Raw genomic sequence first — 144,179 nt, 5'->3', positions numbered from 1 at the left:
TAAGGAGAATAAAGATCCGACTTGCTGCAGTAATTATAGGCCGATCTCCTTGCTTAATAATGATGTGAAGTGGTGGGCGAAAATCTTGGCCACCAGGCTTCAAGAGGTTCTCCCTGACATTGTTCATGGAGAACAAGTAGGCTTTGTCCATGGCAGACAGGGGTCTGAGAACACAGTGCGGTTACTCCACCTTATAAATTGGGCCAAGAAATCCTCGAAGCCCCTGGTTTTGGTGAGTACTGATGCGGAAAAGGCCTTCGACAGGGTCAGCTGGCAGTATATGTCTCTGGCCCTGTCGAGGTTTGGCTTACCTGACCAGTTTATTACTGCTATACACACTTTATATTCGGCCCCCTCTGCCATGGTCAAAGTTAATGGTGCATTATCCCCGCCATTTCACATCACCAATGGGACAAGGCAGGGGTTCCCCCTGTCTCCTGCACTATTTATTCTAGTGATGGAGACTCTTTTATGTAAAATCAGGGCAGACCCGGATATTAAAGGCCTTCAGGTGGGTTCTGGCACTCATGTTACTGCAGCATTTGCGGATGACCTTTTGGTCATGACATCTAACCCCAGAGAGGCTTTGCCTAAGTTGCTGAATATATTCGAAGACTTTGGATTCGTCTCCAACTTTAAGATCAATTATGGGAAATCTATGGCACTTAACATCTCTTGCTCCCCATCTTTGATTAGTGCTCTCAAACAAAGCACTCCGTTTGCTTGGGCCACCCGAGACATAACTTTTTTGGGGACGCACATATCGGCTAATATTCAAGACCTTGCTTCCCTTAACTACACTCCACTCCTTCAATCAGTCCGCGCCCACCTACAAAATCTGAAACTCCCTTTTATCTCATGGGTCGGGAGGAAAAACTATCTCAAGACCTTTATACTTCCAAAATTCCTTTATCTGTTGCAATCCCTCCCTATATGGTTACCAAACTCATATTTTGCAGAAGTTCGCAGAGTTTTCACACGCTTCCTATGGAATGGTAAATCACCTCGCATTGCTTACTCAGTCCTCACAAGAGATAGGAGGTTTGGGGGTTTTGGGTTGCCAGATGTGAAATTATATTACTCAGCTGTTCAACTTTGTAGATGTGTAAGTGTCCTATCCTACCAATCTAGTTCCCTTTGCTCTCACCTTGAGACTGTACTACTCACTAACCTTGAACGTCTTACTTTATGGGGGGTTAAACCATTTTCAGCCAATCACTGCTCTTCTTCTCCTGTTTGGAAGGGTATGTTAGTAGAGTGGTCCAAAATGGTTCAGTCCCAAACATTTAGTTTCCCCAATCCTTGTATGCCTCTTAAATTATTACAGTCATATTCATCCTTCCATTCTAGCCCCCTCCGGGATTTGGTCTAGGCTCTCTGACATAACTTTGCGAGATGTCCTTCTCCCGGACGGTAGTTTGAATTGGGACTTAATATTGAACTCACCTGAGGTTAAGGTTGCGCCACTTTTTCATGTGGCGAATTTTAGGAGAGACATTAAATTATGTGCTGGATCCTTTTCTGGCAGAAGCTCACCCTCTTGGCTTGAGAGGAAGGTTTTGGCAAACAAGCCCCCTTTTAGACCGCTATCTTTGATGTATAAGGAACTACTCTCCTCCTTACCCCCGGAGCTTCGATTTGTGACCTCCTGGGAACAAGAGCTATCTCTGAGCCTCACGGAGCCGGAGAGAGCCTTCATTCTGGCACATTCACATGGCTTTAACCGATGCGTGAGAATTCAGGAGAACTCCTTTAAGCTCCTTAGCAGGTGGTATAAAACTCCTGAGTTCCTGCATAGATTGAACCCAGAGGTGCCGGAGGTGTGTTGGAGATCTGGTATAGAAACTTGTTCTTTATCACACATTTGGTGGCTCTGCCAGAAAATCCAACCGTTTTGGAAGTCAATTGAGACATTAATTAATCAATTATGTGATACCAAGATCACCTTGGATGCTAAACTTATATTATTATGGTGCCCCACTGCTTCCTTTAAGCCTGCCAAAAACAATCTTCCAACGTTGTTGCTTACAGCAGCCAAACTGCTTATTCCTTTTCTTTGGAAAAATGACTCTCCTCCAAATCTTCCCATGTGGACTGACAAGGTGGATCAGATCTACCGTTTTGAGGAGTTGGCGCATTGGGAAACAAATTCACGCCCACGCTTCCTAAAAATTTGGTCTCCATGGAAAGCATATAGGAATTTTACGTAGAAAAAGCAGAGGTTCTCTATTTCCCTATTCCCCCTTTTCCCCCCTTTTTCCTTCTTTTTATGTTCGATCCCTTCTTCTCCTTATTTGCTATTAGACTCTGATTTGACTAATGTGATTATATCAGGTTTTTGTATATGATACGTTTACATGTTAAGCACCGTGTAATGCATTGTCATCATATTGCTGTCATATCTAGGCCTGTGGCCTTTGCCTTTTTCTTTGCTTTTTTCTTTCAATAAAAAGAAATATGGTTAAGAATATAACTACTATAATACTACCTCCTATGTACAAGATTATAACTGCTATAATACTGCTCCTATGTACAATAATATAACTACTATAATACTGCCTCCTATGTACAATAATATAACTACTATAATACTGCTCCTATTTACAAGAATATAACTACTTTAATACTTCCTCCTATGTACAAGATTATAACTACTATAATACTGCTCCTATTTACAAGAATATAACTACTATAATACTGCTCCTATGTACAATAATATAACTACTATAATACTGCCTCCTATGTACAATAATATAACTGCTATAATACTGCTCCTATGTACAAGAATATAACTACTATAATACTGCTCCTATGTACAAGAATATAACTACTATAATACTGCTCCTATGTACAAGAATATAACTACTATAATACTGCTCCTATGTACAAGAATATAACTACTATAATACTGCCTCCTATGTACAAGAATATAATTACTATAATACTGCTCCTATGTACAAGAATATAACTACTATAATACTGCTCCTATGTACAAGAATATAACTACTATAATACTGCTCCTATGTATAATAATATAACTACTATAATACTGCCTCCTATGTACAAGAATATAACTACTATAATACTGCCTCCTATGTACAAGACTATAACTACTATAATACTGTTCCTATGTACAAGAATATAACTACTATCATACTGCCTCCTATGTACAAGAATATAACTACTATAATACTGCTCCTATGTACAAGAATATATCTACTATAATACTGCCTCCTATGTACAAGAATATAACTACTATAATACTGCTCCTATGTACAAGAATATAACTACTATAATACTGCTCCTATGTACAAGAATATAACTACTATAATACTGCTCCTATCTACAAGAATATAACTACTATAATACTGCTCCTATGTACAAGAATATAACTACTATAATACTGCTCCAATGTACAAGAATATAACTACTATAATACTGCCTCCTATGTACAAGAATATAACTGCTATAATACTGCTCCTATGTACAAGAATATAACTACTATAATACTGCTCCTATGTACAAGAATATAACTACTATAATACTGCCTCCTATGTACAATAATATAACTGCTATAACACTGCCTCCTATGTACAAGAATATAACTACTATAATACTGTCTCCTATGTACAAGAATATAACTACTATAATATTGCCTCCTATGTACAAGAATATAACTACTATAATACTGCTCCTATGTACAAGAATATAACTACTATAATACTGCTCCTATTTACAAGAATATAACTACTGTAATACTTCCTCCTATGTACAAGATTATAACTGCTATAATACTGCTCCTATGTACAATAATATAACTACTATAATACTGCCTCCTATGTACAATAATATAACTGCTATAACACTGCCTCCTATGTACAAGAATATAACTACTATAATACTGCTCCTATTTACAAGAATATAACTACTTTAATACTTCCTCCTATGTACAAGATTATAACTACTATAATACTGCTCCTATGTACAATAATATAACTACAATAACACTGCCTCCTATGTACAAGAATATAACTACCATAATACTGCTCTTATATACAAGAATATAACTACTATAATACTGCTCCTATGTACAAGAATATAACTACTTTAATACTGTCTCCTATGTACAAGCATATAACTACTATAATACTGCTCCTATGTACAATAATATAACTGCTATAATATTGCCTCCTATGTACAAGAATATAACTACTATAATATTGCCTCCTATGTACAAGAATATAACTACTATAATACTGCTCCTATTTACAAGAATATAACTACTGTAATACTGCCTCCTATGTACAAGAATATAACTACTATAGGGGGCGGAGCCTGACCTTGGAGCTGAATGGCTGCTTGTTCCTGAGCTCCTCTCCCTGGCAGCTATTATAGCCCCTTTTATTAGCTATTTACTCAGTGCCAATGGGGAAACCAGGCAAGAACCGTCACCCTGAGACACCAGAGCCGACAGGGGCCCGTTCCAGGCAACCGGAGATGGATAAATACCTCAAGAAACAGTCCAGGACTCCTGCTGCTGTTGAAACAACCAGGAGGGCGCGGCAGCTCTCAGAAGCAGAGGAAGGCTCTGAGGCAGGAAGCACTTCTGATGTATCAGATTGCAGACCACTGCGAACAAACTCCTCACTCTCCAAAACAGATCTCAGGGACATCCTGGAATCTGCTCTTGCACCTCTTAAAAAGGACTTGGAGGAGATAAAAGGAGACCTGCGGCAGATTGGGAATCGTGTGGAGTCCCTGGAGCTAGCACAGGAAGCCATCCTGGTGCATGAGGGTAAGACCCGTGCAGCCCTGCAAACCCACAGAGACTTGCTAAACGACGCGCTGATGCGCATAGAGGATCAGGAGAACCGGAGCCGGCGGCGAAATATTCGCATCCGCGGCCTACCCGAAAATATTGCGATTGACGCGCTTCATTCAGTTGCATGCAAAATTTTCTCCTCCCTGCTGGGAGCTGAGAGAGCAGCTCCGATTGTGATCGAGCGCATCCACAGGGCCTTAAGGCCCAAGCCAAAACCTGGTGAGCCGCCGCGGGATGTTGTTTGCGGCATCCTAAGCTACGTGAACACTGCTGCACTGCTCAAGGCGGGAAGGGAGGCCGACCGCATCATGTACGGTGAGACCCCAGTCCTATTCTTTCAGGATCTGGCCCCCTCCACCTTAGCCAAGAGGCGCATCGTGAAGCCGCTCCTAGAGGCCCTTAAAGCCACAGCTACGCCATTCCGATGGCTCTATCCCTTCGGTCTGGCCATCTTGAAAAACGGGAGGCAGTATACGGTGCGGACCCCGGGTGACCTGAAAGCTATTTGGGGCCCTCTTGGGATTGAACCCATCACAGTTCCCTCGTGGATGCCGGCTGATCAAGGGGATCCCCTGCCTACCCCTCCGGGTATAGATTCGTGGCAGCAAGTTTCACCTTCCAGAGCTGGGAAACAAGGAAAAGGCCGGTCGCAAGCACCTGTTACCTGACTCTGTTCCGGGAGGCGCTGAAGGCGCTTTTGTTCACTCTTCACTGAGTTCAATGTTCTGTGACTTTGCTGGGTCCCAGGACGTAGGAACTCTGTCTGGCTCTGTCTGAGCTGAATTTTCATCGTTTGTCCATAGGTTTTGGACTTATTTTAGGTCTTGGCCCACTGCCCCGTTCTCATGGGTTTTGGGCCTGACCCTATGCTTTACTACCTTGCCTGCATGAGATGCGGGTTAGGAGCTGTGCATTAGAGCACTGAATGCACTGTTAGTTATGCGGGGGTTATATGTCTGCACTGTTGTCAGTTATGTTACTGATTATGTCCTCTCCCTCACCCCCGGTGGCCCCACAGGAGCCCCCCTCTGATAGATCCCGGCTGTCCGCCGCTATGAAAAAGGATCTCCATCATATCAGATGCTGGGTGGGGTCACGTGCTCCCTGTCCATGGGGAGACATTCTTTGTTATTTGGGTTGTGTTACTGTCTCATTTGTTATGTCTTTTATTTTTCTTTTGACTTTCCCTTTGTCCTCCTTCCTCCCTTTCTTCTCCTTACTCCGTCCGTGGCTTTCCAGACTGGATGTCCTCTTGATCTGGGCCGACAGGCCTCCTCTGTTTTCACTATGGCCTCTATTGTAGTTGCCTCACTGAATGCCAAGGGTCTGAACGAGCCATGTAAGCGGTCTCAGGTGCTCTCCTTGTTACTGAAGGATGAAGCCTCCGTTGTATTCCTCCAAGAAACTCATTTTAAATCAGGGAAGATCCCGAAGTTGTCCCAAAACGCATTCCCACAATGGTTTCATAGCTCTTTTGCCTCGGCTAGCAGGGGTGTCAGCGTGGCCGTCCACAAGCGCCTACCCTTCAAACACTCCGCTGTCCTTGCGGACACTGATGGTCGCTTCTTATTCGTTAAGGGGCACATCGCTGACGCGCCTGTTACCCTGGCTAATTTATATGCCCCCAATAGGGGTCAGATCCCCTGGCTCGTTCGGACTCTTGAGCAATTACAGGCTTTTAGTGAGGGCATGCTTATATTAGGAGGTGACTTTAATGTGACTATGGAGCCTGACCTTGACTCGTCCTCCCAGAGATCTGAGTTGTCCCACAAACTTCTACGACGTCTGAAGACTGCGCTGAAGAAGTTGCGGGTTATTGATGTGTGGCGCATTATGCATCCCTCTGGTAGGGATTATACGTTTTATTCAAACGCTAAAAAATCCTTCCATAGGTTGGACTACTTGTTTTTATCCTCCCCCCATATTTCTCAGGTGGTAGACACGAGGATTGGGAACATTACGCTTTCTGATCACGCCCCAGTATTTCTCCGAGTGTCTATGACAGCTCTTCCCAAACGAGAGAGAATATGGCGTCTTAATGACACATTGATCTCCGACCCTACCAATGCAGCTAGAATCTCCCGGATTATGTCTGAATTCTTCTCTCTTAATGCAGTGGGCGACCCTCCTCCCTCCCCCTCCATCTTGTGGGAGACTCATAAGGCAGTGGTTAGAGGAGAATTAATTTCCCTGGGCTCGCATGTTAAAAAGTTGTGCTCCAAGGCTGTGGATGACCTGTTGTCCCGCATAGCGAGTCTTGAACTGACCCATAAGCAAACCCAGGCTCAGGCTGTGGCTGCTGAATTAGCAGAGGCCAGGACGGGACTGAAAAACTTGCTCAACGCCAAATCAGCGAAACTTATATTCCGCTCCAGGTTTAAAGCTTATGCTCATGGGAACAAAGGGAATAAACTGATGTCTGCCATGGCTAAGCAACGCCACGCAGATTCATTTATCCCTGCTATTCTAGATGCGAAAGGCAATAAGCACAAGTCGACTCACGATATAGCGAAAGCGTTTAGTGCTTTTTATGCGGATCTATATAACCTCCCCACTCCAGACCGTCCTGGTTCAGCCTCTATTGAGCAAGCCACAGATGAGTTCCTGTCCACTCTGAAGCTGCCCTCTGTTAGTCCCCTACAAGCTTCCCAACTAGTCGCCCCTGTATCACGAGAGGAAATTGGCAAGGTCCTTTCCTCCATTCCTTCAGGTAAAAGTCCAGGCCCGGATGGACTCCCTATATCATATTACAAGACCTTCAAAGACGTTTTGACTCCTCACTTTCAGGCACTCTGTAATTTCCTCCTGTCTGGAGGTTCTCTACCCCCCCAAACGTTAGAGGCCCACATAACTATAATTCATAAAGAAAACAAAGACCCCCTCCACTGTGGCAGTTATCGCCCGATTTCACTGCTAAATGCGGATGTCAAGTGGTGGGCCAAGATTCTGGCGCAGCGAATACAGCTGATCCTGCCGGATCTTATTGATAGCGAGCAAGTGGGGTTTATGCGTGGCAGACAGGGCTGTGAAAACACGATACGTTTGCTCCATCTTATGGATTGGGCTAGAAGCTCCTCTGCGCCTCTGGCTTTGCTGAGCACGGACGCGGAGAAGGCCTTCGACAGGGTCGGTTGGCATTATATGTCGCGGGCCCTGTCGAGGTTTGGTTTCCCAGATTCGTTTATATCTGCGATCTTCACTCTGTACTCAGCCCCGTCTGCCAAACTCAAAATAAATGGTACGCTTTCTCCGTCCTTTTCCATATCCAATGGGACGAGGCAGGGATGTCCTCTCTCCCCATCTCTGTTTGTCATAGTGATGGAGACTTTGCTGTGTAAGATCCGGCAGGATCCTGCGGTTAGGGGCTTGACCATTGATTCTCGGACCCACTTGACAGCCGCATTTGCAGATGACCTACTTATCATGACCTCCAATCCCGAAACATCCTTCCCTAGGCTTTTGTCTCTTTTTGAGGAGTTTGGCTATGTGTCAAACTTTAAAATCAACTATAGCAAGTCAATGGCCCTAAACGTTACTTGTCCAGAATCGGTTAAAGAGGCCCTTCAGAATACTACCACCTTTCACTGGGCTACAAAAGACATAGTATTTTTGGGAGTGCACGTCCCGGCTCAGGCGAAGGACTTATTTGCTCTGAATTATGCCCCCTTATTGTCCTCAGTTAGGAAGCAGCTGCACTCTATTAGACTGCCTTTTATTTCCTGGTGTGGCAAGAGGAACTACCTCAAGACCTTTATAGCTCCAAAATTTTTGTACCTTCTGCAGGTGTTGCCTATCTGGCTGCCGCACTCATTTTTTGTAGACATCCGCAGAGTTTTTTCCCACTTTTTGTGGGGAAGTAAACCCTCCAGAATTGCTTATTCGGTGCTGACCAGAGAGAGGAGGTTTGGCGGCTTTGGTCTGCCCGACATACGTTCCTACTATGTGGCCTTTCAACTATTTAGAGGTCTATCCCTCCTCAATAGCACTTATAGTGCTCCATATGTGTGTCTTGAGCGCTCTCTGCTCTCCACTAGAATGAAGCGGATTCTCTGGGGGTTGTCCCCTTGTTCTCCGGGTAGTTCCTCTTTGCCACTCCTATGGAAGGGTATGTTTGTTGAGTGGGCCAAGCAGTTTAAGGATAGAACACTTGAGTTTCCCATACCGGGTACTCCGCTTTCCTCTTTACAGTTTTATGTCCATCCGGAAGCCGAGAAGCCCTCAGGTATCTGGCCTCTTTTGGCCGAGATCCTTTTAAGTGAGATTAGGTCCCCGGATGGGTCCCTGGATTGGTCCACGGTCTTGAATGACCCTAAAGTCAAAAAAGCTTCCTTCCTACAGAGTTTTGCCCTGCAGAAGGAGATTAAGATGATTAAGCTACCACCCCCCACCACCTCTGGAACCCCCTCTTGGCTGTCTAAGAGACTATCAGATGCCCGTAGGATCCCTAAACCGCTGTCTACCCTTTATAAGGAGTTACTCTCAGCCTCCCCTCCTGAGCTACATTTCCTTTCTTCATGGGAAAGGGAATTGTCCATCCACCTTACAGACCCGGAAAGGGCTTTTGTCCTTACACACTCTCACGGCTTTAGCCGCTGTATTAAGGTACAAGAAAACTCGTATAAGCTGCTCACGAGATGGTACAAGTCCCCGGAGTTCTTGCATAGGCTTAATGCAGATTTCCCAAGTGAGTGCTGGAGGTGTAGAAAAGACGTAGGCTCTCTGTCACACATTTGGTGGCACTGTGAAAAGATTAAAGCGTTCTGGACCAGTATAGAAGCTCTGATAAATGAGGTGTGTGCTAAGCAGGTTAAGCTGGATCCTAAACTGATTCTGCTTTGGTGCCCTAATGACTCGCTTTCCCCCTGTAGATCTGATCTTCCTACTATGCTCATCACGGCGGCGAGACTGCTCATCCCGCTGCTTTGGAAGGATACTGAACCTCCCACTGTTTCGATGTGGAGGGATAAGGTGGATCAGATCTACAGGTTTGAAGAGCTGGCCCACTGGGAATCTTGCACGCGTTCCCGCTTTCTGAAAATCTGGTCGCCCTGGAAGACATATAGGAAGTTCCCCTGACGGAGTTGGGGAAAACTCCCCTACCCCCCCCTCCCCTTTCCTTTCCCTTCCTTTCCCTCTCTTTTCCTCTTATTTGTGTTATATTTGATTTTTATTGTCTGTCACATTTGATGTATCATTTTGTACAACATGTGTTGCACTGACATGCATTTGTGGTCACTTCCATGACCTATTTGTGACTTTGCCTTACCAGTGATGCTACGATGGTTTGTGATCGATTGATATGCCTTACTTACTTTGAATAAAAATACATTTGGTTAAGAATATAACTACTATAATACTGCTCCTATGTACAAGACTATAACTACTATAATACTGCTCCCTATGTACGAGAATATAACTGCTATAATACTGCCTCCTATGTACAATAATATAACTGCTATAATACTGCCTCCTATGTACAAGAATATAACTACTATAATACCGTCTCCTATGTACAAGAATATAACTGCTATAATATTGCCTCCTATGTACAAGAATGTAATTACTATAAAACTGCTCCTATATTTAAATTGGACTTGCATGGTGCAGAATTCTACTGTTTTAGGCTATTTTCGTCGGAACTGCCTGCCGGATCCGCCGATCTGGGCAAGTCTTAAATTTTTTTCCCCCGGAGATAAAACCGTAGCATGCTGTGGTTTTATCTTTTGCCTGATCAGTCACAATGACTGAACTGAAGACATCCTGAACGGATTACTCTCCATTCAGAGTGCATGGGGATATGCCTGATCAGTTCTTTTCCAGTATAGAGCCCCTGTCAGAAAAGAAAAACACTAGTGTGAAAGTAGCCTAATGCTTTTATTTTTTTCTATGTAAACCAATTTTATTTGACATTTTAATATTAAGCAGCGTTATAACCCTCACAGTTTTTTTCCCATTATTTTACTTCAAAGACAAATCTTTCCAGGATAAGGCGACTGCTTCTCCTTTCTTTGGAATAGAATATAAAATAGCTTTAGTCAAGTGAAAATTCTCTTTTTATGTATGAAGCCTCCGCGCATCTCTAATGAATCGAGCTCTCACGCTGCTCTCCTCCAGTCTGTGGAATGTGTTCACTTTTACAGAAATAATCTTACCAGGATACATTGTAACATTAAAGTGTATTCCAAAATTTCTGCTACAATGTTTTTCGGGGGAAGGGGGGGGGCACTATGGAGTAGAAGAGAGAAAAAAGTTAATTTCAAGCTTTTGCATGCTTTTCCCCCGAGATGGGGGTGTGATCCTTGTCGTATGAAATTTTTGGGGCTATAATAAATCTACCATCCATCCAATACCAGATCAGATCTGATGGGCATCTGTTAAATCTTTGCCTTTAAGTGGCCGTGATCCTGTAAGGATGATAAATTGTTGCCCCCTGTTACAGCTTTGCAATTGAAATGAATGGAAACCATAAGGGGAGGAGCTGGTTCCGTGGGACTGCCACTAATGGTGGTCAATGTATCTAGCAATGTTCTGGGGGTACTGCACTGTTATGAGGACACTTGCTGGCGCTGTTTTGGGCAGACCTGTGTAGCTGCAATTGTCATGGGAGGCATGGTGTTGCTAACACTAACAGTGCCCCCTATTAGTGTTAGCAACCCCGTGCCTCCCATGACAATGTGTTATGTAGTTGGTAGTTATAGGGGAACAATGTGTGGTCGGCACTATTATAAAGTTACTGTGGGGCCGACTTAAAGCAGGATTCCTGGCAAAACGGTCACTGTTATATGCCGCCCTATTAACCCCTGCACTAAGCATAGCGCATACTGCAAATTACATTTTGCCAAGAGTCCTATTACAGCTAGTGTTGAGTGAATCAAAGTATCCAAAGTGGATTTCAATCAGAATTTCAGGAAAAATTTTATTCGCTGCAAAGCCGAAATTCCTTGCACTAATTTTCCTGAAATGGCAGTAAATTAGTCATTAGTGATAACGTCACCGCAACCGGGTAGCGTGATCACGTCATCATGTCAGTGCGTGAACTTCGGGCAAGATGGCCGTGACAGCCTCTTCACAATGAAATGGATAAGGTGAGTATATATATATATATTTTAAAACCGGATTAGTTAGGCCTTAATTTTGATCTCAGATGCCACGATCAGTGATGAACGCAGCATCTGAGGGGTGCAATGACAGGCATGTACACCGGAGTGGCAGTGTGCACGCACGACCTGCCGCTCCATTCATTAAGAGGGTCTGGTCCCCCATTCATGAGATCAGTGCGACCTTCACTAATCAGATACTTATCCCCCATCCTGTGGATAAAATATATTTTTGGAAAAACTTCTTTAATGGCAACTTGTTATTCCTGTCGGCAGGATCAACCCTATTAATTTGGGCATACTGCCTGGTAGGGTTGATACTGCTGATTAAAATAATGCATGCCTTAGGAAAATCAGTTGCAGCAATGCTTTTATTCTCTGTGTCAATAAGGGCTTCAGTGCACCAAGGGGCAGGGCCCGACCTCTCTGCGCACCTCAGCTTTCCAGTGCTGATCCCGCCCCTTGGTGCACTGAAGCCCTCATTTGCATCAAAAATAAATATATTATTTCTGGGGAAAGCCACAACCAATTTTCATAAGATAGGTGTCACCAGGATCCAACCTACCAGACACTATTCCTGGTTTAATAGGGTTGATCCTGCTGACAGTCTAATATCAGTATGGCCACTTACGTCAAATATATAGTCCTATGATGCATCTGTATAAGAAGACTGGGAGGAAATGATAATGCATAGAGATAAAAATAAGCGAGAGGAAGACATGAAAGTACAGCCGTCTGAGAGGATGGGGAAAGCTCTTCTACTTAACGTCTGAGGACGCGGAGGAGACGTGTGGTTGAGAGATAACGTGATCTCTCGCTACACTCTCAGACATGAATGAGTCTCCTACTTACTCACAGAGTTCGTGGAAGATTTTTTATTTTTTTTTCCAGGAGGTGCTGATAAAATCTTAGATCTAACACGAGTATGAGGCTGATCGGCAGCCCACCCCATCTCCTCTGACATTTCCAAGAAGGAAGTGGCTTTCAACGTTCAAAAATACCTTTTGTCATTTCATGAAAACCCCGAACGAAAAATAATATCTAACATTCGGTCTGAAGAGACGAAAACCTAAAGTCACAGAATGGGGATTTCTGAAATCCTGTGAGACAGCTTAGGTCACCGTGAATGTAGATTTTACTCAATATTTTACATTACAAAGGACCACAAACTTAAAATCTGGCCAAAAGCTCTAACCCCAAAAGTTATACTTACTGTACCTAATCCGCAGCAATCCAGAGATCCACCATGCCCGCTCATAAAAATAGCATATATTGGTAGTGAATTACAGTTACGGCCTTCGAGAAGACCATCATGGATCTTTGGAAAGGTGCAGATTAGGGGCAATATTCTGGTTTCTATGATCCCGAGACAGAACCATATGGCACAATTTACCTATAGGCCCACCTCCTATAGGGTTGAGGTGCTCCACTGGCTCCAGGATGTAGATGTCCTAAGCTTGGCCATTGTTTGAATCCCTGGATAATGTCAAGAGGAAGTGGAACCAGATACAGATTTATTGGGTTGGAGGTAGAGTTCCTATGGAAAAAGACAACAGCAAAATCAATATTAGAACAAACTCGTAAAGTTCTTACCTGGCAACGTTCCAGAGGTTTCCTCTCCTGTGAGCCTCCACCATTCCAGTCCATGTAGGGTTGACAGGCAGTGTAAGCAGGGCCGTCTTTACCAAGGGGCAAAAGGGGCAGCTGCCCCGGGCCCAGTTGCTCCTGGGGGGCCCAAGGCAGCTGCATCTTGAGCCCTGCTAGCCACTGCCCTGGGTGTCAAGCTGTCAGCTACACAGGGGGTGCTGCCATGCCATGCCTGCTGGCACTGAGTCCAGGCATCGTACTGTGTTAAAGTTGTGATCTAGGACCTTAGATGACATTATCACCATGTGACCAGTAACCTAGCAATTACTGGTCACATGGCTATGAGGTCATCACAGGTCCTACAAGGAGTGTTTTAGAAGTTAACTGTGGAGCTTTTTTGTGTGAAGATTTCATCAGAAAAAGGTGACAGGGGCTGATATGTTAATATACTGTAAACTACTGTATAGTGGGGTGCTGTATACTGTGTGGGGGCCTGTATGCTGTGTGGGGGCCTGTATACTGTGTGGGGGCCTGTATACTGTGTGGGGCCTGTATACTGTGGGGGGCCTGTATACTGTGGGGGGCCTGTATACTGTGGGGGGCCTGTATACGGTGTCGGGGGCCTGTATACAGTGTGGGGGCCTGTATACGGTGTGGTGGGGGCCTGTATACGGTGTGGTGGGGGCCTGTATACGGTGTGGTGGGGGCCTATATATGGTGTGGTGGGGCCTGTATACTGTGGGGGGGGGGCTTATACTGCTGTACTGTATACTGTGGGGGTCTGTATACTGTGGGTGTGGTATAGTGTGGAGTGCTATACTGCTGTACTGTATAGTGTGGGGGGCTGTATCGTGTATAGTTTGGGGTGTTGCATACTGTGAGGTGTTGTATACTGTGGGGTGCTGTATACTGTGGGCTGCTATACTGCTCTACTATATACTGTTGGGTACTGTATAGTGTGGGGTGCTATACTGCATACTGTGTGGTGCTGTATACTATAGGGTGCTATACTGCATACTGTGGGGTGCTGGGGTGCACTGTAACACTAGGGTGAGCCGAGCCCTGGTCTCCTTCCTGCAGAGCGGTGCCCACTTCCAGCCTGAGCCCAGCTGCCCAGAGCACTGATCCTGAGCCGCTGGAGTCTTCAGAACTGGAAGTATTTACAGTCATTCACTGTACTCTACCAGATGTGTGGATTTTTTGTGTGTGTGTTGTGGTGGAGGGCGTGCTTGCATGCTAAGGTGTGGGAAAGCGGGATCCAGGGGGCCCAAGTAAATTTTTGCCCAGGGTCCAATCAATATTAAAGACGGCCCTGAGTGTAAGCACCATGTACATGGCCATGCTACCAATGGTTGTTCCCAGACATTCTTCTAATCAGGGGATCTGGCTAGCAGACCAATTAACAGCCTTGGCCAGCAAGCCAATTAGGGGACAGCTGCTGTGGCCATACTGAGCATCCAGTCTCCATGGATTATAATAAGTGCCAGTTACTGTCTCTACAACCTGATGTGATTTTTTTATGTGATAGACTATTTCGGTTTCCTGACTCGCCTTTCCCTGACTTTTCCTTACTGGATTACCCTTTCTTCTCATCATTATTTCTGACCCCAGACTGCCTGGCTTTTTGTTGCCATTTACTAGTCTTTTTAACCTGATGCTGACTGGTTCCCGTTTTTGACTAGGCTTTCTTTTTTGTCTTATTTGCCACCTGTTTGTTCTGCCGCTCCGTGACTACTCTGTAGACGCAAACACGGAAATCCCAGCAACAAAAAACTGATTCCTGTGAAATGTGAAAACCTGGGAGTTTTTAAGATTCTGCCAACCGGAGTGGCCAGTGCAAAGTCAAACCATGGAAGCAGAAGAACTACAAGGTTAGGATAAAATGATTTTGAGACATAGTCAAACAGACGAGTGGGTGATAAGGATATGGTCAGACGGAACCAAGTATGTAGTACCAGGTAGTAGACGTAAAAGTAATCAAGGCAAGCCAGAAGTCAGAATGGTGGCCGGGCTGGATCAGGAGATGGTAGAGCGAGGAATCTGAATGCTAGCCAGTGCAATCAGGTAACAACAGGTCAAGTACTAGTACAGGTAGAAATCATAAGCACAAAGCAAACATTTATATAGTTGATCTCTTATATTGATGGGCTGGATGGTCATCTGGAATACCTACCCATCCCACTGTTATATTCATTGTGGCAATGGCTTTGAGGGAAAATATGAGGCATGTGGGCATTGATGGGTAGCTCCTTGACAGGTCCACGTGAGTGGGGAAGAAAAAAATGTCAATAGTTACTGCAGAAACCGTAGGTGATGACTTCTGGTTAATGATTCATGAGGCATTAGAAGATGGAGGTGGTTAGTCACTCCTGAGATGTTTCATTTTGAGGGACTTCTTAAACAGGTAAAAGGTCTGGAGACTCTAATACCAAGTTCACACCATGCAGTTTTGTATGTGTTATTTTGTCATCCAAAGCAAGGAGCGGAAGACTGCACAGCACCTCTGCTGGCTGAAGCTTGGTGGGGCTTAGTGACCACATTCCTGTTGAGTCCAAGCTTCTGTCATTTCCAAAGCAGGTGGGTAAAAATAAGTATAAGTTACTCTTTCCCTGCCCTTAGGATCAAACTGTTCAATCTAGAAGAATGAGGAAGAAGGTTCAGAGTAAAGGAGCAGCTCAAGAGTTTTTTTATTTTAAACATTTTTTTTTTTAATTAATCCTACTGAAATCAGACTTTCCATTACCTACATAATATAAAACTTTTAAAGTAAAGGACCATTCCTGTATGTGCCATATCTTACATGATGGAAGGGAGATATGCACTGGAAAACGAACCTTCCGTACTTATTGTTTTTCACAAGTCCCTCTGTTGTCTGATAGAAATGAAGGCCGCAGATTCTGAATGTCCACGCAGTTGTGGCCGGTTATGGCAAGTCATAAAAATGTCACAGTTTTTTATTGGTGTTTGCAGGTAAAGTGTTGCCTTGGGACTTGAACATTTATAGCTTCAGCATGAAGTGTGCAGTTGATCAGTTCAAGCATCCGTAATTCTGTTTTGCTTTAGAATTCTTTTTAGTTGACCTGTATCTGTGGGAGCAGAGCAGGCTGCCCCCTGCTGTTGTATGGAGAAGTAGACCACCACTCCATAAGACCTCTCTCCCCCACAAGGTTGTCCGGTTACTGGGACTTGGACCAGTACAGATGAGCGAATCGATTCATTATGAATTTCCCAAAAACTTTGCTTTCCAACAAATCCGAATTTATTGGGATTTGTCCTGCATGACTCAAAATTACAGCTGCTTTTTTACAGATCAGAGGACAGAGAAGAAGCCATTTTCCACCAAAAAGGAATAATTTTTGGACTTTACAGGCAAGGAGACCTCAGAGTGTTATATCCAACTTTCCAGGGCAATTGGGGCACTTTAGATTCAGATCGAATTTATTTGCAGAAAATCTGCCGGTCAATTCAACTGAGTAAGACCCAGAACGAGAATCTTTAGCCCCCAATTTTATTGATTGATAGGCGTCCTAGAGTTCGGACCACCATTGATGTAAGGGATAAAACACCACAGGTTATCTCCCTCTATCTATAGAAATAAGCTTGCAAGCACGGTGAATCCCAACATGCATGTTTTTCGAGGGTTGGGCAATAATGGTCAGAGAATGGTCAAGTCAAAGTCCTGACCTTCATGAAATAGAAATATTGTAGATGGACCTGTAGTGAGCAATTCATGGGAGGAAACCCAACATAACAGAGTTGAAGGTGTTTTGTACGGAGGAATGGACTACAATTCCTCCAAGCCGATATGCAGGACTAATCAACCATTACCGGAAATGTTTAGGTGCAGTTATTGCTGCACAAGTAGTGGTGAGCGGCAGGGGTTATATTTGAATTCGCAATATTTCGCGAATATTTTGTAGAATATTAGCGAATTTGAATAGTCATTATATTCTATGATTTTTTTTACTCGAAGAGGTAATGATTGCATAATATGCGAATTTTCATAATGCAAATTTTCATAATGCGAATTTTTCAATTGCCGACCAAAAACATGATTCCTCCCTGCTTCTTGCTTGTGGGCCAATGAGTCATAGCACTATATTGAATATATTAGTTTTTTCGAATATTTGTAATATTCTAAAACAAGAATATATAGCAATATACAGCGAATATAAAAAAAAAACGAATGTACAGCAATTTACTGCTATAATCTTTTTTTTCAATAGTTGAATTTTTTTTCCAATCTGAACTTCAGATGAGAAAAAAATGACAATAATTAGACAAATAAGATTATAGCACTATATTTGCTAAATTGCTCTATATTCGTGTTTTTGAATATTCGTTGTATTGCTATATATTCTTGTTTTAGAATATTACGAATATTCTAAAAAACTAATATATTCGATATAGTGCTATATATTCCTTTTTTTAGAATATTCATCATTTTTCCCATTTTTAAAGTCATGATTCCTCCCTGCTTCTTGCTTGTGGCCCAATGAGTCATTGGCCCACAAGCAAGAAGCAGGGAGGAATCATGTTTTTACTCGGCAATTAAAAAATTCTCGATAAAAAATTTGCATTACGAAAATCCGCAATAAAAAAAATCTTGATTTGCATTACGAAAATCTATATTCTAAATATTCGCGAATTTTCGAAGTACCTATATTCGCGATAAAAATTCGTAATTCGAATATTCGTGATCAACACTATGCACAAGTGGGTCACGCCAGATACTGAGAGCAAAGGTTCACATACTTTTGCTGCTCACAGACAGGTGATATTGGATCATTTTACTCAATAAATTAATGACCAAGTCTAATGTTTTTGATTCATTTGTTTGATTTGGTTATCTTTATCTACTTCTAGAACTTGTGTGAAAATCTGAGGAGCTTTTAGGTCAAATTTATGCAGAAATATAAATATGAAGGGTTCACAAACTTTAAAGCACCACTGTATGTACCTATGTGCGGCCACCCAATGGCTGTGATGTGGATTACAGCCCGTTAAGGGTTTTACTAGCATGTCGTCATATGGTATTGAATTTGTTTCATGAGAAATTGGCGGTCCATAACTAAATTTGAGCTAAGGAAATGGTGGTCACATCTACATCTACTGCACATTGGAGAACCCACGTAGTAGTGCTTAGACAGTAGTTATTTTTCTCACCTGCAAACTAGGAGTTCTAACACCTTGTGGGCTGCCACAGCTATAGTTAGGCCCCTAAACCAAAGTGCCTCTGTGAACCTGGCCTAACATGTTATTCAGAGCGTGTAAGGAAACCACATGAACGAAGTAGATTGAGATGCTGCACTGAAACCCGAAATTCTGAGCAAATTCTGATATGACTCATCATCTGATGTATCTGTAGATAGTTCAGCCATACCTTTACTTCACAGACATCAAAGCTTCTGCCCTTGTTTGTCACCAATGTCCATTGCTCCAGTGAATCAAGAATAAAAATGAAGCATCTTTGCAAATAGCTTTAATTAAAAATCATCTACTACCGCTTAGGCCCCTTTCACACGGGCGAGTATTCCGCGCGGGTGCAATGCGGGAGGTGAACGCATTGCACCCGCACTGAATCCTGACCCATTCATTTCTATGGGGCTGTGCACATGAGCTGTGATTTTCACGCATCACTTGTGCTTTGCGTGAAAATCGCTCTATATTCAGGGTTTTTCACGCAACGCAGGCCCCATAGAAGTGAATGGGGCTGCGTGAAAATCGCAAGCATCCGCAAGCAAGTGCGGATGCGGTGCGATTTTCACGCATGGTTGCTCGGTGACGATCGGGCTGGGGACCAGATCTGTATTATTTTCCCTTATAACATGGTTATAAGGGAAAATAATAGCATTCTGAATACAGAATGCTAAGTAAAATAGTGATGGAGGGGTTAAAAATAAAAATAAATTTAACTCACCGAGTCCACTTGATCGCGTAGTTGCAGATCTCTGTTTTCTTCTGTAATGTTGAGCTGCCGGCTAAGGACCTGTGGTGACGTCACATCACATGATCCAATCACATGGTCCCTCACCATGGTAATGAACCATGTGATTGGACCATGTGATGAGCACAGTGACGTCATCAAAGGTCCTATTCCTGTGCACAGCAAAGAAGAAGACAGAAGAGATGCCGGCTGCGAGATCAACTGGATTAAGGGGAGTTAAATTAGATTTTTTTAACCCCTCCAGCCCTATTGTACTAAGCATTCTGTATTAAGAATGCTATTATTTTCCCTTATAACCATGTTATAAGGGAAAATAATACAATCTACAGAACACCTTGGGTACCAAAGATGCCGATTTTTCTCACGTGCATGCAAAACGCATTACAATGTTTTGCACTCGCGCGGAAAAATCGCGCATTTTCCTGCAACGCGCCCACATCTTATCTGGCCAAAAAACATGACGCCCGTGTGAAAGAGGCCTTAGTGTCTGCAAACTCTGTGAAGTCTGATCCTCTAGTCATGCTCCCTTCTGTTAGTCCACAAATAGATGCTAAAATGTATTCAGCGGCCAATAATTAAGGTCCCCGTGAATCCCCCCCATTAATTAAGGTCCCCGTGTTGTGTTCCGTGTCCATTGTTCCGTTTTCCGTGATTTTCTGCGGACCCATTGACTTTCAATGGGTCCGTTAAAAACTCGGCTAATGCACCGTTTGTCATCCGAGTCCGTGATCCGTGGTTCCAGTCCGTCAAAAAAATATAACCTGTCCTATTCAAGTCAATGGGACCGTGAAAAAACGCGGAGGCACACACGATTGTCATCCGCGTCCGCATCCGTTTTTTTCCTATCATTTGCATGGCAAACTTGACTTAGACTTTTTTTTTACTTTCCTTCATGTCTGGTGATCCTCCAAAAATAAAGGAAGACACACGGAAACAAAAACGGAAACGGATCACGTAAACAACGGAACCTCATTTTGCGGAACGGAACACAACAACGGTCGTGTGCATGAGGCCTTAAAATGAGATTAGAATTATTTTTTCAGATGCGGTACCATTGGGCTGTGTCTGGTAACGCAGCTCAACCTTATTTCAACAAATGCAATATCAGACACGGCTTATGAACAAGAGCGGTGCTGTTCTAGAAAAGCAGAGAAACTCTTTTTTTAATTTTACAGAGCCCCTTGAGGAGCACCTCTCAGCAGTATCAACCCCATTAAGCCAGGCATGCTGTTTGTTAGGGTTGAATCCTTAGTCTTGTGAAGATTGGTTGTGGAATTCCCAAGAATTTTTTATTTTTTATGTAAATGAGTATTTCTGAAACTGAAAACTAAGTTGCACCCAAGGGCTAGGTCCCAGCGTTTGGTGCTGTGAAGCCTTCATTTGCATAAAGAATAAGAGTCTTTTTTCTCAGGAACGCCACAACCAATTTTCACAAGGCAGGTATCATTTTAATCAGCAGAATCAACCGTACAGATGCTCTTTAAAAGTGGTTTTCTGTGGTGGTGGGGTTAAAAAAAAAAGGGGGCAGAATGAGTTAAAAATAAAAAGAAGCATTAATCCGCTCACCGATACCTCACCGCTAGTGTTCCGGCATTGCTCCAATCTGTGTTTCTCTCCACTTCCTGCTCCCAACACGACATACAGGAAATGGTTGCAGATGCCTGCTCAGCCAATCACAGGATGAGGCAGGTCACTGCTCTAATCAGTGATTGGCTTCGGGAGGGGGGGCGACGACTGTAACGTTAGGACTGCTAATTTCTTTTAAACCTATTGTGCTCCTTTAAAATAATATTATGTTTCCCCCCCCCCCCCCCTTCCTCCAGGAGAAACACTTTAAAATAACGGAAGACGAAGGAATAAAATTAAATATGATGAAGTTGAACGTTTCGTGGAGGAGGAGAGGACGTTCCTGTCTGATGTCATTATTGCCGCCTTTTCTAATGTATTCTCCTCTTGTTGCAGACGTACTTAGATATGCCATCTTTTCTGCAGCTTCTCAGTGTCCCAGTTAGAATCATCTGAAATAATTCTCAGACGTGTCGCGTTTAACTCCGTTCTCCCGACACATTCTTCCCCCGGCTAGGCTGGAGGCCGTGCATAAAATTGCTTCTTCTTTTCAATATCTAAATTTGCTCTTTCCACATTCCTCTAATGTCCACCACTGACATTTTTCAAGCGTCTGCCTTTGACAATTATAATTACGACTCTCCACCTTATGGGGTTTTCCAAAATGACTTAGACATCTGTTTTCAAGGCTCTAGTTCAGCTGTGTCCTAAACGTTCATAATACAGCCCTCTCACCTACATAGTGCTGTATATATAGAACCCACAGGCACATAAGCAGTAAGGTATGTCGTTTGGATGGTCGCGTGGGCAATAAGGCAGGCGGAGGTATACAAAAATGTCTACAGAGAACAAAACTTTCCTGTACAATTATTTACATACTGCCCATATGATCTCTCCATGGGAGTACATCGAAACTCTGCCTTCGAACATGTTCAAGAATACACAACTTGACAGTTGCATTGCTCAATATGAGAGCATAGTACTCTTGGCGGTTGCAGTCTCTTAAAGGGCACATCACTTGAGTGATGCAGTTACAGGCTACTGTATTTACAGTCTTACACAATTAATAATCCTTGATCCATGTTTAGGCCTCAGGTCTCAAGTACATTAGATCAAGGTCTTCACTCCTTGCAGTTTGACACAGTTGCCCAGGGAATGTATCCTCCCATTGATCCAGTGTTTCCTGGGGCTGACACACACAAGCCAGGGTGTAGGCTTCTCTTCAGGACCATTGGCACTAACCTTACTGCCTCTTCCCTCAATCGGACTCACATGGCACTTTGGCATGGAGATTCTCCCTCCCCATGCACGCTCTCCAGCTGCCACTCCATGTACAGTATAACTCCAGCCTACCTCCATCAACATCATAGATTTGCGAGGAGGAATATTCCCTCTCCTTCCACACTCTCTGGGCTGCCTTCTGACCATAGTAGACGGGGTGGTCTCCAATCCTTGTCCCTGGCCAAGGACGTGCCTACAGGCATGGCCTGGAGCCTTTCTTAGGTCCCACTCCTTACTCGGCTATTCTTTCTTTTGTGTACCCCCCAGCAGGGGATGCATGCTGCTCACGGCACTACTGCACCACTCTCATGGAGACACATTTGTAGTAGAAGAACTCCTTTTTCCATGGGTGGCTCTTTTTTCTTCTTTAAAGGGTTTTTCCAGGTTTTTAACAAAGAAAATAGACGAAGGTATGAAGACAGCACGATCTGTTAGGGGAACCTTACCACTTCCCCTGGAGACATGCACCCACTACTATACCTACCTGGGCGTGCTGGCCACCTCTCTCTATTATGGTTTTTAACATATAGTTGCTTACGTCATGTACATATTCTCCAATGATCTTTTCAATCTGGACTCTCCTGACCCCTTTTCACAATATAAGCCAATCTCTCTGGTTTGTGTCCATCCTTTATGTAGCACTTCCTGTTCCTGTATCCAACCAAACCCATGATGCACTTCTCCTTCCTCTGCCACAGCTCCAGCACCGCCCCTAACAACTCCCAGCTAGTTTATAGCTCCTCCCATCCAGCTAGTTACATAGACACTCCCTTATAACTACCCCGCCCATGGACATAACATAATAGGAAATAAGAAAGAGCTGCATGGACATGGTCATGTGACCACAGCCCAGAACAGAAGATAGGAGCAATAAAGGTAAAAGAAATACATTAGAAGTTTACAGTGAACTTCATAAATGATTATTTTAAAGGAGGTTCATGCAAACCAGAAAAACCCTTTAAGGCTGGTTTCACACATGGCTTTCAGTTTAGTCTGTTTTGCGTATTCCATGGTGTTTTTTTTCAGCTTTTTTTTTTATGCAGATAGATATTACTTTAACAAAGCATTTTTTTTTCATGAGATTTTTTGAGTTTCGTTTTACGTTTTTACCTTTTTCCCCATTTTATAAAAACACAACTTGCTTTAGGTATGTCATATTTTCAGGCATTTTTTTCCTTAGAATTTTCTCTCAGAATGGAAGTATAAAGTTTTAAAAAATATTTAAAAAATGTCACAAAAAGTACATAAAAAAGCAAACCGAACAGTCACATCTTATTTCCACATTTCCATAAAAGCACTTTAGGCCTCCTTCAGACATAATTTTATGTTGTATTTTACAAAGATACGCCAGAAATATGCCTGAAGAAGTCCTAAAGTGCTTAGGCTACTTTCACACTTGCGTTGTTGTTTTCCGGTATTGAGGTCCGGCAGAGGATCTCCGTACTGGACAAATTTTTTTTTTCTGTTTAGTCCTCATGCATCTGAAGGAAAAGAGATCCGTTCAGGATGCATCAGGATGTCTTCCGTTCCGGCAGCATTATGACCGGACACAAAACCGTTGCAAGCTGCGGTTTTGCGTCCGGTCATAAAAACGGGGGGAAAAAACGGATCTGTCACTGAAAACAATGAAAGTCAGTGGAGACAGACCTGTTTTTTTCAGGAGCCTAAAAAAATGGATCCGTCACCCATTGACTGTCAATGTATTTAGTGATCCTTTTTTTTTTTTTCGTTTTGATTTAACACAGCCGCATCCTAACGGAACGGATGCATCCTGATGTGCAAAATCAAAACGGATCTGTTTAATTTCTGGTATTGAGATCCTCTGCCGGATCTCAAGTGTGAAAGTAGCCTTATAAAAGAATAGAAAAAAAATGCAGAAACAGCGCCACTTCTCTCTAGTGGCGGTTTATGGCATTGTTGCTTAGTCCAATTCACTGAAACCTTTACATTTTTAATCCCCAATATATTGCTTGGTGCCTCTGTTGTTGAACCTGACCCTTGTATGCTCTCGCCCGTAGCGGCTTGGTGTAAAGGTTGGATTTTCAACTGCGCCTCAACACAATGATATAGATCTAATCAGATTAATAGCAGATTTCTGCGGGGAGAACACAGCATTATGCTAAAGCTTGTGTACTCAACACTTTGCAAGTCCTCCCACTAAATACACACGTGTAGCATTGGGCTGCCAGAAATTTCACTGAAGATTCAGGTTAAACCAGTGTCTGCACTGAATGTTCACTGCTCCGCACGTTCGCTGGCCTGGAAATAACAAGCTGCCTTCAGCAGCGAACCATGTGGAATTACCACGTGTCCGTGATTTTAATAAAAACTGGCAAGCAGCAGCAAAAACTACTCGGGTAAAATATAGCAGAAGTTCTCCCCAGATTGTCCGTAATAACCTCAAATGCAAGTAGCGATCATTTATGATACAGCATGTAGTTGAATTTCTTTACTTTCATCAAAGTAACAAAGGCATGAACAGGAGTTACAATACATATAGAGACTTCTACGAACAGCAGCCTAAATCTCAGCTTCCTGAACTATGCTTAGTGTGAAATACAGGGGAAGGAAGTCACGGTGCAATGGAGGACAAGTCAGAGAGCCAGAGGAAAAGAGAAGGAGAGAGACAGAGAATTTCCATTTTCGATATGGGTATAATTGATTAAAACCTAAATCAAATCTTATGATCAATTTGGATGAGGATCTGTCAGCTCTCCTGTGTGGTGTAGTATAGAGGATCTGTCGGCTCTCCTGTGTGGTGTAGTATAGAGGATCTGTCAGCTCTCCTGTGCGGTGTAGTATAGAGGAACTGTCGGCTCTCCTGTGCGGTGTAGTATAGAGGATCTGTCAGCTCTCCTGTGTGGTGTAGTATAGAGGATCTGTCAGCTCTCCTGTGGTGTAGTATAGAGGATCTGTCGGCTCTCCTGTGTGGTGTAGTATAGAGGATCTGTCGGCTCTCCTGTGTGGTGTAGTATAGAGGATCTGTCAGCTCTCCTGTGTGGTGAAGTATACAGGATCTGTCAGCTCTCCTGTGTGGTGTAGTATAGAGGATCTGTCGGCTCTCCTGTGGTGTAGTATAGAGGATCTGTCGGCTCTCCTGTGCGGTGTAGTATAGAGGATCTGTCAGCTCTCCTGTGTGGTGTAGTATAGAGGATCTGTCGGCTCTCCTGTGTGGTGTAGTATAGAGGATGTCGGCTCTCCTGTGTGGTGTAGTATAGAGGATCTGTCAGCTCTCCTGTGGTGTAGTATAGAGGATCTGTCAGCTCTCCTGTGTGGTGTAGTACGGAGGATCTGTCGGCTCTCCTGTGTGGTGTAGTATAGAGGATCTGTCAGCTCTCCTGTGGTGTAGTATACAGGATCTGTCGGCTCTCCTGTGTGGTGTAGTACGGAGGATCTGTCAGCTCTCCTGTGTGGTGTAGTATAGAGGATCTGTCGGCTCTCCTGTGTGGTGTAGTATAGAGGATCTGTCGGCTCTCCTGTGTGGTGTAGTATAGAGGATCTGTCGGCTCTCCTGTGTGGTGTAGTATAGAGGATCTGTCGGCTCTCCTGTGTGGTGTAGTATAGAGGATCTGTCGGCTCTCCTGTGTGGTGTAGTATAGAGGATCTGTCAGCTCTCCTGTGTGGTGTAGTATACAGGATCTGTCAGCTCTCCTGTGTGGTGTAGTATAGAGGATCTGTCAGCTCTCCTGTGTGGTGTAGTATAGAGGATCTGTCAGCTCTCCTGTGTGGTGTAGTATAGAGGATCTGTCGGCTCTCCTGTGTGGTGTAGTATAGCGGATCTGTCGGCTCTCCTGTGCGGTGTAGTATAGAGGATCTGTCAGCTCTGCTGTGTGGTGTAGTATACAGGATCTGTCGGCTCTCCTGTGTGGTGTAGTATAGAGGATCTGTCAGCTCTCCTGTGTGGTGCAGTATACAGGATCTGTCGGCTCTCCTGTGTGGTGTAGTATAGAGGATCTGTCAGCTCTCCTGTGTGGTGTAGTATAGAGGATCTGTCAGCTCTCCTGTGTGGTGTAGTATAGAGGATCTGTCGGCTCTCCTGTGTGGTGTAGTATAGAGGATCTGTCAGCTCTCCTGTGTGGTGTAGTATAGAGTATCTGTCGGCTCTGCGGTGTAGTATAGAGGATCTGTTGGCTCTCCTGTGCGGTGTAGTATAGAGGATCTGTCAGCTCTCCTGTGTGGTGTAGTATGCAGGATCTGTCAGCTCTCCTGTGTGGTGTAGTATACAGGATCTGTCGGCTCTCCTGTGTGGTGTAGTATACAGGATCTGTCGGCTCTCCTGTGTGGTGTAGTATAGAGGATCCGTCAGCTCTCCTGTGCGATGTAGTATAGAGGATCTGTCGGCTCTCCTGTGTGGTGTAGTATAGAGGATCTGTCGGCTCTCCTGTGTGGTGTAGTATAGAGGATCTGTCAGCTCTCCTGTGTGGTGTAGTATAGAGGATCTGTCGGCTCTCCTGTGTGGTGTAGTATAGAGGATCTGTCAGCTCTCCTGTGTGGTGTAGTATACAGGATCTGTCGGCTCTCCTGTGTGGTGTAGTATAGAGGATCTGTCGGCTCTCCTGTGCGGTGTAGTATAGAGGATCTGTCGGCTCTCCTGTGTGGTGTAGTATAGAGGATCTGTCGGCTCTCCTGTGGTGTAGTATAGAGGATCTGTCAGCTCTCCTGTGTGGTGTAGTATAGAGGATCTGTCGGCTCTCCTGTGTGGTGTAGTATAGAGGATCTGTCAGCTCTCCTGTGGTGTAGTATAGAGGATCTGTCGGCTCTCCTGTGTGGTGTAGTATAGAGGATCTGTCAGCTCTCCTGTGGTGTAGTATAGAGGATCTGTCAGCTCTCCTGTGTGGTGTAGTATAGAGGATCTGTCAGCTCTCCTGTGTGGTGTAGTATACAGGATCTGTCGGCTCTCCTGTGTGGTGTAGTATAGAGGATCTGTCAGCTCTCCTGTGTGGTGTAGTATACAGGATCTGTTGGCTCTCCTGTGTGGTGTAGTATACAGGATCTGTCGGCTCTCCTGTGTGGTGTAGTATACAGGATCTGTCGGCTCTCCTGTGCGGTGTAGTATACAGGATCTGTCGGCTCTCCTGTGCGGTGTAGTATAGAGGATCCGTGTGATTTTTATATTTATGATACTTACTTGTTGGATCTATAACATTTTGAGACTTCGCTAAAAAAATTATAAAAAGGCTTGTCGCCTCTACCGTAGTCTCAATAAATGGACTGGTGTACTCCTGGCGGTACCCACAATACCGTGAGAAAGAATAAGATAATTTAACAATATATAAAGGGGCACTCTCTGGCAATTAATGAGCAGAACCTGTAACACTCTGTGCGTGATTTGACGCTAGGACGGAGGTTCACCTTCCAGCAGGACAATGACCCCAAACACACGGCTAAAGCAACACTTGAGTGGTTTAAGGGGAAACATGTAAATGTGTTGGAATGGCCGAGTCACAGCCCAGATCTCAATCCAATAGAACATCTATGGTCAGACATAAAGATTGCTGTTCACAAGTGCAAACATCCGACCTGAAGGAGCTAAGGCAGTTTTGCAAGGAGGAATGGGCAAAAATCCCAGTGGTAAGATGTGGCGACTGCTCATAGAGACTTATCCAAAGGGACTTGGAGCTGTGTTTGCCGCAAAAGGTGGCTCTACAAAGTATTGACTTTAGGGGGGCGAATAGTTATGCACATTGACTTTTTCAGTTATTTTGTCCTATTTGTTGTTTGCTTCACAATAAATAAATAAAAACATCTTCAAAGTTGTCGGCATGTTCTGTAAATTAAATGATGCAAATCCTTAAACAATCCATGTCAATTCCAGGTTGTGAGGCACCAAAATACGAAAAAAGTCAAGGGGGGTGAATACTTTTGCAAGGCACTGTGTATTCCCCAGAGGTGTTCAAATACACAGGAACATTATACCACAAAAATAGAGTGATTTGTACAAATCTATGTTTATATTCAGCTGAATTTTTTCTACAATAGTCATAAATTTTGTGTATATTTGGGGAAGATTACCCATACAATAAGGGTTTACTATATAGAGTGTACAACACCCCAACCTAGGGGGGTATTTGCCACAGAGCTGCCAGCATTTACAAGATATTTATTGGTTTTAATTTTTTTTTTATGTATTTACGTTCTTATTGCTTATTATTAATTTGAGGGTTTTTTTTTTATAATAAAAGGGTTGTATGTCATGAATCTGATTAGTTGGTTCATTAATTGCCAGGGAGTGCCCCTTTACATATTGTTCAATCATCTTATTTTGGGACTTCCATAAACCATAAATTGTATGAAGTCTCCAAGTCTTCTTTATGAGTCCAACCATGCAATCATCTAACTCTCCAAAAGTGAAATTACTGATCTCATCTGGGAACATCTCTGACATTTAATGAAATAAGAAATCACAAATGACAAATTTAGTTTCTCTTCCTTATCCCTTGCCTATAAGAAAAGCTAACCCTACGAAACCAAAGTCCTCCAGATTGCTACAATGTATCACTGCATCACATGACCTACAGTGCATCTATTTGTAGCTGGGCACAGTTTCACCCATTAAATGCCTCTTGAAATCAGAAACTCAGATTGGTCTCCCACTATAGACTACTAGGCTAACAAGTCAAGTCTAGCAAAAAGAAGTCACGTGACATCGCCAGACTATGCCAAATAGCAGTTAAAAGGCAACTAAGCGGAGTGTCATATGACCAGACCCCTGATTGACTCAGCTTGAGGGTTGACGCTTCACTGGTCACTTTTGGTGTGTATTTACTTATATAACCATATTTGTGAAGCTTTTGTACCACAGTTGCATGCAAATTGTGCCAAAAAATGCACGGTAACACAAAGTGGGCGCCATTACTATATAATTATTAACTATTATAGCGCCATTCATTCCATGGCACTGTATATATGAAATGGGGCGCACATACAGAATACATAACAATTGCAATAAGCATGAACAAGACGAGTTACAAACTGGTACATATATGGGGCACGATGAGGAGCACTGGCACTATTATGGTCAGGGTGGAGGCACAATTACTGCAAGAGGTGTCAATATTACATATGGGGCACAAAGAGGGCTATTGTATTGTGTGTCCCATCAGGGACATCACTACTACCTGGGGCACGAAATGGGGCACTCTCTTTTTGCACTGGTATTTTTAAGGACACTATTCTACTCATGCTATATTTGTAATAGGCACGGTCTCTTTTTTTTTTTTTGGGGGGGGGTAACTGTAGAAATTAAAAACATAGTGCAACAGCACATAAAATGGAGGGGGAATTGGGGTAGCAACAGGCACATAATTGGGGATAGTAGCAGGATAGCATGCTTGTTTAAGTAGGGAAAAGTGCTAAAAAGGCAAAGAGCCAAAAATGTCTTGACAGCTAACTCTGCAGAGACAAGTTGGGACTGGAAGAAGCCATCATGGCGGTCTGGGCAATATTGAAAAGCAAGGGAAAGTGAAGGACTACAGTTACAGCAGATATCACCTGTGAGTCATTGGATTTACTTGTATTCTCTTGTACAGTTGGCAATGCACCTGTGTAGAATTTATTTTTATTTTTTCAGGGGTAGCGTGTGCCTTGGGGCTTGTACCTCTGATCAGACCATAATAACGCCCTTGATTGCTGGTTAAAATTAAAAATTCTGCGGCCACTCCTATGCTTCCTGGCTGATGTTTTGGTCACTTTTGAATGCTGGCGGTGCTTTCACTCTAGTGGTAGCATGAGACGGAGTCTACAACCAACACAAGTGGCTCAGGTAGTGCAGCTTATCCAGGATGGCACATCAATGCGAGCTGTGGCAAGAAGGTTTGCTGTGTCTGTCAGCGTAGTGTCCAGAGCATGGAGGCGCTACCAGGAGACAGGCCAGTACATCAGGAGACGTGGAGGAGGCCGTAGGAGGGCAACAACCCAGCAGCAGGACCGCTACCTCCACCTTTGTGCAAGGAGGAACAGGAGGAGCACTGCCAGAGCCCTGCAAAATGACCTCCAGCAGGCCACAAATGTGCATGTGTCTGCTCAAACGGTCAGAAACAGACTCCATGAGGGTGATATGAGGGCCCGACGTCCACAGGTGGGGATTGTGCTTACAGCCCAACACCGTGCAGGACGTTTGGCATTTACCAGAGAACACCAAGATTGGCAAATTCGCCACTGGCGCCCTGTGCTCTTCACAGATGAAAGCAGGTTCACACTGAGCACTTGTGACAGACGTGACAGAGTCTGGAGACGCCGTGGAGAACGTTCTGCTGCCTGCAACATCCTCCAGCATGACCGGTTTGGCATTGGGTCAGTAATGGTGTGGGGTGGCATTTTTTTGGAGGGCCGCACAGCCCTCCATGTGCTCGCCAGAGGTAGCCTGACTGCCATTAGGTACCGAGATGAGATCCTCAGACCGCTTGTGAGACCATATGCTGGTGCGGTTGGCCCTGGGTTCCTCCTAATGCAAGACAATGCTAGACCTCATGTGGCTGGAGTGTGTCAGCAGTTCCTGCAAGACGAAGGCATTGATGCTATGGACTGGCCCGCCCGTTCCCCAGACCTGAATCCAATTGAGCACATCTGGGACATCATGTCTCGCTCTATCCACCAACGTCACGTTGCACCACAGACTGTCCAGGAGTTGGCAGATGCTTTAGTCCAGGTCTGGGAGATCTCTCAGGAGACCGTCCGCCACCTCATCAGGAGCATGCACAGGCGTTGTAGGGAGGTCATACAGGCACGTGGAGGCCACACACACTACTGAGCCTCATTTTGACTTGTTTTAAGGACATTACATCAAAGTTGGATCAGCCTATAGTGTGTTTTTCCACTTTAATTTTGAGTGTGACTCCAAATCCAGACCTCCATGGGTTGAAAAATTTGATTTCCATTTTTTTATTTTTGTGTGATTTTGTTGTCAGCACATTCAACTATGTAAAGAACAAAGTATTTCAGAAGAATATTTAATTAATTCAGATCTAGGATGTGTTATTTTTGTGTTCCCTTTATTTTTTTGAGCAGTGTACTTTAAAGGGGTTGTGCACTGACTTAATATTGATGACCTCTCATCAGGATACATCATCAATATCAGTTTGGCGGGGGTCCAACTCCCGGTTGCCCTGGCGATCAGCTGTGTGAAGGGGTCACAGAGCTTGTGTGAGCCCAGCTTCATTTTCGAAATTAACTCCTTTGCAGCGTCCGTGCAGTGTAATTACAATACATTCACTTGAACGAGAGGAGCCGTTTTAGGCTACATGCACACGACCGTATGTGTTCTGCAGTCCTCAAATTGCGGATCCGCAAAAAAAAACTGATGACCATCCGTATGCCATCCGTTTTTTTTTTGCGGTTCTATTGTAACAATGCCTAAAACAGACAAGAATAGGACATGTTCAATTTTTGCAGGGCTACGGAACGGACATATGGATGTGGATAGCACACGGTGTGCTGTCCGTATATTTTGCGGACCTATTGAAATGAATCGGTTCCGCATCCTATCCGCAAAAAAAATGGAACGAACACAAAAACAAAATACGTTCGTGTGCATGAGGCCTTAATGACATGGCGCCACAGCTAGAAAGCAGGTAGGCTCGGAAGAGGAAGCAGCTCTCACACAAGTGCAGCGACCCCTTCAAACAACTGATCGTCGGACCCACCGTCTATCTGATATTGATCATTTGAAGGCAAGTACGCCCCACCCCCCACAGCTTTACCGGACACCTATGTAACAAATACGGAGAATACTGCACTGGTATATAAGCTATACTTCATTCTTTTCCTTCACTTACCTTTGATCCAGAAAGTGATAAATCAGAAGAAGACATCTGAGATCACATCTGTACACTTTATATAGTTATGAAGAAATACTAGTTCAGTGACATTTCCATCAGATTAGCGACTGCGATCGACCTCACAATCAGCTCATGGACTTAGTGTGTGCCCAAAATCCATATTTCCCTCTCTCTAAGGCCTTGTTCACATTTTGTGGCACAGGGCAGTCTGCCGGATCTCCCAGGATCCGCTGTTACCAGATCCCCTACTTCACTCCCAGATCCCCATTGACCGCAGTGAGGTCGAGCCGCGATTCAGTTCTCTGAATGATGGAGCCTAAGGCCTCTTGCAGACGAGCGTGTCCGGATTAGGTCCAGATGCGTTGCGAATGCGTTCAGTGAAAAATACGCGATTTCGTAGGCAAAGTCATTCAGTTTTCCCTGCGATCGCATTCAGTTGTTCATTTTTTATTGCGCGGGTGCAATGCGTTTTGCACGCGCGTGATAAAAAACGGAATGTATACAAACATCTCTTAGCAACTATCCGTGAAAAATGCACCGCATCCGCACTTGCTTTCGGATGTGATTGTCACGCAGCTCCATTCACTTCTATGGGGCCAGCGTTGCGTGAAAATCGCAGAATATAGAACATGCTGCGATTTTCACGCAACGCACAAGTGATGCGTGAAAACCAACGCACATGTACGCAGCCCCATTGAAATTAATGGGTCAGGATTCCGTGTGGGCGTAATGCATTCGCATCACGCATTAAATGATCATTCTAGTATTGAAAACAAAGATGCATTCCTGACCTGTATCATCCATGTGAAAAAGTATTTGCCCCCTATACCTAATAACTGGGTGTGCATCTTTTGGCAGTAACAAATGTTTGAGATACTGTAGCTTGGGATGAGTCTTCTACATCACTATGAAGGAATTTTTGCCACTGTTCCTTGCAGAATTGTTGTAATTCGGCAACATTGGAGGGTTTTCGAGCCTGAACCTTAAAGGGGTTCTCCAGGAATTAAGAAAATGAAAATACTTATATATTACTTTATTATAAATATATTCCCAAATACCTTTCATTAGTTATTATGGCTCGTTTAGTCTCTTCAGCAAGGTCACGGATGATGTTGCAGATAACTGGAAGCTATGAATAAACGTCCGACTGGCTTGATCCCAAACTAAGGGTCTCAGAGGTAGACGATTGTATGCCCTCGTACCTAAGACTGTGTGACACCTGAAAACCCTATAATAGTGAGGGGACACGACCACCGGCTCCCTGCACTACATACGGAGGGAGTCAGGGTCACCTAGAATCAAGCCAGCAAGGAAACACAATACATGAAAGGACTTATCTGAACAAGCAGCAGCAGAAGCCTCCAGCAGTGAACACTTCAATCCAGGAAGTAGTATAAACCGCTAAGTGAGGCAGTATGGGAGGGAATATAAAGGAAAGAGGATTAGTCTAAATAGGTGACACCTAGGAGAAGGAAATGAGATGAGAAAGTGAAACCAAAACAAAGAACATCATGCAAGAGGTAGAGAAGGACGTCCGTCAGACCTTCTCACAGAACTGGCGGTGACAAGCAAACATTAGGAGAAATAAAATGGCCACCATCCTATTAGTACACACAGAACCTGCCCTAATCACACAGCAGGACAAGTAACTTCACAACACTGAGCTAAAGAGCTGCCTCATCCTCCTCTCTGCTTGTCAAGGATTATGATCCTGAATACAGATGATAAGATCTTCAGCTGAATCTCTGTAGGAATGGAGTTTATGAGGAGACATGAAGTACAGAGACGAGGTGGGGATGTGGCTGATAAGCAGCAAGACTTATATGAAAGTCTCCATTACCACAGCCCCACATTACCACAGTCTGTCCTCTCTGTACTTCATGTCTCCTCATGAACTATGTTCCTACAGACATAGATTATATTAAACTGTGTTCATTATGATAATCCCTGACAAGCAGAGCATAGAGGAGGATGAGGAGGCTCTTTAGCTAACTTCTCTGAAGTAACTTGTCCTCCTGTGTGATTAGGACAGGTTTTGTGGGTACATATAGGACGACGGCCATTTTGTTTCTCCTAATGATTGCTCCCCAGACATAATGAGCCATTATAACTAATGAAAGGTATTTGGGAATATATTTATAATAAAGTAATATTTATGTATTTTCTTAATTCCTGGAGAAACCCTTTACGGTGTTTCAGTAACATTTCAATTAGAGTCAATTCCCATTGAGGTGTGGAGCCTCAACTTTATGTCATGAACTGATGGGCAAACCTTCTTCTTCTTCAGGACTTTCTGATGGCGAGCAGAGCTCATGGGTCCATCAATTATTAAAAGTCGTCCAGGTCCTGCAGAAGCAAAGCAGTCCCAGATCATCGCACTACCACCACCAAGACTTTTGATATGATGTTTTTTTATGGTGGAATGCAGTGTTAGCTTTACACCAGTTTGTGTGGTGTGAGCAGAAAATCTGAATTTGTCTTACCGGTAATTCTGTTTCCATGAAATCACCATGACGGCATCACAAGGAGATTGACCCATGACCTCTGCAGGTGCAGGAACAGAGAAGAGGTTAAATTGCCCCCTCCCACGACCACTTCCCAGTGTTTCAAAAAATTACTAGAGAGACAACTTTAAGACTAGTGCAATATATGGTATTACATCATTCCAACAAGAAAAGAGAATTATAAGGGAGGGAATTATGTGCCGTCATGGTGATTTCATGGAAACAGAATTACCGGTAAGACTAATTCCAATTTTCTATATCATCACCATGACGGCATCATAAGGAGAACTAAGAAATTATACAGTTTTAGGGGGGGCAACCGCCTGAAGGACCTTGCGTCCATAAGACAGGTCGGAGGACAAATCTAGTCGGTAATGTTTGATAAATCTGTGCACGTTTAGACCAGGTAGCGGCCCTACAAATGTCATCTGATGTAGCACCCGCCTTCTCAGCAAAGGAAGACGAAACTGCTCTAGTGGAATGTGCTCTAATATTCCTAGGAGGATCTAGACTCTGGAGTTTGTAACAAAGCGAAATGGTATCCTTCATCCATCGAGCGATGAAGGATTTTGAGATTTTCATGCCCGTATTTTTCCCTGCAAACTGAACAAGGAGGTTATCAGATTTCCTAAAGTCCCTTGTGACCTTCAAATATCTTAGTATAATACGACGTACATCTAGAGTATGGAAACTGGAACTAGTACTCCTATTTTTACTAAATTGAGAACACCTTGTAACATATTTTCTCGAGAATTTTTGGTACTTAAGCTTGTAATTAAGAACTTTTTGGAGGGGATTGATGTAAATTCTACTTTGTACCGTGATCGAATAATCTCTAGGGCCCAAGGATTTTGTGTTGTATTTTCCCAGGCAACCAGAAAGTTTTTCAATCTCCCCCCTATCCTGGCGTCATTGCTTGTTGTCTGATTTGGCTTGGGGGTTAAGCAGGAATCCCCTTCCTTTGCCCCCTTTGGGGTAGCTCCAGCGGCCCAACTTTACCTTGCCCCTGAAGGATTTGTTCTGACTAGAATAGGGGCGAAAGGACAATTTCCTTCTGTAGGATCTATCTTCTGGAAAACCCTTTTTCCTGTCAGCTGCTTTCTCCAAAATCTTATCCAGAACTGGTCCAAAAAAACGTATATTCTCCAGAGAAGGGAATTGAACAAAGCTTCATTTTTTTAAACTTTATCCCTCAACCAGGATTTCATCCAGAGAGCTCAGCGGGCAGCGTTAGAAAGACTCGCATCTCTGGCGCAGAATCGAATAGCTTCTGCCGAGACATTTGCCCGAAAGGCCGTGGTGGACTTTAATAACGTTATAGATTCTAATATCTCTTCACGAGAGATTTTATTTCTGATGTGATTCTCTAACTTATTCAACCACAGGTACATGGATCTAGTCACCGAAGTGGCCGCTATATTTGTTTTTAGTCCGAACATGGATGCCTCCCATGACTTTCTCAAAAGGGCATCTGCTTTACGCTCCATTGAGTCTCTGAGTTGGGCTGCGTCCTCAAATGGCAGTGAGGTCTTTTTGTTTTCTTTAGCCACTTGTACATAAATTTTTGGAACCTCGTCAAATTGGGCAGTAGAAGAAATGGTGGACTCGGCTCAGCGTGCATTACATGTTTGCCCAGTGTAATACAACATTTTCCCTCTAGAGGTCACTGTATGGCCAGACACATCTTCAGGCGATCACTGCGCCGGTCTCTCCAGATACAGGAACTTCGTGTTGAAACAACCCCTATAAAGGAGATGCTGACAGACAGACACCATGAGTACAGCAGTGTTTGTCACTATTTTTAGGCTGTGTTCTTTAGTTATAGCGTATAGGTTCATCTTTAACCCTAAACAGTTCTACTGTGATGATGTCACATCAGTGCCCGCCACCCTACGTGTATGTGTTCCCCTAGACAATGCTGTACTTTCTTGATGTCACAATGTTGTTAGATCTTTGGCTGTTTGTGATGATGTCACAATAATGTGTGTCCATTCTAAGCGGTTATATTATGAAGTCACAACAGTATGTTTCATTTCTAGGCTGTGTTCTACACTGATGATGTCACAGAACTGTGTGCACGTATTTATAGGCTGTGTTTCATTGCAGTAATGTTACAATAGTGGATGTCTTAAAGGGGTTATCTAAGCCCTTTAATGTCCCCCAAAATGCCCAGCACCGCATACAGGTTATATTTACCCCTTTCTCCGGCACCTGCGTCGCTCCTGATAACCGCATGGCCCCCCACCTCCACCCCGTATGTTTCTGCGCAATGGGGAGATGCTGCGGTGGCTGTGCGTGCATCAGGTGCGACGTGGGTGCTGGGGAGTGGGGTAAGCATAACCGGTATGCGGTGCCTGGGCATTTGGGGGGCATTGTGAACACTGCAGTAATGTGATAAGTGTATTCATAGGCTGTGTTGCAGTGCAGAAATGTGAGAATAGTGCCTGTCTTTATTTCTAGGATATGATGTGTCTATGTATTTAATTCATCAATAATGCCAGGAACCTCAAAGTGAACAAGAGCAAACTGCACATGCGCCGTGGGCTCTCCATTAACTTCTATGGGAGTTCTGAAAAGAGGCGAGTGAGCACGCTCGGCTATATCGGGAACTCCCATATAACTGAATTGAGAGCACACTGCGCAAGCACGGCCACCTCACCACTCACCTCTATGGGAATTCCCCAAAAAAGCCAAGTCAGTGCCCAGCTATTTTCAGCACTCTCATAGAAGTGAATGGAGGGTGGCTACGCTTGCCTGGTGCACCCTAGTTCACTTTGGGAGTCCTATTCTCAGAGGTGGGATCCGTCGCTAGGATATGCCCGTGACATCTCTGGCACCTGCTTCACGTGAGACGGACCAAAGGTCAGTGGCATACTAAGGGGGAGGCGGTCCGCCCCGGGTGCCGGCTCTCAGGGGGGATGGGCCAGAAGCAATAAGTTCTTCCATCAATACAGATGGAAGCGCTCATTGCTGGAGCGCTCTTGTCACTCAATGCTCAGCTCCCAGCGCTCCTCCTCTCCTTCAGGCCGGCAGCGCACAGAAGCAGGAAGACTTTTCCCCGCAACACCATTCAGCCTGCAGGCACGGATCGCGCTGCCGGCATGTGTGGGCGGAGCCTTAGCCCAGAAATCTGCATAAGCGCCGCCCACACAGTGCTGCAGCGCGATCTGTGCTTGCAGGGAAGAGAGGTATGTGAGCTTCAGCAGCGGACAAGGTGAGTAGTTACTGTGGGGGGTTATACAGAGGGGGCACAGAGGACTTTATTACTATGGAGGGGGAACAGAGGACTTCATTACTATGGAGGGGGCACAGAGGACTTCATTACTATGGAGGGGGCACAGAGGACTTTATTACTATGGAGGGGGCACAGAGGACTTCATTACTATGGAGGGGGCACAGAGGACTTTATTACTATGGAGGGGGCACAGAGGACTTCATTAATATGGAGGGGGCACAGAGGACTCTATTACTATGGAGGGGGCACAGAGGACTTTATTACTATGGAGGGGGCACAGAGGACTTTATTACTATGGAGGGGGCACAGAGGACTTTATTACTATGGAGGGGGCACAGAGGACTTTATTACTATGGAGGGGGCACAGAGGACTTTATTACTATGGAGGGGGCACAGAGGACTTTATTACTATGGAGGGGGCACAGAGGACTTTATTAATATGGAGGGGGCACAGAGGACTCTATTACTATGGAGGGGGCACAGAGGACTTTATTACTATGGAGGGGGCACAGAGGACTTTATTACTATGGAGGGGGCACAGAGGACTTTATTACTATGGAGGGGGCACAGAGGACTTTATTACTATGGAGGGGGCACAGAGGACTTTATTACTATGGACAGGGCCGTCTTTAGTATTGATTGGACCCTGGGCAAGAATTTACTTGGGCCCCCTGGATCCCGCCTTCCCACACCCGAGCATGCAATCACGCCCTCCACCACAACACACACCTCGTAGAGTAGTAAACTTTAATAATGACGAGTGCCCACTAGAGGTGTTCTTTGGCAGTAATGTAAATACTGTTCACATTACAAATCTTGCAGAGACATGCTATAGACACCAGAACTACTACGTTTAGCTGTTGTGGTTCTGGTGACTATAATGTCCCTTAATATAGAGAAAATAATGAATCAGCACAAAAGTATCAACTAATATGGCTGTATCATTATTCTAAAAATTAAAAAAGCACAACTTCTGACACAAATATATAGTATTTTGCAGATTACTTTATTTTATTTTTTTACAATGTGCAGATAGTACTGTACTACTAACCCCTCCATCCAGGGTAATACAGCGCCATACTTCTTACATCCAGTGACGTCTCCTTGATGTAGACGTTCTCTTTCCTCATCTTCTCCTTTCAGACCTTCAGACCAGACGCCAGTTTTCAGCCATTTCTCGTCTCTGCAGTTTGACAAACAAAATCTTAGTTTACTACTTTTCCATCATCCTCCCATCTTCTGGACAAATCATCCTCCCCCCTCCCCCAATACTGTGCCGCTGTGCTCCCCAATACTATACTGCAGGAACAGATAAACCCCCTGGTAATAGTAGTACAATGCAGATAGTGCTCTTCAATAATTATTGGCACACAGTGCCCTAAAATAACTGCGCCCAGCAAATAGTGCCCCTGACACTAATAGTGTAACCATAACGTCCCCCAAAAATAATTGTGGTAAGCTGATACTGTGCCAAGGTGCCCCCACAGTAATAGTGCTCCCAAAAGTCCCACCAATAGGAATAATTCTCTGCTAGAGCACACATGGTAGTAATAGTGCTCCTACAGTGCCCCAACATGTCCCCACTGTGCCCCAGAAGTAATAATGCCCATACTAGTAATCATGTTCCCCATAGACCCCCAGGAGTAATGAATCTCCTTATAATGTGCCAGTGTAAAAAATACCCCCTTTTAATGCCCCCAGTTGAGCTAATGTCCCCATAATGTGCCAGTATTAAATACCCCTATATAGTGCTCCTCTCCCCTCTTCTTCCTAGTGTCCCCCATAATGTACCAGTATAAAATGCCCCATATATAGTGCCCCAGTAGATGCCCCCAATAATTTGCAAGTATAAAAAAAACCTTCTTAGTGCCCCCCATAGACAAGCCCATAGTACTCCTCTCCCCCCTTCCCCATAGTACCCACCATAATGTGGCCCAGTATAAAATGCCCCTATAAAGAGCCGCCCATATAAAATACTCCTTCTTTGTAACCTCAGTAGATGCCCCCAATAATATGCCAGTAAAAAGTGCCCCCATAGATGCCCCCCAATAATATGTGACCCCATAGATGCCTCCCAATCATGTGCCAGTAGTACCATATAAAAAAATAAACACTTATACTTACCTCCATGTCAGCGATGCGATGCAGCCTCTTCTGGTCTGTGTCCCGCGCTGTACGGCTCAGGAGGCGCGATGACATCGAGCCGCCTGCATCGGCCTCTAATAAGCTGCCGGCCTAGTGCCTGCAGCCTATCAGAGGAACGAGGAAGGGACACGCCTCTCCCTCCCCGCCGCAGCACTTCCATCTGTATCGCTGACCTGAGGACGGCCATACAGATGACTATGGAGATGAGCGCTCATCTCCCTGTGCCCCGCCGCCGCCCCCCACATCACCAGTGGCCAGCGGGGCTCAAGAGGCAGCTGCCTTGGGCACCCCTTGGGCTGCCCCTTTTAACCCACGTTAAAGACAGCCCTGACTATGGAGGGGGCACAGAGGGCATTACTAGCACAGTGGGCATTACTACTATGAAGGGGGCACAATGGGGATTATTACTGTAAAAAGGGCACAAAGAGGGCATTACAACTGTAAAAGGGGCACAGAGAGGGCATAATTACTGTGAGGGGGCACACATCTGTACAAAACTACTGTGAGGGGGTACAATTTTTTCTTAAGTATTGGGGGGTGCGAGAGAATGGACACGATGGTCACGGACAGCCTCGCTACGTGCGCCCCCATAAAGGCCAGGTCTACTGTTTAGGGTGAGAACAGTGAACCATAACCCCACCTGCTGGTGAAACGTAGGAACAGCGTCACCTAGACACAACAAACGTCCCTTCTTGGCGCAGCCGCGGCTTTAAACCGCCGGTGTGAACGGGCCCCTAGGGATGTCAGACTCATAAGATCTGATGCTATGAAATGAATGACTTTCCAACCACCAGGTTGTCGTCCGAAATGGTCCAAAAAAATAAGCAAAATTGCAACCAAAAAGCCGCCGGATGATGAGCGGAGAGGATCGGGGCCGCACGGAGACCCCTCTCGCGCATCCCGCATGTAAATCCGGCCGGCTCAGTCTCTGGCCGACGGACGCCTCCGATTGGCTGACAATGACATCAGCCGCGCCGCTAGGACGTCCCAGGAGTCAACGGGCACCGCCCACTAGTCGCGCCTCAGCCAATAGCCGCGCGGTGGGCGTGTACCTCTCCACGCCCACTCCGCTGTGTGGCGAAGCTTCAGTCGTTCCCGTGGCCACGCCCCTTTCGAATGTTTGACGATTACTCTGGGCGAGAGAGAGAGAGAAAAAAAAAAAATAGAAGAAAGTAACATTGCTGCACATCAATGGGAGCGAGTGAATGGGAGCGGAGCGGATGCATCAATAGCAGCAGGAGGGGCATGCCCAGAGCGGTAAGTGTCTGCCTGGAGAAGCCCTGCAAGTCTTTATAAGAACAGAGGCACAAGTGGTCGCCTCTTATTACAAGTGCTGCATGTGAGCTGTGAAATCTCCCCCCTGCCTGCTGCAGTGGCACTGAGGTGAGCACCTTTCTGCATTGTCCAGCCCATTGTCTTTCACTGGAGCAGATCTGATTTATTCTATAGATACATAGATCTAGATTTGCTAATGATGACAGACCGCACGATCAGCAGGAGCGGGGCTGCTGCAGGGATGCGGATGGGTTTTTTTGGGGTTTTTTTTATGCTTACTTTTGGCTAAGAGGTTAACCCTTGCCTGCCAGGACCCTATAGAGTGACCGGCTGACAGGTGTCATCTGGAGGATGGATGGATCACCCCGGGGACAGAGTGGGAGCCTTCAGAGACTAGAGGGGGCGACGTCCAAGCCATAACTTTAAGTAAAGGATAGAGATCTTGTCTTCAGGTCAGTCATATGGGTGACATCCCATGGATCATACTGTATAGTGCGCTCAGTGAATAGGTCTTGTAGTACTAGGATGATGGGTGCTGCAGCCGAGCACTGCAGCTGTGTACCAGACGCTCATCCATCCCAGCAGGTCAGTGGGTACAGACATAGGAGGGTTCATCAAGGGTCGTGTCATTTCGGCGGCCGTCACGGGGGCTGCACGTCCACAGGCGATATTTTTAGCAGCTTAACCATAAAAAAAAAAAAAAAAAAAAAACAAGACCTCAGGTCATTACTTATCTACTGTATAGACAGTGGGAAGGACTGGGGTGAAATGAGCCAGTGACTTGACTTCCAACTTTTCACGTCTTCTGACACGGATTCCTATAGATGTAGCAGAGCCGGATCGGTTGGAAAAGGGGGGGTCTGAGCTTTCTGACAACTCACTGGGTTGAGAGAATGAAGTGGGTTGACCCTCAGCCCCGTAGAAAACCTTGGTCAGTGAGGTTTTTTTTTGTTTGTTTTTTACGAATGATCCTCTCAGCTCTGCTACGTCGTGGTTGGTAGTAGTGGGCGTTCATGTCTGATGTGGTGTCTCTTCTCCTTTGCAGCCTATTAGTTGTACTTGAGGCGCCGCCGCTGTCAGATTCCCGATGCCTCCATCGCCTCTGGACGACGCGGTGATTGTGGCAATATCCAGACCCGTGAGACCACAAGAGCTTAACCTCTGCCTGGACCCTTCCTGCGGTGACAGCGCCTCCGTGAGCGGCAGCTGCAGATCTTTGCTCAGCGCAAGCGTAGTGTCCCTCAACGCTGCTAATCTGACGTATATGCCCTCTTCCAACAGCTCTGCTCGCTCTTTGGGTTGCGGATGTAGCAGTGCCAGCTGTTGCAGTGTGGCAGCGTACGAAAAAGACACTCAGAGTCAGACTATCAGCAGTACCACAATCACCAGCAGTGCCGCCGGACCCTCCAGCTCCACTTGCCCTCCCAACCCAATGGTCAACAACAATGAGAACACCGGCGCGTTAAGTCCATCCGGTGAGGTTGGCAGCCCCGCGTCCACCATCACCACCAAACAGTTTGCCAACGTCAAGATCATCTATCCTAATGACCTGGCCAAGAAGATAGCAAAATGCAGCAAAACCCATCTGCCCAACCAAGGGCCCGTGATCATTGACTGCAGACCCTTCATGGAGTACAACAAAAGCCATATCCAAGGGGCCGTTCACATTAATTGCTCCGATAAGATCAGCCGGAGGAGGCTTCAGCAGGGGAAGATCACGGTGTTGGATTTAATATCGTGCAGGGAAGGCAAGGACTCGTTCAAGAGGATATTTTCCAAAGAGATCATCGTGTATGATGATAATACCAATGAGCCGAGCCGGGTCATACCACCCCAGCCGCTCCATACCGTTCTAGAGTCGCTGAAGCGGGAAGGGAAGGAACCTCTGGTGCTCAAAGGTAACAGCAAGAGCTTAATGAGCGTTATCTGATGTTGTCTGTAGTGGTTGGGAGTTGTAGTCTCCCAACAATGTGACCACCACAGGTTGAAGACCACCATGGGTTGGGCATGGGACATGGAGCTAGCCTTGTATGTAAATACCCAGGCCAAGCAGCCTGGCCTGTTGACACCTCCCCCAACACCCGAGGCACATACCTCGCCACCTTTCTCCTAGCTACTGTCTTCCCCTGTATGATGGCCGGGGGGAGTAGATCACCTGCTTTGCCATTTAGGAGTTTTGGGGAAACAGGGTGACAACTACGGTGGGTGCTGTGATGGAGGCCACTTTAGTTGACCTCCATTACAACGTTATCTGATGTTGTCTGAAGTGGTTGGGAGTTGTAGTCTCCCAACAATGTGACCACCACAGGTTGAAGACCACCATGGGTTGGGCATGGGAGATGGAGCAAGGCTTTCCCTCGCCTTGAATGTAAATATCAAGGCCAAACAGACTGGCCTGTTGACACCTTTCCCAACATCCGAGGAACATATCCCGCCACGTTCCTCCTAGCTAGATCACCTGCTTTGCCATTTAGGAGTTTTGGGGTAGCTGGGTGACAACTACGGTGGGTGCTGTGATGGAGGCCACTTTAGTTGACCTCCATTACAGCGTTATCTGATGTTGTCTGAAGTGGTTGGGAGTTGTAGTCTCCCAACAATGTGACTGTCACAGGTTGAAGACCACCATGGGTTGGGCATGGAAGGTGGAGTTAGGCTTTCCTTCGCCTTGTGTATAAATATACAGGCCAAGCATACTGGCCTGTTGACACCACCCCCAACACCTGAGGCACATATCCCGCCATGTTCCTCCTAGCTACTGTCCGCCCCTGTGTGATGGCAGGGGAATTAGATCACCTGCTTTGCCATTTATGAGTTTTGGGGAAGCTGGGTGCTGTGATGGAGGCCACTTTAGTTGTCACCCACATAAAATGATGGAATACTTGGAAGGACTGGGGGGGGGGGGGGGGGGGGGGATGTTTTAGGATGAGATGGTTTCAACACTCCATCATAACCGGCAACCCCATAGAGATGAATGGCTCGGCATGCTTGACCTGTTCCTCCATACATTTGGTCCTTTTTCTGACCAGTTGGGGTCCCAGTGGTTTAACCCCCACCAATCTAATTGTGATCCCCAATTTTGTGGATAGACTTTGTCTAACCGGAATATCCCTTTAATACTGCATCTCCATAGCTGCCATACTCAGATCTTCATCCATTGACCTCTCTACATTCCTGTGGGGCTTGATGTCCGTCAGAGGTGCTTGCCGCGTCCCATTGAACCCCACTTGTAGCTGTTTAGCACTAGCCTGAAGACTTTGGCGGTGTATTTATCACTACGATGTAGATCCTGACAGTCCGCCATAAGCCGTAGCAGCCAATGAGTTATTGGCTTCTAACAGTTCTTCTCACTAGGTAGCCACCATTGCTGTTTGTCCAGTCAGGTCCTCGTGAATTGTCACCAGTCATTATGATGTCATGTATACTGCCAACCAATCATGTTTGCACCTCTGTGAAAGGAGCTAACGTTTTTAACACCGCCTGTGACATGCACGCAGCTGCACAGGGCACGGTCTGCCGCCTCTCCTGGGCCTTACACCTACATCCATATCTCCTCCCCACAGAATGACCTTTATATCCATAGCTGATAGATGCTCAAGGCATCATGGGACATTTAGTGACCAAACACTATTCTCTGCAGTGATTTCTACGTCTCATGTTGCACTTTGATATCAATATGTGGTGATGATGGGAATATCAGGTCTTATGTCCCAGTGTTTAACTCAATGTTTACTGGAAATAAGCCATGTAAGGGATGTGCCGGGTACGACAAGGTCAGGTGATTAGCGTTCCTGCATCGGGGCTTGTTGCTGCTGCTTTTAGTAAAAGACTAAGTTACATAGGTGCTCCTATAGAGTATGGTAAGAGTCAAAAACTGGAGAGGCATGCTAAGATCCGTGGGTGCTTACTGACCCCACCGGGCACCACATCTTGAGAAAGTACAGGATCCGCTCTGTTGGATTTATTCGGCTGATCTAATGACCTCCCCAGGGACGAGCGGTGCCGGAGGTGTTTGGTAGCTTCTTACTCCTCCTCCTTCCATAGAAACAACATACACATTTGATGTATTCTTTTTTTTTTTTTATGGGGGAACTTATGGGCGACCACTGTCTGCTGGCAGCTATGTAATGTCTGTGGTCAGCCGCCCCCCTGGCTATCTCTATAGTGGAAGTCATTGCCTGCTTGAAACAGATTTTTATACGCAAGGGATATCTTTGCTTTCCTATGCTTTCACACTCCCAATGTTCTAGCCATATAGCAAGCAAATAATGTATAACTCTGTGTCTGTTGTGTTACAATGCAATGCTGTGATACTCTTAAAGGGCAGCTTCCAGCAGAATCCATCCCACGAAACCGGGCACACTGCCAGGTAGGGTTGACCCTGCTGATTAAAATGATACCTGTCTTGTGGAAATCGGTTGTAGCATTCCTAAGAAAAACAGACTTTTATACTTTATGTAAGTGAAGACTTCAGTGCGGAGGGGCGTGGCCAGCACTGATGAGTACAGAGAAGCTAGGCCCCGCCCCTTGGCTCTCATTTGTATCAAGAATAAAAGTCTTTTTTTCTCAAGAATGCTGCAACCGATTTTCACAAGACAGGTATCATTTTAATCAGCAGGATCCACCCTATCAGAAAATATACCTGGTTTTATAGTGTTGACTCTGCTGACAAGTGTTTAAGATCTTAAAGGGACTCTGTTACCTTAAGCCACCTGTTAAATGACCCTGATGGATGAATATTGTACAGGAAGCTGAGCTCAGATCAGTACTTATCTTTATACTCACCCCCACAAATCAGCCATGGGATGCATAGAGGGGACTCCTGAGCACATAATGGAGAGGACTCCAGGATTCAGTGAGAAAATCGCAGCACGCTCTATATTGTGCGTTTTTCACGCAACGCAGGCCCCATAGAAGTGAATGGGGCTGCGTGAAAATCGCAAGCATCCGCAAGAAAGTGCGGATGCGGTGCGATTTTCACGCACGGTTGCTAGGTGACGATCAGGACCCGATCTTTATTATTTTCCCTTATAACATGGTTATAAGGGAAAATAATAGCATTCTTAATACAGAATGATTAGTAAAATAGGGCTGGAGGGGTTAAAAAATAAATAAAACAAATTAAACTCACCTCCTCCATTTGTTCACGCAGCCGGCATCTCTTCTTTCTTCTTCTTTGATGACCTGGGAGGAAAAGGACCTTTGGTGACGTCACTGCTCTCATCACATGGTCCATCACACGATCCATCACCATGGTGATGGACCTTGTGATGAGCACAGTGATGTCACCAAAGGTCCTTTTCCTTACAGGTCATCAAAAAAGAAGAAAGAAGCGAAGCCGGGCTGCGCGAACAAATGGATGAGGTGAGTTTAATTTGTTTTATTTTTTAACCCCTCCAGCCCTATTGTACAATGCATTCTGTCTTCAGAATGCTATTATTTTCCCTTATAACCATGTTATAAAAGAAAATAATACAATCTACACAACACCTAACCCAAACCCGAACTTCTGTGAAGAAGTCCGGGTTCGGGTCTGGGTACCAAACATGCCGATTTTTCTCATACGCGTGCAAAACGGATTAAAACGCTTTGCACTCGTGCGGAAAAATTGTGCATTTTCCTGTGACGCACCCGCATCCTATCTGGCCCTCACACACGACGCCCGTGTGAAAGAGGCCTTAGGCCCCTTTCACACGGGCGAGTATTCCGCGCGGATGCGATGCGTGAGGTGAACGCATTGCACCCGCACTGAATACCGAACCATTCATTTCTATGGGGCCGTTCACATGAGCGGTGATTTTCACGCATCACTTGTGCGTTGCGTGAAAATCGCAGCATGCTCTATATTCTGCGTTTTTCACGCAACGCAGGCCCCATAGAAATGAATGGGGTTGTGTGAAAATCGCAAGCATCCGCAAGCAAGTGCGATTTTCACGCACGGTTGCTAGGAGACGATCGGGATGGAGACCCGATCATTATTATTTTCCCTTATAACATGGTTATAAGGGAAAATAATAGCATTGTGAATACAAAATGCATAGTAAAACAGCGCTGGAGGGGTTAAAAAAATAATAATAATAATTTAACTCGCCTTAGTCAACTTGATCGCGGCCCGGCATCTCTTCTGTCTCCTTTGTTGAATAGGACCTGTGGTGAGCATTAATTACAGGAACAGGACCTTTGATGACGTCACTCTGGTCATCACATGGTACGTCACATGATCTTTTACCATGGTGATGGATCATGTGATGACCGGAGTGACGTCATCAAAGGTCCTGTTCCTGTAATTAATGCTCACCACAGGTCCTATTCAACAAAGGAGACAGAAGAGATGCCGGGTCGCGATCAAGTGGACTAAGGTGAGTTAAATTATTATTATTATTTTTTTAACCCCTCCAGCCCTAGTTTACTATGCCTTCTGTATTCAGAATGCTATTATTTTCCCTTTATAACCATGTTATAAGGGGAAATAATACACTCTTACAGAACACCGATCCCAAGCCCGAACTTCTGTGAAGAAGTTCGGATTTGGGTACCAAACATGCGCGATTTTTCTCACGCGAGTGCAAAACGCATTACAATGTTTTGCACTCGCGCGGAAAAATCGCTGGTGTTCCCGCAACGCACCCGCACATTTTCCCGCAACGCCCGCGTGAAAGAGGCCTTAGTGTTTAGGGGTGTACACTGATTAGATAGTGTCAGACTGTGCAGGGACACTCCCCAACTGGTTACCACCCCTCTGGACCTTTATTATAGACTGCTGGGAATTCATTTATAACTTCTAGCAGGAATAATAGAGGAATGACACAACATAGACTTGTTATTACATGGGGAATACAAGTAATTACTTTAAACAGACATGTCAGGAGAGGTGAGGGGTTCTCTTTAAACTGGAGGTAGAATGGGGGAACCCTCTAAAAGTTGGGGTCAGCAGGGTAAATATCCCTTTTTTCCCTGAGCCTGACTACTGCAATCAAATTCAGGCTATGGACTACAATGGGATTCATTCAGATGCTGCAGCAGCACTCCAGATCTGACGTATTGTTATGCAGCCTTATACTTTGCTCTTTTTGTGTCAGTTTTTACTGTCATTTTCGAATTCTAGTCCTGAAGCTAAAACAACATTTTGCATTCCTCCTGCTGTAGGTAACAGTACATAGGAATGCATGTTGGGGATGGGGGCGAAACCTTGCTGCCTCTGTGGCTTCACACATTTGGGGCCCCTGGGTTTCCCTTCCCTTCTATAGTATAATGAATGGAATCTTCACGTTTGGAAGGTGATTAAGAAGTGGATAGAACATGAACTATTGCTATTCCCACGCTTGATGTGCGGGGCGTGAGAGGTCTACTCCTTCTTCATCCATTCATACGTGTCCGCCCGTATAGCCTGCGCTGCTGTAATTACCTTGCCAGTCACAATGGAGGCCTGGAGGTGACGTCACAATGGAGGCCTGGAGGTGACGTCACATGGCGAGGCGGAATATTACATCGCTGCTGGTAATCCACGTAAGTCAGGGGTAAGGGGAAGCCGATTGGGAGGACTACTAACCAGGATTACTTGAGATCTTCACGTATCAGTCTACAATGATGGGTGTCATCCTCCTTTCGCCATGACCATATATATCAGGGCTGCTTAAAAGCTTGAAGGGGTTCTCCACTGCTTTGCTTTTGATGAGCTTTACCTTCAAAGGGTATTTAGGTTTTAGCAAGAGATGGCACATCGCTTGGAGAAGCCGTCACTTGCCGATCACCCCCCGTAGTGTTTTCTCAGCGCTGCGCCGCTCCCGTCCAGGCGCCGCGCAGGAAGCTGCAGCTTAATGTGTGGCCCTGTCCATGGTGAGACCCCCGCCAGAGATGAGCGAACTTCTGTTTTAAGTTCGGCGTCTAAAGTTCGGCTTCCGGTTAGCGGAGGATCCCGATATGGATTCCGAATTCCGTTGTGGTCCGTGGTAGCGGAATCAATAATGGCCGATTATTGATTCCGCTACCACGGACCACAACGGAATTCGGAATCCATATCGGGATCCTCCGCTAACCGGAAGCCGAACTTTAGACGCCGAACTTAAAACAGAAGTTCGCTCATCTCTAACCCCCGCCCATCAGGAAGTGGTGGCATATACCGGGACCGGCCGGAACCCCCCTGTGATGTAGGTCATCCATAACTGTATATTAAGGACAAGGGACGCCGTTATTCATGGTTAGGGGCCCTCCTATTCCCAGAAGTCTGAAAAGAGAACGTCAGCACACTGATGACCTCCCTGTAGGACACTAGTGAGAATCAGGAGCGGAGATTCTGGAAAAGAGGTTTATACGTTAGTTATGACGTGTTACTTCCAGCTGCAGTGTGTCATTTTGGCTTAGGCCTTATTCGCATGTCCGTTATGGAATCCGTGATAAGATGGTCAGTGGTTGACCCATGAAGATTTCCGTGAAGAATCCGTGTTTGGTCCACGTGTCCGTTTTTTGCTCTCTGTGTGTTATTCGTGTTCCACTGACCCTGCAAAAGCTGAAAATTAAAATGAGTGGGTGCGTGTGCTGTCCGTGAAGAACACATGGAGATAGATAGATAGAAATATATAAGATAGATAAATAGATAGATAAATATGAGAGAAATAGAAAGAAAGATATAAGATAGATAAATAGATAGATATTAGATAGATAGATATGAGGTAGATAATAGATAGATAGATATTAGATAGATAGATAGATAGATAATAAATAGATAGATAGATAGATAATAGATATTAGATAGATAGATATGAGGTAGATAATAGATAGATATGAGATAGATAGATAATAGATAGATAGATAGATAATAGATAGATAATAGATAGATAGATAGATATGAGGTAGATAATAGATAGATATGAGATAGATAATACAGTAGATAGATATAGAACAATATTTGGTTTACATGGACAGTTAAGAAAGTGTAGAACAGAACTTCTTCTTGACTGACACAGGACTTGGGCCAGGCTTGACCCGTTGACTGACATTAATGCGTGTCCTTTCTGCTCTGTTTGGGATGTTGCTCCTTCTAGAACACTGGCACGATGTCTACTTTTCAAGCAAACGCCACTTAAGCCGCCCTCAGCAATCAAACTGTCCTTCTGCACAGTGTCACAGCTGCAACTTTGGAAGAGACTGGAGATACTGAAGGCAGAAGCCAAGGGTCATGATGTGCAGTTGTTTAATGGACCCAGAACATTATGATAAACACAGGAGGCCAGGGGTGACATGGAGAGGAGCTTCTGTCAGCTTTATCCTTCTTATCCATTTTCTTCTCATATTTTATCTCGTAAGTCCTTTGAATGGCAGAAAACAAAGCGTTTTTTTAGCTGCCCTGTAAACATGGATGTCACTTCCTTGGGGTTATGAACTTCACTTGAGACTCAGGCCACACAGGCTAAATATAACCGAGCCTGCTTGAGTTTCAGTGACCGAGTCAACGACGTTTACTGATATATGGTACTGTGTCCTGTCATAGAGCTGCCAAATTCTGGTCTGGAGCCGGCAGAAGATAAAAAAAAATGAGGAATCAGTATTCATTGTGAGCATTATATGGCACATTTATGGGGCGTTATACCAGTGTGACTCCTAAAACCACAACTCCCAATATTGAAAACAACAGGGGAACCATAGGTTGGAGACCACTGCTCAAAGAGTTTGCAATCAGGTCCTCAAATTAACACTACTACAGAGGAACATGTCCAATTCATAACCCAACTCTTATTTCTACACATTTAGTATGTATTTGATGGAGAACACTAAGATTGGTAGTGGGGACTACACCACTGGGACACCAGGGTCACTGTGCCACCAAGGTCTAGGCACTTACAGGTCATGGATGTTTATCTGCTCGGTTACTGGAACAAGAGCAAGCATATTCTTTATGGAGTTAGCGGTATGTAAATGTCTCCAAAAGTTAGGGTTTAGGACTCATTATTAAGGACTGTTGGTTACAGAAGGTTTCAGTAGAAACCAAATCTGTATGAGGCCAGCAGAAGATGTGGACCTACTAGGTCACTAATGGATTTAGCCCAGGGCTAAACTAATGAATGGAGTCTAATGATTGCGAATTCTTCACCCCAAAACCAAAACTGTATCAAGGTCAGGAGAAGGTGTGGACCTACTAGGTCACTTACAGATTTAGCCCAGGGCTAAACTAATGAACGGAGTCTAAGGATTGTGAGTTCTTCACCATTTACCCTGCAAGGAGGTATGGTCATCTCAGATGGAAACCCTAGGTTGCTACCCCCCAGAGTGGACTCAGGAACTACTGAGGTATAGATAGACTGAAGACACCAAGCTGTGGTCCAAAGGCAGCATACCGGAATTTTAGTTGGACAAAGCACAGGTCAAGGCTGGTTGTATAAATGGTGGACAGAGATCAGGATTGGCAGTGGATGGGTAAATGTGGTCAAATATACCAGTTCGGTCAGTAACAGTAGAATCAGGAACAAACACATTTGCCGACAGCTGGAACCAAATGGAGCTATTGCTCAATCTTAGACCACTGTGGCAAGGGTCATTAAACCAGAGACTGGTCATAAAACTATAGACCAGAAGGACTATTGTTTGGCGAAAGTTGAAGCATCAATCAAAACCATATAACCTAAAGATTGTTGTGGTTATGCAGTCCAAACCATAATCCAACCCTTACTTCATTCTAGTGGTTTAGAATGTATTTCATGGTAGGAACCAGAGACTGATCATAATCAAACAGGGCAGCATGTACTTTAAGATTAGCCACTAGGCCACCAGGGACACTGTGTAACTAGGTACAAGGTGTGGTTGCTTATCTACTGAGCTACTATGTGTTTTTTTTTTCTTTTCTTATGGTTCACCAGAGTGTTGATGGTTGTCCACTAGCTGACTCTGATGTGGACACTATGCCACTGGACCACCAGGATTTTTTTTTTTACAGGTGAAAACCAGAGACTAATTATAATTAAACAGATCAGCATGTACTGTAGGATTAACCACTAGGACACCAGGAACACTGTGCCCCCACGGTCTTGATATTTACAGTTGTGGATGCTTATCTACTGAACTATTAGGGAGTGTGCTCTTACTTTATGGTTCATCAGAAAGCTAATGATTGTCCGCTGGCTGACTGTGATGTGGACATCATTATGCCACTGGACCACCAGGGAGTTTTATTGTTAGTGGAAACCAAAGACTGGACATAATGAAATAGATAGATATGTACTGTAGAACTACCCACTAGCACACCAGGGACACTGTTCCATGATGGAGTAGTTAATTATGGTGGAAGATTCTTATATACTGAGCTCCAAACAAGTGGGTTCTTACCTAAAAGTTCACCAGAGAGCTGACGATTGTCCACTTGCGGACTGTGATGTGGACGCTATGCCACCGGACCACCAAGGATTTCATTTTATTGGTGAAAGCCAGGGACTGGTCATAATTAAATAGATCAGCGTGTACTGTAGGAGTAACCACTAGGACACCAGGAACACCGTGCCACTTGATACTTGTATTTGTGAATGCTTATCTACTGAACTATACCTTATGGTTTACCAGAAAGCTGACGATTGTCCACTGGCTGACTGTGATGTGGACACTGGACCACCAGGGAGTTGATGCATGTCCACTGGGCCATGAAAGATTTCAGTGCCGAAGATACTAGTTATTTGGTGGCATCACCGCATTATTATGTCATCAGAAAGTCCAAAAAGTCTTTTAAAGGAACATACCATATCTGAGTGCTGGGGCAGAGGGGGCGGAGCATGACACAGGGATTACATACTCTGTATAGTACCTCGTGTCTCATTTAAGGGATCAGTTCCACTACACTTGCCCTATAACATGGCCGCTGCCACCGTGGATTTCGGACGTCGTAGAGATGGAACGAACCGTTCAATTTAATTAGGTAATTAATCTTCTGTTAAGGACGGCCATCTGGATGAGCTTCATGCGCTGTCAGAAATCACAGAGCTCCTGAACCTCCTTCTGTGGTCATCATTCTGTATTATGTATGCTTTCATTGCCCCTGACAGATGTTGAGGTGATGATGATGATGATGAGTTGAAGCCACCACTCACTGATTTGTCCTATTGACTTTTATTATAAGGTCCCATAAATGCTCTGGTCACGTGATCCGTGTTTGGTGGACCGCAAAATACATACGGTCGTGTGCATGAGCCCTAAGCCGCACATACCATGAAGACCCCCACAGAGTTAAATGACACATTCGGCTCTGCTGCATCTGACGGAGGATCTCCCTGGAAGCGGCTCTAAGTTTCCGTCCTGCCCTAAACTCGACCTGGGGATGTACATTAAAACCACGCGACGTATAGAGGACTTTTCTAGAGGAAAGTGCGGCCTGCGTGTCCCTGTGCAGCCGCCTGTTTTATTTTTGGGAGATGTATTTTTGCACTCTGCAATTCAGTCCTAATTTATTGCCGGGACAACTGATCCCCGTGTTTTTGTGTTGATAAACACTGGTTGCTAGCCGTCAGTCCAAGTATAAACCCCCCTCCCCCACCGCCCTCCGCACAAGCCATGTTTGGTCCGACATCTCAGGCAGGCGGCCTGGCTGCGTTTCAGTACTACAGCATCACATAGGGTAGAAATTGATCAGAGACTCCCTAAGCCGCCGGGATATAATTACTGCTCCGGTTCAGAGCACTGACACCGCGGCATTGTGGGTAGCCGCCATTTCTCCGTTATATTATAAATGTACTCATTTCATAGGGACGTATACCAGTGTGTTATACAGAACCCGTCCGGAGAGGTAGATAAGGGTTCTTATCTGGTATGGGAAGGACAGTGATGTCATCGGTTATAATAGGACAGGTGATTATTAGCGGCTCTGGCATTTCTCACTGAATAAGGAAGAACATTTGACTTATTGCCGGGGAAGGATCACAGACCAGAGAAGAGAAACAATCCCAGCAGCTCTGCTAATACATCCCAACCACAGCAAATTATCTGTCTGTCATCTATCTAACCTGTATCTAATTCTATCTATCTCATATTTATCTATCTATTTCTGTCTGTCCTATCTATCTATCTATCTATCTATCTATCTATCTATCTATCTATCTATTATCTCTTATCTATCTATCTATTATCTATCTATCTATTATCTATCTATCTATTTATCTATTTATCTATCTATTATCTATGTATCTATCTATCTATCTATTATCTATCTATTATCTATCTATCTATTATCTATCTATCTATCTATTATCTATCTATTATCTATCTATCTATTATCTATCTATCTATCTCATATCTATCTATCTATTTATCTATCTATCTATCTATTTATCTATCTATTATCTATCTATCTATTTATCTATTTATCTATCTATTATCTATCTATCTATCTAATATCTATCTATTATCTATCTATCTATCTATTATCTATCTATCTATTATCTATCTATTATCTATCTATTATCTATCTATTTATCTATCTATCTATCTATTTATCTATTTATCTATCTATTATCTATTATCTATCTATCTATCTATTTATCTATGTATCTATCTATCTATTATCTATCTATCTATCTATCTGTCTGTCTATCTAATATCTATCTGTTGCAACGGGCCGCCCCCTAGGGCCCTATAGTATGGTTGGTACCCAGGTGTAGGAATGGCTGAGTGGTATAGGGTGGCCTACAATGTCCCTAAATGTTTGCGTCACGGTGCTCCTACCTGGATACGACTGGACCCCAGGCGTTGGCTCCGAAGCAGCAAATGGGGGGTTATGGTTGAGGAGTTTGAAGAAATAATTGATGAAGTTGAATAGCAGCTTTTTCTTTGGTAAACATTCATCAGAAACAATCTTCAAACTTTGTCTTAGTTCCAGCAGGCTTTAGCATTAAAACTCTGGCAGGCAAACCCAACCCTGCTACATCTGTTGCTCTCTGGCTCTGCTGTGCTGACAGGTTGACTGTATGACTCAGATTTTGCTGTATGCTGCAACTTCTCTCTGTAGTCTGTCTCTTAAGTTATACCAGGGAACTTTCTTCCTGGCTTCTGAGGCTTCAAGCTTTGGCCTCCATGTCCAGCTGATCTTAGGGTGCTCTGGCTGGCTTGGCTTGGGCATGTCCAGAAGAAACTGCGCCACGCTGCACACCTTCACTTAACTTGGGGTACGCAAGGACTGACCTCTAACTGGTTCCCACCCTTCCTGCAGGAAGTCGGACTCACCCACTCCCCACAGGGGGTGGGGTGGGGGGTTAGAATGGAATGGAAGGTTCCATTCTATCTAACTGCAGCTCTGCCATGTTTGCTGCCACCTGCTGGTGAACCAGGCACATTACATGTGAACATAACAGTTGATTAACAAAATAGAAATGCACATTGTGGAGTACCAGGAATAAATGCATAAGATGACATTCAGGTTAGACCAATAAAGACAGTAGCAAGGTACAGAAGTGGTCACACCACTCTGAGGTGTTACACTATCTATCTATCTGCATTGGCTAGGTTTGGGTGGCCCCAACACTACTCTGGGTCCCCAGGACACCTCCAGGTGTCACCACGTGTTGCTGCTCTCCGGAAGGGATGGTAAGGTGTGATGCACCCCAATGGGAATTAGGTCCAGAGAGTCAGGGTCTGCAGTAAACCAGTGTGCTTCTTTACTGGAGGAATTCAAGTGCAAAACAATACAGGCGAGGCATAGGGCTGGCTTCTCCAGTCTCCTCCCTGGCAGAAGAAGGTTCCATGCTGAGTATGTCTTACTAAACACTGATCCCTATCGGCAGAGATCTAGGGGCTCTCATTGCTCTTCTGATATACAGTTTCTAACTGAATTAGAACCTTGTAGTGGGGAGAGTGGAGAAGCACAGCTTAAATAGAAACAATGTTGCAATTTCAGTCTGTCATAAACTTGTATAAAGTGTATGGGAAACATTAAGCAACTTTTCCAGACATAAACAAGTCTTCAGACATAAACAACAGAGCTAAACCAGGAAGTCAGAAGGTCAGCGTGTCTGTTTCCCCCCCAAAACAACATTGCGTAGTCCCTTATTGTAACTGTGGAAGATTTCTAACTTCTCCGGGCATAGGTAGAAAGTCCCAAATTCTCTCAGTATTAGCTGCCTGCGCAATAACCCTTTCCACAGTGCAGGGCACATATAGTGCAATAATATCTATCTATCTATCTATCTATCTATCTATCACACCAGTGCATGATATAGTTGGCCTGAGGCCCAGTCCTGAAATGTCCCGGTGTCCTGCTTTATGTTATAGCACTGTGGTATGTTATTCTTGTCTATTACTTAGGTCAGAACAGAGCAAGAAGTTTGTATAAGTTGATCCTCATATCCAGATCTTCTATCTTCACTGACACCTCCACATTCCTCCACGAGACTCTACTAATTTTCCATTAGGTCACATATCATATAACTGCTGTATAGGGGCGGCATTGCTTCTCTCCAGAGACAAAACCTCTTCAGGATATTTTACTGACATTCCTGCATATAGAAAACAGAGGTGATCAATATGGGCCCATATGAAAAATCACATGGCTGGACAACAGTCTCTGGGGCAGGTCTGAACTTCCCACCTGGGGTGCTCCTAGGGCTATTGTTTTGCCTAGAGCCTCCGAAAAAAGTGACCACCGTGGATATCACTGGATGGCTGCTCTCAGCAGAGGGACAGAGGAACCAACTGTTCCAGGTTCCGCCGTTGACTCTCATAGGCCAATATACCTGAAACCTATGAGGCAGTGCAGGAAGTCGTGAATCAATGACATCATCACAACCATCTGTGCTGGGTCTCCCTTCATAGTGATGGCCTGCACTGGGACATGGGCAACTCAGGCCATGGGCTTGAAGAGGCCTGTGGCCTGCTTCGCAGACTGAAGAATGGAGTGGGACTCAGGTGAGTATTTTTTCTGTCACTTTCGGGGCAATACAAAGGGGCAGTATAACTACTAGGGGCACTATAGGGGAGATAAGTACTGGGGAACTACAGGTGGGCATTATAATTACTTGGGCCACTATAGAAGGACTTTATTACTACAGGGGGACATTATAAGAACTGAGCAGTACAGGGGGGCATTATAACTATGGGGGAACTATAGAGGGCACTATAAATACTGGGGCTTTATAGAGGGGCCTTATTACAACTGGGAACACTACATTATAAGTAAGTACTGGATCAATACAGAGGGGATTAGAATTACTAGGGCACTACAGGGGCATTTTATAACTACTCAGGGAATTACACTGGCATAAGTACTGGGGCAATAGAGGGGGGGCATTATAACTACTGGGGGCACTTCATGGGTGCATTATAACTACTAGGGGCACTGTAGAGGGGTCTTAAGCTGCTTTCGCATCAGCGCTTTTGCTTTACGTTCTTCTGCCCCATTTCAGGAGCAGAACAACTAAAATAATGCAAGTGCCTGATTCGGCACTTAACAGAAGTGAACGGAGCCTACGGATCGCATTGACTGTAACGGGCTTCGTTAGGTTACTGTTCAAGAGAAGGTTTTTGTAGCAGAGACAATAGTCGTGCATGCAGGACTTTTCTCTCTGCTACAAAATTGTTCCCCTGAACGGAAACCTAACGAAGCCCATTATAGTCAACGGGATCCGTAGACTCCGTTCACTTCTGTTAAGTGCTAAATCCGACACTTGCGTTACTTTCGATCTTCTGCTCCTAAAACAGAGCGGAAGAACGGAAAGCTAAAGCGCTGATGTGAAAGCAGCCATATAGAGGTGCATTACTACTACTGGGAGTATTTTAGGAGGTCTTATTACTTCTGGGGCACTTGAGTGGGATTTTTTTTTTTACTACTGGGGCCCTTGAAGCAGCCTATTGGGAGTACTTGAGAGGAGCTTATTACTAATGGGACACAATAGGGGGCATAATTAGTGGGCACTTTGGAGGCTTTAATACTACTGGGGCCACAGCGGGCACAGTATTGGAGGTAGCAGTAGGATAACAGTGTTGAGGCACCAGGGTGGTGGAAAAGCGAGGAATCTAAGATGTGGATGAAAGATGACATCATGGCGGTCTGCTCCCAATGGAAAAGATGAGGAAAGAGAACATCTACATTAGAGGAGACTGGATATGATAGGTATGTAGTTCTGTATTCTCTTGAATATCTACCCAAATGTGCCATCAGCACTGGAGCGGAGAGAAATGGAGGGGTTGGATCGCAGGAGTGGGGTGCACAAACATATTTCTTATCCACGACAATGTCGGGACTGGATTTCAGTCCCAGTCCAGTCTTGATCCGGGCTGACTCCAAATGTGATATTATTCTCACTATATTGAATAGGTGTCTTATATAGGGCATTGAGATAATGTCGGAGTTATTAGATAATATCTGAGTCCTCTGAGATAATAAGTCATGGCTGGCCATAGACATCAGATTACAGCCGAGAGCTCGTTCAGGCGACAGCTGTTCCTCTCAACCACTCCACACACCAGCACACTCGGCTCTGCCCATCTGTATTCTGAATGGGTAGATGGGATAAAAGCAAAAAGATTGGGCAATTGAACTCCAACAGCCTGATCCTTGTCAGGTCGAGTCGAGTGGAGAGGCCCCCATAGAGATTAGATGGTCGGCTGGTCCTGCTGAAATCGGTGGTTTCGGCTGACATACATCTGATGTGCACGGCCAGCTTAATTCAGTTCATAATAAAGCATGTCTTTGAGATAATATTACAGACCTCTGAGAATAGGCAGAACTTTGAGGTGATCCCCCAGCTCACTGAGATAATAAGTCAAACTTGTGACATGTGTTGCTTTGGGATAATATGCCAGATCTCTGAGGTAATAATTCAGATATCTATCACAATAACTCTGACTCTGACTTAATAAAGCATATCTCTAATATGCCAGGCCTTATTGAGAATACTCCAGACCTCTGAGGTAATAAGTGAGACCTCTGTGATAATAACTCAGACCTCAAGATAATACTGTGGACTTCTGACATAATAAGGATAATATTCCAGACCTCTGAGATAATAAGCCTGTCCAGTCGGGGCGGCCAACATTTCAATACCTCAGCCCTAAGTTAATAAGTCACTAAGACAGAAAGTGAAGCCTCTGCCATTAAACATGTCTCTGAGATAATATACCACACCTATGTGATAATGTTTTAGACCTCCTCGACAAGTCAATTCTCTGAGAAAATAAATCATCCCGCTGAGGTAATATGCTAAACCTATGAGGTAATTCCAGATCTTTGTGATAATATTCCAGACCTCTGAGATAAGTCAAAACAGTTAGATTTTTGGTATAATAAGTCAGAGCATCAGAATTAGGCCTCATGCACACGACAGTATTTTTTCGCGGTCCGCAAAACGGGATTCCGTGGTTCCGTGATCCGTTTTTGTTCCTGTGTGTCTTCCTTGATTTTTGGAGGATCACCAGACATGAAGGAAAGTGAAAAAAAATCTAAGTCAAGTTTGCCATGCAAATGATAGGAAAAAAACGGACGCGGATGCAGATGACAATCTTGTGTGCCCCCGTGTTTTTTCACGGACCCATTGACTTGAATGGGTCCGCCAACCGTTGTCCGTGAAAAAAATAGGACAGGTCATATTTTTTTGACGGACTGGAAACACAGATCACGGATGCGGATGACAAACGGTGCATTATCCGAGTTTTCAACGGACCCATTGAAAGTCAATGGGTCCGCAGAAAATCACGGAAAACGCAACAACGGACACGGAACACAACAACGGTCGTGTGTATGAGGCCTTAAGCCAATCTTTAAGATAATAAGCCAGTTTTTGGGATAAGAAGTCAGTTCCAGGGATAATAAGCTAGTTATTGAGATAATAAGGAAGTGCATGTGATAATAAGCAAGTTATTGAGGTAATAAGCCAGTTCGTTAGATAATGAGGGCTTTCCTGAGATAATAGGGCAGTTCTTGTGAGATTGATTCTTGTGAGTTCTTTGAGATTAATAATCCAATTACTGGGTTAATAAGGCAGTTCCTCATATGTAAGGGATGTTCATGAGATAATAAGCCAGTTCCTTATATAATAAGTAATTTCTTGAGATAACAAACTAGTTTTTGATTTAATAATGACGTTCCTGACATGAGAAACAAGATAATTCAGTTCTTCAACAAGCCAGTTCTTGAGATAATGTAGACGTTTGTGAACTAACAAGCCAGTTCCTGAGATAATAAGCAAGTTTTTGATATAATAAGATAGCCTTTGAGATAATAAGTTTTTCTTTTCCGGCATTGAGTTCCGTCCTATACCGGAAAATAACTGATCAGTTTTATCCCTATGCATTCTGAATGGAGAGTAATCCGTTCAGGACGTCTTCAGTTCAGTCTTTTTGACTGTTCAGGACGGAGATAATACCGCAACATGCTACGGTTTTATCTCCGGCCAAAAATCCGGAACACTTGCTGGAATGCCGGATCCGGCATTTTTTTCTCCATAGGAATGTATTAGTGGCGGATCCGGATGACATCTGAAAGACGGATCCGGCATTTCAATGCATTTGTAAGACTGATCAGTCTTAAAATGCCATCAGTTTGCATACGTTTTGACGGATCCGGCAGGCAGTTCCGGCGACAGAACTGCCTGCCGGATTCCTCTGCCGTAAGTGTGAAAGTACCCTAAGTCAGTTCCTGAAATGATAAAGAAATCCATGAGACATTAACCCTGTTTCTAAAATAAGCAGTTTCTTGAAATAATAAGCCAGTTCTTGAGATAATAACTATGTTTCAAAGACAATGAGCTTGTTTTTGATATAATTCAGTTCTTGAGATAATAAGCAAGTTTATGAAATAATAAGCCAGCCTTTGCAATAATACGCCAGTTCCCGACATGATAAATAAGTTTCTGAAAAAAATAAGCAATGTCTTGAGATAATAGCAAGTGAGATAATAAAGTAATATTTGATATAATTCAGTTCTTGAGATAGTAAGCCAGTTCTTGAGATAATAAGCCAGTTCTGGAAATAATAAGGAAATTTATGAAATAACAAGACAGTTGCTTAGATACGAAGCAAGTTCTGGATATAGTAAGTCAGTTCTTGAGATAGTAAGGATGTCCCTGAGATAATAAGACAGTTATTGAGATAATAAGACAGTTATTGAGATGATAAGGAAGTTCATGAGATGTTAACCCAGTTTCTGAAACAATAAGCCAGTTCTTGAAATAATAACAATGTTCCTAAGATAATTAGCCAGTTCTTAAGATAATACAGTTTTTAAGATAATAAGTCACTTCTTGAGATAATAACGAAGTTCATTAAATAAAAAGCCAGTTTCTGAGATAATAAGCAAGTTCTTGAGATAGTAAAGGTGTTGTTTCAGAGAGAGTAAGGGTGTTCCTGATGCTGTAACTGAGATAATAAGGCAGTTCTTTGAGAAAATAAGCCAGTTACCAAAACAATTGCAATTTCTTAACATAATATCCCAGAATATCCCTTGTATAATTTCATATTGAATTGGTTCCAGCTGTTCTGTAAGGTCGTGATGGTTTTTAACATAGCATGACCCTCATCACTCCTTGCATGGACTGTACATTGTACAGCAGTGTCTCCTTGAGATGTCTATACCATATATCATATAGAATGCATGTTTTCCATTGTAGACTAAGCCAGCACAGTGACAGTGATGAGACACAGCGAGGCGGTGGAAATTTTTTGCTTTCCTTTGCTAAAAGTGTGAATGAATTATTGATTACTCCCTGCCAGTAAGATCATGAGAAGCACCATTTACAGGACGTCTATCCACTAATAAGTAGACAGAGCAGCGCACGAGCAGTCAATATTCAGTGTAACCGCCACCGTCAGTTCACGTCCCTGTCCCCCGGAGGTATCTTACCATGGCACTCATAACCTAGGTGAAACGTTTCCGTACTTTAACTTTTATATAGGTTTGGCCCTGAATATTTTCACTGTTTGCCAATGGTTGCTTAGATATACTCCACAGTAGTCCAGTGGAAGGACCCTTCAAACAGAACCATCAATCCCATCTTCCGGGACCTATGTGACTATGGCTTAGATGAACAGTTGAAAATTGTCCTCATCTCCTTCCAGATCTAAATGTTTTAGATTTTCATATATATATTTTTTAACTTTAGGTCATCCAGTCTGATAGCATCCCAATGCCTGTAGGGTGCTGAAAAGCCTTTGACATTGTGTCTTTTTTGTGACAGGATATCATAGAATGAGTCTAAGCTATTAGGACACCTGATTGTGTTTTCAGCAGATGCGGTTGCACCATTAACTACAATTATTAGAAGCCTGAATACAGTTTAATCATTGTTGTCTGTTTCTGGCGCTCAGGTCCTTCTTCACTGTGGAGCCGAGAAGGACAACTCTCAATTAGCTGCTAATTAATTCCCATTATCCTTAATGGATATTGATGTGTTGTTCTTTCTTAGTGTAACCCTTCTCATCCTTGCTTGGAAACTTTCCAGGAAAGTGTATGTCTGCCATAGAGGAAGCCCATGGAGCCCCTCGGTCTTCTTCTCCATGGGTGGTCCTACCTAGCTCAAGACTCAAAGTTTACAAGCTTTTTTATATATGGAACCTGTTATGGAATGTCCTCATTTTTGGTAATTCACAAATTCTCATATTGGGTAAGAGTAATGTTGAGTAAAAATTGGTGATACCCTTTCCAATATTCCCCTTCCTTCATGACCATCATGTGCCTTCTTGTTAGGTAAAAAAAACAAACAAAAAAAACAAAACAAAGCAGGACATGAAAATTTGTGGGTTCATTTTTTGGTACTAGATAGGGGGTCGGGTCAGGGCTAGTGGGGTTATAACAATTGCAGCTGCCGAATGTCCGAACAGTGACAAAGGAGTTTATAATTTTCCAGCCAGCTACCGTAGACTTCCTGATCAGCTGACCATCTCACAGGAAGTGACATCATGCACACATGATGACATCACATCTCCCAGTCTTATGTGTATCATAGGAAGCCAAATAACCTATGAATATGTTTTTGGAGTATTGGAGGAAACCAGAGAACCTGGAGGAATCCTAGGAGAACATGGGTAGAACATAGAAATTTCATGCAGATGTTTTACTTTGATGGGATTTGATCCCAGGACCTCAGCATATTTGTATCTACAGGACATATGTATCTGTGTCTGATGACATCTGTTATTTAATGCGTGAGTGCTGTCTCTTTAAGAACTTACAATACATAAGATGTGACCATCATCTATATAAAAATTCACTTTTCGGCCCATTGTTTCGTGCGCTCAGCCCTGGCGAGGAGATGCTAGAGGAGAGTGATTACTTCAGATGAGTCAGCGCTCTGATATGTAACCAGGAGCGGCCGCTCGAGATTTCCTTTAATCATCTGTTTAAAAATGAATGTATTTTAGGATGGAATTAGAAGCCGGTTTGGTGTCAGTCAAGCCCATGGCTCAGCAGCTCGCGGATGATGAAATGATTGTCTTGTGGGAACGTGGAATGATCCTCGAGATGCTCGGGAAGCAGCAGAACTTGTAAAATTATGCAGGTCTTGTAAAGCTTGTGAAGTAGGGGAAGCAGGAAAGGAAGAGGGGAAGCAGAAGGCCCATGGTAGTCCCCATACTTCCCGGGTCTCTCAAAATGTTCTGGAAGCTCCAGTAAAAAGGGGAGAGCTCGTAAATAGAGTTTTGGGCACGCTCTGTGACCTGTGCAGGGAGAGAGAGGAGGTCAGCTGTGACATCATCCATTGTCAGCTTTGTGACAGAGGTGTCACCTGTCATTGTAATCCTGCCTTTGCTGAAAATGATGTGACTGCTGATCTTGCCACCGGTGATAAAAGCTTATTTTAATATCAACTGTGACTTAGAAAACGAACAATATCGATCAATTTATGTCCTATCTATCGGTCTATCTCAGGGCTGGACTTGTCCACCAGAGGAACCTCCGGTGATCCCAGACTAGGACACCAAAGTGGGCTTCAAAGGTTCAGGAGAAAGAAAGAACATGTTCTGCCTTTGAAGCCATTCACTTGTCACTAGGGTCTATTTCTTTTATTCAAAACCTGTTAGATTTAATGATATAGGGGTCGGGCCTTGAGAATATTCTCCTCTGATGGGCCCAAGGAGCCCCATTCCAACACTGGTCTATCTATGTATCTATCTATCTATGTATCTATCTATCTCATATCTATCTATCTATCTATCTATCTAATATCTATCTATCTATCTATCTATCTATCTATTATCTATCTATCCCTCTATCTATCTATCTCATATCTATCTATCTATCTATTATCTATCTATCTCATATCTATCTATCTCTCTATCTCATATCTATCTGTCTACCTACCTATCTAATTTATCTATCAATCATCATCATCCATTATCTATCTATGTTCTATCTATAATATATCGTACGGTATACATAATGCCCAAGCAAATCTGACGGTGCGGTGCTCTCATAGTCCCCACATGCAGTGATACATGAAGTCTATATAATATCTCTGGTGGTCCCCAGCCTCAGGTGCCAGGTCCTCAGTCGCGCCCCATTCAGCAGGGTTGGCTGATCTGCCTGGAGCACCCCTATGGCGGCACATTGCTGCGCCTTACGGTTATATAACCACGTTACATCCAGTAGTGATCTTCTGCAGCTTCTACGGTTAAACTCGCATGAACTCATTGCTTCCACACGTGAGACTTTGTAGGTCACAAATTGCTGCAAAAAAAAAAGAATTACAAATCCACTCTCTTCTGTGAAATAGTTCTAGTGTTCGGAGGACTACGGCGAGGACTACGACGAGGTGAAATCCGCTATTTTGTCCCTTGCGCTCCCAGACTGTTAATTCTCTGCAGCAGCAGCTGTGATGTCTCCTAATGGTCAGAGGCTTTTTTCAGGGCAGCCATAACCTTAAGGCGAATGTGCTAGCAATGCATGAAAATTGGAGCTGACTGCTCCGCGGCTCGGGACGGCGGCTCTTGCCACCTGTCACATGTTATTTGTCAGATAGCGGAGCCAGGTTAAAAATAAAAAACCCCGGCACTTCTATTACCTGCTTTATTTAACAGTATTTCGGCACGGTGGGGAGCGCCGCAGCGAGGCTATATATTATATACAGGGGATGGGGACGTGGAAACTTCCAGAAGATGCTGTTCCCTTATGGTTTGGAGCCACCAAATAGAATGTATTAGGGAAGCGCTTAAAGGGTTATTCCCATCTCAACATCTCTGGCATATCCACGGGATACTATTTCCAGAACTCCCATAGAAATAAAAGGAGAAAGCTGCGCATGCGCAACCTCATTAAGAGCGCCTGCAAGAAGGGGCCCAGTTCTCGAGATCAGACCTAGAAATAACAACTTCCTATTAGAGGACCTGACATGTCTGTCTGGAGCATCTTACAATTTTGTGTTGTTCCTCTGATAATCCTCCTAGGAAATGTATAAATAATGAATACCTGGGTGTTACCATTCTTATGTCAATATGATGTCCAGGTCCCCTACATAGCACTGATAGGGTGATAATGTAATGTATGTACAGAGTGACTTCTCCAGCAGAACAATGAGTGCAGCTCTGGAGTATAATACAGGATGTAACTCAGCATCAGTACAGGATAAGCAATGTAATGTATGTACACAGTGACTCCACCAGCAGAATAGGGAGTGCAGCTCTGGAGTATAATACAGGATGTAACTCAGGATCAGTACAGGATAAGTAATGTAATGTATGTACATACACAGTGACTCCACCAGCAGAATAGGGAGTGCAGCTCTGGAGTAAAATACAGGATGGAACTCAGGATCAGTACAGGAGAAGTAATGTAATGTACACAGTGACTGCACCAGCAGAATAGTGAGTACAGCTCTGGAGTAAAATACAGGATGGAACTCAGGATCAGTACAGGATAAGTAATATAATGTATGTAAACAGTGACTCCATCGGCAGAATAGTGAGTGCAGCTCTGGAGTATAATACAGGATGTAACTCCGGATCAGTACAGGAGAAGTAATGTAATGTACACAGTGACTGCACCAGCAGAATAGGGAGTGCAGCTCTGGAGTATAATACAGGATGTAACTCAGGATCAGTACAGGATAAGTAATGTAATGTATGTAGACAGTGACTCCACCAGCAGAATAGTGAGTGCAGCTCTGGAGTATAATACAGGATGTAACTCAGGATCAATACAGGATAAGTAATGTAATGTATGTACACAGTGACTCCATCAGCAGAATAGTGAGTGCAGCTCTGGAGTATAATACAGGATGTAACCCAGGATCAGTACAGGATAAGTAATGTAATGTATGTACACAGTGACTCCATCAGCAGAATAGTGAGTGCAGCTCTGGAGTATAATACAGGATGTAACTCAGGATCAATACAGGATAAGTAATGTAATGTATGTACACAGTGACTCCATCAGCAGAATAGTGAGTGCAGCTCTGGAGTATAATACAGGATGTAACTCAGGATCAGTACAGGATAAGTAATGTAATGTATGTATACAGTGACTCCATCAGCAGAATAGTGAGTGCAGCTCTGGAGTATAATACAGGATGTAACTCAGGATCTGTACAGGATAAGTAATGTAATGTATGTACACAGTGACTCCACCAGCAGAATAGTGAGTGCAGTTCTGGGGTATAATACAGGATGTAACTCAGGATCAGTACAGGATAAGTAATGTATGTACACAGTGACTCCATCAGCAGAATAGTGAGTGCAGCTCTGGAGTATAATACAGGATGTAACTCAGGATCAGTACAGGAGAAGTAATGTAATGTATGTATACAGTGACTCCATCAGCAGAATAGTGAGTGCAACTCTGGAGTATAATACAGGATGTAACTCAGGATCAGTACAGGATAAGTAATGTAATGTATGTACACAGTGACTCCATCAGCAGAATAGTGAGTGCAGCACTGGAGTATAATACAGGATGTAACTCAGGATCTGTACAGGATAAGTAATGTAATGTATGTACACATTGACTGTACCAGCAGAATAGTGAGTGCAGCTCTGGGGGTATAATACAGGATGTAACTCAGGATCAATACAGGATAAGTAATGTATGTACACAGTGACTCCATCAGCAGAATAGTGAGTGCAGCTCTGGAGTATAATACAGGATGTAACTCAGGATCAGTCAGAATAAGTAATGTATGTACACAGTGACTGCACCAGCAGAATAGTGAGTGCAGCTCTGGAGTATAATACAGGATGTAACTCAGGATCAGTACAGGAGAAGTAATGTAATGTATGTACACAGTGACTTCACCAGCAGAATAGTGAGTGCAGCTCTGGAGTATAATACAGGATGTAACTCAGGATCAGTACAGGAGAAGTAATGTAATGTATGTACACAGTGACTTCACCAGCAGAATAGTGAGTGCAGCTCTGGAGTATAATACAGGATGTAACTCAGGATCAGTACAGGAGAAGTAATGTAATGTATGTACACAGTGACTTCACCAGCAGAATAGTGAGTGCAGCTCTGGAGTATAATACAGGATGTAACTCAGGATCAGTACAGGAGAAGTAATGTAATGTATGTACACAGTGACTGCACTTGTATCTCTAATTTCATGACATGCTGTATAACAATCATTCTTAGGCCTCTTGCACACAAACGTTTTTTTTCCCCGTTTATGTTCCGTTCTTTGCGTTCCTTATACGGACCGTATATGGAACCATTCATTCATTCAATGGATCCGCAAAAACAACGGAAGGTACTCCGTATGCCTTCCGTTTCCGTATTTCTGTTTTTCCATTCTGTTCAAAGATATAACATGTCCTATTATTGTCCGCATAACGGACAAGGATAGGACTGTTCTATTAGAGGCCAGCTGTTCCGTTCCGCAAAAAATGGAATGTACATGGACGTCTTTCGTATTTTTTGCGGATCCGTTTTTTGCAGACCGCAAGATACTGAAAAGTCCATATGGTCGTGTGCAAGAGGCTTTGCTTGTAATGAAGACAATAACACCATACACAGATTGACTACTCTACAGTATAATACATAGCTGTATTCACTCCCAAATGCCACCGTACAGTCCTGGTGCACACGGCTTTACCATATAGATGAGGTGCAGTGACTTATACTACATCTCTTATATATATAAAAATAAGTTTCTGTCTGTCCCGACGTCTATCTGTCTGTCTGTTCTTTAGGGTACTTTCACACTTGCGGCAGAGGGTTCTGGCAGTTCCGTCGCCGCAATCCGGACGCAAACTGATGGCATTTGTCAGACGGATGCATTGAAGTACCGGATCCGTCTCTCCGGTGTCATCTGAAAAAATGGATCCGGTATTATTTTTTTTGCACATGCGCAGACGGGAAAGCCGGATCCGTTTTGCCGGAACTCTTAATGCCGGATCCGCCACTAATACACTTCAATGTAAATTAATGCCGGATCCGGCATTTCGGCAAGTGATCAGTATTTTGGGCCGGAGATAAAACTGCAGCATGCTGCGGTATTTTCTCCGTCCAAAAAACGTAAGAGGGACTGAACTGATGCATCCTGAACGGATTGCTCTCCATTCAGAATGCATTAGGATAAAACTGATCCGTTTTTTTTCCGGTATAGAGCTCCTGTGACGGAACTCAGTGCCGGAAAAGAAAAACGCTAGTGTGAAAATACCCGTATGCGCGACCAAACAACTGAACCGATCTTCACCAAATTTTGCACACAGGTACATGGGGTGTCCAGGAAGGTTTTAGACCGGGTCTCAGCTCTCTAGGACGTACCGTTTCTGAAATATTCCCCAAAAATTACCTCCATTAGCCAATACAAGCCTGCAAGTCTTTTTCTTCATATCCCAACTGCCATGCACATGGTCACATGACCCTATCAGCCAATAGAAGCTCGCAGGCCCTTAGTCTCCACATACACACAGTTTTACTCCAGGTTTCCATAACAACCCAGCCATTTTTCTTCACTGCTGTAGGTCAGCTTTAGGCTAGGGCTACACGACACACATTGATGTCGCATGACAATTTTTATAATGATAGTCTATGGCGTTGCACTGCGACATGCGACATGCTGTGACTGTGACGCGACAGTCACAGAAAAATCCATCTTGGATGGAGTTCTTGCGAGTGTTGTGTCGCAGTCGCAGCATGTCGCAGTGCGACACCATAGCCTATCATCATAGAAAATTGTTGCGCGACAATGGTACGACAAAATGTTGTGGTCACTGTTAGGGGGGCAGGAGCCGCTATTAAAGGAGCAGCTGCTGTGGAGGTCACTGTTAAAGGGGCAGGCCGTTGTGGTGGTCACTGTTAAAGTGGCGGGCACTGTGGAGGTCACTGTTAAGTGGGCAGGGGCCACTATTAAAGGGGCAGATGCTGTGGGTCAGGGCCCCAAAGCAGCCGCTTCTTCTGCTGCCCCTATAGTCCTTCTGCTGGTTTGATATAAATAATGAATAAGTAATCGTCCCCCATGTAGCAGATATGTGCCGCACATAGAGATAAAATACTAATCTCTCGTTAGTATTGATTCCCTGCCCATCAATCTGCCCCGCACATGCCAGTGAAAGTGATCCACGCTGGGACAGGAGGGTGTGAACACAGCGCACGGTGTACAGTACTGCGGCTTGGTGCGCTGTATGGCGGTAGGTGTGCTGCTCAGGGTGTGTTGCCATTATGCATTGTTATATAAGTCCACCCAGTATACGGTTGGTACTGTACCCTTTCTGGGTACATCGTGCCTGAACCCATGCCAACATGTGGAGGAATCGGGATGTGTTCTGCACACATCGCCTTATGTAATGTACTGTAAGACCTGAATTTCAGGTTCTCTCTGACAATGCCAGGGGCGGTGTACAAACCGGCAGAATAAACATGAATGGAAAGCTGCGCATGGCGTCACCTTATACAGTCGCCTTACTTAAAGGGGAACTTCACTAAACTTACCATGATATTTATAGATTAGTGGGCTTTCCTTAAAGGGGACTTCTGACCTATCCAAATTATTGCTTAATACCTCTTTCAGTTTTAAGTAATCTGTTAACCCTTATGTTCAGACTACTTCCTTAAAGGGGTCCTCACCAACTACCCCCTTAATATTGATGGCCTATACTACGGAATAAGTCACAAAAAAGCCACTTTGAACAGAAACCTGCAAAAGAAAAAAAACAAAAAAAAACATACGTACACAAGTGAGTCCCCACCGGTAATCTACAAGATATCAGGCAGAATACGTACAAGTCTTCTTAGCCCCGTGTATTCAACTGTTGTGACTGAGCCAACCAGCCACCTCTACTCCTCACTGCCATAGGCTTCAGTTGTACGGGGAGCAGTCTGCCGCCTCTCATGTGCCATAGACCTCACTGCCATAGGCTTCAGTTGCACACTGCCTGTGACATGGGGAGCAGTCTGCAGCCTCTGATGCAGGGCCGTCTTTACCAAGGGGCAAAAGGGGCAGCTGCCTCTTGAGCCCTGCTAGCCACTGCCCCGGGTGTCAGGCTGTCAGCTACACAGGGGGTGCTGCCATGCCTGCCGGCACTGAGTCCAGCCAGCTACTGTGAAAGTTGTGATCTAGTCTAGGACCTTCAGTGACATCATCACCATGTGACCAGTAACCTAGCAATATTACTGGTCACATGGCTATGAGGTCATCACAGGTCCTATCAGGAGGGTTGCAGGAGAAGTTTGGAGCTTTTTTGTGTGAAGATTACATCAGAAAAAGGTGACAGGGGCTGTTATGCTAATATACTGTAAACTACAGTATAGTGGGGGCCCCTGTATACTGTGTGGGGGCCCCTGTATACTGTGTGGGGGGGCCCCTGTATACTGTGTGGGGGGGCCCCTGTATACTGTGTGGGGGGACCCCTGTATACTGTGTGGGGGGGCCTGTATAGTGTGGGGGGGCTGTATAGTGTGGGGGGCTATACTGCTCTACTATATACTGTGGGGTACTGTATAGTGTGGGGTGCTATAATGCATACTGTGGGTTGCTGTATACTATAGGGTGCTATACTGCATACTGTGGGGTGCTGGGGTGCACTGTAACACTAGGGTGAACCGAGCCCCGGTCTCCTTCCTGCAGAGCGGTGCCCACCTCCAGCCTGAGCCCAGCTGCCCAGAGCACTGATCCTGAGCCGCTGGAGTCTTCAGAACTGGAAGTATTTACAGTCATTCACTGGACTCTACCAGATGTGTGGATTTTTTGTGTGTGTGTTGTGGTGGAGGACGTGATTGCATGCTAAGGTGTGGGAAGGCGGGATCCAGGGGGCCCAAGTAAATTTTTGCCCAGGGTCCAATCAATATTAAAGATGGCCCTGCTCTCATGTGCCATAGACCTCACTGCCATAGGCTTCAGTTGCACACTGCCTGTGACATGCTGCATGCTGCTGTACGGGGAGCAGTCTGCAGCCTCTCATGTGCCATAGACCTCACTGCCATAGGCTTGCAGACGGATCTGTTCAGATAATACAACTGTCCGCATCCGCTCAGAACGGATCTGTTTGTATAATCTTTAACATAGCCAAGACGGATCCGTCATGAACTCCATTGAAAGTCAATAGAAGACCGATCCGCTTTCTATTGTGCCATAGAAAACGGATCCGTCCCCATTGACTTACATTGTGTGCCAGGACGGATCCGTTTGGCTCAGTTTCGTCAGATGGACACCAAAACGCTGCAGGCCTCCAAAGCGGAATGGAGACGGATCGGAGGCAAACTGATGCATTCTGAGCGGATCCTTTTCCATTAAAAATGCATTAGAGCCCTGAACGGATCTCACAAACGGAAAGCTAAAACGCCAGTGTGAAAGTAGCCTTGGACTTGGATTTGTGTCTCTGTAGCCTTCCGGGTATAATTTGTAATGATTTTTATGCAGCTTCTGCTATTAGGTATTAGCGCTAATGTACATTAGCAAAGACATTCCCCTTTGTCACGTCAGCGGCTGAGTGATCACACTGAAAGTGAGAACCATTTTGCTGGGCTGGAAATGTGCCCCAACCAGTTGTCCGCACTCTTCTCTCAGGGCAATAATGATCTAAAGGTAGATCCCCTTAAAGGATTGTTTTTGGAAAGAGGCAAACCAGGCAGTTGCCCGGGGTCTCAGTCCTCTATAAGATGGGAAGTGTCTGGTAGTTTTATTGGAGCTGTAATAATATGTAGGCTGTTTAAAACAGTATTTGGTTGGGTATTATTGTTTGTGTACCATATAATGGTAGTATTAGGGCTATATATGGCAGTATTATAATGACACTGTATGGCGGTAGTATGTGATTGCTTCCTTTTGTGTTAGTTACTGTCTCTGCAAAGTTAGTTAGCTCCGGGCCTGTCCAAGTGAACTTTTTTGTGACCTTGGAATTACGTGGACACGGCAGCGAGGAGGCACATCGACTCCTATGGCAAGGACATAATTATGGCCGTTACAAGCAGAAATTAACTGCTGTGAATAATGTGCTGAGGTTATCAGTCAGCGCTCTCTGGATACCCTCAGCGTATTCATAAGCATGGCTGCTAATTAGACGAGCATCTCTTTTTATAATGAGCTCCGTCTATAGTCTTGTTAGAGGGTTTTCAATTTACTTCCAATGTCTCCATCAGTCGGTAATTTAGGGTTTGTTGCCTTTGTGCTTTTCCCTCCGGATTTATGGTTTTGTCCCATTAATAGATAAAGATTAGTGCAAGTCTGATATGAGAATTTTCCTACCGGGGAAGATCCATATTCTTGAGAATAGCGGGGAGTATTGTAGTAGCTATATTCTTGTACATAGGAGCAGTATTATAGTAGTTATATTCTTGTACATAGGAGCAGTATTATAGTAGATATATTCTTGTACATAGGAGGCAGTATTATAGTAGTTATATTCCTGTACATAGGAGGCAGTATTATAGTAGTTATATTCTTGTACATAGGAGCAGTATTATAGCAGTTATATTCTTGTACATAGGAGGCAGTATTATAGTAGTTATATTCTTGTACATAGGAGGCAGTATTATAGTAGTTATATTCTTGTACATAGGAGCAGTATTATAGTAGTTATATTCTTGTACATAGGAGGCAGTATTATAGTAGTTATATTCTTGTACATAGGAGCAGTATTATAGTAGTTATATTCTTGTACATAGGAGGCAGTATTATAGTAGTTATATTCTTGTACATAGGAGGCAGTATTATAGTAGTTATATTCTTGTACATAGGGGCAGTATTATAGTAGTTATATTCTTGTACATAGGAGCAGTATTATAGTAGTTATATTCTTGTATATAGGAGGAGTATTATAGTAGTTATATTCTTGTACATAGGAGACAGTGTTATAGTAGTTATATTCTTGTACATAGGAGGCAGTATTATAGTAGTTATATTCTTGTACATAAGAGCAGTATTATAGTAGTTATATTCTTGTACATAGGAGACAGTGTTATAGTAGTTATATTCTTGTACATAGGAGGCAGTATTATAGTAGTTATATTCTAGTACATAGGAGGCAGTATTATAGTAGTAATATTCTTGTACATAGGAGGCAGTATTATAGTAGTTATATTCTTGTACATAGGAGGCAGTATTATAATAGTTATATTCTTGTACGTAGGAGCAGTATTATAGTAGTTATATTCTAGTACATAGGAGCAGTATTATAGTAGTTATATTCTTGTACATAGGAGGTAGTATTATAGTAGTTATATTCTTGTACATAGGAGGTAGTATTATAGTAATTATAGTCTTGTACATAGGAGGCAGTATTATAGTAGTTATATTCTTGTACATAGGAGGCAGTATTATAGTAGTTATATTCTTGTACATAGGAGGCAGTAATATAGTAGTTATATTCTAGTACATAGGAGCAGTATTATAGTAGTTATAATCTTGTACATAGGAGGCAGTATTATAGTAGTTATATTCTTGTACATAGTAGGAAGTATTATAGTAGTTATATTCTTGTATATAGAGACAGTATTATAGCAGTTATATTCTTGTACATAGGAGGAAGTATTATAGTAGTTATATTCTTGTACATAGTAGGCAGTATTATAGTAGTTATATTCTTGTACATATGAGCAGTATTATAGTAGTTATATTATTGTACATAGGAGCAGTATTATAGTAGTTATATTCTTGTACATAAGAGTCAGTATTATAGTAGTTATATTCTTGTACATAGGAGGCAGTATTATAGTAGTTATATTCTTGTACATAGTAGGCAGTATTATAGTAGTTATTTTCTTGTACATAGGAGCAGTATTATAGTAGTTATATTCTTGTACATAGGAGCAGTATTATAGTAGTTATATTCTTGTACATAGGAGGCAGTATTATAGTAGTTATATTCTTGTACATAGGGGCAGTATTATAGTAGTTATATTCTTGTACATAGGAGCAGTATTATAGTAGTTATATTATTGTATATAGGAGGAGTATTATAGTAGTTATATTCTTGTACATAGGAGACAGTGTTATAGTAGTTATATTCTTGTACATAGGAGGCAGTATTATAGTAGTTATATTCTTGTACATAAGAGCAGTATTATAGTAGTTATATTCTTGTACATAGGAGACAGTGTTATAGTAGTTATATTCTTGTACATAGGAGGCAGTATTATAGTAGTTATATTCTAGTACATAGGAGGCAGTATTATAGTAGTTATATTCTTGTACATAGGAGGCAGTATTATAATAGTTATATTCTTGTACGTAGGAGCAGTATTATAGTAGTTATATTCTAGTACATAGGAGCAGTATTATAGTAGTTATATTCTTGTACATAGGAGGTAGTATTATAGTAGTTATATTCTTGTACATAGGAGGTAGTATTATAGTAATTATAGTCTTGTACATAGGAGGCAGTATTATAGTAGTTATATTCTTGTACATAGGAGGCAGTATTATAGTAGTTATATTCTTGTACATAGGAGGCAGTAATATAGTAGTTATATTCTAGTACATAGGAGCAGTATTATAGTAGTTATAATCTTGTACATAGGAGGCAGTATTATAGTAGTTATATTCTTGTACATAGTAGGAAGTATTATAGTAGTTATATTCTTCTACGTAGGAGCAGTATTATAGTAGTTATATTCTTGTACATAGGAGGCAGTATTATAGTAGTTATATTCTTGTACATAGGAGGCAGTATTATAGTAGTTATATTCTTGTACATAGGAGCAGTATTATAGTAGTTATATTCTTGTATATAGAGACAGTATTATAGCAGTTATATTCTTGTACATAGGAGGAAGTATTATAGTAGTTATATTCTTGTACATAGTAGGCAGTATTATAGTAGTTATATTCTTGTACATATGAGCAGTATTATAGTAGTTATATTATTGTACATAGGAGCAGTATTATAGTAGTTATATTCTTGTACATAAGAGTCAGTATTATAGTAGTTATATTCTTGTACATAGGAGGCAGTATTATAGTAGTTATATTCTTGTACATAGTAGGCAGTATTATAGTAGTTATTTTCTTGTACATAGGAGCAGTATTATAGTAGTTATATTCTTGTACATAGGAGCAGTATTATAGTAGTTATATTCTTGTACATAGGAGCAGTATTATAGTAGTTATATTCTTGTACATAGCAGGCAGTATTATAGTAGTTATATTTTTATACATAGGAGGCAGTATTATAATAGTTATTTTCTTGTACATAGGAGCAGTATTATAGTAGTTATATTTTTATACATAGGAGGCAGTATTATAGTAGTTATATTCTTGTACATAGGAGCAGTATTATAGTAGTTATATTCTTGTATATAGGAGCAGTATTATAGTAGTTATATTCTTGTACATAGTAGCAGTATTATCGTAGTAATATTCTGGTACATAGGAGGCAGTATTATATTAGTTGTAGTCTTGTACATCTGGGGCAGTATTTTTGTCAGGAAATTATCCTGTTCTAGGAGGGTTGCCGAGCTGATCAGCAAAGTTCTTTCTTGTCAATCATTCAGTTCCCTGGCTTGGTGTCCTATCCCAGAGCTAGGCGGGGGATTTGAGTCAGGCAGTTGCTGCTTATTAATGCGTTTGATTTTTGTTTTACTGACACCTATTTGTTCTTTGTGCTGCATTTCTGTTGGACCTTCCTGTTTATTAACCTTGGCTTGTTTCAGGATTTATCCATGGTCTACTGATTAGTTTTTTTACTGATTCTCCTGGCTTGACGTTTTTTTCTAGATTAACACCACATCTGCTGGTGAGGTTTCTGCTTCTTCTCCTGACTTTGACTCTTCAGCTTGTTTCTAGATTAACCCCTTGTTTTCTGTTTTGGTGTCTGCTGACTCTCCTGACTTAGACTCTGGCTTGTTATACTTTTGTAGGGGCGGTATTATAGTAAAATTATTGTTTGTTATTTAGACATGTGGACAAGGGACTCAGGCTGGCTTTCTGCATGTAGGTGTTTTAAAAGAATAATTTAGTGACCTTTGTGTCCTTATTTTCACTCTGGGATAAGTCTGTGTACGGATATGTATACATGTAAATAACATTCTGCAAACATCTCCATGTTAGTTTAGTGTTATACAGGTCAGTTCACCTGCAGTCATCTCCCTCATTCAACTCATTTCTCCCATGAAGGAAAAACTAAGGTAACCTAAAACTCTGCTTACGTGGCTTTACTTATGTTTCTAAAAGAATGTTAATCATCAGAAAATTTATTTGCAGTGATTTCTGGGTCACTTACAAAATTGTGTTCACTAAGGCCACATCACCAACAGATGATAGATACATAATATATATATAGATAGATAGGAGATAGATAGATAGATGATAGATAGATAGATATATAGATAGGTAGATAGATAGATAGGTAGATAGCTGATAAATAGTGATGGAATAGTGAACATCGGCTGGGACAATTCGCGAAAGCGAGCGTACGCAATCAAATATTCGCGAACCGCGCGTTCGTGGAGCACCCCATTGACTTTAATGGCAAGCGAACCTGAAAAACCTTCAGGTCATATTTGCAGCCACCAAATACTTACTAGAAGTGCAAAAATAGTCCCACAACATGGACAGTGACATACCAGAGGGGGATCATTGGCAAAAATTCCCACCAAAAATATGTATTTTAATCAGGGGCCATTTTTATGCATCTTAAAGGGAAACTCTCAAAAATGTGCCCTGCTGGAGCCTATAACATTTTTTTTTTTTTTAAATATAATTTTTAGTATTTTTTCTCCCAATCCAAAAAGTAACAACTTGACATCATATCATTGCATACATGAAAATGACTTTGACATAGATAATAAGACAAATAGCAAAAGAGCTATTGAGGATACATGTTCAGCATGTTACATCTTTGGAATATTAAAATAAATTAACATAACGTAACATTTCCATCCTCCCTTCCCAGCATCAGCTTAAGCACCACACCTGGCTTCACATTACTATATAAGTTCTTGGTAACACCTATGTCACTTTCAAAATTCCCAGTCTATCCTTTAGGTCCTCTAACAGATACCACTCCGTCAATTTAAAAGGAGACATAATCCGATTGTGTTCTCCTCGATCAATATGACCCAGAATAAATTTGCGTCATGTTAAATATAATTTTTTTCCTCTAACCTCTTTTTGTTGTATCGCTTCCAGCCATTCTAGATGAAATATACGTCTGAGACGCGAGATGACCATAGAAACAGAGGGAATCTGAGATTGAAGCCATAGACTTAACAAACATTTTTTTGCCCCTAGCACAATCTTGTGCTCCAGTGGCAAAAGAGATGCCGTTGTGTAGCTATCGGACTGGTCCTCCTTGTTGTATTGGACATGTAAGATCACCATTACAGGAGTAATTTCCGTCTCGTTCCTACCACACTTTTTCAGTAGATCCGAGACTCCATCCCAATATGACCTCAATCTCGGACAGCTCCATAGTCCGTGGTATAGATCTGATCTAGAAAGATCACATTTTGGGCATGCTACCAATCTGTCTTGTCTTGAGCCTGCATTTGGAACATCAAAACCATATATTGCGTGATGCAAAATTTTGAAGTGGGTCTCACGCCAATTTTCATCTGGAACAGCCTGATGTAGGGCCCCTATGCCTGCCCAAACCAACTGATGCACATCTTTAACCTCCAATAGTATTTCCCACTTCCGAAACATTTTCTTGGGGTCAATTCTCTCCCATTTATTTCTCAGGGATTGATAGAGAAGTGAAATTGTCGGTCTAATTTTTAGCCGCAGGAGTCTGTCAAATTCATTTGCCCTCCATTCCTTTGTTAGATCCTTACACAATTCTTTGCCATATGACATAAGTTGCATGTACGGTAGGAATGTTAGACCCTGCAATCCCCACTTCTCCTTCAGCTCCTCCTGTGTTTTCCATCTAGATTCTGTCTCATGGAATAAATCACCCATCTTCCTTATCCCTTTACTTAACCACATTGCTATATCTTTGCTGCTCCTCCCTGGCTCAAAACTAGGATTGGCTGCAATTGGGAGATGCTTAGATATTCGATAAGGCAAACCATACATCTTCCTCAGTATTTTCCATACTATAATAGTATCTCTTAATAACAATGACTTTTTAATTGATCCTGGTAGGTTAGGTATACTGGTATGTAATAATGCCATCAGGTCCCAAGGTTTTGCTAACTGTTTCTCCAGGCTGAGATTTGTATAATAAGAAGTCTGATTTGCCCAATCCAATATGTATCTGCTATTACACGCGATATTATAACCCCTGACGTCCGGGAAGTTGATTCCCCCTACCTCCCTTCTCAGTTTCAGTTTGTCCAGAGAAATTCTCGGTTTCTTGCTTTGCCATATAAACCGCACAAATTTGCTTTCCAGTAATTTGACATCAGCATGTCTTAGTAACAATGGAATAGTCTGCATTGGATATAACAATCTAGCAACTCCCATCATCTTCACCAAGCAGCATCTTCCCATCAGGGAGAGGGGTAGGCCTTGCCATCTATCCAGACAGCAATGGTGGGAAATTTAATTGATATTGAGAGTGTGGGTCTCTCCCTATTTTCACCCCAAGATATGTTATGCTAGATTTGGCTATACTAATTCCTTGATCCCTTTTTACCTTTTGTAAGATATTATTCATGGGCACCAAAGGTAAGAGTTCACATTTGGAAATATTGACCTTATATCCTGAGTAACTTCCAAAAGCCTCAAATATAACTGGGATGTGTTCCCCCGGTCTAGCCAGAAATAACACCACATCATCGGCAAAGAGCGCCGCCTTCACTTGTTTTGTTCCCACCTCAACACCTGTATACAAATCTGACGAGCAAAGAAGCCGTGATAGGGGCTCAAGTGCTAGGTTGAAGAGCAGGGGAGAAAGCGGGCATCCCTGTCTTGTACCCTTTTCCAGTTTAAACGGTTTGGAGAGGTAGCCCTGAGTATATACCCTCGCTTTTGGGTTATTGTACAAATTTGTAATAAATGTCCTAAAAGCCCCTTTAAATCCCAATCTGTCCAGTACCGCTTCCAGCCATGCCCACCTTACATTATCAAAGGCTTTTTCTGCGTCTAAGGTGAGCATGGCTGGATGTTCCCCTGGCTGAGGGTCGTGTCTAACCCTATCTAGGACTGCTAAGACCGTCCGAATATTTTTGACCGCTGAGCGGCCCTGGACAAACCCCACTTGTTCATCACCTATCAAAGACGGTAAAAAAGAGGCTAGCCTGTCAGCAATGATTTTAGATAGGATCTTTGTGTCTACGTTTATTAGGGATATAGATAGATAGATAGATAGATAGATAGATTTGGATTACTAGATGCTTTCAATCCTATATACTGTCCTCGCCCTTGTAATAGAACTGTACTGTACGACACATGATGTGACCGCGGGTTGTCAGGTATCTAGGTGACGCTGTGTTTTTTATTTCTTGCTTGTGTTTACTTTGTGTTGTTTGTTTCTGACAGCGGGATGTAGATGGACATTGCGTCCAATACCCCTCAGGTCAGCGCTAACAGATGTGTCATCATGAAGGGTCACCCGGTGTGTCCTACACTGTAGGATTATAGGATTCTTCTTAAAGGAGCTTTCCAGTAACGGGGCTTTCAGCTGTGGTTATACAGGTAGTCTATACCGGGCCAGGATGTGGAAATATCTCTCTGTTATGGAAGTTTTGTATTTGTGTAGGAGCCGTGTCGGACTGGTGCTGCTTGGGCCCACCAGACGAAATTATTCTGGGGGCCTAAACCCTGTATCAACAATAAAGTCTAATAGATTTTGATTTAAGGATAAAGACCCTAGTGGCAAGTGATTGGCTTAAAAAAAAAAAAAATTCCTGACCTTTGGGACCCACTATGGTGTCAGAGCCTGGAGGATCCTCTGGTACTCCTGGGGGGCCAGTCTGACGCTGTGTAGGAGCTGCAGTGCCAAAGACAGGAGTGAAGCGGGTATTCTATGGGACACACTGAAACTGGAATTCCCACCCAATATGCAGAAGGTCACAGTGCTCCATCTTGTCTTCTGCTTGGGTCTTCAGCCTTCTGAGTGACATGTTTATGACTCCTGGCATTGGCTTCATCCATCTCATTGCTATTGAGCCTCTATTCAGCCTATTAAGGGCTTGTCCAGAATTAGAAATAAAGACCTACTTTGTTATCCCCAGAAATAGCGCCACTCTTGTCCATGGGTTGTGTCAGGTTCTGTCTACTTGAACATGGCTTCAATACCAACTACAGATCCTGGTGAGAGGTGGTGCTGTTCCTGGTAGAATAAGGCTGATCTTTTTTCTTTTCCTGGACCCTTTAAGAGTGTCTAGTGTTTAAAAGGTCACTTTGTCTGTATTTATAGTACGTATTTAAAGGGAACTCTGAAGGAAATGATCTTCTGATATGTCATAGATACATGTGAGAACTTCACATCGTTGATGTCTGTGGTCTCTGACCACCATGAATTTCCAGAATAACAGAGCCCTGTAGTGATATCAAACTCCTTTGGCACCACACAGAGACTTCTGTCACAGAGGTTCTCTGAGCAATATCAAAGGGGCGTGATTGTTTTTAGAGATACTTCTAAGTCTGGAGATGTCAGACTTTACCGAGGTCATCTATGACATGCCATTTTCTTTGGATTTCATGTTAAAGGGGTTTTCCAAGACTTTAATACTGATGACCTATCCTGCGGATAGGTCACCAGTATCTGATCGGTGGGGGTCCAACACCTAGGACCCCTGCCGATCAGCTGTTTGAGAACGCATCGGCGCTCATGGTTTCCTAGGTTAGGGGACGTCACGTTTATTGGTCACATGGCCTAGACGCAGCTCAGCCCCATTCAAGTGAATGGTGCTGGGCAAGCTCGCCCACTATACAATGGACGGCGCTGTGCTTGGTGAGCAGAGCGAAGGTTGCGGCACTACTGCGAGGGCCGTTGTCTTATTAAACAGCTGATCGGCAGATGTCTCAGGTGTTAGACCCCCCCCCCACCGATCAGATACTGATGATCTATCCCGAGGATAGGTCATTAGTATAAAAGCCTTTAATAGCATATAGCTAAATATTTTTAATACCCCTTAAAGCACTGTTAAAAACTTTTGCGTCAACTTACCAGACCAGGAAAACTTTTTGGCTTGTTCAGATGCTACACAGTAGTTACAGAAGCATCTTCTTGTGCAAAATTATAGCTTTTAGCCATTTCTGGGTTATCTTGGTCCCTATAGCAAGATGACCACTTCTAAAAGGGTCGTCACGCAGCTCTTTGCAGACTAGAGGAGGTCTGTGTATCTTGTAAACCTGCGTGGGATCCTTCTCCAAAGTTTAATTAAGTTTATGGCTTTTTACAAAGTGTCAGTCTTCACTGTAATTATCACATTCTATTCATTCATAATATGACTGCATGTCTAGGCATGTTTGCCATTCAGGATTCTAGGAAAGCAGGTTAGCAACTTCTACAGGACAGTAGTTGCAGACAGCTATAGAAATAGAATTTATAACCACTTTCATCATAGGGGAGGTTCTGTTATTTTTTTTCTATTTTTGGCTGGTTTAGGATCATTGTGCAGAAATTTTTACAAATGCAGTGTTTCCTTCCACTTGACCCTCTGTAATCCGCCATCTGTCAGGAACGTGGTGTAATACAGTAGCGGTTTTTCTTCTTTCCAGGGTGTTCTGTTTCTATATAAATAAATGATCTAACCGTATCAGAAGGAATTAATGCTGTGTACACAAAACCACTGAGGAGACTTTGTTTTCCTTCTCATGTCGGAGCCGTTCTAGGTTGGAGACTGTTCAGCTGTAGATGGTTTTAGAGAAGGAAGGGATTGCCTTTTGCCGCCAGCATATCTATGTTTGTGCACTTTTTTTTATGCATAAATCAGTAAAACATGGGACTTTATGAAACTTCGTAGTATATATTACTTTAGGAAAGTGATGTCTTCCTCACCTTCCAGTTGTCTGTACTTCCCTTTGTTCCGGAGGCTCCTGAAAAAAAAAAAAATCATATTCAAAAGAGAGAGGGGGTAGAAGGGAGATGAAGCTGCAGCCTCTCTGTCTGTAGGAGTACATGCTGTGAGAGGGGAGGAGGAGACATCGGAGTGACTTAAAGCAACAGCTCTTACATCCCACCACAAAGAGCCTGCCCACGTGGCAAGCATGAAGAGAGAGAAAAAAACTGTAGAGGGAAGAAGAAACTGAGTAGGACAAGGCATGTTGATTATAACACAGCATTTCTAGAAGCAGATATAATTGAAAAGAATATAAGGGGGCTGTCCGGGATTAGAAAAACATGGCTGCTTTCTTTCCAAAACAGCGCCACCCCTGTCCGTTAGGTGTGTTATTGATAAGAATGCAATACCAGATACAATCTAGACAAATTTTGCAAATTTTTTCAAATTTTGGACTCCCCCCTTTCATCTCGACATCCCCCCTTTCATCTTGACAGAAGATCATTCTTTAGGGGTTTATATTTTCTGGTGATTGTGTGATATCAGTGTGGACCTATACCATGTATTTTATGTCTATTTTATTTGTATTTTATAGATATTTGATATATATTTTATATTTGTTTTATAAACATTTTATACATATTTTATATGTATTTTTATAGATATTTTACACATATATTGGGAGTCGTTTATCATTTCAGGTTGTTTTTGTGTCATTTTTAAGTCTGGCTTTGCTTTGAGGGCCTGCACCAAATTTATGAACTGGTGCATCTTAAAAATTATATGTGGCATTAGCGTAATGTGGTTTACAACCTTTAGGTCTCTTTCACACGAGCGAGTTTTCCGCGCGGGTGCAATGTGTGACGTGAACGCATAGCACCCGCACTGAATCCGGACCCATTCATTTCAATGGGTCTGTGTACATCAGCGTTTTTTTTCACGCATCACTTCTGCGTTGCGTGAAAATCGCAGCATGTTCTATATTCTGCGTTTTTCACGCAGCCCTGGCCCCATAGAAGTGAATGGGGCTTCCGTTAAAAAAAACAGGCAAGTCCGGATGCGATGCGTTTTTCACTGATGGTTGCTAGGAGATGTTTGTAAACCTTCAGTTTTTTATCACGCGCGTGAAAAACGCATCAAAACACATTGCACCTACGCGGAAAAAACTGAACGCAATTGCAGACAAAACTGACTGAACTTGCTTGCAAAAGGGTGCGAGTTTCACTGAACGCATCCGGACCGCATCCATTACGCTCGTGTGAAAGACGCCTTCGGTTCCCTGGCGTGGGTTGTGACTTTTTTTCAACATTTGCAAAAGTCGCACATAGTAAATGAGCTGTCATCCAGTTCTAATCTCACTTTTAGGCTCCGTATAATGGGTCCGCATCCGTTCCGCTAATTTCGGAACAGGTGCGGACCCATTCATTCTCTATGGGGACAGAATGGATGCGGAGAGCACACTATGTGCTCTCCGCATCCAACATTTCCGGAGCCCGCCCCCGATCTTCTGGTCCGCGGCTCCGGAAAAAAATAGAACATGTCCTATTCTTGTCCGCAATTGCGGACAAGAATAGGCAGTTCTATGGGGGGTGCCGGCCGTGTGTATTACGGATCCGCAATGCACTACGGACGTCTGAATGGACCCTTAGCTCTTAAACATAGACCACTGTGAAAAGTGGCGAGGATCACGAAGTGTTTGCAAAAATGACGTATCTGATTGGATAAATGATCCCCTTTATATGTACAGTACTTTATAGATATTTTATACATATTTTTTAGATATTTATGTGTATTTTTATAGATCTTGTGTATATTTTATATGTATTTTATAGATATCTTGATATCTCATGTATATTTTATATGTATTTTATACATATTTTATACATATTTTTTACGTACTTTATACAGATTTTATAGATACTTACATGCTTTTTATACTGTATATTTTATGCGTATTTTATAGATATTTTATAGATATTTTATACACATTTTTTGTGTATCTATATATATTTTATATGTATTTTATGTATTTTTCCTCAGGAGAGGTTAGTGAGCAGATCTTTGCTGTATGATTGTATTTATGGACGTCAGGCCGAGCCCTGCGGCTCACGCTCCATATGGTGCCATAAAACTATACAGTTGAGAATTACCATGGCGTAGACGCGCTATCAGTCTCAGTTCCTTTTTTTTTTTTCTCACTTGGGCAAATAAAATCCCTTGCACCTGTTCACATTACATCACCCGTTCCCGGGAAGTGAACTGCGGGACAAGCATTACACAGAGCCGCTGTTCTGTATTGTCTGCACGGCTGATGTCATTGTGTGCTCTTGTAGCGTTGCCATAGAGGCCGGGCAGGTGGGGATCCTGGCAATGATGTCATTAGAAAGAAGACACACAATATTAAGGCAAACTGTCCCACGTGGACAGTCAGCGCATTATATTTTATGGAAATAAACTTGAGTGAGGGATCATAAAGATGAAAAAAGATGTAGCAGAACTGAGTTTGTCATTTGGCGAAACTCACAAATTCTATCGGAGTGTCCAATTCATGCAGCCACAAAGATGACCCATTCAGCTCTGCTACATAGACACATCATGACCGTGAAAGTCAAACAGGTGGGGTGGGGGGGTCACTGCTGTGGGGCCTATGGTGAGGGAGATCCTGCCACGACCTCCTTCTCCTGGTGTCGAAGTAAAACCACAGTATTTTCCTGCAGCTGCCAATAGGGGAAGTTCAGTGCAAAGAGATTTTTACAGCTACCATTGAGTTCAGTGGGAACTGTATAAATTCCTATGCCCAGAGCTCCCCCTAGTGGCAGCTGCCAACCAGTTTTATCAGACAGTATATGAAAGGAATCAAAGGCCGTAGACCTGTATGGGGGAGATTTATTGATGTATTTATGTACTTTTTTTTAATTAAAAAATTCCACTTAATAAAAAAGAAAATTCACAGGAAGAGGCATACTGAGGTTTGCTATCTTGCTCTGTGATATCTTGTGTACACCCCTGGTGAATATAACTTCAATTATTTTTTTTATCCATTATGAGCCCTTTCTAAATAACCCCTCCTCCCCCATGGACAACTCTTTTAAGATATTTGAGAGGAGTTATATTTGCTGTTAATTTCTATGTATTCTGTGTTACGGTGCTAAATTATCCATCTCAGCCCAAGGGCTCATGCACACGGCCATATCAGAGAGCCCATTGATAGGACTCCCATAGAGATGTGCAGGAGCGGACTGGCTATAGACCCTACAGGAAAATTTACTTGTGGGCCGATGCCCAGGGGCCCGCCCAAGGCCTCCTCATAGTCACCAGACAGATACAAAAAGATCTGATGCTCTAAGCATTAATTAATGTAGGAGCATCAGGAGTTAATGCACCTGGTCAGCAGCCGCAGGTGTCCTCCTGAGTCCAACTGTATTGCCGTCTTCAGGACAGTTTCAAACTGTGGCGCAGGCGGCGGTATATTGTGCTGCACTGTGGTATCTGGTTCTGCTGGGGCAGTATATTGTGCTGCACTGTGGTATCTGGTTCTGCTGGGGCAGTATATTGTGCTGCACTGTGCTATCTGGTTCTGCTGGGGCGGTATATTGTGCTGCACTGTGGTATCTGGTTTTTCTGGGGCGGTATATTGTGCTGCACTGTGGTATCTGGTTTTTCTGGGGCAGTATATTGTGCTGCACTGTGGTATCTGGTTCAGCTGGGGCGGTATTTTGTGCTGCACTATGGTATCTGGTTCTGCTGGGGCGGTATTTTGTGCTTCACTGTGGTATCTAGTTCTGCTGGGGCGGTATATTGTGCTGCACAGTGGTATTTGGTTCTGCTGGGGCAGTATTTTGTGCTGCACTGTGCTATTTTGTTCTGCTGGTGCAGTATATTGTGCTGCACTGTGGTATCTGGTTCTGCTGGGGCAGTATATTGTGCTGCACTGTGGTATCTGGTTCTGCTGGGGCAGTATATTGTGCTGCACTGTGGTATCTTGTTCTGCTGGGGCAGTATATTGTGCTGCACGGTGGTATCTGGTTCTGCTGGGGCGGTATATTGTGCTGCACTGTGCTATCTGGTTCTGCTGGGGCGGTATATTGTGCTGCACTGTGCTATCTGGTTCTGCTGGGGCAGTATATTGTGCTGCACTGTGGTATCTGGTTTTTCTGGGGCGGTATATTGTGCTGCACTGTGGTATCTGGTTCTGCAGGGGCGGTATTTTGTGCTGCACTATGGTATCTGGTTCTGCTGGGGCGGTATTTTGTGCTGCACTATGGTATCTGGTTCTGCTGGGGCAGTATATTGTGCTGCACTGTGGTATTTGGTTCTGCTGGGGCAGCATTTTGTGCTGCACTGTGGTATTTGGTTCTGCTGGGGCGGTATTTTGTGCTGCACTATGGTATCTGGTTCTGCAGGGGCGGTATTTTGTGCTGCACTATGGTATCTGGTTCTGCTGGGGCAGTATTTTGTGCTGCACTGTGGTATTTGGTTCTGCAGGGGCGGTATTTTGTGCTGCACTGTGGTATCTGGTTCTGCTGGGGCGGTATATTGTGCTGCACTGTGGTATCTGGTTCTGCTGGGGCAGTATTTTGTGCTGCACTGTGGTATTTGGTTCTGCTGGGGCGGTATTTTGTGCTGCACTGTGGTATCTGGTTCTGCTGGGGCGGTATATTGTGCTGCACTGTGCTATCTGGTTCTGCTGGGGCAGTATTTTGTGCTGCACTGTGGTATTTGGTTCTGCAGGGGCGGTATTTTGTGCTGCACTGTGGTATTTGGTTCTGCTGGGGCGGTATATTGTGCTGCACTGTGGTATCTGGTTCTGCTGGGGCGGTATATTGTGCTGCACTGTGCTATCTGGTTCTGCTGGGGCAGCATTTTGTGCTGCACTGTGGTATTTGGTTCTGCTGGGGCGGTATATTGTGCTGCACTGTGGTATTTTGTTCTGCTGGGGCAGTATTTTGTGCTGCACTGTGCTATCTGGTTCTGCTGGGGCAGCATTTTGTGCTGCACTGTGGTATTTGGTTCTGCTGGGGCGGTATATTGTGCTGCACTGTGGTATCTGGTTCTGCTGGGGCAGTATATTGTGCTGCACTGTGGTATTTGGTTCTGCTGGGGCAGTATTTTGTGCTGCACTGTGGTATCTGGTTCTGCTGGGGCGGTATTTTGTGCTGCACTGTGGTATTGCTGGTCCCACCCATTTCTGTCCCTTCCTGTATGTGGTGGCCCTGCTTCAGTACGGGCCCTCTATTGCATCGCAGTATGCCTTCACTATATCATACAGAGGCAGAAGTACAGTATTTTGTGCTGAATTCTGTTAGACTGTGACCGAAAAAAATAATTGCAGCAGCCGGCTCCGTACTCAACGCCGTAACCAGAGGCCGACATGTCTGGTCTGCTATGTAACCTTTATTGACCATTTGTGGCCCAATTTACAGCACCTGGGAGGCAGAAGTGGGTGTGGCTTAATGCTTGGGCAGGATTTAAACACATTTATTAAATGCAACTTAAAAAAAAAAAAGTTGCATCGACGTAAAAAACTTGGTGTCATTTTAGGCGACTTTCACACTTCTGCTGCTAATTCCGGTATTGAGATCCGGCAGAGGATCTTAATACCGGAATTAAACGGATCCATTTTGATTTTGCACATCAGGAGGCATCAGTTATGTTAGGATGCGGTTGTGTAAAATCAAAACGGAAAAAAAACGGATCCGTCACTAAATACATTGAAATTCAATGGGTGACAAATCATTTTTTTTTTTTACAGTAGGCTCCTAAGAAAACGGATCCGTCACCATTGACTTATATTGTTTTTAGTGACAGATTCGTTTTTTTTCTTCCTGTTTTTATGACTTGCAGCAGTTTTGTGTCCGGTCGCAAAACGCAATGCTGCCAGAACGGAAGGCGTCCTGATGCATCCTGAACGGATCTCTTTCCATTCAGAATGCGTGAGGACAAAAGGGAAATCTATTTGTCCATTACGGAGATCCTCTGCCGGACCTCAATACCGGAAAACAACAACGCAAGTGTGAAAGTAGCCTCGGCCAGTGTGAAGACTAATTGCCGAGACGTATGGTGTGACAGATTCATCGAAGAAGGGGACTTGCCGTCATAAACCAGTGGTGTATAGTCGTCTAGTTTTAAAGGTGATGGACACCCTTGACACGGGAAAGTGACTTTTTTTTCTGTTAGTGGTGCACTAATCCTTCATTCCTTTTCCGACCCCCTGCTCCTAGTGTCAGACGTTTCTCATGTGCCGGTAATAAATGTTGGATGTGAGGTTTGTGTGTCCAGGATGCTGTTGTCTTCACTAGCTCTCATGTTTCAGCACAACACCGTTTTCTCCTTCTACTGCTCAGAAGGGATCTCTTCTCACTTGACAGACCTTGATGCTGAAGATTGTGATTCCCCTGCCCTCCTCCTGCAGAGTCTGACGTGGGTGCTCTGCCACCTCTCTACCCTTGTACCCTTGAAAACTGCCTTTACGTGTGGTTTCCTCCCTATCTGCCCTCCTTGGACGCATTCCCCTTCTGGTCTGCTGTGTACAACATCCTCCCCCTCCCTGCTGCTAACCCTTAGAGAAGGGAGGGGAGAGCAGAGAACCCTCAGAACTTCTCAGATATCTCTTGATGCTCTCCTCCTTGCAGATTCTTGCCTTTGGGGTCACTCGGCACACTTTTCCCCTTCATCCTCAGCTCCTTTCAGACCATTAATGTAGAACCGACACTAGTTGCTTTATGTGCCGCTGTATGGTGCCTCATTGATGCACTCCGTAGTCCCGTAGAGGCCACGTTTCTAGGGCAGAGCATCTCCATAATACGGCACGTGAAAAAGCATTTTACATGAATATGTGGAAAGCTCAACGTTCCTCCAAATAGATGTCGGCTCTAATTGGTTCCTCTGGGATCATGCAGACTGTGTATGACCGATATTTCTTACTCCATGTGGACAATACAGGACACCCCTCTAGACATATTATTTTTTATCACGCATTTAATTTTTATTTAACATTTTATGCATTTTTTTTAAAATTACATTTTATTTCATTTAAATTAATATTTTGCAGAGAAATAATTGTATTTTAGCAGCATTTCCAATAATGACAACTCTCAGAATGAACAGCACAGGATGGGCCGCCTCTATGGTACAGAGTTGTACGCCATCCGAACAACGGCAAAAAAATAAAAATAAAAATGAAGGGAAATAAAAAGAAAAAGCTTCTTTAAAATGGACAGAATATTAGACATCCCTCTAGAATTATTATACATTTTTAATTGGTGAAATTATTATAATTATCATTATTATGTTTTATTATTATCATTATTATTATTATTAACAGAATATGCACAGTAACTGTGAACTGTTCCAAAAAAATATTATTCAAATAAACTGATTGCAAAAATAATTGTATTAATAAAATAATTGTAAAAAAAATATTGGACCAATTAAAATGCAGAGATAATGATTAATGCAGGATTATAATTGCTGTTTTTATTATTATTATTATTATTATTATAGTTAGTATTATTACTTTTTATTATTTAGTATTATTTTTTAACAGGACAGACAGCAACTGGGAATTATTATTATAAAATAAATCATATTATGAAGTAATTTAAAACTGTTAAAAAAAAGAATTAAATCATCTAAAAGTTATGAAAAAAGTTAATTATGAATAATGATATTGTATTATTATTCTATTTTTATATTTACTATCAAATTAATATTTTTAATATTTAAATGTATATCATTATTATAATATTCTATTTAGTATATAATAATAATAATATCTATTACTATTATTACTAGAGATGAGCGAAGTTTTTGAAAATTCAATTCAGCTGCTTCGCCGAATTTTCCCCAAAAATTCGCTTTGTGACGAGTTACTTTGTCACGAAGCAATTTTTTTTCTAAGTAGCGGGTGCAATGACAGGGAGCTGCGATAGCCTCAGATGCCGCGTTTATACATGATCGCGGCATCTGAGTTTAAAAACAGTGTAAAATTAACAAAAAATGTATTTTACTTACCGCCTCCATTTGCTCGCGACGGGCGGCTGCCGCCATCTTGCTTGAAGATCTCATGCGGCCGAAGATGACTTCATCACGCCGGCCAGCGTCAGCACGCACGGGATTTCGACCGAGATCTTCAAACAAGATGGTGGCAGCCGGCCCGTCGCGTGCAAATGGAGGCTGAGGAGCAAATGGAGGAGGTGAGTATGATTTTTTCAGTTTTTTACACTATTACAGGTTAAATCGATTCGCTACCACGAAGCACAAGGAAATTCTGCTTCGCGGTGAATCGAATTTATCCTGAAATTCGGATCAAATTCCACTTCGGTGGATTCTATTCGCTCATCTCTAAAAATTACTATAAATTTTAATATTTTTAATTCAGATAATTGTTTATTATATTTATTACATTAGTATTATTGTTACAGTATTACTGATTACAGTTTTACTTTTTTAGTATTATGATTATTATTATGTTTCTTTTCTTTTCTTTTTTTCTATTAGCTGGTAATAGTTTCCTGTTCAGAAAGTGAATGCTTAGAGGCATTCAGTCCCTGTGATTGTTTACAGCAGCGCTTCCTCATATTTTTAGGACTACGCCCTCATTATGAACTGAAAGCAAAGGTCGTTCTCATATCTAGGGGTTTCCGCACCTGACAATAAACTATAAATCCCATCAGCTTTTCTGCTTAGTATTCTTAGGGCTCATGCATGTGAACGTATTTATTTTCCGTGTCCGTTCTGTTTTTTTTGTGGATCGTATACGGAACCATTCATTTCAATGGGTCCGCCAAAAAAACGGAAGGTACTCCGAGTGCATTCCGTTTCCATATGGCCGTATTTCCGTTCCGCCAAGAAATAGAACATGTCCTATTATTGTCCGCATTACGGACAAGGATAGGACTGTTCTATTAGGGGCCAGCTGTTCCGTTCCGCAAAATACGGAATGCACACGGATGTTTTTTACGGATCCGTTTTTTGTGGACCTCAAAATACATACTGTCGTGTGCATGAGGCCTTACACTGGTGATTCACTTCTCTTGTACCCTGAGCGAGGTCTGGGGGTCAAGGACACTTTCACAGAATCACAGCCTTGTATATCACAGCCTTGTGATTCATGCAAAATATGTGTTGTTGAGCACTCAGGGGTCATGAGAGTGTGTTGATTTTGCACGAGGCAGTGACTTATCTGCCCAAGTGATTAGGTTATTGATGAAAATACTGTATTTCTCAGTAGAATAAGGACTGGATACCATGTAGTCAGTGAAATCATCGTAATGATGACAGCAGCGGGAGAGGAATGTATTGATCTTGCTAAGGAAAGTGACCTGTTCACTTAAAGGGATATTCCCATCTTAGACATTTGTAAACAGGGGCGTAGCTAGAAATGACTGGGCCCCATAGCAAAAAATTTATGGCCCTCCCCCCCCCTCCCGGATCTCCCACCCCCACATACCTCTCGGACCTCGCCGCCACATCCGCAGCTCCTCATGCACTTGCGACGGTTGGCGCGTAGGACTGAGCACAGACAGGTGGTCACTGGCAACGCATTTGTGCCAGTGTAGGAAATGTATGAATCTAAATGTCTGTCTATTAAAGAAGATTGTTAAATTGTACAGGGGTCTGTAACACCAGAAGGTGAAAGTACATATCGTGGGGTGTGTATGTGTATTAGACAGAAGGTAGGGCTATGTATCTTGTGTAGTTTGGGTATTAGGGAGAGTAAGGGGTATATATCTAGTGCTGATACACGTGTAGGTGAAGAGCCGCTCTGAAATAATTTGTCTCTTTCATATTATAAGCTCCCCTTATATATAATTTACTTACAGTTCTGAAGACTCAGGGGTGCTGACAGGCTTGGCCTCAGGGGTGCTGGCAGGCTTGGCCTCAGGGGTGCTGGCAGGCTTGGCCTCAGGGGTGCTGGCTCGCTTGGCCGGGCATAAGGAGTGTGGGAGACTGTGAGGCCTTTTTTTCTCCAAGCTGCTCTCGAAAAAAAATATTTTTCTTTACACCTCAGGTCAGACCACCAATCAGACCCACAATGTTAATCAGACCTCAGCTAACAGCCCCAATAAGATCCCCAATGTTAATAAGACCTCAGATCACACCTCAGTTCAGACCCCAATATGAATGACCCCCAATCAGACCTCAGATAAGAGCCCCATGCCTCATAGCAGCCCCCAGTGCCTCTCCATCAGCCCCCAGTGCCTCTCATCAGCCCCCAGTGCCTCTCACCAGCCCCCAGTACCCTCTACATCAGCCCCAGTGCCTCTCACCAGCCCCCAGTACCATCTCCATCAGCCCCAGTGCCTCTCATCAGCCCCCAGTGCCTCTCCATCAGCCCCCAGTGCCTCTCCATCAGCTCCCAGTGCCTCTCACCAGCCCCCAGTGCCTCTCCATCAGCCCCCAGTGCCTCTCCATCAGCCCCCAGTGCCTCTCCATCAGCCCCCAGTGCCTCTCCACCAGCTCCCATACCATCTCCATCAGCCCCCAGTGCCCCGTCCCCGGTATTAAAATCATTGGTGGGCAGTGCACCCCCCCTTAGTATAAAAATCATTGGTGGGCAGTGCACCCCCCTTCGGTATTAAAATCATTGGTGGGCAGTGTACCCCCCCCCCCCCCCGGTATTAAAATCATTGGTGGGCAGTGTGCCCTCTCCCCCCCCTCCCCTGTATTAAAATCATCGGTGGGCAGTGCACCCTCCCCCCCATCGGTATTAAAATCATTGGTGGGCAGTGTGCCCCCCTCCCCTGTATTAAAATTATTGGTGGGCAGTGTGCCCCCCTCCCCTGTATTAAAATCATTGGTGGGCAGTGCGAACCCCCCCCCCCATTGGTGGCAGCGGCAGTTCCGATCGGAGTCCCAGCAGTGCGCTCCTTCTTCTTGTAGCTCGTCACAGGTCTGTGCGGCACATTGCTTATCCTTTTAGCAATGCGCCGCACAGACCTGTGACGAGTTACAAGAAGGAGGAGCGCCAGGTTGCCACAGCGCATGTAAGTATGCTGCAGAGTAACTGGCCATGGCAGCCAGGACTTCAGTAGCGTCCTGGCTGCCATGGTAACCGATCGGAGCCCCAGCATTACACTGCTGGGACTCCGATCAGAACTGCCGCTGCCACCAATGAGAGGGGGGGGGGGGTTTGGCACCACCACTCGCACCGCCACTTGAATTTTATTTTTTTTAAATCCTCAGCCGGCAGCCCAGGCCTCCAGTGGTGTAGGGCCCCATAGCCATTGCTTTGGCTGCTATGGAGATTCCTACGCCACTGTTTGTAACATATCCTTATGGTATGTCATAAATATGTGATAATTTCCGGTCCCACAGATGATTCCTCAATCTATCTTCAAAATAAAGGAGCCCCGAACTCTATCTCTCCTGGTGAATAGGATTTGAAAACAGCCGCTCATAAAAGTAAAGAGGGGCGGGCCCATTCTGGAGATAGGTGTGCGTCTATAAGTAGCTAAATTGGAGCATCCCTTTAAATGAGGACTGTACATCTTTGGATCAGTGTCATTAGATGGACAGGGACCGATTGCCATATAATCAGTCAGATAATGGAAACCTTAAGAGATGTATTTATTTATGTTTTTGTAGTCTGTAACCATAGAGACACATGGGTCTGTATATGAGCTATAGACACAAAACGGTATGACTTTAATTAAGAGTCTACTTGTAAAGTTGCTTCATTCTTAGTGTAGTGTGAAGCAATGGAAAGAAAACCTTGTTGCAAACGTGGTGCTAAATTTTTAAAATTAGGCTAACATACTTAGGCCCCTTTCACACGGGCGAGTTTTCCGCACGGATGTGATGCGTGAGGTGAACGCATTGCACCCGCACTGAATACCGACCCATTCATTTCTATGGGGCTGTTCACATGAGCAGTGATTTTCACGCATCACTTGTGCGTTGCGTGAAAATCGCAGCATGCTCTATATTCTGCGTTTTTCACGCAACTCAGGCCCCATAGAAGTGAATGGGGCTGCGTGAAAATCGCAAGCATCCGCAAGCAAGTGCGGATGCGGTGCGATTTTCACGCACGGTTGCTAGGAGACGATCGGGATGGAGACCCGATCATTATTATTTTCCCTTATAACATGGTTATAAGGGAAAATAATAGCATTCTGAATACAGAATGCATAATACAATAGCGCTGGAGGGGTTAAATTTTTTTCAAAAAAAATTTAACTCACCTTAGTCCACTTGATCGCGCTGCCCTGCTTCTCGTCTGTCTCCTTTGCTCAACAGGACCTGTGGTTAACATTCATTACAGGAACAGGACCTGTGGTGACGTCACTCCGGTCATCACCACAGGACCTGTGGTGACGTCACTCCGGTCATCACATGATCCATCACCATGGTAAAAGATCATGTGACGGACCATGTGATGACCGGAGTGACGTCACCACAGGTCCTTTTCCTGCACACAGCAAAGATGAAGACAGAAGAGATGCCGGCTGCGCGAGCAAGTGGATTAACGTGAGTTAAATAAAAAAAAAATATTTTTTTAACCCCTCCAGTGCTACTTTACTAAGCATGCTGTATTCAGAATGCTATTATTTTCCCTTATAACCATGTTTTAAGGGAAAATAATAATGATCGGGTCTCCATCCCGATCGTCTCCTAGCAACCGTGCGTGAAAATCTCACCGCGAGTGCAAAACTCATTACAATGTTTTGCACTCGCGCTGAAAAATCGCGCATGTTCCCGCAACGCACCCGCACCTTTTCCCGCAACGCCCGTGTGAAACCAGCTGTTTTTTTTGCAGCACCTGACCCATACAATACAACCAGCTGTTCCCAAATCAGATAGGAGGAATCCGGTTGCTATGGGCAACCAAGCCAGTTCTACTTTACACCAGTTTGATAAATCTCCCCCATGTTGTTTTCTCAGACATAAAAAAAACCTCTTGCATCCCCTGAGTCCCGGGTATGCTGTATTACGAGAGCTGAGTCCTGTTGATGTAGCAGAGCTGAGGCTGTTATTTTATGCAAACTGTCATGGGTTAGGTCACGGTGTGGTGCAGGACACTTACCTTTTCTGGACTCAGAGAATGGATGTGTGATTTATGTAGTGCTAAATGGACAAAGTTCATGCCTCTACAGACATAGCAGAGCTGGATTTGTCGTTCAACTGTTAATAACTTATTTTTATGGAAATCCACAGACAACACGATCTACTATATTTACAGGCATAGAATATAGTGCTATATATTGGTTTTTTAGAATATTCATAAATTTTTTCCATCTGAAGTCATGATTCCTCCTTGCTTAAGTTGCCTGTGGGCCAATGACTCTTTGACCAACAAGCAAGAAGCAGGGAGGAATCAAGATGGCGGCGGCCGACCCGTTGTGAGCAAATGGATGAGGTAAGTACAGTATGATGTAATGTTTTTTTTTTTTTTTTTTTACACTGTAATGTTGCTATCAGATGCCGCGGGGTGTGGGGGTGGGATGGATCGACGCAATCGTCGCTCTCTGATATTGCACCCACTACTTACAAAGAAATGCACTTCGTGACAAAGTAATTCATCACAAAGTGAATTTTTTTGTAATATTCAGCAAAACGGCCTATTCAATTTTCGAATGCTTCATTCAACACTAAACATGTTCTTTCAGCTGTGATAGGCAGAGAGCTGCAGCAGAAAGGACATACCCCCTAAAAAATGGATTGCATACTGAGCTGTGATAGGAAGAGAGCGGCAGCAGAAAGGACATACCCCCTGAGCTGTGATAGGAAGAGAGCGGCAGCAGAAAGGACATACCCCCTGAGCTGTGATAGGAAGAGAGCTACAGCAGAAAGGACCTCCCCCTGAGCTGTGATAGGAAGAGAGCTACAGCAGAAAGGACATACCCCCTGAGCTGTGATAGGAAGAGAGCTACAGCAGAAAGGACCTCCCCCTGAGCTGTGATAGGAAGAGAGCTACAGTAGAAAGGACCTCCCCCGAGCTGTGATAGGAAGAGAGCTACAGCAGAAAGGACCTCCCCCTGAGCTGTGATAGGAAGAGAGCTACAGCAGAAAGGACATACCCCCTGAGCTGTGATAGGAAGAGAGCTACAGCAGAAAGGACATACCCCTTGAGCTGTGATAGGAAGAGAGCTACAGTAGAAAGGACCTCCCCCGAGCTGTGATAGGAAGAGAGCTACAGCAGAAAGGACCTCCCCCGAGCTGTGATAGGAAGAGAGCTACAGCAGAAAAGACCTCCCCCGAGCTGTGATAGGAAGAGAGCTACAGCAGAAAGGACCTCCCCCTGAGCTGTGATAGGAAGAGAGCTACAGCAGAAAGGACATACCCCCTGAGCTGTGATAGGAAGAGAGCTACAGCAGAAAGGACATACCCCTTGAGCTGTGATAGGAAGAGAGCTACAGTAGAAAGGACCTCCCCCGAGCTGTGATAGGAAGAGAGCTACAGCAGAAAGGACCTCCCCCGAGCTGTGATAGGAAGAGAGCTACAGCAGAAAAGACCTCCCCCGAGCTGTGATAGGAAGAGAGCTACAGCAGAAAGGACCTTCCCCGAGCTGTGATAGGAAGAGAGCTACAGCAGAAAGGACCTCCCCCGAGCTGTGATAGGAAGAGAGCTACAGCAGAAAAGACCTCCCCCGAGCTGTGATAGGAAGAGAGCTACAGCAGAAAGGACCTCCCCTGAGTTGCCAGGCCCGAGAGAATGTAGGAGAACAATTGTAGAAATTAATGGGGGTTTTTTATACTGATCATGGGGAAATCCCTTTTATAATAGTTAGGGCCCATGGGCGAGTTTGGATAATGGGTAATCATTTTTACCAGGCCTCTAGGGGACAGTATAGGTGATGACATAGGGGTCTATAAAGTGCAATTAATGAGGAGTAATCATCTTTAGCTTCCTGCAGCAGATCTCTCTCTCTCAGCGAGTTTTGTGATGTTGGTTTCCTTTGTCCAAATGGAGTGATTTTCTATAGCCACAAAATTTGAAACAAAGTCTCTCAGCAGTTTCAGATCTCTTGGGGCTCTTTCACACGAGCAGATGCCGAGCAGGTAATCTGCTGCGTGAAAGACAGCCAAGCCCCGCTCCGGACAGCAGAGACACGGAGCATTAACATGATTGATACTGCTCCGAGCCTCTCTGTGATCTCTATACTACAAAATCACAGTGAGATAAAGTTGTTACTGTGATTTTGTAATAAAAAGATCACAGAGAGGCACAGAGCATTATCAATCATGTTACTGCTCCGTGTCTCTGCTGTCCGGAGCGGGGCTTGGCTCTCTTTCACGCAGCGGATTACCCGCACGGCATCCGCTCTTGTGAAAGAGCCCTTGGCCATTCTACTCCTGCAGGCATGTAAAGATGATAGTCCATAGGATGGTTCATTATTAGGGACACCTTAGATACTGGGTAGTAATTTCCCCCGGCCTCTAGATGCAGTAGAAGTGGTGGTGGTGTGGGGGGGGGGAGAGCAGCAGCTCTCTTTCTTTTGATGCTGGTTCCTTTGGCAAAGCCAAGTGATTTTCTGTAAGCCTACAATTTTGGGGGATTGGACCAAGGACTGTCACCAGATTCAGAGGTGGTCTCAGCTAGACAACCCTAAACTCTGCAAAAAAGTAAAGATAACAGACCATTAGATGCTTTCCTGATAATCTACAAATTTTTGGAATTCTAGGTCCAGGTCAAAATGTTGTATTTGTGTTCCAGCTCACCGATGTGCGTGCCTGGAGGTGACTCTTTCATGTTCTTTTCCAGGTGGCCTCAGCAGTTTCAAACAGAACCATGAAAACCTGTGTGACAACTCCCTCCAACTCCAAGACTGCTCAGACGGAGGCGGGGCGTCGGCGGTGACCATTACACTACCTCAGTCCGTCCCCAGCACCCCGGACATTGAGAACGCAGAACTGACCTCCATTCTACCCTTCCTCTTCCTCGGAAACGAACACGATGCCCAAGATTTGGAAAAGATGCAGAGGATGAACATCGGATACATCGTTAATGTCACCACACACCTGCCACTCTATCACTACGAGAAAAGTGTCTTTAACTACAAACGTCTACCAGCAACGGACAGCAACAAGCAGAACCTCAGGCAGTACTTTGAAGAGGCGTTCGAATTCATAGGTAAGTTCTCAATTTCCATTGGATCTGGGCGTCTGACTAAAGTGAAAGTTTTTTTTCCCCCCAGAAACAACGCCACTCCTGTCTGTGTGGTGGTGCCTGGTATTGCAACTCAGCCAGATTCAAGTAAATGCAAGACACGACTCATGGGCAAGAGTAGCATTTTTCCCGATAAGGTACTTTCACACCCACGGTAAAGCTATCTGGCAGGTTGTCCCGGCAGAGAACAGACTGAGTTCACTGTATCTGGCCTAGCCGGATATTACCAAGCACCACCAAAAACCATGGACTATAATGGGATCTGTGGAGGATTCGGCCAGTTTTTAGCATTAGCGCTTGGCTTCGGCTGGACAAAAAAACTGTTTGTTCAGTTTTTGCCTGGCCGAAACCTGGCGCTCATGCTGGAAACTGTCAAAATCTGGCTAGGTTGGATATGGTGAACTGCCGGAACAGCTTGCCAGATAGCTTTACCGTGGGTGAGAAACTAGCCTAAAAAGTGTGTGGTTCCATCTGAAGACTTTTTATTATCCAATGTCCCTGATAAAGGGTTAATGACAATATATCTGGTGGTCTAGGGTGGTTAGGGGATGAGGATCCAGATTCTTGATGGCTTCGTGTATTGAGGAGATCACTTTCAGAGTTCCTGGTGGTCCGGGGCAGTTAATGTTAACATCCTTGGTGGTCTAAGGTAGGGAAGGGGTTAATGTCAATATCTATTAATAGGCAGGACCATGCCACTGTGGTGATGTGTAGAGAACATACAGTCATGTGAAAAAATTAGGACACCCTTTGAAAGCATGTGGTTTTTTGTAACATTTTTAATAAATGGTTATTTCATCTCCGTTTCAACAATACAGAGAGATTAAAGTAATCCAACTAAACAAAGAAAACTGAAGAAAAGTCTTTTCAAGATCTTCTGTAAATGTCATTCTACAAAAATGCCTATTCTAACTGAGGAAAAAGATAGGACACCCTCACATGTATTCCCTCTTAAATTGGCTCAGATCTCACACCAGGTGCACATAATTAGTAGATCGTTACTCTGCATGTTGAATGAGGCTTGCCCTATTTAAACCTCAGACATTTAGTTTGGTGTGCTCCTGACTGTTGAAGTGAGAGTGAGCACCATGGTGAGAGCAAAAGAGCTGTCAGAGGACTTCAGAAAAAAGATTGTAGCAGCCTATGAGTCTGGGAAGGGATTTAAAAAGATCTCAAAAGATTTTGAAATCAGCCATTCCACTGTCCGGAAGATAGTCTACAAGTGGAGGGCTTTCAAAACAACTGCCAACATGCCCAGGACTGGTCGCCCCAGCAAGTTCACCCCAAGAGCAGACCGCAAGATGCTAAAAGAGGTCTCCAAAAACCCTAAAGTGTCATCTCGAGAACTACAGCAGGCTCTGGCTACTGTTGAGGTAGAAGTACATGCCTCTACAATCAGAAAGAGACTGTACAAGTTTAACTTGCATGGGAGGTGTGCAAGGAGGAAACCTTTGCTTTCCAAGAGAAACATCGAGGCCAGACTGACATTTGCCAGAGATAAAGTTGACAAAGACCAGGACTTCTGGAATAATGTTCTTTGGACAGATGAGTCCAAAATTGAATTATTTGGACACAACAGCAGAGGACATGTTTGGCGTAAACCAAACACAGCATTCCAAGAAAAGAACCTCATACCAACTGTGAAGCATGGAGGTGGAAGTGTCATGGTTTGGGGCTGCTTTGCTGCAGCAGGACCTGGTCAGCTCACCATCATAGAATCCACGATGAATTCTACTGTGTATCAGAAGGTGCTTGAAGAACATGTGAGACCATCAGTTAGAAAATTAAAGCTGAAGCGGAACTGGACCATGCAACATGACAATGACCCAAAACATACTAGTAAATCAACCAAAGATTGGCTGAAAAAGAAGAAATGGAGAGTCCTGGAATGGCCAAGTCAAAGTCCAGATTTGAATCCCATTGAGATGCTGTGGGGTGACTTGAAAAGGGCTGTACGTGCAAGAACCCCCTCAAACATCTCACAGCTGAAAAAGTTCTGCATTGAGGAGTGGGGTAAAATTTCCTCAGACCGATGTCGAAGACTGGTAGATGGCTACAAGAACCGTCTCACTGCAGTTATTTCAGCCAAAGGAGGTAACACTCGCAATTAGGGGCAAGGGTGTCCTATCTTTTTCCTCAGTTAGAATAGGCATTTTTGTAGAATGACATTTACAGAAGATCTTGAAAAGACTTTTCTTCAGTTTTCTTTGTTTAGTTGGATTACTTTAATCTCTCTGTATTGTTGAAACGGAGATGAAATAACCATTTATTAAAAATGTTACAAAAAACCACATGCTTTCAAAGGGTGTCCTAATTTTTTCACATGACTGTATGTGGTTTATAGGGGAACCCATCAATTAGTCAAATAAGGGGTGGTGAATGGTGTGGTGCTCTAACAGTTTCACTATTGTTCCACATGGTGCTCAAAGTTTTCATGTGCCCGCTTCCTGGAGGTTAGACTCCCACCAACAGCAAGTTGATGGCCTATCCTAAGGATATGTGAATATTCCTGGAAAACTCCTTTAGGAAAAAAAAATATTAGAATGTGCAATACCATTCTTAGCCACATGGTGTGCTGTTTAGGGGAATCACGTCTGTTAGCTGCTGTTATCAACAAGTGTCTTCGCTCCAGACAGTTTAGTATATTTAAAGAGGTTGTCCAGGATTATAAAAGTGATAGCAAACCCTGAGGATAGGCCATCAAAGTCTGTCTGACACCTTGATTGATGAGCTGTTCTGCAGTGGCTCCGGAGATGGAAGTTGACACCGGAATTAGCTTTGTCCATTCTGTAGAGGATGGAGCTGCTCAGTCCACTACACAATGGATAGCGCCAGAGCTACTTTAGAACAGCTGATCAGCGGGGATGCTGGGTGTTGGAGCCCCACTGGTCAGACATTGATGACCTATATTCAACAACCCCTTTAAGGAACACCTACTTGGTGGAGCTCTAAAGACACTGGCAAAATATGGGTCCAGTCTCCTAAATGATTCCCTATTTTCCTTTCCAGAGGAAGCTCACCAATGCGGGAAAGGCCTTCTTATCCATTGCCAAGCAGGCGTCTCTCGCTCCGCCACCATTGTGATTGCCTACCTAATGAAGCACACACGGATGACCATGACCGATGCCTACAAGTTCGTCAAAGGAAAGCGACCAATCATATCTCCAAATCTCAACTTTATGGGACAATTACTGGAGTTTGAGGAAGACTTAAATAACGGGATAACACCGAGGATTCTCACACCAAAGCTAATCGGAGTGGAGACTGTGGTGTAGCAAAAATTTTATAAATAGCTGAGAAATATTTTTCAAAAACATCAACCAGATGAAAACAACATAAAAAAAAAAATCTGTGGAAGGACGGTAATATTTTTGGTAAATTTTTGAGGATAGAAAAAAAAAGTCATGATCATCCGTAGTCTGTGCAGGTTCATAGACTAAGGAGAGCAATGTTGTCAGGAATTCATCTACTGTGTAAGAAGCGTACCTTGAGACTATATCTCCAAAGACAGACAGCGATGATGAAAAAGTAAAAAACAAACACAAAAAAAAAAACTCAATCGGCCATAATAATAATAATAAAAATAATAATCATATGGCCAGAATAGAAAGGGTTAATTTTTGGGTGCGTTATGTTATATTTTTGTATTTGGGCTAATACGGTTTCATCGACAAAGACCTTGACCATTACTTGCCCTCAGCGGCTTAATGTGCAATAATTTTGTTTTGAGTGTGAGAATTGTTAGAGTTGATTGAATGTTTTAAGTGTGAATCTACACATAGTGGTGGCGGCCATTTTGTTGGATGGTACCATGTTTTTTTTTAGAGTCCATGAGGCACCATACCACCAAACTTTCCTTTTTTCGTGGGATTGTCCGGTGTGAAGGACCTTAAAGAGGTTGTCCAAGGGCACTTCCTTTTTAAATTCCACCCTGCCAGACCTGTGAAGGAAAGTATACTTACCTGCTCCCCCATGGTCAGTTCTGGCTCTGTGAGTCCCGACCTGTCTTCACAGCACTTCCGTTCTCCGGCATGTAAACTTTGTGTATGATGGGGTCCATGATTGGCCTCAGTCAGGGGCATAGCTATAGGGGAAGCATGGAAAGCGCTGCTTTGGGGCTGGAACTCCAAAAGGGTCCACCCAGAAGGAGGACTAAAAGATTTTTATTGTCAGGGCCCCCTCAACAGGCCTGTCCGGCCTCGTCTGAGAGCGTGGTCTTGCCTAGCCACAGAAGTGGGGTTGCACGGGAGGAGGGGGTTGTGAAGAAGTTGCTGGGGGGGGGGTGTGGCCCATTCAAAAATTTGCTGTGGGGCTTAGGCATTTCAAGTAACGCCAGTGGCCTCAGTAGTAACGTGTCCCCAGATGGGAGGTCACTGCTGCTTGTGGATACGTCAGTGAGGGGGCCATCCATGCAGAAAGTTTACAGGCAGGGACTGGTAGTGCCATGAAGACAGGTCCAGACCCACAGGGCCAGAACCATGCTTTGGGGTTTAGGTAAGTATGCTTTCCTTCACAGGTCCGGCAGGGTGGGGGAGAATTTTCGGAAAATTATCAATGTTGGACAAGTGCTTTAAAGGGCTGGGTTTTATCCACTTGTGCCCGAAAATGGGCATTTCTTGGAAGTTTATTGGAACCTGAAATGAAGGTCCCATGAACAGGGATTCCGATGTTGGGAGGTGTGGTTTCACTTGTCCGGCCTATAAAATGGCGCTGTCCACTATGTCTATGAGACAGGTCCACTTAAAGTGGTGAAAAGCGCCAGCACTGAGACAGAGGTATAGAAAAGCAATTATTATTCTATATATTTTTGTTTTCATTTGAATCTGGTAACGGTGCCATAAACCTTGTTAAATATGTATATCAGAATGTAAAAATAAGAGGTTTTATTTTAACTATTTTTTGCACAAAAATATAGGCGTGTTCCTGTGGTCTGTGTAAAATGTCATTTTGACTATAAAACCGGCAGAAAGTTATTTTAACCATGTGTTTACTCTATTGATTTCACTGACCTGTGAACGTGGGGGGGCTGAGTGCCATACATATAAGAAAGGGATCTCATAGAACAGATCAAAAATGATCCCCTATTATGTTCCTTGTTTTTGCCCCCCAGGACAAAAGAGTGTTTGTTTTACCCTTCACAACCCTTTGAACAATTCTCTACTCCCTTGTTTACAAATAATACAGTTCCTCAGGGGAGGGGCTTCCTGTATAGCTTCTCGACAGCTAATTACAAAGGGGACAGGACTGACCAGGGACCCCTCTCTATCCAAGGACCTTAAAGCAGCTGCATGGGCTTCCTCTATGGCACTTACACCTTTGGGCCCCGATGTTGCTGCAATACATTACTTCCATGATCGCCACCTGTGGCTCTCCAAAATTACAACCCCCCCCCCCAGTGTGCCCTGACAGTTTGCAAAATTCCAGGTTATTTGGAAGATTGATATGGTCAGAATCCACTTTCATAGTTGTTATAAATAAAGGCTGCTGCTTTGTCTCTCCCCATGCTTTATACTGCAGCTCTGATTTTTTTTTATTTTTTATAGCTGCTGTACAAAATGTTGCAAAATCTGAATCAGTAGACAGGCACTCACTCACTCGGATACATGTGGATGCAAAAAATGTTTGTTATGCTAAAATAAAGTGCAACTTGATGAAAAATAAACTAAACTAAAATGTATACAATAAAAACAATATATCCCAATGGCTGTGGAATAGAATAAGTAAAATAATCTACCAGTGTTATATTCTGCTTTGCTCAGCACATAGGTAAGTATTCACACTCTGGTTAGAAAAACCGCATCGTAATTCATCCTTCTATTTGTGCAATAGGATCAATTAGGTCCCAATATCTACAGAGTAATAGGCTCCATTCACACATCCACAATTCCATTCCACATTTTGCGGAACGGAATTGCGGACGCATACACTTCTATGGGGCCGCACGACGTGCGGCCCCGATCCGGAATTGCGGACCCGCACTTCCGGGTCCGCAATTCCGATCCAGAAAAAAATAGAACATGTCCTATTCTTGTCCGCAATAGCGGACAAGAATAGGCATATTCTCTTAGTGCCGGCAATGTGCGGTCCGCAAAATGCGGAACGCACATTGCCGCTGTCCGTGTTTTGCGGATCCGTAGAGCCGCAAAACACACGGATGTGTGAATGGACCCTAAGGGCTCATGCACACGACGGTATTTGGCGTTCAGTATACTGGCCGTTTTTTGAGTTCAGTATGCGGTACATATACTGAACCATTCATTTCAATGGTTCAGAAAAAAAACCCTGAAATGTCTCTGTGTGCATTCCGTTTCAGTATTTCCGTACCGTGAAAAGATAGAACATGTCCTATTCTTGTCCGCAAATCACGGTGCTTGGCTCCATTCAAGTCAATGGGTCCACAAAAAAAAACGAGAACACATACAGAAATGCATCCATATGTCTTCTGTATCCGTTCCGTTTTTGCTGAACCATCTATTGAAATGTTATGTCCAGCCCAATTTTTTCTATGTAATTACTGTATACTGTATATGCCATACGGAAAAACGGAAAGGAAATGGAAACTCAACGGAAACAAAAAACGGACCGCAAAACACTGAAAAAGCCATACGGTCGTGTGCATGAGCCCTAAGGGTGGGTTCACACTAGCGTTAGGGATTCCGTTATGGCTTTCTGTTATAACATTGTTATAACGCAATCCATAAGACGGAAGAACGGATCCGTTCTTCTGCCCATAGACTTGTATTATGACGGAATGCAAAACGGAAGCCTTTAAAAGGCATTCCATTTGCGCTCCGTCCTAATAGAAGTCTATGGGAATCAAAACGGATCCGTCTGGGTCCCGTTAGGGAAGACGGAAAACAAAGTCCTGTCGACGGATCCGTTATGCTTTCCCATAGACTTCTATTAGGACGGAGCGCAAACGGAATGTCTTTCCCGTTCCCGTATTGCGGGCCGCATTTGTGGATTTGCAATACACGGGCACCGTTCCGTCGTCATTCCGCATCACGGATGCAGACCCATTCATTTCAGTGGGTCCGCAAATCCGGAGATGCGGAATGGAAGCACGGAACGGAACACTACTGAGTGCTTTCTGGGGCTCCATTCCGTGCCTCCGCACCGCAAAAAGATAGAACATACTCTATCTTTTTGCGGAACAGAGGGATCGCGGACCCATTCCATTGAATGGGTCTGCGATCCTCATGCGCCTGCCCCACGGAAGGTGCCTGTGCATTGCGGACCGCAATTTGCGGTTCACAGCACGGGACACCAACGGTCGTGTGAACGAGCCCTTAGCTTCAGTTTTTCCCAGCACTTAGATAATTATTCACATTCGAATTGCACCTGTTCTACCTGCAGATATTGATTCTATTGTACAAATGGAAGGATGAATTATCAGGCAGTTTTTTCTAACCAGAGTGTGAATACTTACCTATGTGCTGAGCAAAGCAGAATATAACACTGGTAGATTATTTTACTTATTCTATTCCACAGCCATTGGGATATATTGTTTTTATTGTATATATTTTAGTTTAGTTTATTTTTCGTCAAGTTGCACTTTAATTTAGCATAACAAACATTTTTTGCATCCACATGTATCCGAGTGAGTGAAAGCCTGTCTACTGTTATACAATTACCTCTCTACACAGGGTGAGTCCATTTGAACAGTGCACCCTATCCCTTAGGCCTCTTTCACACGGGCGTGGCGGGAACATGCGTGATTTTTCCACGCGAGTGCAAAACATTGTAATGCGTTTTGCACGCGCTTGAGAAAAATCGGCATCTTTGGTACCCAAACCCGAACCTTTTCACAGAAGTTCAGGCTTGGGATCGGTGCTCTGTAGATTGTATTATTTTCCCTTATAACATGGTTACAAGGGAAAATAATAGCATTCTGAAGACAGAATGCATAGTAAAATAGCGCTGGAGGGGTTAAAAATAAATAAATGTAACTCACCTTAATCCACTTGATCACGCAGCCCGGCATCTCTTCTGTCTTCTTCTTTGCTGATTGCAGGAACATGACCTGTGGTGACGTCACTCCATTCATCACATGGTCCGTCACATGATCTTTTACCATGGTGATGGATCATGTGATGACCGGAGTGACGTCACCACAGGTCCTTTTCCTCCACACAGCAAAGAAGAAGACAGAAGAGATGACGGCTGCGCGATCAAGTGGATTAAGGTGAGTTACATTTTTATTTTATTTTTTTTAACCCCTCCAGCCCTATTTTACTATGCATTCTGTATTCAGAATGCTATTATTTTCCCTTATAACCATGTTATAAGGGGAAATAATAATGATCGGGTCCCCATCCCGATCGTCACCTAGCAACCGTGCGTGAAAATCGCACCGCATCCGCACTTGCTTGCGATTTTCACGCAACCCCATTCATTTCTATGGGGCCTGCGTTACGTGAAAAACGCACAAAGAGGAGCATGCTGCGATTTTCACGCAACGCACAAGTAATGCATGAAAATCACCACTCATGTGCCCAGCCCCATATAAATGAATGAGTCGGGATTCAGTGCGGGTGCAATGCGTTCACCTCACGCATTACGATTTAGCAGGAGAGCCTCCTCGTTCTACTATTATCCAAAGTCTGTATCAGAGTTGTGGGAGACAAGTACAAAGTAATATGGTCTTGATGGAGGGAGGATATATTGTAAAAATGCTGCAACAAGGGGAAGTGTATGACAGATGACAATAGCGCCACCTAATGTCCTGTTTATTATAATTCCTCCAGCATAACCTGCCCCCGTTGCAGGCTGACACCGGGAGCGCAGCTCTTGTGGTACTGGTTTCCAAAAATAAAGGGCAGGATTTGATAATAAGGTTGTCAGGAAATGATTGCACATCCACTGCATAAATCTTCCATTTTGCACCTTTCTAACACTTGTGTTCCAGCTCCTCGCCATATTCAAGTTCTCAGCTTGCTGTCTATGAATGGAGACAGTTCTGACTTCATGCTCTTTACAGCTGATTGTTTGTTACAATCAGGACCGGACTAGGACTTAAAAAAGGTGTCCTGTCACAGAAAGCGCACCAGCCCGCATCCACATGCGACCCGCCAGCTGTTGCAAAACTACAACTCCCAGCATGCACCGACAGCCATCAGAGCATGTTGGGAGTTGCACTTCTGCAACAGCTGGAGGGCCACAGGTTGAGCATCCCTGCATTAGGGGGAAACTAGCCTTAGGCCTCTTTCACACGAGCGTGACGGATTAGGTCCGGATGCGTTCAGTGAAACTCGCACCATTTTGCAAGCAAGTTCAGTCAGTTTTGTCTGCGATTGCGTTCAGTTTTTCCACGTGGGTGCAATGCGTTTTGATGCATTTTTCACGCGCGTGATAAAAAACGTAGGCCTCTTTCACACGGGTGTTGCGGATTGGGGCCGGATGCGTTCAGGGAAAATGGTGCGATTTTGACACTAATACAAGTCAGTTTTCACTGCGATTGCGTTCCATGTTTGCGTTTTTTCTGCGCGGGTGCAAAACATTGTAATGCGTTTTGCACGCGCGTGAAAAAAATAGGCATGTTTGGTACCCAGACCCGAACCCGGACTTCTTCACAGAAGTTCGGGTTTGGGTTCAAGGTTGTGTAGATTGTATTATTCTCCCTTATAACATGGTTATAAGGGAAAATAATAGCATTCTGAATACAGAATTCATAGTACAATAGCGCTGGAGGGGTTAAAAAATAAATAAAAAATAATTGAACTCACCTTAATTCACTTGTTTGCGCAGCCCGGCATCTCTCTGTCTTCTTCTTTGAGGAATAGGACCTTTGATGACGTCACTACGCTCATCACATGGTCCGTCACATGATCCATCACCATGGTAAAAGATCATGTGATGGACCATGTGATGAGCACAGTGACGTCATCAAAGGTCCTATTCCTCAAAGAAGAAGACAGAAGAGATGCCGACTGCGCGAACAAGTGGATTAAGGTGAGTTAATTTTTTTTAGATATTTTTTTAACCCCTCCAGCCCTATTGTACTATGCATTCTGTATTCAGAATGCTATTATTTTCCCTTATAACCATGTTATAAGGGAAAATAATAATGATCGGGTCCCTATCCTGATAGTCTCCTAGCAACCGTGCGTGAAAATTGCACCGCATCAGCACTTGCTTGCGATTTTCACGCAGCCCCATTCACTTCTATGGGGCCTGCATTGCGTGAAAAACGCAGAATATAGAACATGCTGCGATTTTCACGCAACGCACAAGTAATGCGTGAAAATCACTGCTCGTGTGCAGAGCCCCATAGAAATGAATGGGTCCGGATTCAGTGCGGGTGCAATGCATTCAACTCAGGCATCGCATCCGCGCGGAATACTCGCCCGTGTGAAAGAGGCCTTAGGCTGAGTTCACACGGGCGAGATTTCCGCGCGGGTGCAATGCGGTAGGTGAACGTATTGCACCCGCACTGAATCCGGCACCATTCATTTCAATGGATCTGTGTACATGAGCGTTTTTTTTCACGCATCACTTCTGCAATGCTTTAAAATCGCAGCATGTTCTATATTCTGCGTTTGTAACGCAGGACAGGCCCCATAGAAGTGAATGGGGCTGCGTGAAAAACGCACTGCATCCGCAAGCAAGTGCGGGTGCGATGCGTTTTTCACTGATGGTTGCTAAGAGATGTTGTTTGTAAACCTTCAGTTTTTTATCACGCGCGTGAAAAACGCATCAAAACGCATTGCACCCGCGCGGAAAAAACTGAACAACTAAACGCAATCGCAAACAAAACTGACTGAACTTGCTTGTAAAATAGTGCGAGTTTCACTGAACGCACCCTGAACGCATCCTGAGCCAATCCGTCACGCCCGTGTGAACCCAGCCTTAAGGTTTGCAAACAACATCTCCTAGCAACCATCAGTGAAAAACGCATCGCACCCGCACCTGCTTCCGGATGCAATGCGTTTTTCACTGAAGCCCCATTCACTTCTGTGGGGCCAGGGCTGCGTGAAAAATGCAGAATATAGAACATGCTGCGTTTTTAACGCAACGCAGAACTGATGCGTGAAAAAACCGCTCATGTACACAGACCCATTGAAATGAATGGTTCAGGATTGAGTGCGAGTGCTATGCGTTCACGTCACGCATTGCACCCGCGCGGAAAAGTCAGTCAACGTAATAGAAATAGATCTGAATGGATTGGTGGACCAGGGCCACTGAGTTGCTTACTCAAGGCCAGTGCCGCAAGCCCCTGAGGAGCCGGAGCGGAAGCTATAGCATTGCAAGTAATGGAGAAGGTGGGATGGAAAAACAAGTATAAATAAATGCCAATGTGAGCCCCACTGGGGACCGCTTGATGCTAATGTCTGTAAAGCGCTGCGGAATATAGAAGCACTACATAAGTGCATAAAATAAATAAATAAAATAAATAAATACAAAATCAAACCATGTGACTCCCCCACCTGGATAAAAAAAAAAAAACATCATTCACAACATATACACAATACAGACCCGGCTAGTGGCACCTCCAAGAGACCCCGACACGTGTTTCGCGTCAGCTTCCTCAGGGGAAGGAAGCTGACGCAAAACACTTGTCGTGGTCTCTTAGAGGTGCCACTAGCCGGGTCTGTATTGTGTATATGTTGTGAGTCATGGTCTTTTATCTAGGTGGGGGAACCACAAGGTTTGATTTTGTTTTTATTTATACTTGTTTTTCCATCCCACCTTCTCCATTACCTGCAATGCTATAACTTGATGTCCCGACGTGTTTTGTGCGCTCTCCATGTGGTTGTGTTTGTCTTTGCCAATTTATGCATCTATTTATTTGTTTTATTAATTTCAGTAAAGATACATTTTTGGATATACATTTGTGTATTATATTTGTCTATACGCTGAGTGCCTGGGCTTGTCCCATCTAGGAGCTATTCATTTTTGACACTTGCGTTCTATTCGTGTTCTACAACCGTATTCCGGTTTTGTGTTTTATTGCTCCTTGGTATCTTGCCTCACCTCCCAACCTTTCCAAGATGATAACAGGCGTGCTAAACTCTCAAAAATGTGGTAGGTGTCCCAGACTACAAACCATCCACACACATAGCAAGAAAGCGTGGTGGGCGTCAGAGACTACAACCCATCCACACACATAGCAAGAAAGCGGGGTAGGCGTCAGAGACTACAACCCATCCACACACATAGCAAGAAAGCGGGGTAGGCGTCAGAGACTACAACCCATCCACACACATAGCAAGAAAGCGTGGTAGGCGTCAGAGACTACAACCCATCCACACACATAGCAAGAAAGCGGGGTAGGCGTCAGAGACTACAACCCATCCACACACATAGCAAGAAAGCGTGGTAGGCGTCAGAGACTACAAACCATCCGCACACATAGCAAGAAAGCGGGGTAGGCGTCAGAGACTACAACCCATCCACACACATAGCAAGAAAGCGTGGTAGGAGTCAGAGACTACAACCCATCCACACACATAGCAAGAAAGCGGGGTAGGCGTCAGAGACTACAACCCATCCACACACATAGCAAGAAAGCGTGGTAGGAGTCAGAGACTACAACCCATCCACACACATAGCAAGAAAGCGGGGTAGGCGTCAGAGACTACAACCCATCCACACACATAGCAAGAAAGCGTGGTAGGAGTCAGAGACTACAACCCATCCACACACATAGCAAGAAAGCGTGGTAGGCGTCAGAGACTACAAACCATCCACACACATAGCAAGAAAGCGGGGTAGGCGTCAGAGACTACAACCCATCCACACACATAGCAAGAAAGCGTGGTAGGAGTCAGAGACTACAACCCATCCACACACATAGCAAGAAAGCGGGGTAGGCGTCAGAGACTACAACCCATCCACACACATAGCAAGAAAGCGTGGTAGGAGTCAGAGACTACAACCCATCCACACACATAGCAAGAAAGCGGGGTAGGCGTCAGAGACTACAACCCATCCACACACATAGCAAGAAAGCGGGGTAGGCGTCAGAGACTACAACCCATCCACACACATAGCAAGAAAGTGTGGTAGGAGTCAGAGACTACAACCCATCCACACACATAGCAAGAAAGCGTGGTAGGCTTCAGAGACTACAACCCATCCACACACATAGCAAGAAAGCGTGGTAGGCGTCAGAGACTACAACCCATCCACACACATAGCAAGAAAGCGTGGTAGGCGTCAGAGACTACAACCCATCCACACACATAGCAAGAAAGCGGGGTAGGCTTCAGAGACTACAACCCATACACACACATAGCAAGAAATCGGGGTAGGCTTCAGAGACTACAACCCATCCACACACATAGCAAGAAAGCGTGGTAGGCGTCATAGACTACAACCCATTCACACACATAGCAAGAAAGCGTGGTAGGCTTCAGAGACTACAACCCATCCACACACATAGCAAGAAAGCGTGGTAGGCGTCAGAGACTACAACCCATTCACACACATAGCAAGAAAGCGTAGTAGGCGTCAGAGACTACAACCATCCACACACATAGCAAGAAAGCGTGGTAGGCTTCAGAGACCACAACCCATCCACACACATAGCAAGAAAGCGGGGTAGGCGTCAGAGACTACAACCCATCCACACACATAGCAAGAAAGTGTGGTAGGCGTCAGAGACTACAACCCATCCACACACATAGCAAGAAAGCGTGGTAGGCGTCAGAGACTACAACCCATCCACACACATAGCAAGAAAGCGTGGTAGGCTTCAGAGACTACAACCCATCCACACACATAGCAAGAAAGCGTGGTAGGAGTCAGAGACTACAACCCATCCACACACATAGCAAGAAAGCGTGGTAGGCTTCAGAGACTACAACCCATCCACACACATAGCAAGAAAGCGTGGTAGGCGTCAGAGACTACAACCCATACACACACATAGCAAGAAAGCGTGGTAGGCGTCAGAGACTACAACCCATCCACACACATAGCAAGAAAGCGGGGTAGGCTTCAGAGACTACAACCCATACACACACATAGCAAGAAATCGGGGTAGGCTTCAGAGACTACAACCCATCCACACACATAGCAAGAAAGCGTGGTAGGCGTCAGAGACTACAACCCATTCACACACATAGCAAGAAAGCGTGGTAGGCTTCAGAGACTACAACCCATCCACACACATAGCAAGAAAGCGTGGTAGGAGTCAGAGACTACAACCCATCCACACACATAGCAAGAAAGCGTGGTAGGCATCAGAGACTACAACCCATCCACACACATAGCAAGAAAGCGGGGTAGGCTTCAGAGACTACAACCCATACACACACATAGCAAGAAATCGGGGTAGGCTTCAGAGACTACAACCCATCCACACACATAGCAAGAAAGCGTGGTAGGCGTCAGAGACTACAACCCATCCACACACATAGCAAGAAAGCGGGGTAGGCGTCAGAGACTACAACCCATCCACACACATAGCAAGAAAGCGTGGTAGGCGTCAGAGACTACAACCCATCCACACACATAGCAAGAAAGCGTGGTAGGCGTCAGAGACTACAACCCATTCACACACATAGCAAGAAAGCGTAGTAGGCGTCAGAGACTACAACCCATCCACACACATAGCAAGAAAGCGTGGTAGGCTTCAGAGACCACAACCCATCCACACACATAGCAAGAAAGCGGGGTAGGCGTCAGAGACTACAACCCATCCACACACATAGCAAGAAAGTGTGGTAGGTGTCAGAGACTACAACCCATCCACACACATAGCAAGAAAGCGTGGTAGGCGTCAGAGACTACAACCCATCCACACACATAGCAAGAAAGCGTGGTAGGCTTCAGAGACTACAACCCATCCACACACATAGCAAGAAAGCGTGGTAGGAGTCAGAGACTACAACCCATCCACACACATAGCAAGAAAGCGTGGTAGGCTTCAGAGACTACAACCCATCCACACACATAGCAAGAAAGCGTGGTAGGCGTCAGAGACTACAACCCATCCACACACATAGCAAGAAAGCGTGGTAGGCGTCAGAGACTACAACCCATCCACACACATAGCAAGAAAGCGGGGTAGGCTTCAGAGACTACAACCCATACACACACATAGCAAGAAATCGGGGTAGGCTTCAGAGACTACAACCCATCCACACACATAGCAAGAAAGCGTGGTAGGCGTCAGAGACTACAACCCATTCACACACATAGCAAGAAAGCGTGGTAGGCTTCAGAGACTACAACCCATCCACACACATAGCAAGAAAGCGTGGTAGGAGTCAGAGACTACAACCCATCCACACACATAGCAAGAAAGCGTGGTAGGCGTCAGAGACTACAACCCATCCACACACATAGCAAGAAAGCGGGGTAGGCTTCAGAGACTACAACCCATACACACACATAGCAAGAAATCGGGGTAGGCTTCAGAGACTACAACCCATCCACACACATAGCAAGAAAGCGTGGTAGGCGTCAGAGACTACAACCCATCCACACACATAGCAAGAAAGCGGGGTAGGCGTCAGAGACTACAACCCATCCACACACATAGCAAGAAAGCGTGGTAGGCGTCAGAGACTACAACCCATCCACACACATAGCAAGAAAGCGTGGTAGGCGTCAGAGACTACAACCCATCCACACACATAGCAAGAAAGCGGGGTAGGCGTCAGAGACTACAACCCATCCACACACATAGCAAGAAAGCGTGGTAGGCGTCAGAGACTACAACCCATCCACACACATAGCAAGAAAGCGTGGTAGGCGTCAGAGACTACAACCCATCCACACACATAGCAAGAAAGCGTGGTAGGTGTCAGAGACTACAACCCATTCACACACATAGCAAGAAAGCGTGGTAGGCTTCAGAGACTACAACCCATCCACACACATAGCAAGAAAGCGTGGTAGGCGTCAGAGACTACAACCCATTCACACACATAGCAAGAAAGCGTAGTAGGCGTCAGAGACTACAACCCATCCACACACATAGCAAGAAAGCGTGGTAGGCTTCAGAGACTACAACCCATCCACACACATAGCAAGAAAGCGGGGTAGGCGTCAGAGACTACAACCCATCCACACACATAGCAAGAAAGTGTGGTAGGCGTCAGAGACTACAACCCATCCACACACATAGCAAGAAAGCGTGGTAGGCGTCAGAGACTACAACCCATCCACACACATAGCAAGAAAGCGTGGTAGGCTTCAGACACTACAACCCATCCACACACATAGCAAGAAAGCGTGGTAGGCGTCAGAGACTACAACTCATTCACACACATAGCAAGAAAGCGTGGTAGGCGTCAGAGACTACAACCCATCCACACACATAGCAAGAAAGCGTGGTAGGCGTCAGAGACTACAACCCATCCACACACATAGCAAGAAAGTGTGGTAGACGTCAGAGACTACAACCCATCCACACACATAGCAAGAAAGCGTGGTACACGTCAGAGACTGCAACCCATCCAGACACATAGTAAGAAAGCGTGGTCATGGATTTTTTGCCTTCTGAATCAACATTGCAGTATAGACTGAACTGATGGACATTTTAGCGAGCATGCTCCCACTTCGGCTTTGCGAGTGGTCCACTCAGTAACCTTTCCAAGAATGAACCTGTACATTCTTGGAGCGGTCTTGTAAACCACACGACAAAAACCATCAGCCTCATAAACTGCGACGTGGAATAGGTGGTGGTTTCAGTGCAGATTTGGCCTGGTTTTCGGCACCAAATCCACGCTGGAACCCATGCTCAAAATCCTCTGTGTGAACCTACTGAAAGGGTGCAATATACAAGGGTACAACATAAAAACAGGCCTGTTGTGACAGCCCACAAGACTATTTTTGCAGTTGGAGAATTTGTACCTTTGATGGTTCAAGTTCTTTCTGAAAACCCGAGCCAAACCGTATACTCTACCCTCAGGATCAACCCAGACTAGACTTACCAGAGCTATATTTAATACTGCATATACAGCTTATACATCGCTCGCCTTATGTCAACCTTTCAAAAATAGCAAAAATCCCAGCTGCCAAGTGTTTTGCAGGTTGTGTCGCGCTGATATATTTAACCGCAAAGGTCTTTTCAGATCCGCAAATAGCAGCCGTAAATCCTTAGGCGGTCTTCTTACAGCTAAAATTATTCCCAGCTGCACCCAAATATTGCTGCCTGTCGCCCCGTGTTGGCTTTATTTAGGTTAGTGACCCTGCAGGTCACAGCAGATGCCAGAGTGGAGTGCTTGAGAACAGCATCGTTGCTTGCCTTTGGTCCATAAAAGCTCTACCTCAAACAGGCTTTTCCGAGACTTTTATACTGAGGACCTATCCTCTGGATAGGTCATCAGTATTTGATCGGTCGAGGTCTGAAACCCGGGACCTCCGCCGATCAGCTGCTTGAGAAGGCACCGGAGGGAAAGCACATAGGGCTGAGCTGCACCTACATGTAGGCCATGTGACAGATGACCATGATGTCTCTGGCCTAGGCTAAGAAGAAGGCTGCTTCGCTACTGAGAACGCTGGTAGCTTCTCAAACAGCTGATCGGCAGGGGCCTCAGGTGTCGTACCCAATGATCAGATACTGAGTGATGACCTATCCAAAGGATAGGTCATAAGTAAAAAAAAGTCTTGGGAAACCCATTTAAGGCCCCTTTACAATGCCTGATGGAGCAGGTGATTGTTGGGAAGGGAGCGTTCCTTCTTTGTACGGCCCGAACATTGGGCAGTGTAAATGAGCCTTAAACCATGTGGCAGGGGAATAGGTTGTGAGGCAACTAGGAATGTGCCCCAGGTGCTGAGGTGCTCCAACAAGCCACTTTGCCTTAACTAGGGTATTTAGACACAAGGCTAGGCAGCTATGGACCTGTATAAAGCACTCTCCATATACTAATTTGATTCAGTCCCAGTTAGCATGCTGAACCTGCTGCTTCATTCATTCTGAGGGTACAGAGCCCCATTATTGTGATCAGTGTGGGTCCCAGATGTTGGACCTCTACCACTCTGTGGCAAGGGAATAATTTGATATAACCAGAATACCCCTTTAATAAGTTACAAACAATAGGAAAGGGAACACTAAGTCATGACTGTAGAGTCAGACTACACAGGGTTGTTTGTAGTCTGTAACCATGGAGACACATAAGTCTACACAGAAATTGTAGACATAAAACTGGAGATCAATGACTTTGATCACATCTTCTGAAAAGTGAGATGACTGTTGCCAGCCCCAGGTGCAGAGGTGGCCTCACATGCAGTGGTCACTCTCCTCTCCAAGGATAGTGGCTAACTATAAGATTGGTGGGGTCCTACCACTGTGGTCCTCACCGATCACAACAGGGGTGCTTGCAAAATGAATAGAGCAGCCGGTCATGCATACACTCAGCCGTTCTGTTCAGTTCTGGAGATAGTCGAGTGCGGAAATGAACAGAGCGGCCATGCGCATGCCCAACTGGCCCCTCTGTTCATTTTATGGGGTACAGGGCCCCCATTCTCATGATCAGTGGGGATCCTACCACTATGGATAGGGGGTATCTTAATATAACTGGAATACACCTTTAATGCTGGTGCTAAGGAAAAAGACGAGTGAGCACACTCATCAACCGAGTAAGCACACTCATCAACCTTGTGAGCATGCTCATCAACCCGGTGAGCATGCTCATCAACAGGGTGAGCGTGCTCATCAACCCGGTGAGCGTGCTCATCAACCGGGTGAGCGTGCTCATCAACTGGGTGAGCGTGCTCATCAACCGGGTGAGCGTGCTCATCAACCCGGTGAGCGTGCTCATCAACCCATTGAGCCTGCTCATCAACCCGGTGAGCGTGCTCATCAACCGGGTGAGCGTGCTCATCAACCGGGTGAGCGTGCTCATCAACCCGGTGAGCGTGCTCATCAACCCATTGAGCCTGCTCATCAACCCGGTGAGCGTGCTCATCAACCGGGTGAGCGTGCTCATCAACCGGGTGAGCGTGCTCATCAACCCATTGAGCCTGCTCATCAACCCGGTGAGCGTGCTCATCAACCCATTGAGCCTGCTCATCAACCCAGTGAGCGTGCTACGCTTTTTCTTCAACTACCATAGACTATAATGGAAATCTGTCAGCTCCATTCCCCATACCTAAAATATTGTTTCGCAGACACTGAAAGATATTTCCATTTCCGCTCCTCTCATTTAAAGATGGCTTCCAGTACCGCTGAATCTCGATGGCCGGTGTCAATTATCACCGGATTTTAGATTAGAATTTTATATTCCTTGTGAACATATCTTTATGAGAGCAAATCAAGCCAGCAGTGAAATGAAGGAAGCAGATGCCTTGTCCCCACTTTACAGAGCTTGACGGCGCTGAAAGATCCGTGCGGCCCAGGTGCACACCCAACGTCCCTTGATCCTCGCTTTCTAGGTCTAACTCTTGCACTTTAATAGTAAAGAGCCAGTCATTCTGACGGTATAACATTTCACCGGTCATCTGCGAGCTAATTAGAAACGAAGCGGTGGAAGCGAGTTTTAGTCGCCTCCTGTGCCTGCGCTATTTCGGGTAGCCTGCACTTTCATCTGTCATCAGAAGATTCCTAGCACGTATCTTGTTTATAGTGCTCTACTTTGACACATCGTCAGCTCCGCATTTCAGCTAAATCCAAGATGAAGGTCACATCTTCTGCAGCAGGGTTTGGCGGTGGTATGATGGCATCAGCCGCGGTTCAAAAAAATACCCAAAACTTACAGGAATAATCACCAATAATTATGCAATTGGGGAATCCCATGAATAAACATTCATGATGAGCATTTTTTTTTACTTGTAGATATGCCATAAATGTCCAGAAGGAAATTCCTTTTCAAATTAAATTTAGCAACATGGGGGGGGGAGGGGCGATTTATCATCGGCAGTACGCCAATTTTCTGTTGTACAAAGAAATAGCAAATTATCTGCAGCTCAATCCTGATGGAAATTATAGCGCATACCTGGAATAGGTTTAATGTTGTCACCACATGGACTGGCAGAAGACGCGCCAAACTTTTAAAAGATCTTTACCTCTTAAAGGGGTTGTCCAGTTTTTTTTTTTTTTTTACTTTTTTCAATTTCAACCCAAGCCTGTGGAGAATCCAACACTCACTTTCTCCCTGTCATTCCTTTCCAGCTTCTTGTCTCCCTTCATTGGTCTTCCGATCTCTGGATAGGGTCACGTGTTGTCTTCTGATCCCTGGACATGGTCATGTGTGTTGCTTCAGCCAATGACTGGTCTCAGCGGGGGCGTGTTCCCAAGCGGCACATGACCCAGCAGTGACGTGCTGCTTGGGGGCATGTCACAGGTCATTGGCTGCAGTGACGCATGTGACCTTGTCTGTCCAAAACTTGACATAGAGGGAACGGAAGACCAGTAAAGAGAGCCAAGGAGCTGGAACGGAGCTGCAGGGGGCAGGTAAGTAAGGATTTCTTCACAGGTACCCCAGGCTGGGGTGGAAAATTAAAGTTTGGCACATTTTACTTCACTTAATTTACATTTTTAATTAAGACTGACGTATGAGATGTCAGCCTTAAAGGGGTTGTCCGAGCTTTTACTATTGGTGACCTATCCTCAGGATAGGTCATCAATATCAAATTGGCGAGGGTCCGACACCCTGCGCCCCCACCAATCAGCTATATCAGGAGACGGCGAGCGCAGTGAGCACATGACATCTCCCGTCTCTCTTCATGTCCGCTACTGCTGTCTATGGTCTTTTCCATAGACAGCAGCACTGGACAGGTAGAGAGAAAGGAGACGGCACGTTCACACTGCGCACATCTCCTCATACACTGTGACCTGCGCGTCTCCTCATACAGCTTATTGGCGGGGGTGTCGGGTGTCACACCCCCCACCAGTCTGATATTGATGAACTATCCTGAGGATAGGTCATCAATAGTAAAAGCTCGGAGAACCCCTTGTGCCAGGTTTATCCATAATAGGGAATGACTAGCTGATCGCCTAACATTTTCGCCTAACATTTTCTGACTGGTTGGTGGGGCCCAGAGCTAGGTTTGGCATGGTCAGTCAGCAGGGATGCTGTTTGGCCACTGGGTCCCGCCGCCGACCGGGATGGCGCCACAGCGCTGGTGGTCGCCGTGCAGCGCCGCGCCAATTTTAGGTTAGAACCCACTCATAGAGGCAACCTTGGCGTGGTGAGTGGGCTTATGCCTTTTGATCAGAAATGTACACTAATGCCTCATTTAGCATGAAGCACAGGAGGTGGTACGCATGCGCTATTCAGCGCTGTCTCCTGCAGAAATGCAGGGATGAGATCATAGCATTAGCAGTGGATGTGCGATTCATTTCTTCTTTTCTCCCATTATTTAATACTTTGAGAAATATGCTGTTCAGAATGAGCGCCAAATTTTTGAAACACCTATTCCACTTTTTTCTGACACAGAAGTCGTATAAGGTGGGTAAGATGGAGTAGGTGGAGGGCAACTTTTTTTTATTTAGCTTTTATAGTTAAAACTCTTCAGCTTAATATAAAAAAGCATAAATTTGTCAGAAATCTAGGGTGTTGTCTTGTAGAGATTGTCACATGTGCACTGGGAAACTGGGTGAGGCAAGGGGGCCCATATGAAGTTTTGATACAGGGCCCTATGAGATCTATATATGCTCCTGGTCAGAGATGTATCTTTTAATCCTTAGTACCACCCATATGCCTTTTCAGGGCGACCCGGTCTAAGCACTGCCGGGGTCCCTTGTGCAGCAGGATTGCCAATCCGGGCTGTTTAACCCCTTATTTGCCGTTTGCAAATGGTGCCCGCCGTATGTAAGCGTGACAGAAAATAAAATTTCCCCCAAATGTTTGGTATCACCGTTTCCGTAACAACCTCCAAATTATCCACTACGGTGAACGGCATAAAAAAAAAACAACAAAAAAAGTCGCCTCACACAACTCCATAGAAAGAAAAATAAAAACGTATGAATCTTGGGATGGGGCGATGCAAAAAAAAGAAAGGGAAAAAAAAAGTGTTTTATTGCACAAAAGTAGTAAAACGTAGAAAAAATATATGTATTTGGTATTGCTGTAATCGTACTAACAGAGAGAATAAAGATATGTTATTTATGGCAAAAAATGAACGCAGAAACATTTATAATGTAAAAACTCAGTGGCAGTATTGCTGTTTTTTTCACATCTCCCCCTAGAAAGAGTTAATAAAAGTTGTAGGGGTTAAAAAAATAAATAAATTTACTCACCTCATCCAATTGATCGTGCAGCCGGCATCGTCTTCTTGCTTCTTCTTTCAGGACCTGCAAAAGGACCTTTGATGACGTGGTGAGCGTGGTGACGTCAGCGCAGGTCCTGCTGAATGAAGATAGAAAGGTCCTTTTGCAGGTCCTGAAAGAAGAAGCAAGAAGACGATGCCGGCTGCGCGATCAATTGGATGAGGTGAGTAAATTTTCAAAAAATTTTAACCCCTCAATCCACATTTTAGTAAGCATTCTGTATTAAGAACCATGTTATAAGGGAAAATAATAAAATGAATAGAACACCTAATCCAAACCCGAACTTCAGTGAAGACGTCCGGGTTCGGGTCTGGGTACCACAGTCAGTTTTTTCTCACGCCCGTGCAAAACGCATTGCACTCGCGCGGAAAAAACTGAACATTGGAATGCAATCGCAGTCAAAACTGACTAAAATTGCGTGCCTACTCGCGCGGGGTTCCCGCAATGCACACGCTACGCATCCGGAGCAAATCTGGAACGCCTGTGTGAAAGAGGCCTAAGGCCCAATACAGGCTGGTTACTAAGAGGTTAAGTTCCTGGGCCCCAATGAGAAATCTGTAATAGGGCCCCCACCTACCCTGTGCCATTTATACTGATGTCTTCTGTCTTCTCAAGCACCAGAGCTTAAGGGCGTCTTCTCCCTCTACCCCCCCCCCCTAGTTACACCCCTGGTAGAGGCTTTTACGTGTTCCCAGTGAATGATTTCTACTGCTATAATCAGATATAATCACATTTTTGCTGATCTCCAACTTTTTTTTCATACCCAGCGGTAATTTCGTTTACAAATTAATTCTTGTTTTTCTCTAGGATTTTAATTAGGCAACCTACGGTAGGAGTGCACGCAGTGGTTGTAATTTGATAGAGCTTCAGCCCACACACATAATGATCACTTTCCTTACATTCTCCATAGGGTTCTTATTGGCAGCGAGATAGCGGTTTGTGGTTTCATATAATTCCTTTTGCAGTCACGTGGCCTCTGTGCATTCATCATCTGGATTTCGAAGCAGCTTATTGGAACTCTTCAAAATGGCTTTGATGAAACTTTGAGAAATTTCCTGTGCATTTGCAGTATCTTCTATGTATACCATTGAACAGATACAAGGTGAGGAGAAGACTGGTAGAATGAACGGACTGCCTAATGCTCGACCAATACATTAGGCAGATTGTGTGGATGTTGTGCACCCCAGCGTACAATTAAAATGAACCTACAATGCAACAACTCAACTTCGACAGACGAATGGAGAATGTGGTACAGCCTGAAGAGCCTATAGCATCTTCTCCTTCAGCATTGCAGACAGGACATGGTTGTATGGTTCCTCAAGGGTGGTTTTGCTTGGAGTCTTCCTAATATCCTATAGCATTGATCCGGCAGAAGACAGAAACAAACCCTACAAGACTGTAGCTAGTTTATCGAAAGAAAAAGGAACACTCATTCTTGGCTAGAATTCCAGGAGACAGTTGAGCAGGCTCTTCATTATAGGTTTGCTTGGTGTTTTCCTTTAGTCTATTACTCTATTGCAGTCTTGATGTAGTATCTCAGTTCAGGGGTATCTGGAATTGTTTGGTAATGTACTGTATTGTAATATTTTGTGATGTGATTCTATGCTATGCAATGTGTACTCAGAACATCTGTGCATGGTGTGGGTACAGCCTGGGTTAACAATTCTGGCTCAGCGCTATTAGGAGGTAGCTAAGGGGTGGCTGGCTACACCCCTAGCTCTAGAGAGTTCTAGAAAGTTGTGGGGAGCAGATGCAACGTGCCGCCCCCCCAGGGCCGATCAGGTTTTTAGGAATGCCGAGTGGTGTGGTGCGGCCCGTAATAGTCTCTATGGATAGCGTCACTCCCCGGGGTTAGGCTACAAAGCAATAAAGGGGATGAGTAATGGTGGAAAAAAAAATATCGAGTCCAGACCTTGATAAAGTTCAACAGCTTTACTTGGGTAAACTTGCATCCAAACAATATTCAGGCTTTCTCTTGGTTCCAGCAGGCTTTGGCATAAACTGGCAGGCACACTTGGCTTGGGTCTGGTTACTGGACTTTTGGTTGGTTCTGGTATCCTTGGATTGGGGTGCCTTGGGCTGTTGTCCCACTCTTGACACAGTAAAGTAAATTAGCATGGAGTCCGGGTGATCTACAAGATATTTCCATTTGGTGGCTCCTGCTCCAGCCGAAGAACAATTTCCTCTGGCTGCAATATCTTCTGGCAACCGAAGAATACTTTCCTCTGGTTGCTATATCTTCCATACATCTGATTCCATGGCAGCATAGCTTAGCCTGCACTGGCTGTTATAGGCACGTCTTTCTGTGACTGTGTCCCGGGTTACACTTCACTGTCTAGCCTAGACTAGAATTGGAATAAACTAGCACTGCTGCCACTCCCTTCTGGTAGGAAGCAGAACTGGCCCACTTCTGCCCAAAGGGGGGAGAATGGATGGTGAGTTCCATTCTATCTAAGTATCTGTCTCTCTCTCTGCCAAATACTCTGCCACCTGCTGGTGAACCAGGCATATTACATGAACACAACAGTTACATAATAGTGGTATGAAAGCACAATGTGAAGTACCTGGAATAGATACAAGAATGACATTAATGTGTTAGCAATAAAAGACAGTAGCTGAGTGAAAGAATAGTAATACCACTCCAGGGTGTTACACAGACACTTTGTGCTCCTCTCCTTGGGCCTCCCTGAAACTAACAGATGTCCGTGGATCCTTAGCTTCCTGAGTAGCTGGTTGTGGAGGATGTGAGCGGTAGTGGCCCTGATGAATTGTTGTGTTATGGTGTCTTACCTCAGGCCATTGCTCCTTGGAGATTGGTGCAGTGAAAAGGTGTAGATTGAAGAATGAGGCCAGAGTTAAACATAACAGCCTTTTTCACTAAGTGCAAGGTACAATTTTAAATACTAGCAGATGGCTTTAAGTGCAATTCTTCTGGCACTAGCTGAGGAGGTATGGTGTCTGGTTGGATAGCTGCAGTCCTGAACTTAGTTAATGCTGGCTTAATGATTGTTTAGAAATGGATGGCTTGGCTGTTGTCTCTCACCTCACAGCAGTGTCTTTAGAGCTGTATCTCGCCAATCACTCTTCTGTTTGGAATCTCAAGGCTTCACTGAACTTCCCTCGCAATAGAAAATATAAGGTCCATGGGAATTGGTGCTCTGCAAGCTGCTTCCCAACTCTCCCACTATCAGAACAAGACCTCTCTTATTGTCACGACCATGGTTATGGTCGTGACTCTTTGGTCACATGCAGTTGTCAGCGGTTTGTTCTATGTTGTCAACCACAGGTGAGGGCTCTGGGTTTGTTGCCTGATGTGTGGTTGCCGTTGGCAACATATGGTTGTTGGCAGTGTAGCAGCTGGAGCTGGAGGCTAGGCTGCTCGCTGTCATGGCATACGGTTGCCTCTGGCAACGTGTGAGTTTAAGTGTTCACTTTTTATGTTTGGTGTTAGGGAGTTTGTTCTGTGTACACTTCTCCTTTAAGTGACACTTACCTTCTCTGGTGATGAAAGGGTTAACTCCTTTCCTGGTGTGTGTTTGGGTGTGGCTGCTTGGGCTATTTAGCTCCTGCTGGAAGCCAGAAGTCTGAGTGATACTCCTGCCATGCTTTATGCTGGAGTCACCCTCCTGGTTCATTTACCATCTGTCCAGTGAGGGTCACCCTTGTGGTCATAAAAGTTATGCATGATGTTTAGTTGATGTTGTTATCCTTTCTATGTTTATTGCAGCTATGGATGTCCTGGTTACCTGTATGTTTTGTGGTGTGCTGTGTCCTTAGTGTTTGTGTGGACAGCAGTACTGGTGCATGGGTTCCAGTCAGCGAGGCTGTGGCAGGTAGGTTTGGAACTGGTGTAGTTCACCTGCCATATCCATATGTCTGTATATGTTTCCCCTTTCCTTGCAGCTTGGCCAGTGAGACTCCTGTTCCTCCGTGTCTAGGAGGAACAGGTTGTCTTACCCTGCTCCTAGCACAGGGTTTGTCCTGAGGGATAGTAGGGACCCTAGGTTCCAGAGTATGAGCCCTCCTACCATCTGGGTTGGCTCATACAGTTAGAAGTCAGGGTCAGCATTAGGGACGCGATAGGAGGTGACCTGCTCCCTGATCCTGTGTTCCTGGCCTAGCAGCTACAGTATTTCATAACATCGCATGGATAAGGGTTTCCCCCACTCTCATCCGTGACAATTATCCCCTCTTCTCCTAGCACTGACTTAATACACTGGACTTTCCCCTCCTGACAGGAAGTCAAACCAGCCCACTCCTACCAAGATGGGAGGAACATGATAGTTAACCCTGTTCCTGCTAACCGTTGCCAACCATTATCTCCTCTCCTTGATTAGACAGCATAGTATAAAAGATACTTAACATCACATAGCATGGCATTTAAAATGCAGCAATTAAGGATACAATAATAGTACCCCCAAGTTATGGGTACTACACAATCCCTTGGTGAAAGTCAGTCCCTCCTTGCGCTGTGTTTGTGGTCTCCTGCTGGTGGTCTTGCATCAGATGTCCAAGGCCACACTTCTCGCTGACCCCCTCCCTCCCATTGCTTGGAAGAAACCAGGTTAAGGACATAAGTGCTTAAACATGCATGTACTGCCTAGGCTTACATTGCTGGCTGCCAGGGGGGCATAGAGGCTAGATCCCAAGGAGAAGTCCATAAGGTATTAAGGAGGGGTGCTAGCCACCCATACTAAATAGATGAAGTAGAAGTCCACTCTCAGCGGAGAGCGTCACAGCCAGGGAGAAAAAAAACCTCACCTTCTCCCTGGCTGTGACGCTCTCCGCTGTGATTGGATCGCGGAGCTGCCAGGGAGAAGGAGACACCCATTGAGAAACCCTCGAGTCTCCTCCTCCCTGTACCGATGCTCAGTATTAGCATACTGAGTGGGAAAAGTGCATGGGGGCACAGCGGGGCATAGGAGCGATATTTTAAAAAAATCAGGCAAAGTGGCAGCATCAGAGGGGGGTACCCCGCAAGTAAAGATATTTATCTCAATTAATAAAAAACCATGAAAGGTCCTCTTTAAAAACACAACATGGGCCAATCTGTCTTACCCTTGTAGAATGTCCCTAAAGATGGCTCCAGTTTTTCATGCAGTTCAGATGAGGGGGAAGTCTTCTCCTTTTTCCTAGGTCTATCTCTCTATCAGGAGCACCTTGGTAGGTCTGATGGAGGCAGCACACTCTGTATCCCGCCTCTTGTGGCGCATACAGTACTGCAGGCACTGAAGTTGCTGGTGGTGATGACTCCCTCTGTCCAGAGGGTCCTGGAGCAGAGGAACTGAGAATTTTTAGCTCCAGGGAGATGGTCTTCGGGGGCAGCCTGGTACTATGGATGCCCCTCCACTTGCGGCGCCATTTCCCAAGTCTTAACAGCAATAAAGTCATATTCAGGGGTTTAAACAACAATTTGGGCCAGAGTTCCAGGAAATGGAAGGTCATTGAATAGGATTATTATAAACTATACATAAAAGTCAGAAATTAAAATTGGCTAAAATGTGTGTGTTTCTCATCACTCACTTCAGTAATGAGAGCTTATTGCTTTCTTCCATTACTTTCGAAAATCAAATCCTCCAGAGTCCCGCTGAACGATTTACATTTGTGTGGTCGGAGGAGATAGTTTTGTTTTATCTCTGGTGAGTATTTTTAACTCCACGCTGAAGATAATCTTTCTTTGTGACTCAAGCCTGGCAGACCATTCATCATTGTGTTTTCTCGTACTACAGTGAGAAGCTTTCCTCCGGCGAGAGGTGCTTAATGTTTTTAGCACCATCCACCACAGAGAGCATGATGATTGCTTTGTGTTTGACTACGCTATTAGTTTTCAACCTGCTTTATTTCGCCTAGTTTAAAGATCTTCTCTGTTCCCTGACTTTGGCTAGTTTGACTTTAGTTATTAGTTTGTGCCCCCTTGTGCAGCGTTTGGGTAATGTGTTTTTCTGGTCCAACTTTTTGATTCTAACCTTTGGCTCTGCACTCCACTAATTGACATTTTTTTGTCTTGGGTTCACCAACATTACTTAAACCTTCATCATACGTAATGGGGATGTCTCACCTGAGACATTGATGGCAAATTGTTGCGACTCCACCGATTCCTACAATAATGTGGTAGGTAAGTTCTGAGCCATTAAGCTTTTTTTTGATTAGGTGAGATCCAATCAGTCAGACCCCTGCCAATCTCTGGGGTCAGGGAATGCTTCAGCCAGCAGAGTACCATGACCCAAACACAGGCACCATCAATTTTCACGCTTTCACTTAGTATCATAGATCCACGTTCCTTTCTCATATGAAATGAGGATCCCCTTTAACAGCTTAACTTTCTGGGGTGAATTGATGACCACCAACCAAATACGTATTGATAATTTCTATTAAAAATCTATTTTGTAGACCCGGACAACCCCTTTAAAGACAAGGAGCTTTAAGTTACACCTCCTGCCTTCTTGTGCATCTATTCATCTTTGACAAAGTCACATCCAGTCTGATAAAAATGTGAATGCAATACCCAGCTGGAAATATTCTTAATTCCAATTTGCAGGCCTGTGCAAAACACTCTCAGGGACAATCAATTTTTTATTATTATAATAAGCAAAAATGTGTATAAATAGGTTGACATTTTTAAAGAGGAGCTGTCACCTCTCCTGACATGTCTCTTTTAGTAACTACTTACATTCCACATGAAATGCCAATTCTGGAGCATCTATTCTTATGGCCATTCCTGTATTATTCCTGCTAGAAGTTTACAAATAAATTGCTAGGAGTTACCAGTAGGGGGTGTCTGACTTTGTCCAATCAGTGCTGCTGGTGTCAGGTGCAGGGAAACACCCCCAACTGGTAACACCCATCTGTGCCATTACTGCAGGCTGCTGGCAATTCCTTCATAACTTCTAGAAGAAATAATAAGGGAATGGCACAATATAGAGCCATAAGAATAGATGCTCTAGAACTGTTATTACATGGGGAATGCAAGTAGTTACTAAAACAAACATGTCAGGAAGGGTGACGGGTCCATTAAATGTCAAATTAAAAAGAGTAAATCAAACATTTAAATAAGGTCAAGGGAACAGAGTTAAGGCAAGGAATAAAACAGCTCTCTCCTCCTCTCTTACAGCAGAATGTATCAGCAAAATCTTAAAAAACATTCCTTTGTCCCTTGTGTTACAGAGAATGGTTGTTGAACCACTGTCCAAAACCAACAGACTTGGCTTAAAGGGGTTGGATCATCTCGCACATTGGTGGCATGTAGCTAGGATATGCCTCCAGTTCTGTTAGGTGTGGGCCCCTCCCCTTAGACCCACACCTATCTCTCGAACTGAGCCCGTCAAGTGAAGAGTGGACTGGTCATGGGCGGCCACCCTCTATTAATTTCTATGGGAATGCCGAAAAAAAGCTGAGCGACGCACTCGGCTATTTTTAGAAATCCCATAGTAATGAATGTGAAGCGCATAGTGCAAGAGCAGCTACCACTCCATTCACTTCTATTGGTCTGGTAGAAATAGCCGAATGGACAGTGGCCATGCATGTGCTGTCCACTCTTCTACACTTTGTTAGCTCCATTCTATAGATAGGTGTGGGTCCCAGAGGTGGGAGCTGCACCTATCAGACATTGGTGGCATATCCTAGTGAAATGCCATCAATGCTTGAGATTACCTAAACCCTTTAAGGCTAAACCTAAGGGCATTATCCTGACTGCCAGGTTTTCACCCTTTAACCCTAATACAAGGATCTGGTCTTTGCTGCAGGGAACACACCAAGCAGCTACCTATTGGAGTAGTCTCCTTTTGGTTCTCTGCTGACCGACTGGGGTCAGAGACACCAGTGTAGGGCCACAAGAGAACAGGCAAACTTGTATTCAGAAACAGGCCGAGTTCAGGGCAGGTAGAGTACGTGTGAATACCTAAACAGTACAAAGGTCAGGGCAGGTGGCACAGGGTCAGTACGGTGAACAGGCACAGGTTGAGTCAGGAAACAGAGAGTCAGAATCCAGGAATCAGGCAGAAGTCAGTACACAGGCAGACAAACGAGTTATAGCTCTTTCACAGGTTAGCATGCTAGAAAGACCAATTACTCAGGCAAGGGGTAGAAGAAACAGCCTAGCATATATAGGAGTGCTGATTAGCTCTCTCTATTAAAGCAGCTGAGCACAAAAACAGAAAGGGAAATTAACCCTAGCAGTACAGGGAATTGATTGCTTTGATTGATGTGGAGTGATCACTTGATCAGTACACAAAAAGATAACTTATCACCTTGCGTGACCACTGCGTCCTACTATTTAATTAATTACATTTTTTCTGTTGTTCACAACTAGTTTATTCCAACCTTCAAATCCTACCTCGATTATAGGCAATTCTGATTTTTAAAAATTAATCAAAGTGAACATTCATGCACAGTTATTATAGTCGCCAAAGAAAACAGGTATTTTCAAATGTCTTTAATCCTAAAATAATGATAGGCTTGCTAAGCCCACTTGCTTGGATGATAAAAGCCGTGTACACAGCATTAACGCTGCTCAAATCTTGGAGACTCAGCTTTGAATGGCAGCCAAACAAATGATGAAACAATGCCCGGATGTAATCGGAGCAACTGAAAGTGACAAATTGAGAGGGATGATCTACGACTGAATTAAAGCATTCTTCTAACGGGGAATTATAATTAAATAGCAACTAAATAAGTCAGGTGGTTAATACCACTAAACTGTTATGCATATAGAATGAAGCATGGTGGGGTGGGGGGGTGCATTGTATGGAGGCGAGGCGAATTGCTCCTAAGCTTTTCCCAAAAATAATCAGTGGCACTGCTAGCGTTGGGCACCACGGGCACATGCCCCAGGTCTTTTGCCTATTGCTGAAGGTCTCCTGGTGCCACACTCAGTTGTATCTTTGTCCTCCACCCCATCAGGCCCCATGGTACCCTAGGCAGAAGAGATCTAGCTAGGGGGAGTGTTGAGAGGGGCCGCCTTGCGCTACTGGTTAAAGGGGTTGTTCAAAAAATAAATTAACTGATGTATTATAAAATAAAAAAAACATAGCTCCGATGATCCTCAATGGTCTAGTTATTCCTGCTGCAATGATGACTGATGACATCATGCACCCACACATGACTGATGCAGCCAATCAACAGTGTTCAACAGTGATGGCAGCAAGTCAGGCATGCAACCATTAGGGTCAGTTATCGGCTGCAAATAGGCGTGATGACATTGCGGCCGGAAAAGTAAACAAAGATCAGAAAGGACCAATGAGCATTGGTAGATTTAACAGGAACAGTAAGTAAAAAAATGTTTAACATTTATTGCAGTTAGTTTAATCTTTAAAACTCTCCGACAACCACTTTAAGACTACTGATACTCTTGATTGTAAAAACTGTAGAAAAGGAATCTCAGCACAGGTCCTTACCACCATTGAAATAACCATAGTTGGTCCACCTCTCACTCTGGGCCCCAGAGCACCCACATGGTATATGGGCCCAGGGGCGGACTAGGAACTTAAAGTGGCCTTGGAAAAAAACTAAAAGTGGACCAAGTTGTAGATGAGTCCAAATTGACACTAGGCGGGCCAACACAAGTAGGTAGGGCCAGCAATACAATAGTATACTGTCCCAGCAAAACCAAATACCACAGTGCAGCATAAAATACTGCCCTATCACCATACTGAAGATGGTGATACAATTGTTTAACTAAAGCTAAGAGCACCAGATTGTTATGTACCTGCCCAGTGGCCATGAGGAGGGTTCAGGTGGACCCCCTGGTCATCGGACCACTGGGATATTTTCCTGTAGGTTATATGGCCAGCCTGCCCCAGTATACCTCTTTGATATGCGCATTGTTTACTAGAAATACCATAGTGTATAGGTTTGTGTCATCTTTAATCTCTTACCTAAGAAATAACAATGTGTGACAACTGCCCCCGTAGAGCTGTCCATAGGCTACCCCATAGCTTTCTAATGAAACAAACCTACATCTCATGAACCAGGAAGCTTAGAATAAACATTATCCCAAATGTGAGCGTCATCATGACCAAATGAGTACAGTCGTGGCCAAAAGTTTTGAGAATTACATAAATATTGGAAATTGGAAAAGTTGCTGCTTAAGTTTTTATAATAGCAATTTGCATATACTCCAGAATGTTATGAAGAGTGATCAGATGAATTGCATATTCCTTCTTTGCCATGAAAATTAACTTAATCCCAAAAAAAACTTTCCACTGCATTTCATTGCTGTCATTAAAGGACCTGCTGAGATCATTTCAGTAATCTTGTTAACTCAGGTGAGAATGTTGACGAGCACAAGGCTGGAGATCATTATGTCAGGCTGATTGGGTTAAAATGGCAGACTTGACATGTTAAAAGGAGTGGGATGCTTGAAATCATTGTTCTTCCATTGTTAACCATGGTGACCTGCAAAGAAACGCGTGCAGCCATCATTGCGTTACATAAAAATGGCTTCACAGGCAAGGATACTTCAAGGAAAGAGGTTTAATTCTTGTTAAGAAGGCTTCAGGGCATCCAAGAAAGTCCAGCAAGCGCCAGGATCGTCTCCTAAAGAGGATTCAGCTGCGGAATCGGGGTGCCACCAGTGCAGAGCTTGCTCAGGAATGGCAGCAGGCAGGTATGAGCGCATCTGCACGCACAGTGAGGCGAAGACTTTTGGAAGATGGCCTGGTGTCAAGAAGGGCAGCAAAGAAGCCACTTCTCTCCAAAAAAAACATCAGGGACAGATTGATCTTCTGCAGAAAGTATGGTGAATAGACTGCTGAGGACTGGGGCAAAGTCATATTCTCCGATGAAGCATCTTTCCGATTGTTTGGGGCATCTGAAAAAAGGCTTGTCCGGAGAAGAAAAGGTGAGCGCTACCATCAGTCCTGTGTCATGCCAACAGTAAAGCATCCTGAGACCATTCATGTGTGGGGTTGCTTCTCATCCAAGGGAGTGGGCGAACTCACAATTTTGCCCAAAAACATAGCCATGAATAAAGAATGGTACCAAAACACCCTCCAACAGCAACTTCTTCCAACAATCCAACAACAGTTTGGTGAAGAACAATGCATTTTCCAGCACGATGGAGCACCGTGCCATAAGGCAAAAGTGATAACTAAGTGGCTCGGGGACCAAAACGTTGACATTTTGGGTCCATGGCCTGGAAACTCCCCAGATCATAATCCCATTGAGAACTTGTGGTCAATCCTCAAGAGGCGGGTGGACAAACAAAAACCCACTAATTCTGATAAAATCCAAGAAGTGATTATGAAAGAATGGGTTGCTATCAGTCAGGAATTGGCCCAGAAGTTGATTGAGAGCATGCCCAGTCGAATTGCAGAGGTCCTGAAAAAGAAGGGCCAACACTGCAAATACTGACTCTTTGCATAAATGTCATGTAATTGTCGATAAAAGCCTTTGAAATGTATGAAGTGCGTGTAATTATATTTCACTACATCACAGAAACAACTGAAACAAAGATCTAAAAGCAGTTTAGCAGCAAACTTTGTGAAAACTAATATTTGTGTCATTCTCAAAACTTTTGGCCACGACTGTACATGCAGTCATAAAGTTCTACTATAATAACATCCAAATCCTAGAAGAACATTTAGAACTACACATAAATATTCATTAGTGACTGGTTGATTGGTGGGACGAATCCAAGGGCATCATTGCTCCTCACATATAATGCTGGATAAACCAGTTACAAAGAGCATCCCTCTCTCTGGAGGACCTGTGCCCATCCAGCGTTATACAGACGACCCAGTGAATTAATTGGTCGCTGAAAGGCTGTGGGGAAAAGAGAAAATTTTATTATGAGTGTTATGGTATATTACTAGGAAATTTAGCTGTGATCCCTAGAATGAATGGGCTGCGTCTGCCACTTTTCAAAATTGGATTGATCTACATTCCCAAAGTGGCCGTTGTGCTTTGATAGCAATATCCCTTCATTCAAGGAGATCGATGAACCTCCAAGGGGTAACATTGCAGTGAGCCCTTGAGGAGCCAGAGTGGAGGATGTGAGCAGTAGTGGCTCTGACTATAGGCTGTGTCACAGTGATTTCCCTCAGGCCGTTGATCTCTACGGCTGGCGCATTAAGAGAAAGGTGCACCCTTTCTTCCCTCTGGGCACTCCCTGTGGTTGGGGCTGCTGCCTGATGGTACTTTGGGGTGTCTTTGATGTTGGTGGTTATATGGGTGCGTGGCAGGAGGTATAGTAGTGCAATGGCCTGTGTATGGTGTGGTAAGAGTCTGGAAATCAGACCAGAGGTAGAAAAGTAAATGTCTCTTTTTACGTAAGTCCAAAATAGGAGTTGTAGTACATCTAAAAATAATCTGTACACAGTACAGTTCCATTTCCAAGACAGCGAGGTATGGTGGCTGGCAGAGTGGCAGTGGTAGTGGTATGCTACCTTGCTAAAGTCTCTCTCACTAGAATCTCTGGCTGGTAGCTGTAATATGGCAATTATGGCTGTGGTGTCCACAGTGGGATAGAGGTGTTTAGAGAAACGTCTAGCCAAGATGTGGTTAAGTGTGACCGGTGTCTTAACTGTAATCCCTTACAAGCAGCAAAGTCTGTATAGCTGTAGTTGCAGGTTACCTTGCTAACTTCTATGTTTGGCCATGAATATTCTAAGTTCTTCTTTCTTTCTCTCTGTCTTGCTGTAGCAGAAGCAGTAACTTTCAAAGACATTGGTTAGTCTCTGGAGAAGGAGCACATGTACTTTCTTCATCCCTCCTCACATGCTAGTCTAGACTCTCCCTGTTCAGGAACTAAAACCAGCCCACTCCTGCCCCTCTTTTTTTATTTTTATAATTGTATTTTTATTGAAGAAAGTATAAGTATACACTAAACAAACATTTCTTAGTGAAATATCTTAACATCCAAACGACCAGCATACATAAAAGTTTAGACATTGCAAATAATTTTTATAAATGAATACCAAGCAGTTCTATTTCTGTCAACACATATTGGTATACACCACAATCAATAGAGAGGTAGATTTGAGGAGGCTAGTCTACAAACAAAACAGGCTGAATCCAACAATAATATAACTGGACAAGAACAGTCCTCGTGTAGGCATATGTAATATATAAAGGGTGGGTTACAACGGTCAAAAGACACGACAAGACACAAGAGGGTAGAGAAGGGGAAAAGGAATGCTACACAATGATCTCTGTAAATGTGTCCCAAGGCTGCCATACTTTATGAAATTTATCGGTAGTGTTATTGATAAGTGCGGTTAGGTGTTCCATTCGTCTGACATCCATGACACTGGAAATTAGGTCAGATCGAGTCGGTATGTCCTGCCTTTTCCAGTATTTAGCTATAAGGCGTCTAGTTGCCGACAATATATGAAGCACTAAGTAGAGTACATGTTTCTTTAGTACTGTTGGAGGCATGTTCAGTAAAAACATATACGGGTCGAGTGAGAATTTTACATTAGTTAGTTGCAGAATAAGGTGTCGGGGTTTCCCTCCATAGTGGAAATATAGCATGGCAGTCCCAGAAAATGTGAAACAAAGACCCTGGACCAGAACCACACCTCCAACATGTATTAGAAACAGTAGGATTCAAGTGTTTAAGCAACTGGGGTGTGTGATACCAAAACATCAAAAGCTTATATGCGTTTTCTCTATAAGTCACACATGTGGATGTCATTGCCGCTCTTCGCCATATAAGCTTCCCATCACTCGGTGGTATTTCCCTCTCCAAATATCTCTCCCATTTAGAAATATACTCATGGCGTATAATCCGTGGGGGTTCCGGAGTCGAGAGAAGAACATATATGTCTGATATGAGACCCTTAGTGGAGGTCGAGAGTTTACATAATCGCTCAAACATTGTCGGAGTAGATACCTTCGTGTCTTTAAATAAGGTTCTAAGCAGGTGTTGAATTTGTAGATGCTGCCATCTGGAGGATTCAGGTAGATCGTATTTTTCCCTAAGCGACTCAAATAGTATAATCTCAAGGGTTCTATACTCCACTATATCAGCAAATCAAAATAATTAGTTGGAAAACCATGGCTTAAAAAAGGTGTGCTGTAACCCTAATGGGAATAAGGGATTAAATATAAACGAGGTCATGGAAGATTTATCGGATACCAAAGGGAATTTCTGTTTGCAACTTTTCCAGATATTATATGTTAGGGACATAGGACCCAGCAAGTGGGCAATACAATTGGCCGGTAATGGTGACCACAAGAGCGCATTAGGGTGAGTAAGGGCCACCCATAACTTCTCAATTTCCATCCATCTAGAGAATGCTAGGAGGGAAGACCATGCAGGGAGCCCAAGACCACCTTGCGACTTGAGAGCGGTAAGAGTGCTGCAAGAAATTCTGTGTCTCTTGCCATTCCAGACAAACTTGAGGATGGAAGACTGCAAGGCTCTATCTTTTTTAGGTATGGGGACTGAAATAGTTTCCATCGCATATAATAATTTGGGTAATATGGTCATTTTGACCGCTGCAATGCGGCAGGGGCATCCACTTAGTCATGAGCGAGTTAAGTTCCCGAAAAAGGGGTAAAAAATTATGGGCATAGAGCGTAGTATATGTTTTTGTTAGTTTCACTCCCAAATATTTGAGGGTAGTATCATTCCACTTGAAATGAAAATTGCTTTGCAGAGTACTCAATATATCTGGTGGGATATTAATAGATAAAGCCTCTGTTTTAGATGTATTAATCTTATAGCCAGATAGTCTGCCATATTCCCTTAACGTCTGGAATAGGTTCGGTAACAAAGTATGTAGATTTGTCAACGTAAGAAGTATATCGTCAGCGAAGAGGGATAATTTGAAAGTCACCTTATTGACCTCTACTCCCTGAATATTAGGGTGGGCCCGTATTATTGCTGCTAAAGGCTCTATGCAGAGTACAAAGAGTAGGGGGGATAGCGGGCAACCGTGGTGGGTTCCGTTACAAATTGTTATCATGTTGGATTGGGCATGTGTCGTTCTTACAAAGGCCGTTGGGCGGGTATAAAGAGCTCGAATTGCATTCATAAAAGGCCCCCCTATACCAAAACACTGCAATGTAGAAAACATAAAAGGCCAGATTAGGCGGTCAAAGGCCTTTTCTGCATCCAGGCCCAATATTAACGCCTGCTGTTTCCATCTGTTAATGATGTCTATTAAATCTATAGCCCGTCTCGTGTTATCGCCCACCTGGCGATTTAATACAAAGCCAACTTGATCTTTATGGATCAAGCTCGGAAGCAGGCTGGCAAGTCTGTTTGCCAGAAGTTTTGTAAATATCTTTAAGTCTGAATTGAGGAGGGCTATAGGACAATAGTTGGAGCAATCCATATGATCCTTCTCAGGTTTTGGAATAAGGGTGATGAAGGATTGAAGCATTGTCTCTTGTATAGGAGAGCCCTCCAGGAAAGAATTAAATATCTTGACCATGTACGGGAGGAGGGTGTCTACGTATGTCTTGTAGTAAAGGTATGGCAGACCATCAGGACCAGGTGACTTGCGATTAGGGAGGTTCTTTATCACTTCTAATATTTCTTCAGCTGTAAGTATTAAGGGTGGCTGATGGGTCACAGGTTAATTTAGGTAGCTGACACTGTTTAAGGAAAGAGGAAAACTGCTCCTGTTGTTTCAAAGGATGTTTAGGAATTTGCTAGGGGAGGGAGTAAAGGTTTTCGTAGTACTTCTGGAAGATGGTCATAATTCTTGGGGTCATAGGTAATAGTGCCATCGGCCTGTCTCAAGGCATTCGGGGCATTCGTCAGATTAGAATCCCGCAACAGTTTCGCCAAGAGCGTGTGATTTATTTCCCCAGGCATAGTAGCGTTGCCGAGAATATAAGAGTAATTTATTGGTTTTCGCCAATGCCAGGTCTTTCAGCTTAGCTCTTAACATAATTATGCATCTTAAAAGGTGACGAGAGCTGCAGGATCCCAACTTGCTCTCTAAGCGCTCCAGATCGCTCTTAGTAGTACTATATTTCAGATTTCTATCTTTTTTCATTTTGGAGCTAATGGCTATACAATTGCCCCTAAAAACAGCTTTGTGTGCCTCCCATAGGGTAGACACAGAAGAATCTGACTGTTGATTAATACGAAAATATTCCGATAAGCTTTCCTGTAAGGCCTGCCTAGGTATGGGGTTGGAGAGAAGGCTTTCATTTAGACGCCAATGGCAAACCTTGGTGAGTGGATGTTTAGTGTTTAGGGTAAAAAAAATCGGTCTGTGGTCTGACCACGTGATAGACCCTATATCAGCATCTATCATTAGGCGCAGGGTGGGGATGTTTCCTAAGAAATAGTCTATGCGGGTGTGCGTACTATGAGGATGTGAATAGAACGTAAACGTCTTGGACGTAGGATAGTTCACTCGCCACAAGTCGTACAACGCAAACCTTCTTACTAAACGTCTAAAAAGGCGTGAAAGTCTACTCTGCTCATTGGAAGGGGGTTTTCCTGCTATCGTCTGTCTGTCTAATGTTTCAGAGAAAGAAACTTTAAAATCGCCTCCCACAATAAGTGCTGCTGGAAGTAAATGAGATACCTTTGTGAACACTTTAGTGAGGAAGGAGATTGGCTTGGAGTTCGGGGCATATAAATTACAGAGGACAAGGGGGGTGCCATGCAGGGTTGCCTGTAGGATAATATAATGACCCTGAGGGTCAGAAGTCTGTGAGGTTACGTGGAGTGGACAATTGGTAGATAGAAGAATAGCTACTCCGGTCTTTTTTCTATCGTTACATGCCGAGTATGTTCTCGGGAACCGTCCAGCTGCAAATTTAAATGTTCCAGTGGCATCAAAGTGTGTTTCCTGGAGGAAGACTACTTTGGCTTTTTGAGAACGACACTCCGTTAAGGCCAGTCTCCGCTTAACATTGGAGTTCAGGTCTTTATACTTGCTATTACGAGTGCAGAAGGTAGTCCTCCAGGAAAACTCACTCCAGACATTCCAGTTGAAAATCTGCAAGAGAACACGGTCAATATCAGTAGGTGCACCGAACAGATAGTAGGATGTATGACACAGGAGGGTAAAGGGGGATACACAAGACAACATCAAAAGAAAGAAACTGACAGGAATGATCCATACATTGGACTTCAACGTCCAGACGGGGGCGTTCAAAAAAGATCCAAAATACGTGACATGGCCCTGTCTCATTTCCTCGGTTCCCGTGGGAACAAAGGAGAGGAAGAGGGCAAAGAGGTCAGTCCCCCATATGGAGGTATGGTTGAACATACCCAGCAAAAAGAACAAAACAAAGTTTCGGAGGTAGGTATAGAAACTGAGCTTCACAAAAGCCCAACAAGTTGTTTCACTAAAACAGTAAGGTAAGGAAAACATAGGAAGAACATCATCCGCCAATCAAAGCGGCATAGATTTTAGGAGACAAGCATTAAGATACTACTCAGAGATTAGCAGGTCAGGTAAGTTCATCTCTCGATGCAGATCCCATTGATTCTTCTCTTGGTGGAGATAGACGGATCTTGTTTCGCGACTGGTTCTAAACGGGGCGGGGGCGCCATCAGTGGATCGGGGACCTCCCAGTCGTCAATAGGAGGGACTGGAACCCCCAGCGCAGCGCAAAAAGAAGACAAGTCCGCGTGGGTCCTCAAAGATATGGCCTTTCCATTTTTATTAGCTATAAGCGCAAACGGATATCCCCAACAGTAGGGAATTTTCTGGTGTCTCATGGAAGTTGAGAGGTTGTAATAATCGTCGTTTTTGCAGTGTTAGCCAGGATAAATCCTGGTATAGTTGCACATGACTCGGAGCGAACGGGCTTTGGTCATTATAGTTTCTTTAAGGCCTCTTTCACACTTGCGTTGTCCGTATCCGGCGTGTACTCCACTTGCCGGAATTACACGCCGGATCCGGAAAAACGCAAGTGTACTGAAAGCATTTGAAGACGGAGCCGTCTTCAAAATGCTTTCAGTGTTACTATGGCAGCCAGGACGCTATTAAAGGGGAGCGGGGGAGTGGTATACTTACAGTCCGTGTGGCTCCCGGGGCGCTCCAGAATGACGTCAGAGCGCCCCATGCGCATGGATGACGTGCCATGCGATCACGTGATCCATGCGCTTGGGGCGCCCTGACGTCACTCTGGAGCGCCCCGGGAGCCGCACGGACGGTAAGTATGCTGCTCCCCCGCTCCCCGCTACACTTTACCATGGCTGCCAGGACTTTAGCGTCCCGGCAGCCATGGTAACCATTCAGAAAAAGCTAAACGTCGGGTCCGGCAATGCGCCGAAACGACGTTTAGCTTAAGGCCGGATCTGGATCAATGCCTTTCAATGGGCATTAATTCCGGATCCGGCCTTGCGGCAAGTCTTCAGGATTTTTGACTGGAGCAAAAAGCGCAGCATGCTGCGGTATTTTCTCCGGCCAAAAAACGTTCCGTTCCGGAACTGAAGACATCCTGATGCATCCTGAACGGATTTCTCTCCATTAAGAATGCATTAGGATAAAACTGATCAGGATTCTTCCGGCATAGATCCCCGATGACGGAACTCGATGCCGGAAGAAAAGAACGCAGGTGTGAAAGAGCCCTAAGCTGGAAGTCTGTAACACAGCATATGACATCTTGGGGTTGCGCAGACGTATTTTTGGGGTGTAGAGCCCTATGAGCACGGTCCAATTTAATAATGTGTGAAGGTGGAGATCCCAGTATAGTATTAAATAAATCATTCAGGACTTCATGCAGGTTCTCTTCAGATTCCGGTTCAGGCAGGCCCCTCACTCTGATGTTATGTCTGCGGCCTCTATTGTCAAGGTCTTCCAGATGTCTAGTGTTGTCCTGGACAGCCTGGGAGCATCTTGATATAGTAGATTGGAGGTGAGCAATATATTTGCGGGTTACATCATGCTCTGTTTCCAGAGAATCCACACGGGCCGTAATCTGTTTAAAGTCCTGGCGTAAGGACGAGATTTCGGTTTTACAAGTATTTCTCACTTCTTTTATGAGATTCCTGAAGTCTTCCTTAGTGGGAAGGTGCTGTAAAGATTTTTGTAGAGAAGCTGAAGATTGTGATAATTGTATGGCGCCATCATCATTATCATCATTCATATCAGACTGTGAGTCCCAGGGGGTATCATCCCCTTCGCTTGTGGGTGATCTAGAGGGTCATCAGGGGTATCAGCCCAGTCCTTTCTACGTTTGGGCGGCATGCCTGCTTCAGAATCGGGCACCAGAGGCTGCCCAGTGGTGTCTAATGTCCCTGGCTGAGCAGCGGGGCTGTAGATAAACTCCTTGGCCAGCGGTGAGAGAGGAGAGCCGGTTACCTGTGGTATCGCACTGTGACCAGGGCGCTGCAGCAGGGGAGGTTCGCTCTTCTCTCCTCCCGTAATGGCGCCTGTGAGAGTCCGCAGTCGGATCTTCAGTGCGGAGTTCCAGGTAAGATGCGATCGTTTGTGTCCTCAAATTGGGTGCCTGGCTGCCTCTAGATCTTTTAGAGGGCAGCAATTTCACCATAGGACACAGACACCGGGATAATAAGGCTCCTGTTGGATGTTAGGGTGGCGGAGCTCTTCTCCTACACCTCCATCTTGCCGGAAGGCCAAGCCACACCCACTCTCCTGCCCCTCTTAACCACCTCAGCCCCCATGGCTTAAACACCCTGAAAGACCAGGCCACTTTTTACACTTCTGACCTACACTACTTTCACCGTTTATTGCTCAGTCATGCAACTTACCACCCAAATGAATTTTACCTCCTTTTCTTCTCACTAATAGAGCTTTCATTTGGTGGTATTTCATTGCTGCTGACATTTTTACTTTTTTTGTTATTAATCGAAATTTAACGATTTTTTTGCAAAAAAATGACATTTTTCACTTTCAGTTGTAAAATTTAGCAAAAAAAACGAGATCCATATATAAATTTTGCTCTAAATTTATTGTTCTACATGTCTTTGATAAAAAAAAAATGTTTGGGTAAAAAAAAAATGGTTTGGGTAAAAGTTATAGCGTTTACAAACTATGGTACAAAAATGTGAATTTCCGCTTTTTGAAGCAGCTCTGACTTTCTGAGCACCTGTCATGTTTCCTGAGGTTCTACAATGGCCAGACAGTACAAACACCCCACAAATGACCCTATTTCGGAAAGTAGACACCCTAAGGTATTCGCTGATGGGCATAGTGAGTTCATAGAACTTTTTATTTTTTGTCACAAGTTAGCGGAAAATGATGATTTTTTTCTTTCTTTTTTTTTTCTTACAAAGTCTCATATTCCACTAACTTGTGACAAAAAATAAAAACTTCCATGAACTCACTATGCCCATCAGCGAATACCTTGGGGTGTCTTCTTTCCAAAATGGGGTCACTTGTGGGGTATTCAGGAGAAGTTAGGGAATGTGTTTTGGGGTGTCATTTTACATATACCCATGCTGGGTGAAATAAATATCTTGGTCAAATGCCAACTTTGTATAAAAAAATGGGAAAAGTTGTCTTTTGCCAAGATATTTCTCTCACCCAGCATGGGTATATGTAAAATGACACCCCAAAACACATTCCCCAACTTCTCCTGAATACGGAGATACCAGATGTGTGACACTTTTTTGCAGCCTAGGTGGGCAAAGGGGCCCATATTCCAAAGAGCACCTTTCGGATTTCACTGGTCATTTTTTACAGAATTTGATTTCAAACTCCTTACCACACATTTGGGCCCCTAGAATGCCAGGGCAGTATAACTACCCCACAAGTGACCCCATTTTGGAAAGAAGACACCCCAAGGTATTCGCTGATGGGCATAGTGAGTTCATGGAAGTTTTTATTTTTTGTCACAAGTTAGTGGAATATGAGACTTTGTAAGAAAAAAAAATCAAAAAAAAAATCATCATTTTCCACTAACTTGTGACAAAAAATAAAAAATTCTAGGAACTCGCCATGCCCCTCACGGAATACCTTGGGGTGTCTTCTTTCCAAAATGGGGTCACTTGTGGGGTAGTTATACTGCCCTGGCATTCTAGGGGCCCAAATGTGTGGTAAGGAGTTTGAAATCAAATTCTGTAAAAAATGGCCAGTGAAATCCGAAAGGTGCTCGTTGGAATGTGGGCCCCTTTGCCCACCTAGGCTGCAAAAAAGTGTCACACATCTGGTATCTCCGTATTCAGGAGAAGTTGGGGAATGTGTTTTGGGGTGTCATTTTACATATACCCATGCTGGGTGAGAGAAATATCTTGGCAAAAGACAACTTTGTATAAAAAAATGGTAAAAGTTGTCTTTTGCCAAGATATTTCTCTCACCCAGCATGGGTATATGTAAAATGACACCCCAAAACACATTCCCCAACTTCTCCTGAATACGGAGATACCACATGTGTGACACTTTTTTGCAGCCTAGGTGGGCAAAGGGGCCCATATTCCAAAGAGCACCTTTCGGATTTCACTGGTCATTTTCTACAGAATTTGATTTCAAACTCCTTACCACACATTTGGGCCCCTAGAATGCCAGGGCAGTATAACTACCCCACAAGTGACCCCATTTTGGAAAGAAGACACCCCAAGGTATTCGCTGATGGGCATAGTGAGTTCATGGAAGTTTTTATTTTTTGTCACAAGTTAGTGGAATATGAGACTTTGTAAGAAAAAATAAAATAAAATCATCATTTTCCACTAACTTGTGACAAAAAATAAAAAATTCCAGGAACTCGCCATGCCCCTCACGGAATACCTTGGGGTGTCTTCTTTCCGAAATGGGGTCACATGTGGGGTATTTATACTGCCCTGGCATTCTAGGGGCCCTAAAGCGTGAGAAGAAGTCTGGAATATAAATGTCTAAAAATTTTTACGCATTTGGATTCCGTGAGGGGTATGGTGAGTTCATTTGAGATTTTATTTTTTGACACAAGTTAGTGGAATATGAGACTTTGTAAGAAAAAAAATAATAATTCCGCTAACTTGGGCCAAAAAAATGTCTGAATGGAGCCTTACAGGGGGGTGATCAATGACAGGGGGGTGATCAATGACAGGGGGGTGATCAGAGAGTCTATATGGGGTGATCACCCCCCTGTCATTGATCACCCCCTGTAAGGCTCCATTCAGATGTCCGTATGTGTTTTGCGGATCCGATCCATCTATCAGTGGATCCGTAAAAATCATGCGGACATCTGAATGGAGCTTTACAGGGGGGTGATCAATGACAGGGGGGTAATCAATGACAGGGGGGTGATCAGGGAGTCTATATGGGGTGATCACCACAGTCATTGATCACGCCCCTGTAAGGCTCCATTCAGACGTCCGTATGCGTTTTGCGGATCCGATCCATCTATCAGTGGATCCGTAAAAATCATGCGGACATCTGAATGGAGCTTTACAGGGGGGTGATCAATGACAGGGGGGTGATCAGGGAGTCTATATGGGGTGATCACCACAGTCATTGATCACGCCCCTGTAAGGCTCCATTCAGGCGTCCGTATGCGTTTTGCGGATCCGATCCATCTATCAGTGGATCCGTAAAAATCATGCGGACATCTGAATGGAGCTTTACAGGGGCGTGATCAATGACAGGGGGGTAATCAATGACAGGGGGGTGATCAGGGAGTCTATATGGGGTGATCACCACAGTCATTGATCACGCCCCTGTAAGGCTCCATTCAGACGTCCGTATGCGTTTTGCGGGTCCGATCCATCTATCAGTGGATCCGTAAAAATCATGCGGACATCTGAATGGAGCTTTACAGGGGGGTGATCAATGACGGGGGGTAATCAATGACAGGGGGGTGATCAGGGAGTCTATATGGGGTGATCACCACAGTCATTGATCACGCCCCTGTAAGGCTCCATTCAGACGTCCGTATGCGTTTTGCGGATCCGATCCATCTATCAGTGGATCCGTAAAAATCATGCGGACGTCTGAATGGAGCTTTACAGGTGGGTGATCAATGACAGGGGGGTGATCAATGACAGGGGGGTGATCAGGGAGTCTATATGGGGTGATCACCACAGTCATTGATCACGCCCCTGTAAGGCTCCATTCAGACGTCCGTATGCGTTTTGCGGATCCGATCCATCTATCAGTGGATCCGTAAAAATCATGCGGACATCTGAATGGAGCTTTACAGGGGGGTGATCAATGACAGGGGGGTAATCAATGACAGGGGGGTGATCAGGGAGTCTATATGGGGTGATCACCACAGTCATTGATCACGCCCCTGTAAGGCTCCATTCAGACGTCCGTATGCATTTTGCGGATCCGATCCATCTATCAGTGGATCCGTAAAAATCATGCGGACATCTGAATGGAGCTTTACAGGGGCGTGATCAATGACAGGGGGGTAATCAATGACAGGGGGGTGATCAGGGAGTCTATATGGGGTGATCAGGGGTGATCAAGGGTGAATAAGGGGTTAATAAGTGACAGGGGGGGGTGTAGTGTAGTGGTGCTTGGTGCAACATATTACTGAGCTGCCTGTGTCCTCTGGTGGTCGATCCAAACAAAGGGGACCATCAGAGGACCAGGTAGCAGGTATATTAGACGCTGTTATCAAAACAGCGTCTAATATACCTGTTAGGGGTTAAAAAAA

The 144,179-nt window shown here is 44.2% G+C and overlaps 1 protein-coding gene across 3 annotated transcripts; it reads left to right on the top strand.

Annotated features, from left to right (window-relative positions):
* The first annotated feature begins 41,086 nt into the window (after nt 1-41,086).
* DUSP10 (dual specificity phosphatase 10) lies at nt 41,087-103,533 on the top strand. 3 transcript variants are annotated; one of them, XM_040430468.1, is made up of 5 exons: nt 41,240-41,343; nt 42,060-42,166; nt 42,281-43,133; nt 98,150-98,518; nt 101,564-103,533. In XM_040430468.1, exons 3-5 carry the CDS (start codon nt 42,323-42,325, stop codon nt 101,827-101,829), a joined length of 1,446 nt encoding a protein of 481 aa, XP_040286402.1. In that variant the 5' UTR covers nt 41,240-41,343; nt 42,060-42,166; nt 42,281-42,322; the 3' UTR covers nt 101,830-103,533. The 3 variants fall into 3 exon arrangements, with proteins under 3 accessions (XP_040286400.1, XP_040286401.1, XP_040286402.1); XM_040430466.1 differs by lacking the exons at nt 41,240-41,343; nt 42,060-42,166 and adding an exon at nt 41,087-41,217; XM_040430467.1 differs by lacking the exon at nt 42,060-42,166 and having other exon boundaries at nt 41,224-41,343.
* Nucleotides 103,534-144,179: the final 40,646 nt, after the last annotated feature.

Source organism: Bufo bufo, chromosome 4 (genome assembly GCF_905171765.1).
Source record: "Bufo bufo chromosome 4, aBufBuf1.1, whole genome shotgun sequence".
Taxonomy (NCBI): domain Eukaryota; kingdom Metazoa; phylum Chordata; class Amphibia; order Anura; family Bufonidae; genus Bufo; species Bufo bufo.
Note: the sequence above shows the minus strand (reverse complement) of the source record. Positions and strands in the feature narration are given on the sequence as shown.

Excerpts from the sequence above, each read along its gene's own strand:
- DUSP10 (XM_040430466.1), top strand. The coding sequence starts at position 42,323 with ATGCCTCCATCGCCTCTGGACGACGCGGTGATTGTGGCAATATCCAGA. Across the intron at positions 43,134-98,149 it reads GGAACCTCTGGTGCTCAAAG|GTGGCCTCAGCAGTTTCAAA; the intron begins GTAACAGCAAGA and ends GTTCTTTTCCAG. Across the intron at positions 98,519-101,563 it reads AGAGGCGTTCGAATTCATAG|AGGAAGCTCACCAATGCGGG; the intron begins GTAAGTTCTCAA and ends TTTCCTTTCCAG.